Here is a 144,179-nt window from a genome sequence, read left to right as displayed (position 1 = left end):
TTTGGTTGAAGAGCAGTCCTAACTCAAACACAGACAGACACTAAATTTAGTTAAACGTGTGTGTGTGTGTGTGTGTGTGCAATAGCGTCTGTGTGTGTGTGTCTCCGAGTGACAGCCTGTATGTGTTTGTGTGCGTGTGTAAGTGTGTGTGTGTGTGTGTGTGTGTGTGTGTGTGTGTGTGTGGGTTTACGGTTTACATAAATACACTCTTCAGAAGCATACGTGTAAGAGTTGGGATGTAATTGTGTATTAGTGTTAGAGAGACATAAAGTGTGTGTGTGTGCTTTTGTGTGGCCTTCTGATCTGACAAAGAGCCCTCTCTTCTAAGTGTGTTTGTGTGTGTGTGTGTGTACAGTATGTGCGTGTATTCGGGTGTGATACTGAGGTCATATGTCGGTATATCTGCTCAGTGTGTGGAAAAGGGTGTATCAGGAGTAATATTTTTTGTGTATGTGTTATTGTGCCTGTGTGTATAATAGACTGTGTCTTTGCGTTTGTGTATATCATTGTGTGCATAACTATAATTGTTTGCGTATGTGTTTGTGTGTTTGTGTGGCCAAAATGCCCTGTCTTATCTGAAATTGCTGCAGAAAATTGCTCAAAATGACAAATTCCCATTATGTTCGCCACCACACACACACACACACACACCATGTTTTTATCACTTTCAGGGACATCACATCGGCTTACATTCCGTCCCGGAAACTTGCCCAAACTATAAGCCCTACTTGCTTAAACCTAACTCTACCCTTAATCTAACGTTACCCTATAGGCACTTGTATTTTTTTACCCTTAAGAAATGCAAGTCCCCACAGTGTGACTGTGTAAACAGATTTATGTTCCCGCAACATTAATTGGGGCAACACCCACACACACAAACAAACAAACACACAACTGAACACACTACTGAGGCCCGTGCTATGAAGGGAGTTTAAACTACTCAGATTTAACTTGGGTTATCAAGGAAAGTCAGGGTTGACAAACTCTGACTGTCTACACTGGTGTTAAACGGTAATATAATGGTGAATATGATGCTTTTTGGCATTTCTTAAGTAAAGTAGTAACTATCTTCCCAGTTTTCGTGTTGTAGGCCAATTCTCTCTTTTGTATTTTATAGGGTCATAGGCTCTTCTTTCATGTGTAATATGATACAACTTTATAGTATGTCCATTTTAATAAAAAATGGAGCCAGGGGAGAAGAAAAAATTTCAAGAAAAATGTGGTAGATTTATGAGAAATTCTCTGACATTGTAGTCATACATTTGACATGAGAGAAACTCTGTTGTTTTTTGTTTTTTTCAAGAAACCACATCGCTTCACTTTGCAAGGCTGCAACAACACACACACACAGACACACACACACACACACACACACACACACACACACACACACCACTGCTGTGTATTATACAAGCAGTGGAAAATTATATTATATGCTAATTCGCAGTCAGATTTGGCAGTGAGGATTTTAGCATGCAATCGCCATATTATCAACTGCATTATGAATTTAGAGACTTTGCTGTGAATTGGGCGTATGCAGATGAAACCACCAGAGGGATTTGGATTTTTTGTGACATTAAATTCAGGGAATTTCCATGTTTTTCCACTTCCTTTCTTCCTCTGATTATTAACCCCCACTCTTGCTCCGTGTTTTTTGGACACTTAATACAGTCGATCCAAAAAAGGATAATTCAATTAACCCATACAGATGGGCTACATCTCATAAATTGGCCTGTTAATTTAATTAAGATCTCCTCCCTAAATCGCCGAGGCAGCAGGGCTGATTTTGATTTATTTTTGATTGAAGTGTATGAAATGTGTTAGTATGTACCTCACCAGCTTCCCTTGCTTAGCTCATTAATATTGGCACTGTCAGGTCAGAAAGGGCTTTGACTGGAGCATAAGCACTATGTCACCACCTAAGAAGAATTCTGTTATGGTCCCCCTACCTGACTTGTGAGCCATGTAAACAATTTGCCATTGCTGCACAGTCACACCTGACACTGCATTGCTCTCATACGAACTCTCCAGTCTGTCTCTGTAATACGCCTGAATGGACTGAGGCTGCCTGTATTTCACCTGGGTCTGTGTGACCTGCTAAAGACTGAATTTGGATCAACTGCGCTATTACTGGCTTATGATCCAGCATCTACTTTACTGACAAATTTAAGCATAGCCCCTGTAAATAATGTATCAATAGTTGCTAGATATTATCAGCTGCATCAGGCCCATTCAAACTGGCTCCCCGAGTCTCCTTTAACATTTTTAAAGCTAAAATGCTATTTATACTAGGGCTGGGCGATATGGACAAAAATGTTTTCACAATAAAAAATTTCATATCATTTGATTTCAAAAATGATCAGGATAAATGTCAAATCACCACTTCTATCGAGTTTAATGGTTGATTTTTGATACTTAGTGAAAGTTGAAGAAAGAAGACGGTTAATTGTGGTTTTTAAACTTTTCTTCATGGTCAGAACAAACACTTGATGCCAAACAGTGGATCACTTCACAGAAAATTACTGTGATAAACAAATATACATAAAATTAAGTTAAATCTTTTTGAGTCCCTTTTTTCTCAAAAAAATAAATATCTTAATAGAAAAAGTAAGCGCTAATTCATTCATGAATGAATGAGATCAAACATTTATTGAATATTTATTGAACATTTGTTATGTTGTTATTTAGGAAAATTATACTGCAATAATTATTATTGTCCAGCTCTAATTTATACTATGACTTGACTGAATAAATGATGTTTATTATTTACGGAGAGATGTACATCCATATTGCTCAGTCTGTGCTGCTAATCAACATTTCAATAGCCAATGTGAATCCACTGCTTTCCATCTTGCGTTAGTCCAGAGTTGTAACTAAACCGTCACTGAGAGACAGCTGACCACTGTCTTTTTTTTAAATGATGTGTGTCTATGAGGAGTGCCATCACATCTGTGTGCTGTCTGGACTGGTCCCACTAATGTTGCTGCTGGAATGCAATAAAGTCCGGCTGCAGACTGTAGCACTGCTCTCAGCCGGATGCGCGAGTTTCATTATGTGCACGCGCGAAGTAGTTATCATATACGTACTGTAGTTTATAAAAGTTGCCCGTCGGTGTTTATCAAGCTTGATAAATAGTTTTATTTCCCTCTAATATTGTTCAGTCACAGTCTGGCAAGCTACCAAGACACAGACAGACCTTGTTGCACTGCTCAGCTGGGTTAGCAGGACAGACAGAGAGAGATTCACTGCAGCTGCACATGAACCTGCTCACATCAGACTTTCAGAAAAGAGGACACAAGTTTACCTGACTGCTGTACCTGAAAGTCACACTCATTGAGTTATTTTCTCTTCTTGTGCACAGAAGGATAGTACCTGTTTGTCTCGTCGTTATAAACACCCGTTTTCAACATTGACTTCATTTTTGTAACATTTCATATCGTTAGCTAGCTTACGTACGCTTACTTTTCATTAACCAGTAGTTAGTTAATTTTGAAAGTGTAACTGGACGTTGCATATATATGTTATTGCTAACTTGACCAGACATTGCAGATGCAGCCAATCGTTGCTAACTTGACGGCGGAGCCCTACACGTCCAAAAATGACACCAAGGGGTCTAGCGATGCCTATGATTTCAACTGCAGTCAGGATGAAATCTAAAAATATTTTATCAAGTGGTATGTACTAATTGAACTCATTAGCATTGAGTCCAAATGTGTTGTGTAGTCCAAGTATATAGGGTAACCTCGAGTTAACGATAAAGATGACCTGCTCAGAGCCAGTACAGGCTCTGGACATCTGCTCTGTCAAGGCACTGCAACAAAGTAATTTAAATAATAGTTGTAGAATCCTTGCAATACAATTACTCTCAGTCCAGTTACTTCATTTTGGCCTTTTCCACCAGGTACTAGACAAATTATTGTCTAACATGTCAATATCAACAACAGTGTACCATAATCCAGTACCTACAAAGTGTAAACTACTGTTTCTGAAGAGAAAAAGAAGAAAAAGTCAGTATTTTTCTTTTTTTCAGGTAATATATATATATGATTCTTTCTTTCTTTACATAAAAGATCAAAACAAAAAGCAAATTGCCAGTATGGGGACCTCCATATAGCTGCAGAAGGACTATTTACACCTATTCCTGTACTTATTCAGGTTCCTGTGCTTATTTTACCAGTCTTTCTTCATTCCTAACAAAAATGCACAATTACCCTACTCTGCTTTGTTAACCCCCACCCTCCCCCATTTGCAGTGGCTTAAACTCAACAATGTACTTTTTTACTCCCCTTAGTGTGGAAGCGGATGATTTGTTCGCCCTGTTCTCTGCTCCCTGCATAGAAAACTGCCTGTCAAATTAGATCATGGCCACACACTGCGGAACCCACCTCTCTGATCTCACACAGATATGGCCATAGCCAGGTACTCTGACCTTACTTTATGTGGTCGGGGTGTTTTACTAGCACAGTTTTGTCTGTTTTGCGCGGGAAGTGTAGCAGAATCAGGGCTCAGCTTCGGCTTCTGTCACCAGCGTGAGGACAGAATCATATTTCATGGCTCACTGGGTTAGATCCATAACTTAAGGATGCTTTGAAGCATGTGCAGAGGTTTGGTTGCTGGACTGCAAAGAATAAAGCAAAACTGTTCTGTTAAAGTGTTTCACCTTTGAGCTAATTTGGAAGCACAGTGCAGCTGCAGGTTTCAACTTTGAAACTTTTGCTTGGTCAAGTTTTCCAGTTTCCGAATGAGGTACAACTCTGGGAACACCTGTACACCTATAACTTGACATTTAATTGAATTTGGCAGTGAGTATATTTTCTATAAACCTGGCAGAACTTTGACATGGCCATGTTTTTTTACTTTTTTTCAACCTCCTTACGTAACTTGTTCATGTTTTCCAACTTTGAAACCTCGCAGGATTCCATTTCAAACTTTGAAACTCCCTCTTGAACACCAGGAAATCGGAGGAGACTGTCTATTTCGCTGTTATTTTGCTGTCAGAGTTTCTTGGAAGACTCTACTCCAAATGTGTAGGTCAGAAGGTCAGAAGGTTGAAAGCATATAATTGGCTGGGGCTTTTTAAACTCTTGATAAATCACCTGGTAGGCTCTCCAACCTCTCACTGAAATGAGCTTATTATTATAGAGTGCTGGAATATCTTGAAGTAGAATGTTTGTGTGAAATACCTGAAACTTAAGTGTCTTGTACTTTTCTTTTTCTTATATCTTGACTCTCTACCCCCCTTTCTCAACGTGACAGCTGCTTTATTCTGTTCAGCCAGGTATATGCATAATGCTCTCCTCTGTCTGTTCCTAACATTGTAATTATCTCCAAGACTTGATAAAACCCTCAGGCTCTCTCCCTCTCCCTCTCTCAATCTCGCTTTATTGTTATCGTTATATTGCTCTTAATCATCTCTTGGTGCTTTACTCGAGTTGGTTTCTGATCTATCCATCCACTCGTCACACTTTGTCCGTCTCCATACATACTTGTGTTTCTTCTCTCTGTATCTTTCTGTCTGCCCTCTTCCTCCTCCTCTGTCACTGTGTCTCTTGTTGCCTTTCTTCAGGCAAAGTATGTTTTCCCTGTAATGAATTTGTCAGAAATAGGTCAAATAGCATAATACTCACTCTCTGCTTTCCTTTTTTGTCTCCATTATTCCCCACCTAGTTTTCTTAAAGCTTCTTTACTCCCTCCACCTCCAATCCCTGCTCCTTCACAAGGCTCTGCTTTCATCTCCGATGGTTGCAGGTTTAATCTCACGCCCCTCATGTTTTTGCACTCCCTCTTACTGACAGGATACACTTTGATGCTTGCACTACATGTGCTAAAAGGTATATCCAGTTTCAGGGATGCAGGAGGTCTTCCGTACTTCTTCACTTGTACTTTGACGTCTCCCTCTATCTGTGTCAAAACCTGTTTTTTAATGCCAGTTTAGTACTGACTAACCATGTCATGGAAAGTGATACATGTACACCCAGTAATATTCAAGTTCAGCTTCAAACTCATCAAAGGTTATGTTGTATTGCAGTGTGTTTAAAGACATAGAAGCATATAGTTTCTTTTTGCAAGCACAGTAAGCTAATGTTAAGAGGTCTGCCACTGACACATTACTTTGAATGTCTTGCTTTATTAGATACACAAATCAAATTCCAACTCAGTAATTCATTTTAGGCTCAGCACAGCAGGAGCGTTACTGTGCGAGGATGTGCATGCTTCTGCTTAGGCTTTTGAACAGAAACAAACATTCAGAAATGAGTACAATAAATCATCACAACTTGAAAGTTCAGCTGAAATTGCCCCTCTGTGATGATCTCATGGTTTTGTTTTTGTTTTCTTGCATTGGTCTTGGATTTCATTATCTTCGATACCCCTTATAGATTGAATACTTCTGGAAGTATTTGTGTTGTAAACTTCTTGGTGTGTTTTGTTTGTATTTTCCAGGATGATTGAATACTCCCTGGACCTGCAGAACGTCAACTTCACTGCCATCAGAACAGTGAGGGTACTGCGTCCTCTCAAAGCAATTAACAGGGTGCCAAGTAAGTCACAACACTGTATTTTGCTGTTACTTATATTATTTAAATGTATTATAATACAATTAAATAATAGGAGAGAGTGAACGTTGGCTGCCTACACATGATGGGCACCCTTAGCTGTATGTTCATCACTGAGTCAGGCACTGAGTTGGTGCCAATACTTATACGTCATCAAATAATTTTTTGTGCTGTTTTTAAAAGAACTGTTTAATTCATCCAACAAAAAAAAAAAAAACAACAACAACAATTGTATATCTGAAAACTGAGAGATGAAAGTGTTTTCATTCATAGAATGCTGACTGTGGCTCTCGTTCAGCACCATGGACAACTGCCTGCAGGAGCAGCCAGAGCCTGGTAGCTTGGTCGCTGTCCGAGCTGCTAAATATGAGTCATTGAGCCAGGAATACCTCAACACGTTCAGATTAGATGGCAACGAGCTATACTTATTACTTGCTGGAAGGAGTGGGATTTGGCCACTGATTAGAGCCATGATGATTTTCAACCACTGTTGTGTGCAAGTTAACGAAGTTTATTTGATGCACATGCTGATTTTACAATAGAATGAATCACTCCATGCTATACCATTCAATAGCGTATCGTAATTACCACTGCGTCTACGGCCCTCAATGTTGCCCGTTTATTTGTGCTTCTTCAAAAGAGCTTGGACAGCACATCTGGTAACCCCTGTCTGCCTTGAAATTTCTGCCTGGGAGAGACCTTGCTCATGCACTATAACTACTTGTGTATTGGTGCTGTGGTCAGTCTGGTGTATGACTTTGTGCAAGTGTACCTAGAAGAATTGGTGCTATTTTAAAGGCAAAGGGTGGTCATACCAGATATTGATTTGATATAGATTGTTCTTCTGTTCACTAACTTTTTATTTTGTTAAATGCTAAATATAATTTATTAAAATTCTATTTTTTTAAGCATTCTTACCTTACAGAATTTTCCACACCAACGTTTGGACAGTACTGCATGTCAATAATGTTTTGCTGGAATGATGATCCAACCACAATATGTTTTTGTAACCTAAAGTAGTTGAATTTAAACTTCACACATCATATTGATCTGCCAGACCATCACTCGTCAGCAACCCCAAAATACTTACAAATTACTTCCAGTATTTACAGTACAAGTTAGAAAAGTCAGGGTTAAACAGTCACTTCAGGTCATGCCTGTGATGAGGGAAATTGAGGGAGAGAAAAAAAAAACATGCTGCTGTATATCAAGTGTTTTTAACAAGGACCTTTCAGAGGACCACACTGATGACTGCATACCCACACACCAGTCCAACCTGCACAGCCTTACTTTCACTCACTGCATAAAGGACACGTTTTCAATTGGAGTCTTAAGCACTGGTTGTAAAATGTGAGGTGCTGGATAATCAATAGCATACATAATCATTCGTGATCATTACTATAATGGACTTTTGACTTTAGATGTTAGTGGTGTGGATGGAAATCAGTGGAATGCTGGATTAAATCCCTTTAAACTGCTGAATAGGTTACTCATTTGTTTTTTCATGGTAGGGTACTTCCTCTTTTAATCATTCCATCTACAATTTCAAATGTGCATTGACTGGATCCAAAACAGGTCATGTGCTACCCTATGACTGGAGTGTGGTGGTTATGGCTCCACCTTGATCTTAGATGCCTCCTGGTATTGTTGGTGAAACAACAAATGCTGCAGTACTGATACAGAGGCATGTCATTATTCATTCTAGAGCAAAAGTGCCACCTGAAGCCAGCACCATTATAACTGCAGCCCCATACATGCCACCACAAACCTGACTGCCAGATGCAGCCCAAATGACTCGTTGTCTTGGCAGTAATTATGTGATTTTGATTGTGTACCCACTGTTTTGTTGAGCTGACTTGGAACAGGTGCAGTTCTGCCTGTGAGCGAATTGATTTTGTCTTGTGCACTTCAAACACTGAGAGACAAAAAGAAAAATGGAAAGAATAAAATTAAAAAGAAAGTCCAAACAGGGAGGTCACATTTGATCTCTGTCCAGCAAGTGTATTGTTATTATAGCTGGCATCATCCTGTGTGAAGAAACAAATTCTGGAGGACACGGGTGCACAGATCTATAATTTCCTTAAAAGTAATTTCATCCACCCTGAGCTATTTTAATTTTGACAATCTCTCCTCAGCACCCCAACGCCGTCACTGACTCTGCAAGTGCTGCTTAGTGTCTGCCCTTTTTAATGAGAATAATCAGAGCTTATTTCTAGTTGCTTTTGTGCTTTACGTGTCTAAATTGTGCCTGGCAGGCAATCATTTTAAGAAGCTATGAGCACTCTCTAAGTCAGATATGCCGGTGCTTAAAGTTAATGTTGTTTCGCCTCCCTTATAAGTATAATTGCCAAACCTTCAACTGCTCATAAATCTCCAACATCAACTATCCGAGCAAATTATTCTTTTTCTTCTCTGAAAGCAGGTACACCTAATTAGACTGGTCACAGGAAAATGTGTGTTGATCTATTTTTGGCACATCATTTTTACAGAACACATGCGACCATGCACACATGGGAAGCACTTAAACATGCATGTTTGCATTGGGAGGCCGTTGATGTACGTAGAGTCAAAGACTTCTGTTTTGTTGTGATCATATCAAACACAAAAAGGGACAAAAATTGAATGAATAAGATCTTTTTTCTTTAACCGGAAACAGAAGTCTTGCTCAAGGTGGTGAGAGGTGATGTTTGTTTTATGATGGTGGAAATGAGTCCGTAGCCATGTTCCCATCTAGTTATCATGCAAATTTTAAGCATACATTTGAAATGTTGCAAAAAGGAAAAAAAATAAGAATATGGAAACCTGTTTCAGCCTGGAGAAGCCAGGGATTAAACCGCCAACAGGCAACAGATTAACAGGCAACCCACTCTACCTCCTGAGCCACAGCCACTCCTTTTGAGTATTGTTTTTGTTCAACAGACTTCCTAAACATGATTAACTTTGCACGTGTAATAAAGCAAATGTTAAACAATTTCAAACTGGTTCCACTCTTTAAGTTTGTCATCGAAGTTTGCATTCCAAACTTTCATTAGATCCGTAATGGCTGGCAATGTTTTTACGCAAGGTGGATTTAATTTACCATTGAATGGGTTGCATTGTACAGCTTTCTGTTGGGAGGACACAAACAATGATGTTTACAATGTTTACAGCTGTAATCTGGCAATTCGATGAGCGAAAGGTGACTTTTCTATTGTTTGAGCTTCCTTTTTCACATTTAAAAGGCAAATGTTTTATTGGTCTATCTGTATCAGAGCTTAGAAACGAGCAAGAAAAGAGACAGAAAGTCGCCAAACAATTAGATCCCTTCGTACTAGACTGATGCTTTCTTTGTGGTTTATTCAGCAACATTTAAATAAGTACACGGCATTTGGGTTAAGGAAGGATAAAAGAGAATAAGAAGCAGGTGAGCAGGGAGAGAAAGTGACAGAAAGAGAGACAAACGAGGGAGGGAAGAGGGGATTATCCAGCTCCATGAAGGATATGCGAAGATGGGCGAGAGGAAGAGAGGGATGATGAGAGGAGAGATGCGGGGGGACTCAGATGAGCAGGCCATTACGATGATGGATAGAGCTGAGGAGACAAGTGCAAAGGATGGAGGGAGTCGACGGATGAATAGAGATAAAATGAGCAAGGGACAGAGAGTGGAAGATCAAATGAGACGATACAACCATTGCACTCTTTTTTGAATTATGTCTTTTCTTTTTTTAATAATATGCAGGTGGATTGACAAGCAGCACTATCCCAGCGCTATATACACATAAATTCTCACACACGCACAATTGTAATACTTTTTTTTTTTCAGCTTTAATGAGCTGTGGTTGCTTGAGGCATAAATCCCAATGTTGAAATTTCCCTCAAATATCAGAGTCTGGGGGGGATAGCAAGAAAAACAATTACAAACCAGTGGTCATCATAGTCATAGATATTTTCAGTGTGCCAACCATTAATGCAAACAAATCTGAGGCACATGTTTGAGACGCTGGAATAAAATGGCTGCCTCTTTACTAAAACCTTCATCTTGGGTTTTACCTCTGAGTGGTGATCTAGTTCTTGTTTGCCATTGTGATTATTTCATAACTAAGGTAACTAGCCAGAAGCTCTGTCAGCTAGAGGAAACAAACCTCGTGTTTGTAAGAGAATATTGGAGGATTCTTCAGTGCACAATTCAATCCCAATGCCAATGTTCAGCACAAGTGCAGCAAGCAGTGATCCCTTTATTTAGCGAGGCAAATGGTAAGGGTGTGGAGGTTGTGGTACCATATTGAACATTCTTACTATCCATTCAATGCTTGTTTCCTGCCACGGTCCAACAGTTAATTTGGGCTTTTTTTTAGCTTGATGTCAATGTGAATCAGTTGGTTGGTCTTAATAAGTATATTAGATGGATTGCCATGGCATTTTGTGCAGATATTCATGTTCCCCAAAGGATGAGTTTTACTTTCTCCAATGCTTTGGTTTGTGATGAAATACCAGGAAAACTGATGAAATTTCCATCAGCCTTGGCTTTATGTTTTCTGCTAATTAACAAATGTTAGCAGGCAATCATGAACCATGGTAAACATTCCTTTAAAACATCAGCACATTAATAACTGTAACCTAAATCTTTCTACAAACCAAACAACTTTTTACCATGTGTTTAGACCTAGACAGCAGACATTTTAACTGCTTTGTCATAGTAAACACAAGTGTTGCTAATAACGTTGCATGATGGCTCTATTATATCAGTGTCCCAGTAAGGCACAAAAATGTGACAGTGAGCTATCAGGCATCAGTAATTTTATCATTTTATCACCTTATCATAAACACCCAAACTTAAACTTTAAACATGCTGTAGTTGCCAGGCACAGATAATGTAGAAATAAATAATAATTGGTAGTGATCGTTAAAAATTGTCACCAAATGTGGAATTATTCAATCATCCAAAATCGCCAAACGTCAGTGTTTGTCTGTTGATAGGGTCAGTCCTGGAAAGCATAAAGGCTTTATTGAACTTGTAGTGAGTAGCTCGCTTATACTTTAGTACTGACTTATCAACATAAATATGAAAGTGTCAATTTATTTGGGAAACCATCAGTCGTCGTGGCCACAAAATGAAAAGGTCAATTTATAGCAAATACTCTTCTGTGCCACTCCAGCACGAGCTGCCAAAAGACAGTTACTTCACTCGTTTTTATTTGTTGAATGAATAAAGAAGCAATCTTCTCCTTTATTAAAGACAATTTACCACAGAGCTCATCTCAGGGGTAATTCAATCTCCATGCTGTGGGAGAGATACAGAGTCACAGACTGCTTCACTCATGCAGACACACAAGCACACCAGCAGATGCACACACACTGCACAAGCAATATACACAGGGACACAAAACCACAACCAATTCAAAGCCACAAACACTTGCATACACACTTGACTGAATGTGCACACTCACTCAGTGGAGGGTGTGTGGATTGAACAGAAGAGTCAGTTAATAGGACGCTAATGGAAATTTTCCAGGTCTGATTCCCACTGGCCACAGCTTAAAGGACTGGGCCTGTTTACTACATTATCCGCAAACTCCCCTGGGAGGAGGCTGTATTAGAAGTAACGGTCATCAGCACTTTCTCTCTCTTCCAGCCCTCTCTTTTGATTTATATTGCATTTATTCTCACTTCTTATCTAGTTTGCACTTTGCTCATTTCCTTTTTCTTTGCCCTTAACATCTCCCTCCCTCCCTCCATCTGCAGCTGCTCCCACAGTCTGATGTAAATGATTAAAATGATTACAGTTGCCTTTTATATAAAACAAACATTTGTTGTTCTATTTAATCAATGCTTGGTAATATCCCATGATATAATAGCCAGGCTAATGCCATACAGTCTCTTTGTATGTGGTGTTTTATCCCTGCTTTTATTTGTATCCCTTTTTTTAAATTTTATATACATAGCATCATCTAATTTTCTTCTTCTTTTTTTCTGTGAATACAGTGTTTGCGTTTGGATAAATATTAAGTGTATTATTATTATTGTTGATTAATGGGTAATATCTCTACATTAGGGTGTCTTGAGTGTTATTGCAGTCCTATAAGCTGCTACTGACTTCAAACAGACTTAATCATTGTGAGGAAAAGAGACTTCTGTTACTACTTTTTCAAAAGAAATCAGGTTCTGTGATGTGTAACATCTGGCTCCAACACTGCATGGTTAAGTGTAGTTCAAGTCAGTGTTAATTTGATTCGGATCAACTAACTTGATTTCAATGGTATTTTGCATGTGTAGATAAAGCCAATGATCATACTAATTAAAAAATTGCTACAACAAGGCTATTAATAGAACAGGATCAAAATAGAAATGTTTTTCTGGACTCTTTTTTTGCCCTAACTGGGAGTGAGAGCTAAATGTTTGAATTTTGAGGCATTTGACATTTCCTTTTATATTTATCTGTCATGTCTGTCTGTGTTTATTCTAAAACGAAAGGGGAGAAAGGACATGAACAAAATTCAAATCTTGCTCTTTGAAGGGGATTTTATTCCCATGAGAAATGTGCATTTTGGTTACCTCCTGCAGTGCTAAATAACATTTACCACAAGGAGAAATAGAACAAGTAGAACGTTTCACCCATTGCTAATAGAAGGATTATTTATTGTTCATATAGATACATACATAACATTTAAAATACTGCTGTTCTTTTTCATAGATATGTCACATATTTGATGTTTGTTTTTTTTCAAAATATATGCAAGGTATTAAGTATCCAGATAGGGGTAAAGGCTGCTCAACTTTCTTGTTTCCTGCTATTTCAGACTGAAACATCTTAAATCATTAAGTCAATTGGCAGGACTCCTGGGAGAAGTTCTGAGGACCGCACGCCCACTTACCTTTCGCTAAATACTGTATCAATCCCCCATCAGTTTTACAGATATATTTTTACCCCTGGTTTAGTTTTCTTATACATAATGGGCCATGGGATAACAATTAGAGTGGAGATTAGTGATTGATTAGCTAATTATCATAATATGACAGCTTATATGGAAATGCCAGCAGAATGTGTTAATTTCTGCACAAGCAAAAGAGTTGTGGGTGCGAGAGAATGTGTTTGTGTCAAAGCAAGGGCGTAAAATTTAGTAGGGCCGGGACATGTTCCTACCAATACCCAGCGACTACGGAATTGTCCCTACCAAAGCGTGGCTTTTACGGTATACATTTTATGATAGAAAAGTGTTGTTTGTTAAAGTAAAATATCACAACCCCTACTCAGTTATCACCAAACTTGCTGAAGTGGACCACTCGTTTTTATTAATCAGTTGACTGTTGTTTGAGGATACACTTGAAAACTTTTGGGCCCAAACCCATGACCCACCGCTGACCCAACAAGAAAAGTCTCACAACTGCAAAGTCTAGTGACCTCTTGCAAGAGCTTAGAATTTAGTAGGGACGTGTCCCTACCAACATCCAATAACTACTGAAATGTCCCTAGTAATGATTTTGATCCAAAATTGAAAATATAACCACTGTTGTCCGTGAGGTTCTAGTCAATGTATTTGGTACACAAACAGTTAACATCTCTCGTTCTCTACTGTGAGTCCACCTCGTGAATAAGTTTTGAAAGATTATGTGATCCCTAAATATATGTCTCACAGTGGTTTGGTCAGCTGACCCTCATCAACTTTATTTCTAAAAAGCGACTAGCGAGTTGTTCAGACGATTATGCTTATGTGGCGTGTGTCATGATATAAATGTTTTTGTGTTTGTCTCCTCAGGCATGCGAATCCTTGTGAACCTGCTGCTGGACACTCTGCCCATGTTGGGTAATGTCCTCCTCCTCTGCTTCTTCGTCTTCTTCATCTTCGGCATCATCGGAGTGCAGCTGTGGGCGGGGCTGCTGAGGAACCGCTGCTACCCAAAGGAGAACTTCACACTGTGAGTCAGCCTGACAGACTGCTCTGTTTGTGAACAAGTAGCCGTGAGGGAGAAACCAAGTGTGAGACAATGTGATGCTGGAGGATATTTGACATATTGACACATGTTGATCTGTCAGCTGGAAATTGTGTCTGCCTGTCTGCTATGACTGCTCTGTGTTGCCATCATACTGTATGTCACTGTGTCTCTTCCTTTTGCTCTCTATCTCTCAAGTGCTAACATAATGAGTCTGATTGCAAACCAAAATGTGTACAAAGCAAACATCATTATCTTAAGAGTCAATTCTGCCACTTGATTAAAAACCAACACTTCTTTCTTTAGAAAATGGAACAGGCTAAATACAAGAATGCTTTCCCAGTGTAGAGGTCAGATATGTAAGATGTCTAATGACCATGAAGGGATTTTCAAACCTTGGAGCAAAGGTATCACACATTGGTACACTGTTTGGACGCACCTCCTAAAATCTTATAAAAATGATTAATGCTGGCATTTCTCTTGTGAGGGCTTAAATGTGGTATAATTGATTACCAGAATAACACAATATACTATACTATACAACTATAGATGCATGTCTAAGACTGGATTAGTTAAAAGGGGAAGGGGGCCCTCACTGCATTTGCATTTGATTTTCAGTCAATGCCGATGTATAACAACACATTCAACTCACCTCATACAGTGGGGAGAACAAATATTTGATACACTGCTGATTTTGCAGGTTTTCCAACTTAAAAAGCATGTAGAGGGTCTGTAATTTTTATCATAGGTACACTTCAACTGAGACCGAATCCAGAAAAACAGAAATCCAGAAAATCACATTGTATGATTTTTAAATAATTAATTTGCATTTTATTGCATGACATAAGTATTTGATCACCTGCCAACCAGTAAGAATTTGGCTCTCACAGACCTGTTAGTTCTCCTTTAAGAAGCCCTCCTGTTCTCCACTCATTACCTGTATTAACTGCACCTGTATAAAAGACACCTGTCCACACACTCAGTCAAACAGACTCTAACTGCTCCGCAATGGCAAAAACCAGAGAGCTTTGTAAGGACCTCAGGGATAAAATTGTAGACCAAGGCTGGGATGGGCTACAGGACAATAGGCAAGCAGCTTGGTGAGAAGGCAACAACTGCTGGCGCAATTATTAGAAAATGGAAGAAGTTCAAGATGACGGTCAATCTCCCTCGGTCTGGGGCTCCATGCAAGATCTCACCTCGTGGGGCATCAATGATCATGAGGAAGGTGAGGGATCAGCCCAGAACTACACGGCAGGACCTGGTCAATGACCTGAAGAGAGCTGGAACCACAGTCTCAAAGAAAACCATTAGTAACACACTACGCCGTCATGGATTATAATCCTGCGGCGCACGAAAGGTCCTCCTGCTTAAGCCAGCGCATGTCCATATGATCTCTGTAATTGCAAACAAAGGTTTCTGTACCAAATATTTATAATAAGTTCTGCTTTTCTGATGTATCAAATACTTCTGTCATGCAATAAAATGCAAATTAATTATTCAAAAATCATACAATGTGATTACCTGGATTTTTGTTTTAGATTCCGTCTCTCACAGTTGAAGTGTACCTATGATAAAAATTTCAGACCTCTACATGCTTTGAAAGTAGTAAAACCTGCAAAATCAGCAGTGTATCAAATACTTGTTCTCCCAACTGTATGTGTATCAATTTCATCATTCAGCTTCTGGTATACAGAAATATATACCAGACAACCGGTTCTTGACTCAATCATGTCATTAACATCTCATTAACATCTCATTAGCATCCCATCATTTTCACATTATGTACATGCATCATTTTGTGTGAATAACTCATTCATGTTACACGATATTCCATTATTTCTTTATATCAGTTTTTATTTCAAATTACTCCCATGCCTCTCTATGGGGCCCAGAGCCCAAGCTGTGCTGTGGGAAGAAAAAAATCTCACTAAATTTCACTGATGCACCCCTGTTGTCTCATTTGAGAAGACAATTTGGAACTGCTGACCTGTTTCCTTGGATCTTCCAAGGAAACAACTTATTTTTCCTTGCTGTTTTTTTGGCTTTACCTTTTCTTTGTATCATATCTTTATCATCATACGCATTAGCAATTAACTGTGTACAGTATGTGGCAAATCATCCCCTGCTGTGCACACAGAGACAGCCACAGAAATGCCCTTGCAAGCATGCACATGTATGCATGCACACACACAATCAATCAACTCCCCCACTGAAACACAATGCACACTCTATTGAATACCCCCAGCAGGGTGTCTGGGGTTTTGGAAAAAGGTCTAAGCTTTAGGATGCTAATACTGTGGATCAGGTGTACTGCACCTTTATCTCTCTGCTACCTCTAACCTTTACAGTTTGACGACTGGATGCACTTTGCTTTTTTGATTTTTCTAGATCTTTTCACCTTTTTACTTCTTGAGTTATTGTTGTGCTAATATTGCATGGTAGGACTAATGTTCTGTATCTCAGTGGCTTTGGGCTGTTTATTTTGGTGGAAGTGTCACAAATTCAATTACTCTTCTGTCATGTCGCTTCAAAATCAGAGGAGTGCAAATGCTGTTGTTGATTTAGAGTGGCTGCCGATACACTCTCTGCTTGTGTTCTTCAATGGCACAGGAATCCCACTTGTTTGTGTGTCGTGTGTTAGATTGTGTATTACTATCTGTCTGTTCACTGCAGCAGAAGCAACAACAACTGTCAGTCAGATGTCAATATCCTTCAACTTCTACCCAAGCAATTGTGCATCTTTTGGTGATTTCACATAGCTGGTTTTGATTACATTCTCACACTCCATGGACCACGCCACGGTTCCCTTGCAAGATAACTTCATTGATAAGATATGATGTGACGTTAAGGCTGAATGATTTAGCGTTTTTACATCAAACCTTCAATCCTCCAGTCAAATTCAGATTACAAGGGCTACAATTTTATTTGCATCATTAAAAATGGCTTAGAAAGTTCGGTCCAAAGATAAAATATACTTTATTGTCCCCTTGGGGAAACTTTATTGGGCTCAGCATTTGTCAGATTTTCAGGAAGAGAAGAGTTTATTCAAAAGGGAATGAGCTGGGGAAGTCAGGGGTTGGAGGCAGAGGCTCCCTTCCAGATCCCGGGTAGGGGGGAATTCCGAGGGTGCTGCTGGCGGACTGGGAGCGGAGAGGTGTCCAGGCTGCGGGCGGATCCAAGCGTTTTCAGGCTGGGGATTTGCTGAGGCGGTGGAGGTTGTCTGAGACAGAGAGAGAGAGAGATAAGGTTAGACCGATACAAACGATATTTGCAAGGTAAACAGATTCTGAGGTCGGCTGGGGCCGACACGACATACGCATGGAAATTCAACGATCCGGCGGGGACTGGATGTCTGAGCCTCCTATTTAAGCAGTGGCTGATTGAGGAACACAGGTCAGGTGTGCTGATTGAAGATAAGCCTTAGGTGAGTGCAGAGCCCGCAGCAGACACGCCCCCCAGCTCCCAGACTGGAGAGAGAGCCAAGCAGAGACAGACAAACAAAACAAGCTCACAACACACACTCCAGACAAACATCCCCAGACATACTTAGCAGCATCATTACAATCATCCATCGTCAACCGCTTATCCTGCGTACAGGGTCGCGGGGGGGGGGGGGCTGGAGCCAATCCAAGGCGGGGTACAACCTGGACATCGCAGGGCCACACATAGACGAACAACCACTCACGCTCAAACCTAAGGACAATTTAGGGTCACCAATCAACCTAGTCTGCATGTCTTTGGATGGTGGGAGGAAGTCGGAAGCTACACAGAAAGGCCGGGGAAAGGTCGGGGTTTGAACTGACGACCTTCTTGCTGTGAGACGACAGTGCTAACCACTGCACCACCATATGTTAAAATATATTTAATAAGAAAGCTCATTCATTTCCGTACGTTTATAGTGTACATTCATCAATAAAACCAATGGACAAAATGAGTAATAAATAAATAAAAATCAGTTCAGTAAACAAGATCATTGCATTACATGCTAATGTAAACCTTATTATAAAGTGTTCTGTGACCATGTAGATCTTCACAAATACATCATTTAAATTATGCTATTTACGATGGCAACAGAAGGTGGAACAAATTAGTTTTAATAAATTAATTCAACATTTTGTAACTCCTAACAGTCAGCCAGAAGGTAAGCGCTCATATTCACAGTTAAGGATGTATGATAGATCATTCATTATTTTATGCACCTCTCTAAGAACAGGCTCATATATAAAATATTATATATATATATATAAATATAAATCCACATACCGGGAAGTATTACAGCCGAAGCCACGCTTCAGCCTGCCTAGTGGCCTCTCTGCTCCGCTCTGCCTGTGTGTGTGTGTGTGTGTGTGTGTGTGTGTGTGTGTGTGCGTGTGCAGAGCTGCCCCTAGACCTTCGGGGGCCCTAATCAAAATTTAGTTGAAGGCCCCTCTTGACTGTTGGGCGTTGTGACTATATATGACGCAGAAACAACGTCTCTTGTTTTTAAATAAGACCTGATGGCAGTGCAAGACCCAGTAGACACTTGTGACTTAGTTCTGAATAAGAAGACTGATAAAGTGATTATGACCAAAGCTTAAATCTTTATTAACAGCCAGACAAGATATTAAAAGACAAAAACTACAAAACAGTTGATAGCATCACTTTTCTCAACTAGCTTTTTGTGATCTAAACATGTAATGATAGAAACTACTTTTACTGTCTGAGTGTCTTTTTGGAAAAGTCATAATGTCTGACTGGAGAGCCAGGTGTGGTAGTATGGTACTGTTCTCCACTTCAGTTGGCACAGCTAGACCTATGAGAAAGATTAACAGAGAAAATAAGTAATTTTAGTAAGTTGACATGTTAATACACTGGGTGTTCCTAGAGGTGAATAATTGTTTAGTTATTGTTGATGTAGGCCTAAACTTACCAGCACTGTAAGCTTCTTGGATGAATCCAATGATGGAGGTAGAGGTGGAGGCTGATGGACCTGTTATGAAATAATAAAACAATATAAATAAATTGACTGAACTGAAATGACTGACTTGTGTTATTAGATGTCTCCTTTTAAAAAGTGACTTTAGATAAGATGTCTTTTCAACACTGGCAGCTTTGGAGGAGGCTCCATGATGTTTCTCAATCAGTCCTTCAAAACAGCTACAAGACACTCCCTACCTGACAGATTTGATATATAATGAAAGAACAGGGCATCTCTATAGGTTCAACTAAAACACATAACCTACCAGCACAGTCTGCTTCTTGGGTGATATGACCCGCCCGCTGCCCCCCTTCACCCACACCCTCCCTACAGAAGGTTAGATACCAGTGCACAGTTAAAACATTATGTATGAAAGATACTTTTGTTACAAATTAAGAACTTAGTACTTGCTACCTTGCTTGTCAGTACCCGCCCTACTCTGCTTTTAATTAGCTATTAGTCCTTACCTATGTACTGCAAATGTGCAACTCCCAACAACAACAAGGCTGAACAGAAGTGAGATGCCTCACTCCATAGCTAAAATAAAGCGTTCAACACACAGATGAAAAAGAGGTGTGCAGTATGACAAAAATTCTAGTACAACGCCTAAATAAAATTATGCACCTGAAAATGAGTGATTAATCAAGAGTGCATTTGTTGTGCAGGGCATTTGCTCAGCAGTATGTGGGACACTAGCGTGACTTCTGTGAATTGTTTTTTAAAGAATTGCATGAATTATGATGACTCTCTTCATGTCCCCTGGTAACAGCAAAATAAAAAAGTCAGTCCAAATTAGAAGCTGGATGCTTAACAGGTGTTTTGTTCCCAAATATCTCTATGATTAAGAGTACAGCTAATACCACTGTGAAAACACAGACCTCAGACTATAACTTGGATTTGGTTGGTCGTGAGCGGCAGCCCAGGGAGACCAAATTCGTGGCCAAGCGTCACCAATGAGTGGGCTGGACAGCAGTTTGCACAGCCAAGCCCAGAGAGAAAATAATAATCTGTTGAGAGGCTTTGGGATAGGCCATCACCATGGTAACAAATTCAGAGATGAGACAGAGATGGGATGTAATCACAGAATGTCCTGACTTAATTTTTTTGAATGCCATCCGATGTTGGTAAAACATGCACACAAGCAGATTTTTTTAAATCGTTTGCCACAGAGCTGATGCAAACCACGGGTGACAGTTGTCAATTAGACCGCAGAGTGTGTCCAGGAACAAGTGCGGGAGGTATAAAACACACACCTTTGGCTGGTGTCTCCGCTGTCAGGAGTCCAACGTCTCCTCAGGTGTGAAATGACTGCAGTCTGTCTGACACTGTCTGGTGGCGAACGTAATCACCTCAGTATACAGAGAAACACAGCCGGTGTCCAATCTGATAATCTGCTAGGCTGTGATGTCTGCTGTCGCTGGGTGTTGACTTGGTCATGTACAGAGGTGGGTATTAGAGGATGAGGTGTGTGATGGGAAGAAGAGTGGAATAAGCGGGTGGATGGTCACATTTTTCTGACAGTTACTTGCTGTTCCCAGGCCTCCTGTTTGCACAAACGGGAGACAAAAATACAAACATATCAGGAGACACAGGTTCATTATTGCAGACACACACTGTAATGTAGGTTGTTTATTCATGACACACAGACAGTGCCACGTGGAAAGTGAATAAATGAACAGCCATAGAAACCAGAAGCAGATGGGCTCAACAGGTGAACACAGCTAGGAACAGAGAGAACAACATTTATTGCAGTTGGTTTGTACATTTTATTCTGTGTGGGGGCCATCCAGTGAAGAAGATTCACTGGGGTTAGTTTGTTTATTCATTATCATTTTTAACCAGAAAGTAGCAATTAGATATCATCCGCTGTTTTTACTTTTTAGTTTGATAAACTAGCCACTTGAGATCCATGTGGCACACCAGAAAATCCCATAGCAGGGGCTGTAAAACAGCACTCACATAATTTGTGTTATTTAAGTACCATACTGCACCAAAAACTGTTTTTAATTGGTTTAAAAATACTAAGTGATACAAACATGCAGCACATATTTGTTATTAAGTTTTTGAGTAAAGCCAGAAACATTTTCTTCTAGCGGCTTTGGCCTTGTGTTTGGTTTAGGTAGCCAGCTTTGCTTGGCCAGGGTGTTTGTCACCTAATTTCACCCTCGCGAATAAAGAACTGAAAAACAAATAGAGCGTGATCAGACTTGTTGAAAATAGTGTACTCAATTAATGAGACACTAGACCAGACTACAGCACTTTTCATAAATCTTGCACAGTTAATGGTCCACTAGAACAAGACTTCAAAACTGCTGTTAAACTGTTGAAAAAGACTCTGTAAAGAAGCTTCCAGGTCAAGCATCATCTTGCTTTAGATCTGTTGAATGTGGTTTTAATAGTGTACAAAGGTATGGCATGATGGTTGTTATAGTTCTTAATTGCTTTTTTGGCAACTTGGGCACAAAAAAACTCCACGATCAGCTGACAAACCAACAATCCTGCTTTTTAAAGTCATTCTAAGTTGTTATGGCTAAGGTGTTTGGTCAACGTTTGCCCTTTTACACATCCAGACCCACATTAACTTCCATTATGAGTTATGTTTCTGACCACCTTACACATATAAGTCAAATATTTACTCTCCCTTTAGTTCTGGTTTGGTCATTATTTTTGAAAAAAATAACATCTGTCTCTTAAGCTGATAGATGTTCCAACTTCTTCACCAGCTTGCTAGTTGTAAATTATTCCTGTGGAAAAGAAATTGGAACTTTACTATAAAAGCTTAATTGGACAAACAAAAACATTATCAGAGACAATGACTCTCTAACCTTGTGTTATTACATTCATATCAAAATGAATTTCTTTGACACCAAGCCATGCTTGTGGCATATTCGGGTTTAGACTTAATTTGTCCTATGAGGCAATATATTTGCAACTTAGATGAGATGATGCAATGGAGGAGATTTTGGCCAGAATCAATTCATGTGATGGAAGTGCGGAATGATGTGAGGAAAAAAGATATATCAGAAACATCCACAGCTACACTGTAAATAATGTAAAAAGGCTGCAGATCTTCTCAGGTAATAACTCCTGTTCAGTACTGCACAATGCAGAGAGACAGAGTTAGTGAAAGAGATAGAAAGAGTGTGACAAAGACGAGTGAGAGACAGGGTAGTACTCACAATGCTGCTTCTATTGAGCCTTCTCAAATACCAGGTCAGATGTAATTGCTAACCGCCGTCTGCATTCATCTGTATCTCTTTCTCTGGTCTGCCCTTTAAATTGCAACCAGCTCTCAGATTAAAGTGAGATCACACAGCTTTGCCGTTCTCTGGCTTTAACGTCTACCTTGCTCTTTTTGTAATGGCGAGGCAAACACTTTTACTTACACATATAATCCTTTTTTGTTTTTCTTCTCCCCATATTGCCTTCCCTTTTTCAGTTATTGATTCAGTTTTAGATTTTTTCTACCGCTCTGTCCCTCTCTTCCTCTCCTTCTCTTTCATTTACAAAATTTTTAAACAGAAAAGAACTCACAACTCTCACTGGAACTCATTTAATGTTGTTAAGTCTTATGCTGCTTTTGGCCTTCCTCTGTCTGTCTCTCACTGACACACCATGTCGACTGCAAAGAAGTAACATTGACCACTGGTCTGCAAGTATATTTTGCACCAGTGTGAGAGGGAATACATGTATCTGTACTTTCTTCTTCGCAGAGAGACAAACTAAGGTACCGTTTTTCCGACGCTGTGAATTTGACAGTTTATGCTTGGACAACACTGTAAATTTTGGTTTTGCACTCAGCCCACAGTATGTTTGACAGTCTGAATTTCTTAGTCTGTTTATGGAAGAAGAAAAAGGGTAAAAGCAAAAAATCTGGTAGATGCCACATCAAGTGGGTGAAATCACTGATTCGATAGGCTGAGCAGTCAATAAGAGAGCTCTCACAGCCTGCCTTCCTTTCCAGTTTAACATCATCAATGTGACGGCAAGAAATACGTGTGGAATGCAGCCAACAATAGTGGACACGCACCGGAACTATAGGGAAGGGTTAGCCACAGCCACACAACTGCAGACAAACTCCGTCAGTCAGCTGTGTGTCAGGGTTAATGTGTCCCATCACTACCTCTCTCTGTCCACGTGCCTCTGGTGTCGTTTTCTTTCAATTTTACCATCACAAATATAATCATCTGTCTGTGTGTCTGCTTCCCACTCTCTCTCCTTCTCTCCATCCTTTCATCCACTCAGCTTTGTGTCTGTGGTTGTTATATGTTCTTATTCGGTGTGTGTTGGAAATAGCCATGAAGGACAAGTGTTTTTGCTCTGTCTATGAAAGCACGCCACAAAGTCTCACACACACACACATCTCTTTAAAGCATGTCTTACTTCATACCTTTATGTTATGTGAAAGTAGATGAGTTTTAATACAATTTAGTGCAATATTAAGTTACATTATAAATCTTTATTCTGATGGACTTCCCTTAATGTAAAGTTATATAATTGTTTTATCCTTTCTTTTTTTCTTGTTTTAAAGGGAATATACAAATCTTTAATTTTGTACTCACCACTGTACTTCTCCCTTCACACTTCCAGCGCTACGGGTATCAGTCTGCCTAGGCCCTATTACATGGCTGACGAGGATGACGAGCGACCCTTCATCTGCTCCCTGCCAGTCGACAACGGTATCATGTCATGTTCTGACGTCCCAGCTCGCCGCCAGGGAGGCAGGGCGTGCTGCCTGGATAAAGACGACGCCCTGTACCGCCAGTCACTGGGCCTGAGCCCTGAGCCTGTGGCCAATGGCAGTGTCAGTGTAGCAGGGCTCTGTGTCAACTGGAACCAGTACTACACCAGGTGTCATACAGGGCACACCAACCCCCACAAAGGAGCCATAAACTTTGACAACATTGCCTATGCCTGGATTGTCATCTTCCAGGTGGGGATTTTGGTAAACTTGGTATTGTAAAAGCAGACCACCAATCAGACTGCTTTGTTTTTGGTCCATAACCACCTTTTAAATAATATTGTGTTGTTTTATTTGTCGATGTTCTTTTTTACATTCCGACAACAATCAATAAATCAAATGCTCTGACACAAAAATGAAAAGAAATTCTTATCTGAGGCTGTTGCGGAACTTTAATAAGGACAGCTAATCATTTTAGTCAGACCCAGTGAATTTATTGACCACCCGTATTGGCTGGCCTGCCTGCGCTCTAGCTTCTGCCTGTGCACATGTAAATGTGTGTTTGGGGGAGTGGCTTTGGGTGGAAGCCTGAAGGATTTTTTGTTTTTTTTGGATACTTTCAAAATCGAGCTAGTTCTTGATTACTCATTCTCTCATTTGTTTAATCCACTCCTGTAAAAACAACAAGTTGCCATTTTATGGGGGAATGTGTCAGACGATTTCTTGGCCGTGAGCAGTTGCCAGCCGACCATGAAGACTCCAGTAAGTCACTGTTCCCAGCCAAGAAATATTTCAGTAAACAATTCCCCATAAAATGGCAAATAATCATTTTGTAAGCAAATTCAATGTGGCATAGTTATGCAACAGCTTTAGAGGTGGATTTTGTTACGTTCAGACAGACTTTATGCTTAGTCAAGATTCCTGGCTGCTGGCTTAAGTTTATTGAACAGACATGAGAGTGGTATCAAAGTTCTTGTATAACTTTCTTGCCAGAACACAAATATGCATTTCCGAAAATGTCAAATTGTTCCTTTTAACAGAAGTATTTCAACCCTAAGAGCAAACGTCCTGTGGATACAGTTATTGTGTATTTACTTACACCTTTCCTCTTGTCTGTAGGTGATCACTCTGGAGGGCTGGGTGGAGATCATGTACTATGTGATGGATGCTCATTCCTTCTACAACTTCATCTACTTCATTCTACTGATCATTGTAAGTCACACTCATACATATACAGTATAGGTAGTGTGCATAGGGCTGCGTTATATGTTTAAAGTAACGATTATCATCCTTGTAGCAAGGATTTTTTCAGATATCTATATTCATCAAAATATTGTTTATTATAGTGGATAGCACTGTGGCCTCACAGTATGAAGGTCTCGGGTTCGGTGCACCGGTTTCCCCCACCATCAAATAAAGAGTCTCCAGTCAGTGCGTTAAACGGCAGCACTGGCTTAGATCTCCAGTTGATCCACAGGCACTGTACAGTGGCTGCCCACTGCTCCCAGTACTTGGGATGAGTTAAATGCAGAGAATGAATGTGACAAAAGTACCTTACTTTACCTTATGCAGGTTCTATATTATACTGATGCAGTCTATGCTTTGATTGCTATACAATACGAGTACACTAGAAGAATTACTTACAATACTGTACAATTCTTTATTTTTGGGGATCTTAAAGTGCTTGTGAGGCTGTGGCAAGCAGATCCAGAAGGCAGAACTGGCAGTTTCTCTTCTGGGATTAACATTAGGAAGTTTGCTATTTTCTTGGCTATTTCCCCGTAGTCTCTCTCTCTCCCTCACCTGCATACCCATGCGCACACACACACACACACACACACACACACACACACACACACACACAAGGCTGTCAGTGTTATCGTGAAAGCTGAGCTGAAATCCTTGAAGAACCCCCCTTTTATTCTGATAAAACACTTTTTAATTCCAATCCTTTAGCTCAGCTGTGTCTGTATGTGTGCTGCAATGGGCGTGTGAAGTGTTATCATAATGCAGTGTGACTGCCAGTCCCGGTTACTTCCCTAACCCAGGGGCTGTCTTGTCTTTTTTTATTACACTTTTAATTGCATGCCTTCAGATTCAGACACAAGCTCTGTCTTCCTCCTTCTCTCCTCTTGTAACACTCCCTTCTTTTCTTACCCTTCATTTCCTTAGTTTCTTTCTTCCACTACTCTCTCTACATCTGTCTATCTCCTTAAATTGGTCATTCTCTGCTCCTTGCCATTCAATTACCTTTTCCTGCCATATATCAATCCTTGACACTTCCTTCCATCCCTCCCACCTTCATTCCTATCTGTCCCACCCTCTGTGTCTCCCTCTTTTCCTCAACCCCTTTCTTCTCTTCTTTTCTTGTATCTCTACCACTTCCTGGCTCTCTTCAACCATTTCCCTCCTGCCTTCATTTCCTCTCCCCTCTCTCGCTGAGCTGTATACTGAGCATCAGTATACAGCTCAGGCTAACTCCATTCATGTATCTGTCACTCTACTCATTATTCTCAATCACAAAGAAACACTCGCATACACTTGCAAACACATATTCATTTATCAGTACCTACTGCAATGTGCCAAACGAGCATAGAAGCCCAGTATCCGTGACGTTCTTACCCATCACTAGGCCCTCCAGTAGGTATCAGACTGTGAAATCACAAATTAAACTGGGTTCCACGACAGTCAACGTCATTCACTAACTTACCTTTAAGCTGCCTTTAACTCCTAGTCTTACCAAAGCAAAGAGCAGTTACTCTGCACCTTGACCCGGCCTTATATCTACATTGTATCTGCTTATGTTAATCTCCTGTGGCTGGCGCCACTTGCTTGGCAGACATTATCTTCTTAAAGGGTAACTTTGGTATTTTGCAACCTTTTAAAAATCGGTCATGTATTGAGTGAGAGCGCAGTGCTGCAGTTGGCAGCAGTGAAACAGGTCTGCAACATAATCCTTGCGGGCAATTGCGTCCGGTCAAAGTTCATCCACTAAGATGCTTGTTTTTGCCACTGACAGGCGCAAATTGTTATTGTAAGTCTGACAACATAGTAGGCAGAATCGCTATAGAGATAAGGTAATTTTTGTTTAACCAGAAACATTTGTGAATTTGGTGTTTTAAAGAGTTAAAAACACCAAAGTCAGACAAATAAACAAAAACATCAAAATAACACAAACAGACTAACTAACAGGCAATTGTTGACCAGCAACTCCTGTGTTTTGCGAAGTACAATAACAGTGTTTATCAATGGAGTCTGGTCGTTTTGACATAGCGATATAGTGAATGTTCGTGGTTAATCAGAGGAAAGGAAAAGGAAAAAAAAAAGTCTATCTGCACAGAGCCTTTCCACGATGTTGTCAGACACTAACAACCTGAGCCTGTCAGTGGCAAAACAAAAGCACTATAGTGAATAGTCGGCTACACTTTCATGGGACATAAATGCCCGTAAGGATTGCGTTGCAACCCTGTTTCACTGCTGCCAGCTGCAGGGTGCTCGCTCAATACTGGAGCGTTTTTAAAACATGTTGCCCCAATTAGTCACATAGACACAAAAACGTGGGAGAATAAGGTCCAGGTTGAAAAATACCCAAGGTACCCTTCAATGCCATGGCACGCCCAGTAGTCCAGTCAACATCCTAAACTACTTTATTGATACACACAAATGAAAAAGGACGCATTCCTGCACTCTTCTCCAGATTTGCCATGAGACATGAGAGAGGAAGCGACCACATGTTGGTCTCCCTCTTTGATCTTAAATGAGATGTTATTAATTAGAGTGAATCCCTCTCCATGTCTTCTTGGCTCACATGGATGGACCAGACATGCTGATCACAGCATCAGGTTTAACAGTATGTCATACAATCTGACCCCCAAACTTTAGAATGAAAATGCTTTAGTATTAAGGCAAGGCAAGGCATGTTTATATATACACTATACAGCACATTTTAGAAATAAAGGCAGTTCTTTACTTGGTGCAAAACAATATTAAGTAGAAAACACAGCATAAAATTAAAACAAAGAGGAACATGAAAGTATTTTATCTGGACTTAATGATAATCAAAGTGAACTGGGAATAATTAGCAGACTGCTTCCAGATCACATAACAGGTCATCTTAAGTAGCTATAAATAAAGAACAAGAATGTACACACTTCACTTTATTCTTATTAAACAACTAATTGCTAGAAATATTGGCCAGCTGTCACTGTCTTGGTAAATGTACATAAACTATAAAAAATCACAGCAAGTAACATTAGCACTAACATATTATAACAATATAATAATTTTATATCTTGAACAATTAAAATGAGAACATCCAGTGCAACATTCAGTGTCCCATGAAACACATATTTACATATCTTCAAAGCCCAATCTTTTGAAATGAATAGTTAAGTCACTGAGAAACCTGCATTTACTTTTGAGTGGGGCTTTTTAATGGCTAAAAAAATGTCGTTAGTTTTAGTCATGGAGCTTACATTTCTTGAAGGTTAACAAAATCATATGTCATATTATATTACTCCAGCCTCTGAACCCTATTGTCTGATGAGGACTTAAAACTTAAAGCTAATCTCTAGCATAAAAAGAAAAATCATTGTCAGACGAAAGCTCATGGGTTCCGAAATTGCATTTTGCCCAATTTTAGATTCATAAGGAGATATCAGTTTATAGAGATTACTCTAACTCTTAATACTCTGTCTATTTCCACATGATGTTGGCCCAGCATGTTGCACAACACAAGTCTAGATGGTGGCAGATCGTCGTCGAAGCCTTATGTCCCACCAGGGACAAAGGGGATTAAGTTAAGTAACTGACAATAAGCCACAATAGCAGCTCAGTGAGGCTGTAATGTAAAATTGTTAAATCGATGTAAAACAAGGAGGCAACATTTTTCTTTTATTCTTTGATGTTTACCAGTAGTATTGGGCCAAGAAAACATAAGGTTTGGCCCAAGGGTAGTGCTAGTGAAGAGACCAGATTTGTATGGTGGCCATTATAGGACATCTTAGGCAATGTAAAGTTGAGCTGGTAGCTCGTCAGGCCGGGCTGTACATTGTACAAGACTTGGCTCAGCTTTCATCAGTCTAAACTGTACATTGTCAACAATATTGTACTTTGACCTAAATACTTAAACATTTTAACATTTATGTCAATTGGATGTTATTAGGCTGACATTTAGAGTGTGAAATTGACCTGTTAGCAAGTGAAAACTGTAACCTGGTGGATCATGGTGCTAGATGAAATGTCAGGGCATCACCGCAGAGTTACAGCAGAAACAACTTGCTCCCGTGATAGAGTTTGCTAGCCTGTCCCTACCACTGGTTTTTTAGACGTGCAGTTTCAAGTTTCTAGTCTCAGAGACATTAACCACATGTGCATTTGTGTAGTATAGGTAACTTTTAGCCTCAGAGATAATTAACCACATGTGCGAATGTATAGTATGTGTGGCCTATTTAAAATATTTCACCAAATAAACAATCAAGTTGAATCCTCCAGATGAGGATCAGAATGATTTTAATTGCTAGAAATTAAATAAAAATGTTCCCTCATGTCTCTTCTCTGAGTATCTAGTAAAGCAGAAATGCCTGAAACATTATCTAAATGAGGAAAGCAAATCTCCACTGTTTAATGTATCTCAAGATGAATCTGTTCTAATTTATCTTACGTAAGTGTTGTAAACTAAGCATAGTGGGATTTTGCTCTCTGTAGTTGTTGCAAATATGTCCTTTTTCCCCCCACAGAGACAGCATTTGACAGTCAGGCTCTTGTCGGCTTTGTTGCAGCATGTTTCAAGGCTTGTCTCACAAACAGACTTAGTGGAGGAAAGTGATTTAAGCGTTACTATTCACATGTTAAAGCTTCTGTTCATATCCCAGCTTGTTCTCATCTCACTAGCAGACAGATGAGGAGACTTTTAATTATGTTTCCTTTAAGACTTCACGACACTGAGCATGGGGAGATGGAGGAGAGCGTGAGAGTGAAACTGCAACCGAGACTGACAGAAAGAGAGGAAGGATGGGGGGTGGGGGGGGTGGGGGAGAGAGAGAGAGAGAGAGAGAGCGAGGTTCAGGTTGTATTTAGATGCTTTGACAATTTCCCTCACGTAACATTCATGCAGATTAAGTGTGTTAAATCAAATTGAATTGAGGGAGAGGTAGAGTGCGGTGTTGAGATGAGAGTGACAGATGGAGAGACAGATGAAAGAAGTGAGATACAGATGGAGAGAGTTTGAGATATGCTGTAAACTGATTACCATCGTGTAGAGCAGTTTAGACCAGACAACTAGGAGGAATTAAAGGCTTCCCCACGAAAATAGCTTGGCCCTGTGGAATTAAGGTTTAACATCCGGAAATGCCAACCTCAAACTGTTTTGTTACAGAGGTGCACAGTGTGATTAGCCTTTTCATTTGATCCCTCTTTCCCTTACTTATACCTGGTATTAGCATTCAGCCCATACATGGATACGAATACCGACACCTAATTAATGTCTTGTCTTGTAATGCCCCCACCTGTTGCTGTGTTTTTGGTGTATTGGATGGAAATAAGCCAAGAGGGTCTAAGGCAGGGGTGGCCAAACTACGGCCCCCAGTCCGTCCTGAGTGACACCCTGTTAGCTTGCCAGCAGCGAAGTGGCCAGATTACAGAGGGTGACTCCGGTGTTGTCAGAGAATCCCTAAGCTTACCTATTAGGGGCATGAGGTATCACGTTATATTTTTGTTGAAACTCAAAATTAGTATTTCTATTAAGTTTGGTGGAGTGATTGTTATGTACTAAAAGACAGAGGTTTGTTGTGCTTGCAAACATGCATGTAAATATTTTTGTAAGTATATTCAACATTGAATTACAACACTATTTACATCAAATGATGCCTAAGTGAGCTGAATGTTATTCCTTCATTTAGCTCATACATTTCATTGTATCAAGTGGCAGAAACAATTTCTTGCCTGCTCCAGTGGGCAGGTAGTGAAAAAAGTACATTTCAGAGCCTGCCTACAATGATGGATAACATTTAACTCAGTTGATTAAACATGGCAGAACCAAAAAGATGGGCAAGTGAATGCAGAAAACTGCCACCCCTGGTCTAGGGTTTTGCTTATTTATAACCTTTAGTACCTTCACTACACATGCAGAAGGTGATTTGTGAGACAATAATACTGGGTAGTGTACTGTAGGCCTATCAGTAGCCTAGTTTGTTTGTTAAAACAGCTGCCAGCTGTTGCTGGAAACCGGGTTGATTAGAGCACCTAACCAAACTATAAATGTGCTGTAAAAACCAAAACAATGAGCTAAAAGAGGCTTAAGAGCTGGTCCAACTCCCTCTGGGTTAAAACTGCGCACACACATACACACACGCACACACACACCCACGCATTCATCTAATTGTATTTCAGTGGCTCCAGCAGAGTGTGAGTATAAATATTTGATGGGATCAGCGAGGGTGCTGAATGTGTGCTGGGACCCACTGCCTCCCCTTCAGTCCATGAGTCCAGAGAGCAGGATTGAAAACCAGCCAGTCTGACCACAAATTTCTGCTTTGGATCAATGAAGAACATTTTTACACACACTGACACACAACAACAACACACACACACACACACACACACACACACACAAGTCTGCTTGCCTTTTTTCCCAGCACTTCCATAGTCTTTCCACAGTGATTCAGATGGAGGGCAGAAGGGGGTTATCAGGCTTCACAATCACTATTGATCACAACCTAGAGAGCATTACACTCCATCCCTCTCTCTGCCTTCTTGCTTTCTCTCAACCTTTTTTTCCACATCAGCTCTGCTTCTCCTGGTGACCTTGCCCTTTTTCTACTCTCTTTTTCTCTCGCCTTCTAGCTCAGTGAACAGAAAGTGATCCTAAAACATCACACATCCAACACAGCATACCTTAGAGCTTTCTCATACACTTCTAAAAATGTTTTTTTATAGAAATTATTAATATATAGCATATATCAATATTAAGCAAAGGCTGCTAACAATCTAACATTCCATGGACTCTCTCCATGGAATGTTAGATATCCTTGCTCCCTTTAAAATTAACGCTTCAGGTTCTACAAAGAAATTGCAGAAAGTACGTTTTGAAACAAGTGTCAATACTGTTAGCATTTCTTTATTGTAAACTTAAAATTATAGCTGGGAAAATGTACAATCAACTATCACAGGGTTTTAATGTAGTAAACTTTAAAAATGGTTATAGTTTACTACATTAAAACCCTGTGATAGCCTTGTTCCCAGCTATGATATTAGGTTTGTGCTCCAGAAAGATGAGTATGTGTGGGAGGCATAGACAACAAACTAGTATGAAAACATTTAAAATTTTATAAGAATTTTATATACTGCACCAATTTCCCCACAGGGCTGGATGACCATTCTAATCTTCGAAAGGATAGCTCAGTGTTTTTTCCCTTTTCTGGGGCAGAAATATTGAGGCCATAGAATTGCGAGTATTATTCCCCATTTTCCTCCACACTCTGGAGAAAATTTATTTCCATTTCATTTTTTTTTCTTTTAATGATATTCTCAGTGAAACTAATTAAAAACATATCTGAGTCTGATATGTAACAAGGCTATAATTGTTTGTTATGATCAGTTTGAATTATTTCAACTTCTATTCTTGGAACCCATGCCTTTTCTGTTAGTTTGGTATGGTGAATGGCTTGAAATAGGCTACAACAATACTCATTTGTCACAGTTTTGGGTTTTTCATTTGTTTTATCCTTTTTTACTTTTGTAAACCCTTTCTCTTGTGTTGTAAACTTTGTGTCCTGTCTGTGTGCTCCCTGCTTGTCTGATTAAGTTCAGCTGTGTTTCGTTAGCTCCTCCTCACTAGGGTATTTAGTTGGTTTGTCCCCCTCACTCTGTGCCAGTTCATCACTGTTCCAGCCTTTTTTCCTTGTGTATCTTTCCCTGTTTTTTTCTGGATTATCTGTTTTGTTTGTTTTTTTAACCTTGAACCTCCCTGCTTTATCACCATCCTGTAAGTTTGCCCCTGTTGTGGTTTAGAATAAATAATTGAAATGCACCTGCTCTGCCTCCGGCATCTGCTGTGTTCAAAGTTTTGGCTAACATGACAGAACCTTAAGGGACGGATACCCAATGTACCTAAACAAGGCATAAAGTCCAACACAAGCAAACAAATCCAAAGTCCAACATTCAAAATTCAAAGAACAGGCAAAGTTCAAGGGAAACAGATTATAGGAAAAAAAAGCTGGACATGGCCATTGGACAAAAGACATCAATGGCGCAGTATGAGGGGAACAGACCAACTAAATACCCTAGTGAGGAGATAATGAGACACAGGTGAACTTAGTCAGGAAGCAAAGTAACAACAACACAAGAGGAACAGTTTACCAAAATAAACTTACGAACACAAAACCCATAACTGTAAGTTTGCAATAAAACACAGGGCCATAGTTTCCAAATGCATCCAAAATTGACCCAGAATCCAAAAGGAAATGTATTTTAGCTGCAGAATGTAAAGTCAGTTTTGTCAAGAGCATAGTTTTTAGCTTTTGTGATTTTGGGGTTAGCTCTGTGATTGGATATTTCTTTCTGAAATGCATTCTGGCAGTCATAGTTTTCTTGTAATGTTATGCTTTTATGTGCATAGGGTTATACTTTTTTATTAAAGAACATTATTACATTTTTAACACAGTTCATCTTTTGTTCTGATGATTCAACCAGGAGAGTTTCTTGTCCATCCATTCTGTGGATGTACTCTAACTGTGAGTCATCTAGCATCCACACTCTGGAGAAAATGAATGGGTCTTTTAACTCTGAACCAGGGCTGCCCAAAATCACTTCTCCTATATTGCTACTATAAAGTACCGGTGCTAGCCAAGGTAATAGTATGTTATGTTTCAGTGATAAAATAGAAATATCCTTGGGTCCTGGGGAGTATATCCCTACATCGCATGATGTTCCAGGGTAATACTTGTCAGTCTAAGCTTTATGATCAAAAAAGAAAGCTATGTTAGCATATTGAATTATAACATCAAAGTCCTGAGGTCCCCTCCCCTACTAGGCATTGGCAGCCTTAGCTGAGCTGTTTCACCAGTTGCCCTTTGGAGGTCACTACATCCAAATGGCCCTAAATGACATACAATAATTGAATAATTCACCCACTTTTAAAATAAACTACTCATTTCACAAGTGCATAGACATGGACATGGGAAGTAGATTTGTTTGGGGGGCTGCAGCACCAACTAAATTCAGGCATTATAAAAAAAATAACATCAATTCATAAAAACTGTAGACTTGAAGGTGAGAGAGAGCGAGCTCATGTAGAAGAGCGAGAGAGTCGGAACAAGTAATGACAGAAATGTTTCTTTGATCATGAAGCCTTATGTTCGCCTACAATTATGTGGTTTATGAGTGAAGTGTATGAATTACACTGCATAAGTTACTAGAGTCTCTGACAAACAGACAGATCCACGTTATATATGCTCATCTCCCACGTCTGTCCCACTTCATCTCCTTGGAGATCTCATGGATTAGTTTTGTGTTGTTGACTGTGAACTTGCTGTGGCTGCTTTGATATACAGAATGTTGATGTTCAAGTTTGCTGTTTGCTATAGTTTGCTATAGTAACATTCTGAGATTGTTGTAATTTGTAGTTAATAACTACTTAATACAAAATACATGAATATCATGCACCATTTAGTATGCTGTCATTATATATACTGAACTTGTGTCTGCGTCCCTGTGTTGGAAAGACTGGGATTGGCTGGGGCATTTTTTACTCTCTCTATTTCTATGGCATTGTTTATGTCAGAATTTTATAACCACCAGAAAATGAAAGGTTAAGGTCTCTTAAATAAATATATTTTTATCTGTGCAACTGTTTTCTAAAATTGATGATTTGTGATTAAAATGATGTTGTGCATTTGTGCCAACCAGCCCCATCACGGTGTTGGGTAAAGCCCCACATTTGCTCTTGAATAAGGTCCTCAGATGCTTAAGGCTGCCACTGCGAATAGGTACATTTTAGCTATGCCTAACCATTGCTGGTTAGCAAAATACCATCATACACTCAAGAGAAAAGACAGAGTTTACAGCTCACTATCTTGAGTGTTTTCACTGAAACCACAGCAGATTTGTTTGTAACCATATTGTCTAATGTGTAATGTTTAGACTTGTCCAGCCAAGTGGGCTAACAGGCTAGAGGTAGCAACAGCTGGCCTAGAGCCATCTTGCTGAGAGTTTTTTACTCTGTGTGATTAGCTGGCAGAAACTGACTGCTAATAGCTGAGATTATGGGTCTGGTACTATTTCATGCCAATGTTTACAAATGTAGCTCATAAAAATATTTTACAGTTTGGGATAAACAATCATTTTTTATATGGTTGCGTTTATGGTGGTATAACAAACATATTGAGTATTGCTCTCATCCTCCCAGGTTGGTTCCTTCTTTATGATCAACCTATGCCTCGTGGTCATCGCCACCCAGTTCTCAGAGACTAAGCAGAGGGAGCACCAGCTGATGCAGGAGCAGCGAGCACGGTGTTCGTCCTCCTCCACCCTGGCCAGTGAACCTGGGGACTGCTACGAGGAACTCTTCCAGCTGGTTTGCCACATCCTCCGCAAGGCCAGGAGACAAACTGTTGCCCTTTTCAACACATTGCGGGGGAAACCCCGCGGCTTTCGGGGCGCCGGAAGAGGTAGAGGAGCAGGAGAAGGAAGGCACAGGAATGCCAATGGAAGGGGAGGACATGAGAGGAGAGCAGTGAGGAGGCACGGTATGTAAAAATATTCAAAGACATAGTATTTAGGTGCATGCTTTATACACTGACCCTTTAATGACCTCCATTTGCTCCACTTTAGGTGCAACCTGTCCCCACCATAATAAAACTGATCATGGCTCACCCGCTGAACCTACGGCACTCAACGCCACTGAAGGCTGCCCACAGTGTGCCGCAGCCCTGTTGCTCACTGATGGGGTGGGACCAGTTCGCAGTGCAGTAAATGATGAAGCAGAGGAGGGAGCGGTGGAGGAAACGGACAGGGAGGGGGTACATTCTGGTAGTAACGAGAAGGGCAAAAAAGGCCAGGAGGGTGCAGGGAGCCATGGCGGCTGTAGTCCTAAGAAGCGATGTAATGAGCTGTGGCGCGAGACGAGGAGGAAGCTGTGGGGAATCGTGGAGAGCAAATACTTCAACCGAGGCATCATGATCGCCATCTTGATCAACACCATCAGCATGGGCATTGAGCACCACGAGCAGGTACAGAGAGCAGCAGCTCTCTTTAGTGTTGCGTAACTGTCCTTTAGAAATGCTTTTCTTGGTCTTTATGACCCACTTGTTTCATTTACTATCTTTTATTTCTGCATTATCTATCTCATTCTCACCTCTCTGTCAGACTCTACGTTATACCCGGCTGTTTGTCTGTTCTTCAATGTATTCAAATGTCCAGTATCACAGATGTGTTCTCTCATAAAGCACAACTTGTTGTCAATGAAGAAATCATGACGTACACACAGTATTCTGCAAGCTTGGCTCAACACATTCAGTAAAAGTACAAAGCAAAAGTAGCTGTTTTAAATGTTCAGATCAATATCAGTATCAATCATCTTTATTTATCTAGCCCACTTACAACATCCAAGGTTGACCAAGGTGCTTTACAGGGTAAAAGTTCAACAGAAATAGTAATTACAATGTAAAACTACAGCAATAAAACATTAAAGTACACCGCATATCATAGAATAAATGATATACAATGATAATAAAATCACCCTGGATAAGAAATTTCTTAATTTGAAGGAAAAGCCAAAGCAAAGAGATATGTTTTTAACAGTGATTTAAAGCGATCGAGAGTGATCTGATATGGAATGGCAGGTTGTTCCTCCGGTTGGGAGCAGCTACACCAAAGGCTTGATTGCTTCTGGTTTTGAGAAAACTTTTAGGCGCCTCACGGAAGAGGAGATTGGTCAATCTCAGCACTCTGGCTGGGGTGTGAACGTGAAGAAGCTCCACTAGGTGAGGCGGCAGCAATCCATTAAGACATTTAAAAGTGGGGTTTAGAAGCTAGCTCTGCTAACACAGAGTAGCATATAGCATTAGCTCCTTAGCATGAGCTTGGTCATGTCGAGCAAGGGGGAAGTGGTTTCAGCAACACGACACCTCAGCTCCACCCACGACCCGCCTCTTTGCCCATTTATGGTTATCCGGAAGTGACGCGCAGTGACGCGGTGCCAAGATGGCGACGACCAGCTCCACCCAATTCAGGCTTCAAAACTGCTCTTCAAAAACCAACGAGCAGTCTTGTGCTGACTCTGAGGAGGAACAGGTTGTCTGACAAACGATTTGAGAGACTTCTGCCCAGGGTGCGAACTATGGGGGAGCAGGGGGAGCTTAGCACCCCTTTATAAGACTCCCCTAAAAGCATTATTTTGGATATTTTGGAGAGTCTCTAAAATATTGACAGCATGATTTATTGCCATTAATTTCTATATTTCTCTATCATCATGGATCTGGACTTCATCCAGCCAGAGGGAACGATTACTGACTGTCCACAGAGGGCCGGTCGGTCCGCGATCTCTCTAGCCTTGTTCTTCTCTTGACAATTGTTGGGCTGATGTTCACAACTTTGTTGTCAGCTTTGTAGTATTAAAGAGCATAAAAGAGAGATCCTGTGTATGTACTCGTAATAATAAGGATTTGTGTTGATCTGAGCATATATGAGGTGTTTATATTGTTATTGTGCATCACAGGTGATGTTATGCAGTAATCCAAAAGTAATGTAACTAGTAGTGTAACTAGTTACGTTCAGCAGTGAATAATCTAGTAAAGTAAGGCATTACTTTTAAAAAAAGTAATGTGTAATGTGTAATACATTACCTAGTAACTACCCCAACGCAGTCAGTTGGAGGACACGTTCGACATATGCGGAGCAGATCAGTTGTTGCACTGGTAGCACTAGTCGGCGCACGGACCTGGCCGCAAATTCACAAAAAATGGGAGGCATGCAGACGTCCTCTGATGATTTGTTTGTCATGCGGACCCTAGCGACCCCTCGCGTACTCGTGGACACAGAAAGTATAATCCTTGCCTAAAACTCTTCACAAATGAGCGATTATTAGAAGCTATAGGGCAGAGGCTACCGACATCAAGCAATTCAGGGTGTCCAAACACTATGACCTCGGTCTTGTCTCAGTTTAAGTTAAGGAAGTTTAGACTTACCCATGTTTTGATGTCATTTAGACAGTCAAGCAGGGGTAGTAAGCATTATGTTTTTAAATTCAAGGGCAAATAAATTTTTATGTCGTCTGCAAAACAGTGGAAAGAGACCTCATACTTCTCAAAAATGGATGCCAGGGGCAGTATATATATGAAGAAAATATGATAGGGCCAAAGACAGAACCTTGAGGGACACCACACCACCGAGATGGACAGAGAAACTCCTATCTATTAGCTGGACTCACACGTATAACTTTTGATGTTTGTGCAAAATGTGTGTAAAGTTCAGTGGAAACAGTTAGATAGTGTTTATTGAACATCAAATAAGGCTTATAAGTAAGAAGACCTTTCTGAATAAGCAAGGTCTTTTACAGTAGTCTAAAATAAGAATTTATTAATTAGTAGGAAAATAAAAGCAACTCCAATTACACATCCTATACAGTAGATTACACGAGGAAGTTTATTCTTTTTTAAGACTTGGATTTGATCCACAAAATCCGATGACTGTAGGATTGACTCTAAATTGACAGTGCCTGTGTTCATAGTAAAAAAAAAAACCATGTCACGCAATACAACAGTGTGGCTTATTGATTTTTTAAAATAGATTTTTGACAACAATGGAGCTCTGTGGCACAGAGGTATAAGTTACATCAGGGGGTAGATAACAGGCAACACAGTGCATGTAACACTGTAAATCATTGTTGGATTTGGTCTTCATTGCATTTTTTTGTCAATCCTAAAAAAATTGGAATATTAACATACTGTTTGTAAACATTTAACAACTTTGCCAGCTGAGATGTGATTGTTTGTCTTATAACTATGAAACATTTAGTTAATAGTCATCAGTCATGTGATCTTATTCTATCAACAACTCCAAATAATGAGAACCCAATTAGAAATATTCTTAGCTTCCCAAGCTTCTACATTTAGTTGAAAGACAACAGGAACAACAATGCTTGGAGGGAGGTTGCAGCCATTAGCGATAATGTTGGAATGAATGTTGTAGCTGGTGTCTTGCTGTTTATTTAACTGTGTGTGTGTGTGTGTATGTCTGTGTGTGTGTGTTATCTTTAGATATTGCTACCCTATTAGTATGTACTAGTGAGCTAACAATGTCAATTTATAAATGGGAAAACACAGCAGTACCACAGCAGTTAAAAATAAATGATTTGCCTGATTAATACTTTGTATGAACTGCAGCCTCTTTCTCTGCCTACAGTTGAGTTAATCGACAACCATATTGCTTGCAGTAAGAATCTAGTCTCTTTAGTGTCTCTCCCTGTCACTCCATATGTCCATATTCCTTCGCAATGTAACCCTCTCTATATTTTTTCTCCAACACATCGTTCCTCCTTGCTTACCTGTCTTTTTCTCCTTCTGCCTTTATCATGCCTGTATAATGTGATTCCCCAGCTAACAGCATACAGTAGGCTGTAGATATGTCTTCACTTAGGTTAGCAGGCTATAGGAAGGGCAGAACATTGTCACACCTTCAGTGTAGATTACACTTTCCAAGATTTCCAAGCAATAAAAAATTATGCTGCGTGGTAACTGCTTTTAACTTCAGCATATTTTCTCCATTTTTTCTTCCTGTTTCCTGGTCTCTTCCTGTTGCTCTGTTTTTTACACTCTTTCTTTCTATCAATATTTTTTATAAATGGGAGGCATGCAGACGTCCTCTGATGATTTGTTTGTCATGCGGACCCTAGCGACCCCTCGCGTACTCGTGGACACAGAAAGTATAATCCTTGCCTAAAACTCTTCACAAATGAGCGATTATTAGAAGCTATAGGGCAGAGGCTACCGACATCAAGCAATTCAGGGTGTCCAAACACTATGACCTCGGTCTTGTCTCAGTTTAAGTTAAGGAAGTTTAGACTTACCCATGTTTTGATGTCATTTAGACAGTCAAGCAGGGGTAGTAAGCATTATGTTTTTAAATTCAAGGGCAAATAAATTTTTATGTCGTCTGCAAAACAGTGGAAAGAGACCTCATACTTCTCAAAAATGGATGCCAGGGGCAGTATATATATGAAGAAAATATGATAGGGCCAAAGACAGAACCTTGAGGGACACCACACCACCGAGATGGACAGAGAAACTCCTATCTATTAGCTGGACTCACACGTATAACTTTTGATGTTTGTGCAAAATGTGTGTAAAGTTCAGTGGAAACAGTTAGATAGTGTTTATTGAACATCAAATAAGGCTTATAAGTAAGAAGACCTTTCTGAATAAGCAAGGTCTTTTACAGTAGTCTAAAATAAGAATTTATTAATTAGTAGGAAAAATAAAAGCAACTCCAATTACACATCCTATACAGTAGATTACACGAGGAAGTTTATTCTTTTTTAAGACTTGGATTTGATCCACAAAATCCGATGACTGTAGGATTGACTCTAAATTGACAGTGCCTGTGTTCATAGTAAAAAAAAAAACCATGTCACGCAATACAACAGTGTGGCTTATTGATTTTTTAAAATAGATTTTTGACAACAATGGAGCTCTGTGGCACAGAGGTATAAGTTACATCAGGGGGTAGATAACAGGCAACACAGTGCATGTAACACTGTAAATCATTGTTGGATTTGGTCTTCATTGCATTTTTTTGTCAATCCTAAAAAAAATTGGAATATTAACATACTGTTTGTAAACATTTAACAACTTTGCCAGCTGAGATGTGATTGTTTGTCTTATAACTATGAAACATTTAGTTAATAGTCATCAGTCATGTGATCTTATTCTATCAACAACTCCAAATAATGAGAACCCAATTAGAAATATTCTTAGCTTCCCAAGCTTCTACATTTAGTTGAAAGACAACAGGAACAACAATGCTTGGAGGGAGGTTGCAGCCATTAGCGATAATGTTGGAATGAATGTTGTAGCTGGTGTCTTGCTGTTTATTTAACTGTGTGTGTGTGTGTGTGTATGTCTGTGTGTGTGTGTTTATCTTTAGATATTGCTACCCTATTAGTATGTACTAGTGAGCTAACAATGTCAATTTATAAATGGGAAAACACAGCAGTACCACAGCAGTTAAAAATAAATGATTTGCCTGATTAATACTTTGTATGAACTGCAGCCTCTTTCTCTGCCTACAGTTGAGTTAATCGACAACCATATTGCTTGCAGTAAGAATCTAGTCTCTTTAGTGTCTCTCCCTGTCACTCCATATGTCCATATTCCTTCGCAATGTAACCCTCTCTATATTTTTTCTCCAACACATCGTTCCTCCTTGCTTACCTGTCTTTTTCTCCTTCTGCCTTTATCATGCCTGTATAATGTGATTCCCCAGCTAACAGCATACAGTAGGCTGTAGATATGTCTTCACTTAGGTTAGCAGGCTATAGGAAGGGCAGAACATTGTCACACCTTCAGTGTAGATTACACTTTCCAAGATTTCCAAGCAATAAAAAATTATGCTGCGTGGTAACTGCTTTTAACTTCAGCATATTTTCTCCATTTTTTCTTCCTGTTTCCTGTCTCTTCCTGTTGCTCTGTTTTTTACACTCTTTCTTTCTATCAATATTTTTTACTCTTGCTATACCATCGCCCACTCACGCCTGCCACCGCCGCAGTGGTGGGTCGTCTCTCATCTCAGAGGCGGCTAAAAATAGAGGGAGACAGAATGAGAGAAGCAGACAGAGACTTTGCTCCTTTAATGGGGAGGAAATAGCTAACTGGAATGTCTGTGGTTCCACCGCCTGTTTAGCAAACTGGAGTCATGCCTCCCTCTGTTTGAACAGTGGTATCAGAGGCTTAATCTGTCTCATCACTCTGATCCTCATCCTGTAGAGAGGTGCTTCCAACTGTCCAACTACACCTGTGATCTATGGTTCTGTTGGTATGGGAACAACAGATAAACAGTGTGGGGATCCTGCGTTGTAGCAGGTAAGATTTAGGCCACCAGCCACTTTAGCAGACAACCAGACATTTTGGAGAGTGTATTTTATTCCAAAACAAACCAGTTTGTTGCCAGAGTGTTGTTTTCAGATGTCCCCCACACAAGAGTAAAACACATTTTGTACTAATTAAACAAAATTATGAGATATTTAATTAGAACTATAACAAAGCACTTCAACAACATTTTACATAGCGCCAAAAACTCGCCATCTCAGTCATGAAGAGCATGTCTAGACCATCGTCTTTATTAGAGCCAGACCGATTTATCATTTTGCAGATATTATTGGCCGATATCAGCTACTTACAGATATATCTGCATCGGCGACAGCTGATATGACTATTAAAAAAGAGAAACTTATTTGACACTGCAGCATCATAGAAAAAAAGATCAGAATCACAATCAGTTTTATTGCCAGGTATGTGTACACATACGAGGAATTTGACTCAGGATTGTACATTGCTCACGATGTGCTTACTTATATAATAATAATAATAATATAATAATGATAAAATAAAATCAGATGGCAGAAAACAGCGTTAATTAACAAAAACACAAAAAGCACTACGGAGCGTAATCCCGAGGCGGCCGTCTGTGGCGCCATCTTGGAAGATGGGATCAGCTCACACTCGATGTTCCCGGTGAGTTGATCTTTTATTACGTCAATTACATGACTTAAATAATAATAACAATAGCCCTCATCACTTTTCCTCTTCGGAGACCAGACTTGCTAACCCTCCCATTTTTCACTGCCCTCTCCAGGCTCAGCAGTGTGTTTAATGTAACGGTAACCTAGAGTTGGAGGTAGATTTATTTCTGAAACATTTTGGCAGTTCTAGTGACCGGCCAGCTCATTTCTCTTTAATTTATTACTTCTAAATATTTTCTAACATTGCCAAAAGCAGATAACGCTGCCTGTTGCTGAATTAGCCACAAAGCTAATGCCATGTTTATCATAGAAGGGTACAGTACTACTCTGAGGTAACAAATCAATGACCCTCTGTCCTGCTGCTACAGTGCTATTTTAAACTGTAATGGTCAAATGCACATATGTTATACACCACAGAGGCAAAGCGGAGACATCAGCAGAGACTGGAGAGAGACCTCAACACCAAAGATATGTGGCAGGCCATCAAAAACATCACAGGCTACAAAGGCAGGAGCTCCCCCATCATGTGTGAGGCCACATTAACAGATGAACTTAACAGCATTTATGCTCGCTTTGATTTCCTCAACAACGAGTCAGCTGTAAAGTCTACTCCACCTCCAGAGGACCGGCCACTGTCAGCATCCACAGCAGATGTGAGGAGAGTCCTGCTGAGAGTGAATATGAGTAAATCACCTGGGCCTGTTAACATTCCTAGCCGTGTAATAAAAACCTGTGCCAATAAGCTAGTTGATGTTATTAATGAAGTTTTCAACATCTCACTATCTCAGGAGAGGGTTCCCACCTGCTTCAAGACAGCCACCATCGTTTCTGTACCTAAAAAGTCTGCAGTGTCTAGTCTGAAGGACCACCGCCCTGTGGCACTCACCCCCATTCTGATGAAGTGCTTTGAGAAACCTGTTCTTCAGCCTTGACCCTCACCAGTTTGCTTTCAGAACCAACAGATCCACAGAGGATGCCATCTCCACTGCCCTCCACTCAGCCATCACACACCTTGGGAAAAACAACACCTACATCAGAATGCTGTTTGTGGATTTCAGTTCAGCATTCAACACAATCTCCCCCATGAAACTGATCAGCAAACTCAGCTCTTCCTCACAAACAGACGCCGGTCAGTTCGGATTGGCGAACTCACCGCCTCCACTCTAGTGCTCAACACAGGAGCCCCCCCAGGGCTGTGTGCTCAGCCCCCTCTTGTTCACTCTGTACAGCCACAACTGCATCCCTCGACATGAAGACAACTCTCAACTCTGTAAAGTTTGGATTTCAAACAACAATGAGACTTAAATTCACCAATCGTGCAGAGTGTTGGTCAGAGAACAACCTACTGCTCTACCAAGGAGCTGATCATTAATTTTAGGAAGAAGGAGATAAAGACACACACTCCTGTCTACATCAGTGGTGCTGAGGTGTAGCAGGTGAACAGTTTTAAGTTCCTGGGAATCAACATCACAGAGAACCTGACATGGTCATCTCACATCTCCACTTAACAAGGGAAACAAAAAAATATCCAAAGATAGCTGGAATCAATGTTTCTAACAGGAGTCCCGCACAGTACCAACTAAGCTAAACGTGCTAAAAGGATTTGAAATAATATGACTTTGTTCTGGCCTGCCATGTAACGGCTTAAAAAAAAGTTGGCCCAATGCCAGACTTATTTGCCGACCCCTGCTGTAGATGCTACAATGGCATCATGTTCATTACTGAAAACACAAGGCGATATCCCCCATTGAACAGGATGGATTGCTCGAGTGAGAAGACATGAGAATTTAATAGCTGTTTGGGAATTAATAATGCAGCAGCATGATGGACACTTGGAGATTTGACAGGGATGGCTAGAGATCAAACAGCACTGCAAAATGATTTTTCTCTGCCAAAATGTCAAGATTAACACTGAAGGAAATTACCAGATTGATGTTGCGGGGGCAACCATGGTCACAGTGAAAATATTCAACAACACCCAAATCCTTAGTTTCAGATTTTTGGGGGATGGCTGTCACATGCAAATTGAAATCACAGCAGAAACATACTTGGTAATCATAGTCATAAACAAAAGTAGGTCAGACAATTCAAAAACAAAATCATAATTGGGTTTTGAAGGACAATGAATCAATCCACAGAAAACAGTTGGAACTCTTAGAATAGAAAATATGAGCATTACAAAAGAATTTGAATTTACCGAATTACCGAAATCCTGCATCTAAAATGTTTGTTGTTGAATAAATGCAACCTTCCAACCCTACTGAAGAATCAATACCTAGCGGGAATAAAATGGCTAAATGCATTAACAACTAATCTTCTTATTAAAGAAATGTTGTCTGCACAGGAAATAAATACTTACACACACGGAGAAACATTTAAAGCTTTTTTATTAATTCCATTATCACATTACTGATATTTATGCATCATATCACAGTGGCTTAGGGTTGTTAACTATCACAGGAATGCTATATGACACGAGTGAAAAGGTGTTGCACTAACAGGGGTCAGACTTGCTGTGCATTGGATGCTAAAAGCATTGGAATAGGAAAGGTTAGAATGGCTGAGCTTGTTGCCTGTTATGAACTTGTCCACATATGGGTCACAGTAATGTCCTATACCTAAACAAAAAATTGTTTTGTCACTTAGTTTTGTGACCCATATAAACATTCCAAAAATGGTTCGAGTGAGTATTTCCTGATCTGCCATGTTTATGGTGAAGTTTAAAGTGTAGGTAACTAAAACTGCTAATTAAGGTTATGGTTTGAGAAAGATCATAGTCAGGCTTAAAAATATCCAGCTGTAGGGAATTATGGTTTATATAGCATCAGTATTTATGTTAAATAATGGTTCACCTTGGGGCACCATTCTTAAAGGAGAGTAAATTGGTAGTCAATTGACTTTTCATTTCCCCATCATTCCCAGGCAGAGGAAATTTCTTTACTTCTCATTAAGGGGAATCCATTTTATGTTACATATTTCCTGATGGCTATTTCAGAACCTTTGAAATAGCCATCGGGAAATGTGTGATTGGATTCCCCTGAATCTCTTCATAACAACTTTTCCGAAGAGGATACTAAAAAACACACAAAAGAAGAAAAAAATGTCATCAAGAGCAGAATTCTAGGATTGCAAGTCCTGTGCTCTACCAACTGAACTAACCAGTGACACTGAAAATATTTCTGAAATTATCCTAAAGAAACACACCTGTCGACCCCTGTATTCAGCTATGGTTTGTTATCTCGAGATCACAAGAAAATTTACTGGTTATCACGGGAAAACAGCATTCGTTATCTTGAGATCACGAGAAAATTATCCCCTTATCACAGGATAATGGAGTAAAAGAAAAATTTGAATGGATGGCCGCTTAGGGCTTCCGTATTTAATAGCTAGTAGGTTGCAGGATTTGGAGAGTCAACACAAGTGTTGCAGACAAAGAACAGAGCTTTTTCTCCGCACTAAACAGTCCTGTGCTTAGCCGAGTTAAGCTATGTGAAGCAATATAATGTTCATGTACATTACCAATCCATTAAGGAAGAAGTTGCTGTGGTGTGCTCCTTGTTAGCTGGCGATTCAAATGCAGATGGAAGAACCGGTAGTTCCATCTGTTCTCCTCAAAGTTAGCCACTCGGTGTAAAGCTGCCTCATTGCTCTTGTTTGTTAGCCTGCAGACTTGGTAACTAAACTTGCTGCGGGGATCTTGCAAGCTTTTTTATGGTGCTGCTGTAAGATTAGAGTCCTGTTCTGCTGTGTGTCTGCTACAAGCAGGACAAACTGGAAGACTGCTAACCCTTTTATTGACCTGAGTACATCATGGGTCATAGCTTACACTGAACACTGGTAGCTGAATGCTGGGTCCACGGGCGGAATTCATACCTATGTGTGAATACCTGGAGTATTGTAGGAGTTCAATGGCTGAGTTTCTTCACAACAGTTCAGTTTAGGTCACAAATTAACAATTTTATCTGTGGAGTTCCAGTGGTCACAACAATATACCAACTGTTGGTAGGACACAGATGCAAACAGTGGGCTCTATTTTCAAAGTCAGACACCCACCTTACCACCCACCACAACAATGCAACACATACAGTGGACTCGTCATACAGACCAAGCCAAACAGTACAAATTTGTGCTTATTTTCTGGCAAGTGTCAGGTTTATAGAAAACAATGTTCTGATGTGTCATATGTTGCCAGTTTGTGTTGCCCTTAAGACAATTATATAGATCCAAAACAATTAGTTGATTTAGAGATATTTTGGAAATTAGAGAGAGAGAGAGAGAGAGAGAGAGCCCACAACCAGAAATCCCTTGTCATGAAAAAAACATCCAACTAATGCTGTTGTTTTTCTCGTGATGTCCTGTCTAATTTTACAGTACAACCTACTTGGTAGGCAGAATTACATATCTCTCTGCACCTGCATAAAAACTACACCAATGCATGTCACCAAATTACTCTTGATAGACATTTGAGGGTTATTGATGGATGGGAAAGAGTTTGTCACCCATGGTTATAGGGACAGGTTTTCAGGGAACCATATACACAACATATTTTGTTTTTAGTTCAATTTATAGGTACATACTGCTCACTTTCCTAAATGGACTGTGAGTTCTTGGTGTGAAATCAAATTCCTGCTCTTCTTATTTTATTCCATATATCAGCCAACCGGAAAACGCAAGTCTTTAGATCTGTCTCCAGGTCTGCAGTAATGAGACTGCAGTAATGGATCTCCAGGGGCCGACTCTGTTTGGCTGGTCTGCAAACAGCGGTCAGCCGTCACATCATGGCCAACTCTGGTGGGCACGCATCATTAGCCCGTGTTTTCACACTGCTAAACACTCATTATTACTGACAAACACATACACGTATAGGCATAAAAGAGTACAAACAGAGGCACACATGCATACAGAAAGACGTGTAAATGCAAATACATCTTGATTCTGGGGTGGTGGAATGTCTGAAGCGTCATTGCTGAAGTTACAAAGGAGCTCTGTGGAATAGTATTCTGCTGGAAACCATGACTGTGCCACTTTTAGCTCTTTTTGTGTATGTGCGTTTGTGTTCTTGCTTTCATTGAGCCAATCCAGACAAAAACAGAAAGAGAGAGGAACTCGAACAGTGTCATACACAGCTGAAAAGTAAAAGAAACTGAAATATATTGTAAAGGCAGTGAAAGGCAAAAATAAATACTGGCAATGTTCAAGTGTTAACAAGACTGAGTGGTCTTATTTAAAGAGTGGCAATGTGTTCATTAGCTAATTTTATGACTCTCACAGTAAATCAGCAATTTATTTTTAAACTTCAAGGACTGAATGGATATACAGTAGAATATAGCACCCAGATCGTTCTTGGGAGCAAAAATTGATTCTTTCAGTTTGTCTCCAAGGTGGAGGGAGTAAAATGTTGGACCTTCTTAATGGCAGCATGTGCAGCATTCATAATTGATGACAAAACGTGTTATGTTTTGTCTACCTTCTACCTGTGTTGGAAAGGGACGGGCATGGGGACATGCAGAGCAGACAGTATTTGAAAACCACACCACCGGTGATTGTCAGTTTATTTGTCAGTAATTCTCAAAATTTGCAGCTAACCAATACATTTTCCTAGGAGCCTTTACTGATATCAGTGCATGTGTGTGAATGCAGTTGTATGAAAAAGCTTTTGTCCTTTTCCTTGCCCTCTCTACCATTCAGTTCATGGTGAGTAAAATGACTGATAACTACACAAAGCAATGAGGAAGCAAAAGAAAGAACAGACCACTAGATAGATGGAGAGAAAGCAAGAACTCAGCCATGTGGAGTCTCATTGAGCATTTTCAATTCATGTCAGAAATATAGTTAAACACGCTAGTCTTGTTGCGTGTGTGTATACAAGTATATGTGTACTCTAAGTGTGTGTGAGTGACAGATGATTGCCTTTTTTCCTCAAAGTATTGAGTTGGACTGCTTGTTATTTGTGGATGTATGACCAAAGGGACCATGATGTTCCCAAAGATAATGTCCGCACTTACAATCTATTTCCCCCTTTTTTGTTGTAGCTACTGCTTCTCATTTCCTTTCTCATTACCTGTCACTCCTCATTGCTCTTTCTCTCAGCTTTTCTGACTTTTCCATTCCATTTTTTCTGTCAGCTTTCTGCCCTCACTTGCTTGTCTAATGTTTCTGATCTAACTAAATTCTTAATCTTTATTTATTATAATTGCCTTAAATGGCCACTATACAAATATTGAATTTTCATCTCTCCAACAATTTTGTTTTTGTGGTGTGTAATGAGCTTACAACTAAATGGCTGAAGGGGCATTTTTTTCTGTCTTATCCTTCCTTTTCTTATCTCCTATGTATTCCTATCATCTACCCCTTCCTTATATTGTCCAATCTCTCCTTTTTGTATTTGTCACTATGCTGTGCCAGCCAGAGGAGCTCACTAATGTTCTGGAGATCTGCAACATTGTCTTCACCAGCATGTTTTCCTTGGAGATGATCCTCAAAATCACTGCATTTGGCTCCTTCAGCTACCTGAGAAACCCCTACAATGTCTTTGATGGAGTCATTGTCATCATAAGGTATTTACACTATATATATATATATATATATATATATATATATATATATATATATATATATATATATATATCTCCAGTATTTCAGCAGGAAGAAGAAACAAAAAAGTGGCTTTGGAGGACAAAATCTTTATGTTTTTGAAATAGTGACTGATGTAATTCAGGTAACATACGTTACTTGGTTTGCCAGTCTGTTCTCGAAAGAGATTCTGCAGTTAAATTATCCACAGTATGCTTTGTCAAATTGTCACCTGCGTTCTACATTGGTTGAAATGTACCACCTGTATGTATTTGGATGCCAACGCGTCAGACAGCAGAAAACAGGTTTTGTCTTTTGTTTTATGTGCCTGGAGCTTCAGGTGAGTGGCTGTGCCTTTGATCTGCTAGCGTTTTTTCCAATTCATCTGGCTGAGCGCCTTTGTCTGTGATCCCCATTATAACCCTGAGATCAAATACACATCAAAGCAACTAAAACTGAACAAGATCAAATGGGCAGCCCGTCACAGAAGATACATGTTGATTGAACATATCTACATCTGTCTTCTTATCTCTCTCCACAACCAATTTTCCTCTCTTCATCTATCTGAATGTCCTCTGCTTTTCATACAGAGATGCTCAGTAAAAGTGCTTCTATGCAATCTTTGCCAATGCAGAGCTGATACTATTTGATGTGCTGAGTAGAGCCCTTGAGAGGCACCTCCATTAGAGGACAAATAGCTTTAAAGCCAGATTTTCCACTAGGGAATGGTTCTCTTCTCATGATAAATACCTACCAGATCTCAAAGGTAAAGGAAAACTTATTTGGTTGTTCCGCAGCAGAAAATTGCAATTAAGTAGTGCATTAAGTATTTAAGTAAGAGTTTGATTTATAATGTCCAAAACTTAAGTAATCTCTTAAGTGGACACACATTAATTACAACAACATAAGATAAACCAAGCATTCCTTATGTTCCCCAAGAATTAGCGAGGTATTCAGTTCATATTATCTTTAAGCAATTAATCAATGATGATTCCATATTCCAAGGCATAAAAGGGGCCTATCATGAACATCATTACTAATGACTTCCAATATCTATATGAATATATGCAATGATAATCTATTACCCTGCGAACAAAGACCTCAAAAAAATACAACAAAATCAGCAACAGTGAGAGTTTGATGATCACCATACTTATCGTAGGTTACTTAGGGAATAATTGCAGAGAAACCAAGAATTTGACTTTAATTTAGCATGATTATATACTCTAAAACCACATATTACATGTTAATGAACCAAAATGACCACTACTGGAACATATTTTTCCTTGTATTATCCATCTGCTGCTAAAGCACACAAACACTTTATTACAAACAGCATGTGCAAATGTGCTATAGTATAACATACATATAATGTCTCTACTTTTTACTGTCAAACTGTTTTGTGCAATGTATTTTTCATATTGTGTAATATATTTTTATACTGTGTAATATATGTTTATACTATAATATACACTGAACAAAATGATAAATGCAACACCTTTGTTTTTACCCCCATGCATCATGAGCTGAACTCAAAGATCTAAGACTTTCTCCATGTGCACAAAAGGCCTATTTTTCTCAAATATTGTTCACAAATCTGTCAGAATCTTTGTTAGTGAGCACTGCTCCTTTGCCAAGATAATCCATCCACCTCACAGGTGTGACATAAAAACATTGGCATTTGATGTAAAACAATATTGTCAGTGTACATAATCCAGGATTTTGCAGAATTGCCACTATCAATGCCAAGAGGATATCTGGCATTTAGAAGCAAATTTAAAAACTCTTTCTAAATTGGATTTCTGTTGAATCTCTATGGTGCTATATCACTTGGTGGTGGAAAACCAGCATTGTATGTATTTTTATGTAAGATTAATTCTTAATTCTTTTATTTTGCTTGGTTGTCTGTGTGGTCTGTGTCTCCTCTCAGTGTATGTGAGATCGTCGGCCAGTCCGACGGAGGTTTATCTGTACTTAGGACCTTCAGACTGTTGAGGGTGCTGAAGCTTGTAAGGTTCATGCCAGCTTTGCGAAGACAGCTGGTGGTCCTCATGAAGACCATGGACAATGTGGCCACCTTCTGCATGCTGCTCATGCTCTTCATCTTCATCTTCAGGTAAGGTCATACATGTGCATGCTGCATATGGATACCTTTGTATGCTGGTGTCTCATTCTGATGCAGATCTTAGAAGACAATCTGTCTGTGCGTCCCCTCCTCTTCATTGACTGACAGCTGTACCAAGGCTTTTTTTTTTTCAGGGAGAAGGCATCATTGTTTCATCTTCTGCTTTTATATTTGTTTGTACATGTGTTCTGGCTTCTGTCTTTTTTCAAGTCCTTTGCACTTGCTTACCAGCTGCCATTGAAGTGCAGAAGGTCGTTGCAAAATAGTGAGCAGACACTTGAAAATCTGGTTAGAATTTAACAAGCAGACACTTAAATATCTGGAACAACATAACAAGCAGACATTTGTAAATGCTCAAGCACTGAAACAGCAGCACTCAGAAGGTCTAAAAGGTCTTTCAGTGGACGATCAATGTCCGCACTGTCTTTGTTTCCTTCCCTCTCAGCTTTATTTTCTTCTGGAGCCATTTCTTGTAATTTTGCTCTGTGTAAAGTGATGTGAAAAGATGGCCCTGAGTTAATAACAGTACCCTCTCAAATACTATATTTGTGTGTGTTCAGACAAATATACACACACTAAGGGTGAAGTTGCAAGTACAAACATTTATTTGATATTATTTTAATTTTTTACTTACATATTGGTTGGTATTGATAGGGTTGAATTATGTGTGTTGGTGTTAAAGTACTGTATGCAAAAGTAAGTTGTGCTCCTAAAATGTCACATCCCAGCTGCATTGCACAATTAACACTTGTTCTTGTCATGTTTGGTTTGTCAGTTTAACTCCATGTTAATTGTCAGGTTGATATTACAACATTATCCACGACAGTGCTGTCCTCAGGTGCTGGTTTCAGCAGACATGTTTTACAACCACTACTACTAATGGTATTGACCATATGCTACCCTGCAAGGAATTATTATCCATACTGTATCTATAACAATTGTGTGCCACATTAATACTCCTTCCATTACTACTGTGGTACTTTACAATTACAACAAGGCCAATGATCCAGGCTTCGGGTTCAGTCACCTTAAAACATTTACACTTATCTTCATTATCCCAGCAAGAAGATATTTTGGTGCAGTCAGGGTACAAAAACAAATGATAACAAACAGGGCTGCATATAAATGGCAGCATTACTAAAATCACAAGCAGTTGGTTGTTTTTTTTAAAGATATTTTTCAAGCCTTAATCATCTAAAGCCTCTCTGTGGAAAACTCTAAAAAGTAGGATTTAAATTCATCATGTCTTAGAAAATCTGCAAAGATCCAAATTTAATTATCAGTCAGGTTAAGCAGATCATACATTTCCAGTGTGTTAACATCACCAGAGGCTCTACTGTTGTGTTGCAGTATCCTGGGGATGCACATCTTTGGCTGTAAGTTCAGTCTCAGGACAGAGACCGGCGACACAGTACCAGACAGGAAGAACTTTGACTCCCTTCTCTGGGCCATTGTCACTGTTTTCCAGGTAATCAGCATTTCACTGTTTGGATAAGCATGCACACAAACACATTAGCACCCATCTCTACATATCTACTCCACCTAAAACCTAAATTTCTCTATATATGCAGATGACTTTCACATATTTATTAAGATTCGACACATTTCTGCACTTTAACCTGTAAAGCAGACCATGTAAAACTCTAATAATATAAACTTTAGGATATAAGTCTACACTTTATATTTTCAGACATATTTGATAAATCTGTAATAATTAGGGTTGGGCACGTTAATGCCTTATTATAGCCTATTTAACTTAAGTTAAAATTATAGACTAACGTTACATAACTTGATCATGATGTAACATCATACATACCTACATCTAGTTTTGTGGGGATTTTCTGCCCTAATAGCTAGGTTTTACCTTCTTTCCCACACCGTACCTATGATGTTGCTTGTTGCTAAGTGTAGCATGTTGATTGGTCAGGAATGTGACATAATCACGGCGGAAGAACATAACGGGATCCCACGAGAGTTTTAATGTTGTTGTAAAATGGGACTTGTGGCTCATCGCACGGACATTGCTAGCCTGATTGTTGTTGCTAGCCTGTTCTGTGCCCGAGTTTAGCCAAGTCCACAACCCAGCATAACTGCCTTCTCTAGAGTAAACAGCTGTATCTCTGTACTCACCTGCTGAAGTTCATAAACGGAGATTCCTTGTCGTGTGAAGTGATTTCCACCCACGCACACCCAGAAGAAGTAATCTGAGTTAGCCTAGCTCACTTCGAGGTCAGAACACGACACTATTGTGTAAAGGAAATACTGCTATTAAAAAACACCTTGCTTATTTAAAGTGTTTGCAAACCAAATGCTATTGCACTTTTGTTTATATATTAGCAAATTTAAATGAAATACACTACTTTAGAATTCATTATTCAATTTTACGGATAACAATGCGATTAATCGCAATTAAAAATTTTAATCGTTGCCCAGCGCTAGTAATAATTGTTGTGCTAAACATATTTGAACCATACTTGAACTTTGTGGTACACTTTATTGTATGCATGAAGCATTTTTATCGATATTTAATTAATACATTTTTAAGTGGTCTACTACTATTAACACTCTGTATGTGTGTTTATCAATTTAATTCTCTCAGATTCTGACTCAAGAGGACTGGAATGCAGTTTTGTATAATGGTATGGCAGCCACTTCACCACTTGCTGCTCTTTACTTTGTGGCCCTCATGACCTTTGGAAACTATGTCCTCTTCAACCTGCTGGTGGCCATCTTGGTTGAAGGCTTTCAGGCAGAGGTAAGGGAACTCATTGCTATTGCCACATGGCCTCGAACTGCACAATGTAAGGTTGTTTCCATAATAAATTGATTGTTGATGACGATTCGGGTGCCCAGGCCAGGTGTGTTCATTGCTATTCATTACATCCTTTTAAGAATGTTAATTAGGTTCAACTTCTATCAGGAGAGGTGAAATATTTTGAAATTATCGCTGACATGTATTGCCCTCTAACAGATGCCAATGAAGTGCAGCAAATCAACAAGCTCTTACCTTATTTCAAAACAGGTCGCACTCCCTAAAGGGCTAGCTAGAGTTCTATTCATAGACTTTAGTGCAGCATTTAATTCTATGAAGCTACATATTATCCTGCAAAGACTAGCCAATATTAAGATAGATAAGGCCTTGGTTATCTGGATCAGAGACTTTCTTTCCTGTCGCCCTCAGAGAGTATGTGTAAATGGCTTTTTGTCAGGAGTGCATACTATCAGTACAGGCTGCCCACAAGGCAACGTTCTTTCCTCTGTGCTTTTTTCTCTATTCACAAATTAATTTTCCATAAATAATAGTACCTTTAAGCTGATAAAATATGAAGATGATATGGCCTTAGTAGGACTCTTACAAAAAACTGACCCCTCTGGTGAGGCCTCTTATTTAGCACATGTAAAGGCCATTGAAACATGATGCAAAGATAGCGAGCTAGAAATCAATGTGGCAAAGACAAACGAGCTAATCTTTTGCAATAAAGAAGACATAACAACAGAGCCAGTTGTACTTAACAGTTTAACAGGACAGTGTTAATGGCTAGTAAAATAGTAGGACATCCTCAAAAACAACTGACTCAAATATATTCTGACAGAATGAGAAAGAAGGCTAGAAAAGTCACTACAGACAGCACTCACCCTCTTTCTAGACAGTTTGAGCTTCTGAAGTCTGGTTATTTAAGGAAACATGGCCTGTAAATTGATGTTGAACTTTTACAGTAGTATGTGATTTACATAAACTTCTATATTTAGCTTGTCTCCATCTCTCCATCCTTGCATTCTCTCCTATGGACAGCTGACATCCATCAGTCAGTGTTTCTCAAAGACTAAAGACTCCAACCTTTGGCAGTGACGTTCACAGCTAAAATAAACACAGGCTCTTGTGTCCTGCTGATTTTCATAGGAGACTGAAATGCATAGAGTTACTCACAGTGTAACTAACACTCTCACATCATATACACCAAATACTTATAGACTAAACAACAAGACCACACATGAGTGCCAGTTATTATACTTCTTTGCTGAGTGGGGAATGGGAAGGTCATTGATGGGGGGGTTTGTGAGGGACACAATACAGGGCAGGAAGTGAAAGAAAAGTAAAAATTGCACATATGAAGTTGATCAGCCACCCTATTGACTGACTCCAACACAACTAGGGCTGTCCCCGACCATGGATTTACATAGTCGAATCAGAATCGTCAAGTCCCGCCTATAGTCGACTGATAGTTGAATCATGTGTGTTTTTGTGCACGCCCATTGCAAGCCGGAGGGAGGGGGTTACACACGGTAGCTCCACTTTAATATTGAGGAGCTGCAGTCTCTTTTCATTCAACTTACACTGTAAATTTCCAGCTAAACTGAGGCTTTTTGAAGACCCCTTTCTCTCTCTCTCTCTTGCCTGTCATTCACTGGTCTTGTGCAGAGTCTTGCATGTATGCCGTGCTGCTGACAACTGCATGCATGTCGCGGTTCTTCGGGCATCTATTTCAAGTAGCCGGCTATTTTAAAACGGTGATAAATTATCTGAAAGTCCCACGAGGTGCGGGCAACTCAGCACAACACCAGTGAAGCTGGGGCTCCGTCTCTTCTGCAAGTGTCTTCTGCCATTACACATACTGACGACCTAGGGTTGAAATGTGTATTGTAATAGGCTGTATATTAACTTACTGGGAGAAAACTGGTAATTATATGTAAAATCAGACGTTGTGCACCCCCATATCGCTAAAATGGCCTCATCCTTGTTTCACTGCGAAGCTTTGACTGTGAAATTGACAGTTGAATCAGGCGCCGCTCATCAAAGCATCGAATCTTCCACTATTTGGGGTCAGCCCTAATCGCAACATTACACTTCTAGTTTATATTACCTCAAGCATGATGAGAACACTGGTGAAAACACAAATCATATTTATCTCTAATGGAAATACAAAAACAAGAATGACTAAATCCATTACAACATGATTTTTATATTTCTAGAAGACTGAAAGTCGCCTCTATCCATTAATTTTGTTGTATGTTTCTGTATGTGGTTATGCAGGCAAAATTCTGCATATATTTTTTAATTGTTACTGTCTAAATAATAATTACACTAATAATTATACTTCACATACAATTTACAATCATGGTATTTATCAGAGGCTGTATCAGCAATCAAATTTTTTTTAGTTTTTTTGTTTAACTCAACACATTGAAATTCCTGAAGCCTTCCATCTCAATGGAAAACACTGTCTATCTGACATCAGCTGTCAAACTCACAGATGATATCATTGGAAAATTGTAGCACAGTTGAGTAATCCAGTTGACTTTTCATACACAGATCAAATCTTTACCATATTCATGACATGTGGTGATGATGTGTGAAAGCAATCCGTCTTTCACTCTGTCTCTCTGTCTTTCATTCTCACGGCTCTCTGACTTTTTCCGCTCATTCACACAGTGTCTACTACTGCTACACACTAGGGATTATTGAACCAATTTACTCCAGATGTCCCTATTGTAAAGACAAAAAGGAAAATCCCATTGGTCTTAACCAAACCTGTGCAGTTACTGGAGTACTGTGTTAGTAGCTTGGGGGTTTTACTGATTTAATCTTTAGACACATCACAGATCTTTGCTGCCCTGATAACCTCAAATATGTTTGATAGTTGGTGGGAGAGAGCAGAGTTTGTTGCTTTGACTGATATTACACAAAGGATAAGCGGTCTTGAGCCCTTAGTACACTTTGAGAGTCCCAGTAGCATGAGTCCTATGTACTTCCCTTTTTTTTTCTCTTTCTATCCTCTGTTTCCCTCACCTCCTTTTATCTGCAGGGTGATGCCACTCGTTCTTACTCAGATGATGATCGCTCCTCTTCTAACTTTGACGAGAGCGAGAAACACGACTCCATAAAGTTGTCTGGTGAGTTGATGGAATGTTTCCCTCTCACCCTTATAATTACATGTTTTATTTGAGTCAGTGGCTTGTGGTAAATTAAAATACAAGGCCCATCTACTGTAAATTGTGATTTAATATAACTAACACAACTAAAATATAAATAAAATAAAAATATATGAATATGTCACTATTGTGTTATTAGTAGGTTAGTACAGTTAAAATAACTGTGCAAAAGTTAAATTTTTTTTTTGGTAGATTTTAAAATAAAATTTGTGTCTCAAATATGATTCACCACCAATACCACAATACAAATCACAGATTTCCCCATTCATGTCAAAACTGAACAACGTGCCCAACAATCTGCTTGCATCTCACTTATAAGCCAGTAGTCTTTGTTTTCCAGTGACGCTTACTCAAGAAGCTAGATGTGCTCAACCCAAAAAACAAAAGTAAGACAGAACTATGTGCCAAAGGCTTACACACTTGCACAATCTTTATCTAGAGCTCACAATGAACCTGTTCCAGCTATCCAGCCGAACCAGTAAACAACGCGGTTCAGAAAGGATTAAAAATGAGTTCAGAGACAGGGGAAATCACTTCTATACAGTATGAGTGGGCTGCTGCTGCAGAGGAGATGTGATCTCTGCTGTGCACTGTAAGCAAAAGATGAAACTCTGCAGTCCGTTCCTACATAAATGGAAATAAAACAAGGTGTTTTACTGTCTGTCCACTTACAGAGCATAGCTGTTCCTCCGGTTGTTTGGCTTTTCCTTTTGATGTGTGGGTAGTGTAGTGTCTGCTTTTTATCGCTTTATTGCTTAAGAAGTCAACCAAGACTAATACTTTTTTCCTGTGTATTTCCACTTGAGGCTCTCTGAATCTATATGTATAACCAACAGCAGATTAAAGCTCATTGCTTGAGGTTTGTCAAGGGTACAAGGTACAAGAAGAGGTTGTAAAGTGAAATTGAGTTTGTAACTCCCTTCTGCTACGTAGCTGACAATATACAGTGGTGTAGTAGTAGTAGTAGCATGAAAGCAATTATATAAATGGTAAAAATAAATAAACTATATTCAGTGGAGCAGTGCTGAGTATGAATTTAAGTTTAAAAGTCTGATAGCTTGGAAGAAAAAGCTGCTCTGCTGTCTGGTGGTGTGGCAGCAGAAACTTCTACATCTCTTCCCAGAAGGCAAATATCATTCTAGAAAATGTAAGAAATCACTAGGCAACATAGGCATAGACAGCTTCAACAGTGTAAAGGTATGAGACAATACGTTTTTCCTTCGAAAGACACCAAATGGGTCGAACATTGAGTTGGCAACAAACAAAGATGGATGGCCCAAGAAACAACAAAAACGCTCTTAACTGTTCTCTCTGTTTAACTACCTCTAGACCCAAGGATCTGCACGCTAACACCCAATGGCCACCTGGAGCTGGGTGCTGTCTCAGGGCCCAGGGGATCCTACTCCTCAGAGAGACGGAGCTTCACCATCGAGTCCAGGAAGAGCAGTGTGATGAGCCTGGGCAAGAGCAGCCTGGAGAGACGCTCCCTCTCTCTAGTACGCAGTCATGCTCTTATCCACTGACATGCATTTGTAGACTGATGAAAGCCTATTCACTCTAAATTATATGTATACTTTGCATCACTGCCAACATTTCTCCAACAATTTCAATCAACAATTTATAAATAATTTTCAGTTTTAAAGAGAGATAAGTCGTGACTCAGTCAGTGTACTAAGAATATCTTACAGGAGGGTCACTTCTGAGGCCAGAGGGTAACATAGAAGGAAGTTTCGAAAAAGAGCAACACTAATTAGATAATAAGAGTACAAGCAAGGAACACTTTTATTTTATTAGTCTTGTATGTTCCAATTAATCCTTATTCACATCCGAAAGTTTTGGCACCATGTAGTCAACATATACTGTAGATTCTAAAATATCCAAACTAAGTAGAAGTGCCCTAGTGTTGTACCTATTGAACCAGAACCTCAGGAGAGTGAAACTGAAACACCTCTGCAATATTTGGCTCTGCATCCAGTTGCCATGGCAACTTGTATTAATTGACTGTTCCCCTTTTCTATTGAATCAGAGAAACTGAGAGAAGTAGAGAGGAAACTAACGACAGAGAGAAGGGGAAACAGAACAAAGAGGTGGTGAGGAAGGGTTATGCAGTGACAGGAAGATAGAGGGGAGTGAAAACTAGAGAGATGATAAGCTAGAGTTTAGCAGGGCTCTTACTGTAGAGGTTATGATGTTAAACAAAGTGGATGTGGAAGATCCACTTCACTGTGAAGTCTCCTCCTCTTCTCTCTGAGCACTCCAAGTTATTTGATATCAGAAGGCATCAGTTACATCAGATTGGGGCAAAAGAACAAAAATAATAAGAATTTAAGAAAGTTGGTTATGAAGAAATTTATGATTTTTATTTAAGTTTTGTTACAGATTTATCAGCAGCCTGATAGTGTTTGGTTCTCTTTGCCAGAATCACACTTGGACCTATGAAACAGTTCCATCTGTTTGTTTCGCTGTTTTATACAGTCTATCAAACAGTGTCGACTGGACTCAGATGAAACTCAGAGGGAATGATGCATCTCTCTGTTGTGTAGCAGCACAATCAAAATTTCACTCATCAGTCTAATGGATGTGCTGCTTTGTTGGGGGTATCTGTCAATGTGTCTGATGAAATCAAGCTGTTGATGCATAAAGAATTGGAAGAAGTACACAGCTGAGTTAAAGATCAAAATAATATATAATAAACATCCATAGTTGCATTATTCACTGAAAGGGAATTACAGTACATGGTTTTGACTGTTTTTGTATTAATATACGGAATATTGTGTGAACTTGTGTAATGTTTATTAAATATTTTTGAATGTCAATAGAAGTGAAATTGAAAAGGTTTCAGTCCAAGGAATAATATTAAAAATACAGAACGGGTACAGGATGGCAACATGTTCCCTTCAATTACTTATCACTAAGGCTATCTCTAATTACCACACAACCTGGATCAGTGTAATTTGCTTTCAATATAGTACTTATCCTCTGTTCAGTGTCAGCCAAATTAGACAGAAATCAATAGCTATTCACTGACTGTAACACACTGCATTGGTGCAGAGGTACACATTTATTTATTATTTATTTATTTATTTATTTATTTCCACAATATCACACATTGCAATTAATGCTACATCAGAAGCAGTTGTTGGGGGCAGCATATTACAGAAGTGACAAGTTACAAAATATATTACTTTTTCCAGCAGCCAAGAACTATAACACATTTCCCACACTAAATATAGTAATACGAGTTACAAGCAAATAAGATGCAGCATGTCAACTGGTGCTGGATACATTCGTGGGAACTTGTAGCCAGTGTCAACACAAGTCACTAGAGAATGGGGAGAAAGAAATCTTTGGCTACACACCAGCTCGATGGCATCACAACCATTTCAGCCCATATCTTGCCAAGGGTGAGAATCAATTAAAAGTAATTACTCAGTTACTCATCCACATTTTAGAAGCAGTATAAATTATGTAGTACAAAACACATCACTATTCAAGGCTGCAGCTACTACTATAGTACACCACAATTCAAAATAGCCTGCCCAACCACTGATCAGGAATAACAGTGTATTCTATTGTGAAAAATGGACTCCCAAGAAGCAACAGCTTATGAATAGGGGTCCATCCCATTAATTAGACATTGCCACTGACATTCAGTTACATTTAATATAAGAGAATGTTTCTGTTGTTATAGTGCAGTATGTGTGGTAGCAAAGAAAGAGCCTGACCACATAATACACAGTATGTTTGTACCAGCTATTGTCTGAGGTTTATGCCATATAGAGTGGAACAAATTGTCTTGACGGTAATATTTGGTGTCTAAAACACACATTCACATGCAATGTTCCACTTGAGTGATCCGCAGTGCAGTTCTGTGTGGACCAAGGTGTTATTTAACAGCTTGCGTGCACGCTTCACCACAGTTTCTATAGAAACGGATGCATAGATTCTCTGGTATACAGCATCAGCTCAGACTTTGACTGGTGACGTACGTTTCCATGGGTAAAACATAATTAGGTCCATCATGGTAAGAGGATTGGACATGCGGAAACAAACAGAACTGGTTATGTTCCTTTAAGTGGAACAGGCACTCAGGGGTTTGCATATTGAATCTGATGACAGCCTGTTGAGTGCACTGCAATCTCATTTAAAAAGCCCAGTTTGCTTAATTTGTTTAGTCATTTATTTATTGATACATGATTGACCTACAGTAGCAGGTGTGCTCTTTTCCACTTACCCCTATACAGTAGCTACATATTAACATATTGGTTCTGCCCAGTACATACTGGCAGCCACTAAGCATCTCAGTTGCAGGTGGAAGTGGGTAATGCTTGCTTAAGAGCATTTCTGGCTAACAAGTTAAGAATTCACTTTTGATGTAGGGACTAACAGTAATTTCTAAGTGTGGGTGTTACGAACCTCAGAAGCCCAGGGGGAGGAGGTTAGTACAATTAATAATTGTTCCAGGGCAGAAGAAGACGAGGAAACAGGAGTAAGTTTGCAAAGAAAAGGGTAATTTATTTACAATAATTAAACAAAGTGTCTTAACGCTCAATAAACAGAAAACAACTCCCAAAAGGGAAGCGAGCAACAAGGGTCCTTTTTAAAGGGAACTAAGGTAATTGATAAACACAAACGTAGTGATAGCAAACTAGCACACAGTGCAAAACAAAAACAGTAAATCACTTCACTTAACCGCAGGACTCCCACTGTTGCCACTGCTGGTTGTCACACGCTTGCCGCAGACTCCAAGCACTCTGTGACACTATCTCTTTCGCTGTAGCCCACGAACCTCTCACCCAGAGCAGCTTCCTTCACCAGCCCTGTGTTTTTTGCATTATTGTAGTAGCTATGGTGGGACAAAGTACATCCAAGTCGGTCTGTAAACTGTATTGAATATTGCATTTGCTTTTTCATTTAAATGTGGCCAATGTGGGACTAATGTTTGCGACCTGTCTGATGTTCTGAACCCTTGTGTGGCTTCGGACTTCTAGCATGGACTTTGACACACGTGTTCACAGCACGCATTCACTGGGAAATGTGAGGTTTCTTTGCAACAGTCAGGGAGATGGATGTAAAGATGTCAGTCCACAGGGATGGGATGCCTTACCATGGACTATGTCACATTGTAGTTTTAATAGGGAATAACATAGAATTAATGCATTTTTTTCTAGCAGTGACATGTTCATGCTTTCCTGTAGACATTGTTCTCTGTCCAGTCTCTGTCTCTGTGTTTCTTGGATTTTTGGTGTTTGGATGGATTTGGTTGCAATGGGTGTAAACTATTGGTAATTACTAATTACTATGAATTGCTGTGTGTCTATTCTAGCGCCATGGTCGCAGTTCAAACTACCACAACTGGGGTCGCCCTCCCCATCCACAGTCTGCATGGAGCCGCAGGTAGACCATTTGATTTACTTTCAGCAACTGATTTCAGCTATTGCCTTAATGAATTCTTAATACTTTCATTAAACCTTAATTACCTACATGGAAGCATCAAACCTTTGCTGTTGTTTTATTACCCAATTAGCTTTACTAAACTCTTAATATGTAGAAAAGTATTGATTAACTCTTTATTGATACATACATACATTTTCATGCATATTAAATAGCTCTTAATTGTACTGTTGTGCTCTAAAGGTCCAGCTCAAACAGCCTGGGCCGGAGAAGCTACAGGTTTGGTGGGACACCTCTGGTGGGAGGCAGCCTCCGTGTGCACGGCACCCGCTCACCCCACTCCTACACCTATGCCGCAGAGCAGGAATCCCTTCTTTCCCACCCACACCACTCTCATCATCTACCCCCACACCATCCACCTCCACCCCCACTGTTCCTCTCCAGACACTTTGCTGCAAGGAGGGATCGACGAGCTCTTTCCCTGGAGCTCCCAGAGCTGCTTCGGGCAGGCGGACAGCCCCCAGGCCTTCCCCCTTTCCACCCGGACCCTGGGAGGAGGAGTGGGTCTGGTGCAGGGGGATCCATCACTGGGGGGTCTGGGGCTGGTAGTGGTTTTGGAGTGGACCACCGGGACTGTAATGGCAAGGCACCAGGTCCCCACACTCAGCTCATGGCTGAGGTTTTCCCTCAAGTCAACGCACGCAAAGACAGAGCAGACCTTGATGAAGAGACAGATTATGTAAGTCACCGGATAAACTCAATAAAGAAGAAATGCCATAAAAGCAACAAATAAATGAATGACCACCACCTCTTAAGATTATGCAGTGCTACTTTATTCCATTAATGATATGGGGATGAGGCGCTTAACTAGATACTTTAGCTTTATGAGAGATGCTGAAAAAGCAGTCATGTATTTTTTTATTGTTGTTGGTTATGTGTCAAAATGAGAAAAGAGCTTTAGGGCTCCACTCAGGGATCCAGCCAGTTGCGGATAAATGGGGAATCATTTATTGGTTCCCTGATATGCCGAGATAATACTGAAAACTAAACAAAACATAAATCATAATCATTGTGGGAGTTGGGGTAGAAATGAGGCAGCAGTATTAGCTTATCTAACCTCTGCAGTGACATTGCAGTCATGTTATAAAATTTCCAAGCATGACAGAAATCTTCTAATTGAATCTGGGTGAACACATTCATTTTTAAAGTATTTACATTATGGATAGATTGGGGGTAAAATTAAAGAATTAAATAAAAGCATAATCTGAAAAAAGATAAATATTGCACATACTGTTGCTATGGGTGTAGGTGGCACCTTTGACAATTCTAAGCACTAATAATGCTCTAATGAGCTGAAATACAGTGATCTAAACACAAAACTGATGATATGTATCACTGATGAAGCATTACTTATTGATTTGCTTGGTAATTTGACCTTTTAACATATTCCCACCATTCTTCTCATCTCTGTTTCCCTCCTCTTACATGCAGAGTTTGTGTTTCCGTATCCAGAAAATGATGGAGGTGTACAAGCCAGACTGGTGTGAAAGCAGAGAGGAGTGGTCTGTCTATCTCTTTTCGCCTCAAAACAAGTGAGTGGAAACTTCAGATTCTTAATAGGAGTGATGGGATCCTACTTGATTTTTCTGCCAAAGTTTTGTTTATTTCACATTAAAGATTTCTGTGTTTCTTTTTTGTGCTCTGGCTGGTTTGAGGTAGGTGGACCTCAGTTGTGAAAAAAAGTGATGTTAAGTACTTCCGTATACTAATCTGGATTTACCAACATTTAAGTCGAATCTAAATCTAATCACTTGAGCTGTGGGGAGGAGCTCACTTTAGGTTTAAAATGGACTAAAGGAGTGATGAGATTCTGTTTTCATGCAATCACTTGCGGCCTTTTCTGTCAGTAGCATTACCGGCTGAAATGAGATGGGAAGGTATGTCCTGCTTGCTGTATAAAGCTTTTCCAGCATTTTGTCTGGTGCTTTATCTTAAATGAATCATGGTGAATTGGCATGCAGACTTAATGGAACTAAGAAAGTTTTTATTAGTTATTAGTTTTTATTATTATTTTTTTAGTTATAGTGAGTTAAGTTTATGATATTGCTCTGGCACATTAGGATGGTGATGACAAGAGTATCATGCATGCTGGTATCTTTATTAAAGTGAACTGGTGATGAATCACCCTCATGTGTCAATCATACATCAATAATAGGCTAATTTTATGCATGATGATTAAGATAAAGAAAAATAGATATGCGCGTCAATAGCATATTGTCAATATTTTTTAGACCCCTCAGAATTTCACATATCATGTTGAGGAATAGCTTGTGATTTATTAAGAGGAGCCAAGCTCGCCCTGGCTCCCCTGTAGTTCCCACCCTAGATAATGGTGCTTATTTAGTCAGGAGTCTTTCAGTTTATAGAGAAGTACCTGAAGCCAAGTTTTTGGGGGCTTTAATAGATATAGAGATGCTGATGGCCTCAGTCCTCATAAGAAGATAAGTAGGTCTACATGGACTGTTGTGATTCTCCACTCCATAATATAGACATGAAACGTCTTTCCAATAAACAAGTGACATCCATAAAACTCATTGACCTTGAAAACCTTGGTGTACTTGACAATGGTTAGTGAGAATAGATCTGAATCAAAAGTGAGCAAAAAAGGTTAACCTTTCAGTGAGAAAAGAAACCACCTCTCTGGAGGCGTCAGTACTTGTGAAAGTTTGCTTTGGCAACATGTTTCTGCCAAGCCTTTTTGTTCAGCACAGAAACCGAGTGTGGAAAGATGAGTCGACAAGCAAAACCAATGGCCCTGAAAACAAATGTTAGCAAACGTTACCAGCTCTGTCCTGATAATGTGGAAGAACAGGGTGTCATAGTCAAACCATTTGTCTGATCACACAGGAAAACTGCTGTCTTCTGGTTTCACAAATGGCTTGTTAAAGTGATGCCTCTGTGTATTTCCTCCACAGCATTTTTTTCTCTAGACAATGTTACTGACTCTGGGCTGTGAGTGTGTGTGTCTGTGTCTATTCATCTGTGTTTGTCTGTGTTATTATGTTTTCTCCCAGCCTTCAATGCATTGGTGGTAGAAACGCCCCTGAAAGCAACATGAAAGAAAGATCACTCAGTCATCCGATCGCTCACTCACCCGATTCCCAGCGTGCTGATAGGCACTTAAGGGAAGCCAGGCCCCAGGGCTGTGTTTTGGCATCCTGGCAGGTGCCATCTGTCAAGCAAGGGCCGTGTGTGTTGGCGGTGTGTGTGTACAAGCATTAGGCCATTTCGCTAGTAGTGTTGTTTTCCGCGTTTTTGCATGTGTTTCTGGGTGACTTTACATATGTGCATGTGGGAGAGTGTGAGCATATGTGCGTCTATGCCTGAGTGTACTGTATATGCCTGAATGTGTGTGTAAGCATATGTGTGTTTGCTCTAACAAGTGTGCCTAAGTAGGATTCAAGTGAGAGAAGCAGACAAACAAACAAAATGAGAAACTAGACAACAACAGAAGTTGTGTCTCAGGCGGGATAAGTGCCTACGCCAGCAATGCCGCTGGTCACGATCGATATCATGGGACAGGGTTGCCAGATTTAAATCAATAGATAAAAGGGACAGAGTTGCCAGGTCTGGAGGAAAAGCAGTCAGATTAGCAGATTGATTTCCTCATCCAGGGAGCAGGTGCAGCTGTAGGTATATTCTGCTCCCTTTTAAGCTGGCAGGTGAGATGGGATGTTTGAGGGCTTCACTCTTACTGCTGCTTGCTGCCTTTACTGGCTCTGGAGCTGACGATTTGACAACAACACTGCAGGTGTCTAAGGATGGTAAAGTCTATTCAGAGATAGTCCCTACACCAGTGGTTCTTGTCACAGGACCCAAACTGCATATGTGTGTTCCACCTTAGAGTAATTTCCCCCTCAAAACTTTCAGATCGTTTCATCTATTTAACTGTTAAGGGCTAGAAGACGCAAACATATTTAACATTTAACCAAAAATGTAAAGCGAAAAGTCCACATACTTATATAAATGTATGTAACAGAGCAATGTTTTCTTGTTTTTTCCTTAAAATTATTCACTGCCTAACAACAAGTGAACCACAGCTTGTAACAGCCTTGGAGGACCATTGAAAAATCTTAAGCTGTTTTGATGCAGTTACAACTGAATGCATACCCTTGTGGACAATTCTTGAACAAATCGTACAGCCTCCTCATATATTTCCCTTTCTCTCTTAAACCTAACGCCTTTGTTTCTCTCTTGGGTTCTCTCCAGGTTCAGACTGCTCTGCCAGTCCATTATTGCCCATAAGCTCTTTGACTATGTGGTCCTGGCCTTCATCTTTCTCAACTGCATCACGGTGGCTCTGGAGAGGCCAAAGATAATGCAAGGCAGTCTGGTAAGAACTATGTTCCTCCAGATCCCTCATCATTCTGGAGCTACTAAGCATTTAAAGGATATATTAGTCGTGGTAAATAGCTACATGTGTTGTGAGTCCATTTGTCTATTAAAATATTGATCTTACAAAATCTGACTAATACAAAACTTTATGTAAAACAGTTATATGAAAATAAAATGTTTTTTTTAAAGGTTCCATGTGTTCCTTGTTAATGAAACCAGTGGCCATTAAGTGAACTGCAGTCAGCATGCTTGTGCCCCCACTGGCATGTAAGCATGAGCAATCATCAGAACAAAACAGAAAATATGATAGACTGAACACTGAAATGAACACTGGATTCTTGAAAATAAATTTGAATCATATTTTGAGTAGCATTACTGTATGGTGCTATATTTTATTTTGACCATTGGCAAATCACCCCATCAGCCAATGCCTCGAAGCAACCAATGCCAGACCCACTACGCAGAGCCAAGCCTCAGCTAGCCGGCCAAACCCAGACTAGCTTAGGTTACAGTAAGCTAGTTGGCCACCCCTGCATTGCATCACTCTAGGCTAGTGGAGAGCAATCATTAATTATACACACGGGTTAAATTGGGCCCATTAGTGTTGAATGAAAAGGAAGCTCAGGGTTGGGTTACAGCGACATCGAGACGATCACTGCCCACAGCATCTTCCTATCACACAGCCAGACCAGCCGGACCAAACTCAACCATCGCAACGCTAGCTGGCAAAGCAACCTGCAAACGGCAAGCCAGCCAATCAGTGAGATCGGCCCCTGGGAATATGGATGAATTAGATAATGTTATCCACTCGACAAAGTATTTTAACATTAGGCAGCTAAAAAAACAAAGTTAGTCTTGACTTTGGACTTTGTGCTGGTCATTTGTTTTCATTAGTGGATTCCACTTCTATGCTAACGTTAGCTAGAGTTGCACACTGTTGGCACTGATTTCCCAGAAAAAAACATCACGAGCCCTTTAAATAGAAATAGAAATCAGTTATAGGTAACCTAGAATGTCGGCAGTCTGTTCACACATTGGCGATAATATATATATATTTAAATTGCCTAACATTAATACACAAAATTGACAAATCTGTGGTGCTTATTTTCCGCCACATTATTTCAGTGTCGAAATCTTTCAAGTACAAATTTGATATGAGAAAAAGCTGAGTAGATAATTGTGGTTGTAATTTTAATGTATTCTTCTTCTTGTGAACAAGCTGTTGTTTGCATTAATAAGCTGTTTTTCAAAATGCATCCTTGCTTCTATTGCTCCAAGCTTTAACTGGATTCTGGCATCAAGCCACTTTTCTGCATCAAGCAGCACCAAAACATTGAATGGAATGCACATCATTGAAGCGTTCAAATTTGGCATTTTATTTGGCAACAAGATCAAATTTTAATTTAAAAGCAAAAAAGCTGACAAATGAAGTCAGTGAACTTTTTTCAGTCAACAGCAAGTGACCAGAAAAGATTCTCATATCCTGCTTTGAAAAGTGAAGCCAAGTGCAGTCAATCTTTCTTATTTAACATTTTGTTCTTCCCAAGATGCGACTTCGTTTTGTCTTTTTAAATTCTTTTTCCTTCTTCCTTTAAACTATTTCCTTTTAATTTCTCTCAGTTTTTGTCCTCTCTCCTTTTGTTACAGGAAAGGGTGTTTCTCACAATTTCCAACTACATCTTTACTGCCATCTTTGTTACGGAGATGACTGTTAAGGTAAAATGTCCCTCCCTTCCTCTCCTTTCTCTGCCTCCTCACTCCCCCTTCCTTTCCTATGTTACTCTCTTCTGCTTTTTTTGCTTTTTTTAGTCTCCTTTCTTCACCTTTCATCACATCACTGTCTTTCTGCTCTCTTAAGCAATACCTCTCCATTGTTCTTTTTCTCTTTCCCCTCCTGTGTTAACCTTGTATCTCATCTCATCTCCCATTCCTCTGCAATACCGGCTCCCTCCCTCCCTCCCTTCCTCTTACTGCCTAACTCTTCTTTTCAAAACTCTTGTCTTTCTCCTGTGCATTGTTTTTATCTTTATCTTGTTTGTCTTCACCTTCTCTTTTTGCCTCTATCCACTATTGACTCTCCTAATCTTCTATCTGGTTTACTCTTCTCTCTTCCTTTTATCTCTCTATCCATTTTTTTATTTTTATTCTCCTTTTCTTCTTTTGTTTTTTATCTATCTTATCCTTCCATCTCAAGCCATTATTCTCTCCTCCCATCATTTTTCACCCTCCCCTCCTCCTCATTCCTCCTCTTTTCTCGACAACTCTGCAACTTACTGTTTAATCAGTTGCACATGACCCATTTGCGTTGGGCAGCTAGATAATGCAGTTAATTAGAAGGCTATCTCTCTTCAGCTGGCCTTTAGCATCCTGGACTTTCCATCGATAAACACATGCACACACAAACGCACACACATCCACATCCTCTTTTTAATCCACTAATCTGTGGTCCAGAAGACAGGGCATTATCCATTATTAAGGGCCTTGTGTCCCCAGGCGTTTCCTACATTGGTAGAAATCCTATAGTGATTTATTTATGACCAGGGATAATGAAGACATGTGTAGCACAATGATATGTAAATCATCTCAGCGCTGTGGTGGTGCAGAGTTCATGTGCACATACAGTTTATGCATCTGGCCCCTGGCTGAACTTAGATCAGTTTGTTATTTGTTCTCTTCTTGTTTTGATCTCCCTCTTTGCGTCTTTATTTACTTCCATTCCTTCAATCCGTCTTCAAATCAGTCACATCTTTATTTGCTTTATCTTCTCTGTGCCGCTCATTTGATTGATTTCATATGCAGTTCTGGATCTGTCGCTTATCATTCTCTCTGCTCTTTTGTCCCTCCATTTGTAAATTAATCGGTGGAGCACCACTGTTATCTGTGTCCTGCTTCATTTTCACACTCAAATGTAGTCCCAGCACTCTCTTGCTGCTCATTTTCTTATCTTAAATTATATATAAATTGCTGTACTGTAGCACCAACTTCCATTCATTGTCGAATCAAAGGTGTAACTGTTGCAGTTACTCAATAATGAAGAATTTGTCCTGTCATTGAGCTGTCACAAAATCAGGGGACTAATCTTCCACTTGTATTTATGCGTTGTCAAAAACCCACCTTCACACATACATGTACACACCAAATTAAGCCAATGTGCAAGAACTGCAGTTCATTGAATGGCCACTTGAGGCTTGCTCTGAAAGGGAGTCTATCCCCATTGACCCCTATGTTAACAAGCTTCACAGCAGAAATGAACATGTTTACAGCCTGGTATATAAAATGTTTTTTGTCTCTGTTGCTAATCTCCCCGGTCATGGCAACTGTGCAGGGGATGAATTTTTATGTAACTTTCCCATTTAAATTATATTAAGGCTTTGAGTGACAGGTGGGTGACAGGTTGATAGCTGGTTCAGCAACCATGCTTCATTCAGCCCGCCTAAGCTCTCTGTCCATTTTTGGATTAGCCAGAATAATATACCTGTTGCAGCATTTATTTTCCAACACATGGATTTAAACTTCACTAGGCAATAATGTCCTTAGTGACAAGCAAAGTGCAAGAAAAAAAATCCTAAGAAATATCTAAATATACCTGGGAGCTCAGCTATTTAACCTCAGTGGTGTCGTTAAGTAGCTTAGTTTCCCTACCAGTCAGTCAGAACTGAAGAAGTCCCTTGGATGAGGGATGAAATGTCTTCTAGTATCTTCAACCAAGTCAAGTTGCCCTTGACTTTAACCTTCTTTGGATAACTATGATCTGGATGACTGAGAATCCTCACAGACACCGCATTAACTACTACAACCACACACCAAATAGGCCTCTGAGGTTTTCTGAAAAGGGCTTGTTAGTTGTTCCTCACTCAAGGCTTCAAAATGAAGCAGTCTGTGCCTTTGAGGTTGTGGCTTTTAAACTTTGGGTCTCATTCCCTTTGCACAGTACACAGTTTTTTGTGCATGGGCATTGTCTTGGTCTTTGACATAGGTACGGGGGTCCTGAAGTGCAAACCACAACAGCAAATCGCACAACACGAGCAATTTGTACAACATGACAGTAAATCGCACAACATGACAGCGATTTGTCATGTGGCAAACTGCTGTCATGTTGTGGCGAATTGCTGTTGTGTTGTGGAAAATTGATGTTGTGTTGTGGAAAATTGCTGTTGTTTTGTGGTGAATTGCTGTCGTGTTGTGTTGATTTGCTTTTGTGTTTGTGAATTGCTGTCGTATTGTGGTGATTTGCTGTTGGGTTGTGCGAAGTTCGAACCGCTGTCGTGTGTAGCTATTTGCCGTCGTGTTGTGGCGAATTGCTGTCATGTTGTAGCAATGTGCTGTTGTGTTGTGGCAAATTGCTGTTGTGCTCTGGCAAACTGCTGTCCTGTTGTAGAAATTTGCTGTAGTGTTGTGTTGATTTGCTTTTGTGTGTGTGAATTGCTGTCGTGTTGTAGTGATTTGCTGTTGTGCTGTGGCAAACTGCTGTCCTGTTGTAGAAATTTGCTGTAGTGTTGTGTTGATTTGCTTTTGTGTGTGTGAATTACTGTCGTGTTGTAGTGATTTGCTTTTGCTTGTGTGAATTGCTGTTGTGTTGTAGCAAACTGCTGTCCTGTTGTAGCAATTTGCTGTAGTGTTGTGTTGATTTTCTTTTGTGTGTGTGAATTGCTGTTGTGTTGTAGCGATTTCCTGTTGTGTTGATTTGCTTTTGTGTTTGTGAATTGCTGTTGTGTTGTAGCGATTTCCTGTTGTGTTGATTTGCTTTTGTGTTTGTGAATTGCTGTCGTGTTGTGGCAATTTTTCTGTTGGGTTGTGCAAAGTTCTAGCTGCTGTTATGTTGTGGCAATTAGCTGTCGTGTTGTAGCTATTTGCCGTCGTGTTGTGTTGATCTGCTGTTGTGTTGTGCGATATGCTGTTGTGGTTTGCACTTCAGGGGATATCAGACAAATATGCTATCATTTATTGAGTTTCTTACTACATAAATGGCTGATTATTTTCCTGTTTTACTAGCAGCTATACACATTGACATATGAGCTGTGTGTGTAGGAACATTTCTAAGAGGGAAAAAAAGTAATTGTGCTCTATATAAATGCATCTTCTGGTGTGCTTAAACTCTGTCAGAAATGTTCTTTGAATTAAGTGGTTATGGAGTTATTCATGGTCAGTTGGGGCAATGATATGATGCACTACTTGCTATTGTCTCACAATTTTGTCAATACAGCACCAACAACATTATTAACATTATTTTTGTATCTCACCCTCTTTCCATCTTTGCTCCCATCCTCCTTCTTTCCCTCCCTGTTTGTTGCTCTTAATGTGTTGTTCCAGGCTGGTCATTCTGATCTCTCGCTGAGGAGCACTGATTAAACATAGTTTCCTCTCCGAGACACATTCCATCACAGAGACAGTCTGTTCTCATTTCCTGTTATCACTAATACACACCAACACAAATACACACATACATGAGTAGTAGCGATCAGTGTAAGCAGTCTTACCTGCACATAGTGAGTCTGACCTTGAACATCAATCTCTAATTAGGAACACAGAGGGGAGTGTAGACCTCGGTCTCTCTCTCACACACACACATCCAGACATAAACGTAACCTTGCACATATCCAGAGTCCACTGTCACGTTGTGTCCTTTGCCTGCTAAAACTGATCAGATAGTTAAGATCAAACAGGCCTGACAGACTGACTTTCAAACAAGCATTTTAGCTGCTACTTAAAGATACAATATGCAACTTTTTTGCCATACCGTAGTAAAGACCCTTTCAGCTCTATGTCTTCCCTTCGCAGTTGGTTGATTTCTAAACACAGCACTCATTCAGCTGTCAGGAAACAGAAACTAGCTTGAGGCTGATGCAAACTTGCAAATCTTGTTAACAGCTTCAAATATGTAGAGCTGGGTCGTCAGCAAAAAGCTGTTTCCATCAAAGTATAATGCTTCTTTTTCTTTAAAATGGCTTTATAACACTCACTGGGGTGCTTGGTGACAGAAGCTGAAAGAAGTGCAGTCAAAATGTTCAAGATCTTGCTTTTTAGCTTTAAGTGGCATTATTGGGCAACCTTTTGAGACATGTCCAGACTTGACATGAGCACAATGAATGTGCATTCTAAAAGCTTCACAGCTAGTGTTGGCTGGTAAGAACTCCATTAAGACTATTTATTTCTTTGGTATTACCAGACATCTGCCCCAGTTTACTGACTGGGAAAGTCAAACCAGGGAAAATGAATGGCTGATGTTGTTCACTTGTTCTTCTTAATCAGTATTGGACAAGTTACTCATAAATTGTAATATATTACTAGTTACTTATTACTCCTTCAAAAAGTAATATTACTCTACTTATTACTGGGTGATAAAAATAAATGTTTACCTTACTAGTTACGTTGTAAGGTTGGACAGGCTTGTGCAGCGGTGTTCACAAGAGAGAGAGAAAGAGGGAGAGAGAAAGAGGGAGCGAGGCAGGAGGTGCTGCAGGAATATATGCTGCTCAATACAGCTCCTTATTCAAATATGATTTTAAATACGCCTAGTAACAGCATATAGCCTAGGCATAACGTTTCTTAACACTGTGCAGCTGATGTGTGCTACAGGATGAAGGATGAAGCTGGAAAACATGTGCACTTGCAAATTTCCCCCGATTAAAGTTTATAGAAAAATAATAGTTAGTATTTTGCCAAACCTTTACTTATCTCATTTACTGGGAAATTAGTGTACACCACCTAAGAAATACAAAAATATTTAGCTTTTTAATGAGCAAGTTGATGAATTAATAATAATTATTGTAATGATTAAATTAATTTTAAATGCTAATTACTACTGACTCAGGAAGTTTGTAGTTAAAGAGTTATGGCATAAACACACTTAATACTTACCAGACTGACAAAAAATAATATATTTTATATTGGCATATTGAGGACGGCAAAACATTAACTATAGTGGGGTTTTTTTATTTAAAAGAAAGAAACTAAAGTGAGATTTATATTTTTTATGTTTATATTTAGGCACTGACAGCTCTTTGTTAAACACACTGTGTGTGTGTGTGTCTGTGTGTGTGTTTCACATTTAGCTCAGTGGACACCCTTCAGAGATTCATTGTGGTGATTTTCAGGTCAAAGTGCAGCAATGTGAGCTCGGAAAATCCCATCTTAAATATCAGATTGCAAAAATAACACTGAAGCAGCAAGTACAATAAATTGCCATATTTTCTGCTAAGTTGTATTGCAAATGGAGTTTGGAATGTAATTTAAATTGGAATTTAATATGACATACTCGTGCTGTCAGCCAAAGGACAGCTGGTAATGTGAAAGGAGAAGAGCAGACTTTAATCATAGCGCTGGCATCAGCCTGCTATCGATTCCCCATGCATCATGTTTTATCATGGCAAAATTTGATCTGCTTAATGGAGGCCTCAAAGCATTCCAGTAGTCCAGAAGGTGCTTTAGTATAGCTGGGGGACTATTAATAACAGAGCAGAAGTATTATAACTCACTATCTGGCCCGTCAAAACATGACAAAAGACTTAACGTATAGGATATGACAGAGACTCGCTGCTGTGAAGATCTCACCAGCATGGACAGATGAAACATTTTCTTACAGTGAGAGTTTTTGACTATGTTCTGTCAAAACAAGTTTTTTTAGAACAGAAAGAAAGATTTTCTGTTCCTAAACAAAGCTGTATGGAATTCTGGAAACTGACTACTTCAGTTGCTTTCCTGATTCAAAGGTCTCTGTTTCTTTCCTCATCCTTCACTCATTTAGCTGACTGTCTTCCACTTTGTCTTCACTTTATCCAGTATTTTTCTTTTTCTTCTTTTTCTATCTTATGACTGATGCCCAGCTTCTGCCTTATCTCTATAGAGTTAGGATTCCCTGACAACAGTTGGCATGGCAGTATCTGTTATCATGTTTATCTGCTGCTTCTGCGGCTGCCACTGCCGTCACTCACTTTGAGTCAGTGGTGACAGTCATGGTGTTTTAGAGGAGGGATATGTTGTTGGGGGTTCCCATCACATGATACAGTTTTATACAAGCATTTCTAGAAGGCTAACACAAAGTACATTTGACTGAAGTCCAGGGACGTGCACAGGAATTTTGAAGGGCAGTTGCTCTGACCTGAAAAAAGGCACTAAACACAGTATCCAAAATGTATTAACAATATAAATGTCACCAAAATACATATGAGAAAAAGAGTTCCTTATATTATTGTTTATTGTTTTTTTTTATCATTATTATTTTTTTTTTTTTTTCCTTTTTTTTTTTATTTGAAAATAAATAATCTAGATTGAATTGACAGATGGGGAAAACTCGCTTCTAATAAAATATTAAATAAAAAAACGCTTAGATTTCGGAAAAAAATACAATCCTTTTTTAACCTTTTGGCTTCCCGTACATTCAGTTGCGCTTCTAGCTCGTATTCACTTCTGTTGGTACGTATCACGTATGGTAACTGGGCAAAACTACGCATGATTTGTTGTAGTATGATTGCATAAAGGAAGGAAACAGGAATTCCGGTAGGGAACAGAATCGACTGACGTGCAGGCAGCGCTGCAGCAGTGCAGCCACTTAAACAGAGTTTGCCCTTCCCCTACTGACTTTCACTTTCGAAGCCCGAATGGAAGTGAATGAGGCTTTGCGATCGCGATTATTTTTTTATTTTATTTTTTTTTCTCGGAAGGGCGAGTCGGAAGGGCAACTTGAGTCAGGAAAGGCAAACGGGCAGTTGCCCGGGCAACCAGAGCAACCCCCCTGTGCACGTCCCTGCTGAAGTCTAATAAGAATGCCTACATGAGAGTTAGCTCTACTCTATATTACTATAAGTGCTACATTCACACAATGTCAGCAGAACAAGAAAAAAGGATCATGTCTGTAAGTTTGTAGTTTGCTTCTTAGAACACCATCTGGATTCCAGTGGTCACACACTGCATGTCAGTTGTAACTGCACTCCATTAGTTACTAGTAATTATTTTGTAGTTACTAGTAAATTGCAAATTTTTGCCATTGAAATATATGGGGCTCTGCAGTTTAGATATCACATATTCATTACTAGTAACTATTTACATTTTACTAGTATATATTATTTAGATACTAGTACTTATTCGCTAAGTTACTAGTAACTATTCCAAAAGACACAAGTAACATTTGAATTCTAACTAGTAAATTTTCTTTTTCTCTAGTGATTCATTATTGTTGTTGTTTCCTGTTTTATTTTGAAAGTCTGTCTCTTGTGTCTTGTTTAACTATACTTCCTGTTGGTGGATTCTTTGTTTCCCTGTCTAAATTTGTTTCACCTGTGTTTAATTATCCTACCACCTGGTGTATTTAAGTCTTTGTCTCTCAGTTGTTTAGTGTCCTTTCATCTGTCATTCTGTGTCAAGCATCCCTGCCTGTTCTTTGTGCCTGTTGAGAATTTATGTTGGATTTTGTCTGATTTCCCTAGCCTGGATTGTGTATTTGTTTGATTGTTGACTTTGTGTTCTGCCTTCTCCCCTTTTGGATTTATGCTGTTTTTGGACTGCTTTCCAGTTTTGACCTGTATGCCTTTACCCTGCAACGTAAGCCAATGTACCGTTTTGATTTAATTATTAAAACTATTTAAACAGATCGGCTCAGCCTGGTGTCTGCATTTTGGGTCCTATCCCCGGTTTACTGTGTCTATGCTTGGCTGATCCTGACAGTTACCAATGACAACTTTGGGTCACCATTGGAATCTATATTTAACTGGTATGAATCCAAGTTGACGACAAAGTTTTCAGAGGCTCCTTTCAAGCCTATAGGTGGCGGCTACTTGATACTTTTCAGTGAAAAATTTTCAGTAGCTTGTTTTGAAGCAGTGTGCCATCATTATGCTTGTGCCGCTTTCCCAAACAGATGCACAAACACCATCACCACTTATCCCACCTTTTCCAGAATTTTCATTCCACATATCTCTCTGGTGGCATTTTCTGCCAAACAAGGCAGACGATCCCGCTGCATCTTTGCACGCTTTGTTTTGACATGACAGCCACACCAAGTTGTTATTGCCATGAAAGTCCCTGGCAGGTGTCAAATGATGTCGAAACATCTGCCATGTAACTTTTCCTCCAACCTCACCAACTCTTTTTGATTTCAAAACTTTCTATTTTTTTCCTTTGAGCCTCCTATGCCTTTCTCCTCCACCCCTCTCTTCCGCCTCTCATTCCTCCCGCTGATAGCTGTCTCACTGTTGCCACAAAATTGCTGATCTCCCCCACCTCGCCTATACCCTCCTTTTGTTTCCAGAATATTCTCCTCCTCCTCCTCCTCTGCCTTTTCTGGCTCAATCCCCATTAGGGTTTGCCTAGTGAGCTAGAAGGTGACGGACTATAAATCTCAGACAAAAATGAAATATGTGTAGGTGTAAATTTTGCGGATCCAGTCACAACAATACACACTGTCTCAATATTTTGTCATGTGTGGCCAGACAGCTTGTGAGTTCAGCATGTAGAAGTGTCTGATTTAAGAGGATTTCGGGCAGACTGCTGACGTGGCACAGTGCAACATCAGCAGTCCAAAATACTGTATGCCTTAACTAAAATTTAAACAAGCTTTTCCTTGAATTGCAGTTTGAAGTTTTAATAGACATTTCCCTCTGTTATAACACAGTCAGCAAAATCCAATGTCAACATAAAAGCACAAACAACTTTGATTTTGCTGTGGATTCATCATTCAAACATGAAAGATACGTTGAATGTGGATGCGTTAGTAGACAGTCCTCAGCTTGAGACCGCCACTGCTGCCTGAAATTATAGTAGACTTGCTTCATTTTAATCACCTTTCCTTTCCCCTCCCCTCTTTATTTCCTTTATTCCTCTCCTTGTCTGTAATTCCTCTTATGTTTGAATATTCCCTCTCCTCTCCTCTCCTCACCTATCCTGTCCTTCAGAAAGCAGCTGATATGAAATGAAATACCTTTCTGAGAAGCTAAATAAGAAATCTGAATATCAAAGAGTGTGTCTGTGTGGACATCTGGCCACTGTTGCCTTACCGTGTGGGATTCTGAACCTCTCTCCATTCATCTCTCCAGGTGGTGTCCATGGGTCTGTACCTGGGGGAGAAAGCCTATCTAAGGAGCAGCTGGAACATTCTAGATGGTTTCCTCGTGTTTGTGTCTCTGATTGACATTGTGGTGTCAATGGCAGGTGGGGCTAAGATTCTGGGCGTTCTCCGTGTTCTCAGGCTGCTCAGGACGCTACGCCCCCTCAGGTTAGGAGGACAAACTGTTATGTTACAGCATGATTAGTTGGGATTGTTTTGTTTTTTTGTTTTGACATTTTGGGACTTTAGATTAAATTGAGGAGATCTGTACCACTCATGTTAGCTTAGCTTAGCAGAAAGACTGGAAATTGGAGTAAACAGCTAGTCTGACTCTGTTCAAAGGCAGTAAACTCCACCTAACAGCATTTCACCTGCTCTCTGAGCAGTTGCCAGGCAACCAGTTAAGACTCCACTTACTGGTCCCAGCCAAAAAATAGTCTAGCACATAACCTTCTATAAAACAGCAAATTGTCATTTTTACATATTAGATATGGATTAAACAAAACTTTAATTGGTGAGATTTAAAGGTGCTGGTAGGTGAATTTTATCACCATTAGACCCAAGCTAGCTGTTCTCAGTTCCCAGAGTTTGTGTTGATATCTGCTACTTGCAATAGCTTCATATTTACAATTTTTACCGTACATACATCTAACTCTTCATCGCAAAACACACAAAACATCAAACTATTCCTTTAAGAGTGTCAGTCTGCCACATTCTGTAGTATCCTGGAAAGCAGTGCATACAGGCATACAACAGGCACCTATGTACTCTGTAGTGAGCAAATGTAATGTTCAAAATCAATCTTTCTGCTGTTTTAAATTTAATGATATTGTTCTATAAATATTACTATATTTATCAAGTATTTAAAGGTTCTAGTGGTGAGGGTTGTGAATTGCAACCAGTGGCTCACGTGAAATGATTAAATGGGACAGGAAAGCCGTTTTGCTTCACAAAATTAGGTTCATTTTCCATAAATTTCTTTTATCTTTGCTCTTCATCTTGAATTAATTTGTTGTTACAAGGTATTCAAATAAAACTGAGATAAGAGTGGAAAATCACTCTTTAGTTGAGCAATTCAACTAAACAACTCAGAAACATATGGAACTTGTGTCTAGTTGGTTTGAGCCAAAAAAGTAGGGGAACACTGCATTCATGCAGTGTCGGAATAAGCAGAATCTTTTTTTCCTCTTTAAATCTTTATTAACTTAAGAGCACATGAACACACACTGGGAAATGGGACCATCTGAGGAGCATGTGAACGCACCGTGAGCTGCTGGCTGCAGTTTGTAACCCTCACCACTAGATGTCACTAAAACTTTAAGACTGTGGGCCTTTCCTTTTGTGCCTCCTCGAGCCTGTGACCCAGAAAAGCGATCTCAACGTGCCATCGTGAAGGACATCTCAATTCCAAAAATGCACCTCAAGGAGCGCTAAATGCTGTGTCATTTCGTCAGGGGACTGATGATGAAACGCTCACCTCATCAGGCTGAAATGATCTCCTGTTTACAGACAAGGCTCACTGCCAAGAAAAAGTTAGGCCTACTGTATTTCTGTGTAGTGAATGAGAACTGTGATCCGACTGTTTTCAACAGATGCTATGTTTATCGGAACCTGGAGATGTTTCTACAAGTTATAATGTTGACAGACATGTTTCTGGATTGTGAAGACATCATCCGTCACAGCTCAAACAGTGGACAGATGATGAAGCTGTTCAGCATGTCATATTTGAAGGCTCGTTAAATGCCTGTTTCCCCGACTCTTCCCTCCTCGCGCCTCCTCCTCGATTCCTCAAGCTCACATCTCGGACTAAGTCGCGCCGCGAGGAGTAGAGGATGGAGGAGGCACACATTTGGGAAATGAGAAAGGCCCAGTGTTCCCCAACCTTTTTGGCTCAAACCAACTGTCAACTTGCCACCACTAGACACAGGTTACATACCTATGTTTCTGAGTTGTGAGCAATTCAACTAAACAGCTCAGTCTTATTTGAATAACTTGTAACAACTTAAATATGTAAAATTGTCCGTTAATTCAAAAGACAAAAAGCAAAGAGAAAAGCAATTTATGGAAAAACAAACCAAATTTTGAAACAAAAAACTGCTTTGCTCTCGCCTTTAATCATTTCATGACACTTAAGATTTGTCTTGCGATCCCACTGCTTTAAGATGTGTTTTTAACCATTTAGTGCCAGACATCTGACAAATCAGTTGAGAAAATAGCTGAGATAGAAGCAGTTGATGAACTAGAGTGCAATTTCCCTTTCTTTTTATCTTTCATTCTCTCTCTCTCTCTCTCTCTCTCTCTCTGCATTGCTCTCTCTTCTCCAGGGTGATCAGCAGGGCTCCAGGGCTGAAACTGGTAGTGGAGACCCTCATCACATCCCTTAAGCCAATCGGCAACATCGTCCTCATCTGCTGTGCCTTCTTCATCATCTTTGGCATTCTTGGTGTTCAGGTAGACAACATCAAATATAGATTTATATGTTCTCCACCTTTGTCCTTCTTTTTTTTTTATTAATCATGGGATCTCACAAGTATGAGGACTCTTATACATTTTAATTGTACCTGAGATTGTAAAACTATTTCAAATATAATATGACCTAACAAATCTACTGCTATACTATCAATCGCCCTATTAAGTATTAATACACATGAGAATTAAAGCAGGTACAAATATGCTTTCTGGGCCACAAATTAAGCTCTTAACTTCCATCTAGAACTAAAACTAAAACTAAGAAATGGACGTGAACGAACAAGAGATGAGGCTGGGTGGTTGTGTTTGCACCCTTAATGAAATAACATTCTCATGGCTAAGACGGCTAATTAGAGCAAAGTCCAACAGGAAGAGGTTTAATGGTAACATATCACCATTCCCGCCAAACCAAAGTACAAGCTGAGTTAGAGGTGGAGTTTTCTCCACCTTATTAGTCCTTTACAGGCAAATGTACTGTACATTTTGTAATTAACTGAAAACACAGACAGAGGTAGGTAAATCTCAAATGTTTTCATTACCATTCAAATGACAGAGTTTCTCAATACATAATATATAAACAGTATATACTCTATCAATTTATATATCATATTGTATCTACGCAATACAAACAAAAAAACAATACATCCCTCAATAAGTCTCCTTCGCTAAATTATCAGAAATGGCTCATAAAACTATAGTATGTGTCAGTATTAACAATATCTGCACAATAGGCTATATGTCATAAGTCTTGCAAAGGTGTAGCTGATGTGGTTTTCCCATTTTTATTTCATTAGTGCAGCGCTGTGCATTATTCTTTTGCATCTAGATGTCAATCTCACCTTGTTCTTTCCCAAATCATTTCATGTTTTTATTCTCTCTGCATCCGCCATTATTTTGAGTATTATTTCACTCACTCCCTCTTTGATGTGTTCAGAATTAAAAACATCTTCTCAGGAGGAAAACCACACTGTAAATATCAAGTGTTTTTGCAGTCCTCAGTTAGGCTTCACCCACACACTAGTTACAGACGCTAATTATGAAATTACTTCAAAAGCTGCATGAAAGATGTGGCTACACAAAAGTGTTGTAATGACTTCATCAAAATGTATCTTTGTGCTCGTCTCTCTCTTATTTCCCTTTCCATGTGTGTGTTTTTTCCCCAGCTCTTCAAAGGAAAGTTCTACTACTGTGTGGGTTTCGATGTGAAGAACATCACTAACAAATCAGACTGTCTGGCTGCCAACTATCGATGGGTTCACCACAAATATAATTTTGACAACCTTGGACAGGTACAAGAGATAAAAAATATTTCCTGTCCAGATTATTTTGAACATACATTCTGGATGTAAACATAATGTTGCACGTATTCATAAAAATATTAATGATTAACACACTCTATAGGACTGAATTTCTCCTGTACTGTGTAGTGCAAGAGGGATAACTAAAAAAAATATGATTGAAAGTAAACCACACATAGGCTATTACACAAGAAATGCTTTGAAATCTAGGAAGATAAAAAAAATTGTTATAAATGAGTTTAAAACTAAATAACAATTTGTGTATGTTTTGTGTGTGTGTGTCTTCTCTAGGCTCTAATGTCCCTGTTTGTACTCGCCTCAAAAGACGGCTGGGTCAACATCATGTACCATGGACTGGATGCAGTGGGAATAGACCAGCAGGTACATATTGCAGGCGTACGGTTAACAAAACGGGTACTATCTTGTGTAAGTACACATATGTATAATACACAGTCACATGCTGACAGTCCTGTATCCATCTAGTTCTCACCACTTATTTGGTTATATTAGTAGAGCAAAGTAAACCACATGCCTAGGTCTCCAGTCACATCCTGCAGCTCTTTCTAGGGAATCCCATGTGTTCAAGACCAGATGGAGTATGAAATCCATCCTTCTGGTCACTCCAGGATCTCCACACAGTTGGATCACCAAACCACTGGAACTAGCTCCAATAGAAGAATATCCACTCTTTGCCTTATTCTTAAAGTTGAGAGAAAACAGAATGGCCTAGTGGTATAAGATTCCAGCTGGGGGGGCCTTTGCTGCATGTCATCCTCTTTAGCTGCCGTATTCTCTTGTCAAAACTGCTTGCCAGCTAGGTTGAGGTGAGAAAGGAGACAGGCGCTGTTAACACAGATTCACGCAAATGCTAAAATAATGTGCTATCGTATCAACGTAAACTGCTTCATTTGGGGGTATCAACTCACTCACAATTTGGAGAGAAGACTGATATTAAAAGGCTAAAATAGGGCAGAGCTACCCTATACAGATTAGGAAAACTGTGGTCACCTCCATGGGCAAGACTTGACAGGAGAACTTGCAAGTTTAGAATTCCGGTAAACTTCCCTTTAACCTCACAGATCATGCATACATTTACACACATGACATCTAAGTCCAAAAACACAAAGAACAGTACTCTTCTAAAGTGGCTAGAAAGTGAACTAATTCCCTATAGAATTTATTTTATTTCAAAATCTATCAGGGAATCTATTAAAAAGAAGGCATCATTGTGGAAGATTCAGTTTCCCCACATCAGGGAGAAACCTCACTGCAGTTCAACATGGCTCTGAATGACTAATCTCATTTGCACTCCACCCTGTGCTTTCAACACTCAACTCTCCTCCAAATTGAAAATCTGACTCTCATCTCCGGTTTTATTGCACCCGAACTTGATTTTTGTTTTGTAATGACTCTCTGCAATAACTACCTTCACACCCAATCATCCAGATATTTTCTTCATATTGTCTCTGTCTTTTCTTCTGTTCCACTGTCATCCTCTCTTACAAGTGGCAGCTCAAGGATTTTTGGACTGTACTGGAGGCTTATATTAATATTTCAAACAACAACAATAGATTAGTTCCCCTCAATCACTACTTATTACATTTATAACAATGATAAACTAATCCAGACATTGCAGAGAATAAACTAATATTCAAACAGCACTTTCCAGATATTATTGCATTTTCTTATCAGCCTAAGTCACAGTAGCTGTCTAGATTTATCTATCTTTATTAATACTATTTACCATTTCTGAACAAGATGTAAGTCTACATATTTAAAGATTGGCCTTAAATGTATATCCTGCGCTTAACCATACCAGTAGCTCCGTCCTTAATTTGTGCAGGGTCGCAGGGGCCGGACAGGTAATTAACCATTACCAGATCATTTAATCTGTATATTTTCCAAAGCAGGAGAACATACAAACTCCTGGAAACTCTGCTTTCACATTTCACAACAGGTGAAATTTTGTTACATCTCTGCGATGTTCATCTCTCTAGGTTCCTCGTTGTTTTCATCCCACGTGAAACCCACTGGTTGTGTTCTTTTTAATATTAACAACCACAACGTCCCCATTTCAAGTTCGGCTGGGAACCTTTGCTGCCTGTCATTCCGCATTGTTATTCCCCTCCTTTCCTGTTATAGTTTTACTACAATCTATCTAATAAACATGGAAATTCAAAAAAGAATTGTATATCAGTGTACACCCATACACATCATGTTCTTTACATTGTCTACTACTATTTTACTTGCTATCCACTGTCCTATTAATAAATGCTAAAAAAAGGCCCAAAAGATATCTTAAAAAATGACTAGCTCAAATAACTGTCAACCTCCACTGAATGCCATCGATTAAGACAAGCATGCTGTTGTTGGCTTGGAGGTTTCAGTTGGTGGTTGCTACCTTGAGCTCCCTCAAGGCTCCTTCAGTGTTTCTTACCCACTCGGCCTTCAGCATCTTGTAAATCCACTCATTACAACACTTAGATTTTTCTCTCTACCTTTGCTTATCTCTTCTCCATTGTCCATTCGTCTCTCACCTGATATCATGTTCTCTTCACATTTCTTGGTGATATTCCCTGCCAGTTCTCACTTTTGGCTTCCTCACTTCCCTTCACCTACACTACACTTCCCTTCACCTACACTACAATTGTCCCAGTAATTGTCTCTTTTTCTCTGTTCACTTTGTTCTCCTTGCCTCCTCCAGCCGGTTACCAACAACAACCCATGGATGCTGCTCTACTTCATCTCCTTCCTCCTGATTGTCAGCTTCTTCGTCCTCAACATGTTCGTGGGTGTAGTGGTGGAAAACTTCCACAAGTGTCGCCAGCACCAGGAGGTGGAGGAGGCCAGGCGACGAGAGGAGAAACGCCAGCGTCGCATGGAGAAGAAGAGGAGAAGTAAGAAGGGTGAAAAGCAGGAAGGAGGGAAGAAGAATCAGCAATTCAAGTGAAAGAAGACAAGGATTAGGAAAGAAAAATTGGAGTGAAACTCAAAAATGAATGCAGAGTTGGGAGAGGAGGAAGGAAAGAGGAGGAGATGGATGGAAAGAGTAAAAAGAAATAAGCATATATTGTAGGGAGAAGGTCAGATGGAGAGATTAACCTCCTGGGAGGGGAAGAGGAGAGCAAAGACTGAGTGGAGGGAGGAAAAGATGATGAAGGGATGGGAGTTCTTTTGGAAAGAGGAATAGAGGGACTTGATTAATCTAGAGAGGAAATGTGGAGAAAATAGATTAAATTAGATTAAATTTATGGTATAGAAATATCCATCCATCCATCCATCCATCGTCAACCGCTTATCCTACGTACAGGGTCGCGGGGGTGCTGGAACCAATCCCAGCTCACATTGGGCGAAAGGCGGGGTACACCCTGGACTGATCGCCAGTCCATCGCAGGGAGTATAGAAATATATCGATACAAATTACTAATTTCTTTTCTAATAAATGTTTGTTTAGCGCTTCAGAATAAAATGTCATCCAGCAAGTTAATTAATATGTAAAATAATAATAAGTAACACTTGACTCGAAGCTTTGGGGAGACTGTAGTCTTTGCTGAGTACAATCCAAATGGCATGTGTCCAAGACTTGATATTTTATATTACAAATCCTCAGTGATATCACTCTGAATCATTATTTCAACTCATTTAAAGCTACTTAACCTCCTTCTCGTGTTTATCAAACTTTTAAATACATATTATATCACAGTTTTATCTCCCTCTCTGCCTTATGTTCATTTACTCTGCCCTCGTGTTTTACTCCTTTTTTAACACCTTGTATTGCATTCTCCACGCTCTTCTCATTTCTTAAACCAAATATCTTTCTCCCTCTTTTTCATATCTCATTTACCTTTGATCTTTTCCCTCTTGTCCTCCTTTTTCCTTGATTATGTGCTTTCATTTCCCCATTCATCTCCACCTACTCCCTTTTTCTCCCATCCTCCTTTTTCCATCTGGCTATTCCTTTACGTCAATGTTTTTCCTGCTTTCTCACAAACCCAAATCCCTCCTTGCCTTGTTTTTCCTCTTCCTTCTTTACCTGTTCTCTCTCCAGAGGCCCAGAAGCTGCCCTACTACGCATCCTATGGTCCGGCCCGGTTGGCTATCCACACTCTTTGTACCAGCCACTACCTGGACCTGGTCATCACCTTTATCATCTGTATCAATGTCATCACCATGTCTCTGGAGCACTACAGCCAGCCACAGGTGACCACACTTCTTGATGAATATGCAGGGATGGTCCTTGTGTGGGTGTTGGAGTGAGACAGACACAGCAGACTTGTTTAAGTGCTTCTGAGTGGGTGGTGATACACCATCTGGGCAGAGTTTTTTAAAAGTGGGCACTCCCAGAGGCAGGCTGCCAACCTATAAGCTCTGAATCAGCTGCAAAAACAGCCAACAACCAAAACATTTACCCATGTGCTGGATTATAAACAATCTGGCAGATTGGGGTATTTTTAGAGACAGAGATGCTCTTGAGGCTGAAAACAAATTCAGTATGAGTTAAACGACCATACTACTATATCCTGATACAAATACTTTATTGTCCTCTTGGGAAAATGTGCCTTAGGCTTTGCGTGAGCCAACGTCCTAACAAAGCTGTGCCACCAGATATGATATTTTGAATCAAAAAGTACGATAAATTGGAAACTGTTATCTTTACATCCCAGATGGATGATATCCAAATCAATGACAGTAAGTTATTAGAGCTATTGAAGGTGAGGAAAATGTTTCATGCTGAATGATGCATCTCCTGCTACCTCCATAATTTTGACATAGATTAATCTATAAGGTATTTCTCTCTTAATTATTATCGTTGCAGGAGGAAATGAGATTTCTTCAATAAGATAGAAAAGAAACATAGTAAATGATACAAAAAAGAGATTGTTTTTTTTTTTTTTTAAGTTAATAATACCTAATAATATCATTATTTTTCCTCATTTTTTCTCCAAGTTATTTGCTCAAAGGAGCTAATTGTGACTTGTTTGGCCTAAAGGCTTCAGGGTCTCAGTGTTGAAATGAGACTTCACTGATCTTAAATAACGTTATGCTTGTGCTGAGTACAGTATATCTTATGTGGCTAGCTGCAGCTTTACTTTCTCAGTCAGTTTATGCCAGCTTACCAATATTGACACTCCTGGTCAACAACTAATGGACCTGACAGTGTCTATTACATAACAATTCAAATATGTATAGCTAACACTAGATAACTAGCTCAAATACTGTTATGGAGGTTAGCACTACTGCAAGTTGACCGGGGCTGTTCAAATGTCTTAGTAAACCTAGGCTCTAAAAAACTATGACATCACACATTAAATTTATCCATCTCGTGATTTACATTTTTACCTACATGAGTATTTCAAATCTAACCACACCATCCTTTACAAATTAAGGACAAATATTTATAAATGCTGAAGTGGCAATCAACCTTGTTTGGCTAACATATCATTATCTAAGTTAAGGGAATAGTTCACAATTGTGGGAATTTATGCTTATTTGCATTCTTGTAAAGAGTTGGAGATGAGAAGATCAATGCCACCCTCACTTCTGTATACTAACTATGCCAGTTACATTAGCCTAGCATAAAGACTGTCCAAAGGTAAAAAAACAAACTGTAGCCCATCAGTCCCTTTAAAGCTCACACACATCTCATTTGTTTAATAAGTACAAAAACTGAATTGTAAAAGGACAAGTTGTGCTTTCTACGAGCCAAGCTAAATTAGGCTAATCAGATGTTCACCGTACAGACATGACTGTGGGATCATTACTCTCACATAACCGCAACAAAAAAACACACAACAATGATTGTGATAATAAGTTTTAATTATATGTATTAAATATTGCAAGCTTTTGATTCATAAAGTAATTGTCTGTTGGATTCATTAATACCAGTGTGTTAGAAAAAATGTTCTCTGTTCCTCCCAAGAGTCTGACATAATTTAGTTGTCTGTCTCAATTAAGCTCCCTTCTATTAAAAGAGATTCATTGGCAAGATACTTTTCTCACATTGAAAGAACAGATTCACTGAATAACTCTTGTCCCTACTTGCTTTATTTTTTCTCTTCTTCTCTCAACACACAAGCCTACAAAGATTGTTTTATTGCCATGACAAAAGCAAAGTGTTTATTATATGAACTGTGGTAGAACAAAGGTTTAAGCATTTGTTTATTATATTTAAGATCAAAGATGGGGACAGAGGAAATTAATTTTCTATTACCCTGGTTTTCTTGGGAGTGGGGGGTGGGAGGGTGTATACTCTGTCCCTGTTCAACCCCGGTTTCTCTCTATCTCAGTCACTGGAGACTACACTCAAGTACTGCAACTACTTCTTCACCTCCACCTTTGTGATCGAGGCCTCTCTAAAGCTGGTGGCCTTTGGCTTTCGACGTTTCTTCAAGGACAGGTACAAAGAAGACACTTCCAGCTCTTTTTAGATTGTATAGATTTGTGTTAATGAGGTGTATGAATGTATGTAATATCTATGTTAGTAGTTGCTGTCTACAAACTCTCAAAAGTGAAACCACATCGGCAGATGCAAGACACAAACCTGCTATAGACTTTGTGGCTGCGAGGGCGGATTCAGATATTCCATTAAAAATAAATAAAACAGATACGCCCGGTCAGGCTTTGTAAACAAGAAGGAAAATTTTATTTAACCACCACATGATTAAACACTGTTTCTGAGAACAAAATGTGCTTAAATTGTAAAAAACAGAAAACATGGAATTTGGGAATAAATTTAACGGGATCTGGCAACAGATTAAAATGGATTTCACAGGGCTCTATTCATGGCCTTGTCGCCCAAGATCTGAATGTAGCATAACTGTAGCAAGCTTAAGCAGGAGGTTAGCGGTAAAAATTCCTAAGAGGAGAGTTTGTGACTGGCCTAAACCGGCAAAAATTAGTGCACCGCGTCTACGACGATTCTATGTATCCGTAACACGCCCACTCCACGCCACTAGTAGTGTCCCTGAAAAAAATTCTAGGGGAAACACTGTATTTGACAGGTATATTCCACATTCTTAAATATCTTATAGTAGGAGTGTATACAGTTCCCTAATAGGGATGTAAGTGCTTGCATTATCAATTGAACTAGGAGGTAGCTATAAACTTAGGCTGAAACACAAAACGATATGAGTAATATTTGGGATAGATTTGGGATTGGTGCTAAAAGATTACTATGAAGACAAAGCCCTTGCTTTTATTATTTATTTATGTTAAAACTTACACCTACTGTATGGTCATAAACTCATAAACAAGATCACAGATTAAAGTGAAAAACCTCGAATAATTCCATGCCCCTAAAGGTGAATAAATAACATCCAGCCACTGCGGCACCTTCAACCCTGCCACCTAGAAATGATGCTGTTGTAATAATCATATAAACGATTACCATCTTTTGAGAAACATAATTGCTGTCTGGATTATGTTCACAGACAAAGGGCCCTATTTTAATGATCTAAGTGCATGTGACATATCCCATTCCCTTTAAAGGAAAATTCGCTTGTACCTTGGTGCATTGCTATTATGACGGATGAATGGCGCATTAGAAAAAACAACATTTGATTGATTGAATTGCAGACTCCCAGCTAAGGGGGGGATATGTGGAAGTGATATACTCTGCAGCTCTGTGGTTCATCAGTGAAGTGTCTGAACTACACTGCAGACGGGAGTCTGTTAAAAGGCATACAGACGCTGTCTCCTCTACGAAACATCTGGATCCTCTCTTAAGAGCATCTTACTATTCACCCCTGAATATTATTTGAGATATTATGTAGATTTTATTATTGCAGCTTCTGCTGCATTTTTGGAATTGTGGGTGTGCTGTTGGTTATTTCTGCCCCACCTTTGCAGAATTTCCTCCAAACTATTTTAATGCTCTTTGCTTGTCGCACCATTTCTTCTTCTCCTCTTGGTCTCCCAACATTTTAGTCATATTATTCAATCTGACGTCGCTGTAATTTCTGTCTTTCACTCAGCTAAATCACTAAAATTAGCAGTAATTAGTAAGTGTCATTTGATGCTTGAAATATATCACATGGTCTCCCTTTTCATTGTTTTTGAATATTTGAAATAGCCAATAAATGTACATGATATATCTAGGAAGCCGAAAGGGAGTATAAACAAAACATGAAAAAAATTTAAAAACTGTACATTGGTGAGATAACAGCAATGAGCTGAAAAATCACATAATATTTTAAAAAGTAGTAACACTTACAAAGTAAATTGACTTGACTATTGGCAAACATTCACAATTATTAATGCTTCTGATTTAAAATTAACCTAACTGCCCACTGACATCTGCTAAACTGAAAATGTTGTAGCCCTGGTGGTATCTCTTGGCATGCCATAAATCAACCTCTTGATCACACACACACACACACACACACACATTCTAGTTAAACTTGAATATCAAGTAGCAACAGCAGAGAAGAGACCATGTTTGACATGGATGGGCTTTGGATCAGGTAACATCATTCATCATGTCATGTACTGTCAGCATTAGTGGCAGCAGCCAAGATCACATTCAAACACTTCAACAAACAGCTTGTTGTTTAGCCTTGAAATGATAAGATACAAGATTACAAACCCAGGAAGTAATGTTTCTGAAGCTGCAAGGTCTGCATAGCATTGAAGTTGTTCTTCTAGTATTAATATAAATATTCATGACAACAGCAGGCCTTCAGGTAATGGTGGGCTTCTACCAAGTCAGTTGTGGGATCATGCAAATGATGCATTAAGTTGATGTGGAACATTGATATTCATAGAAAAATTAACATAACATAGACCCTGATGTATGCAGCCATCAATTTCTGAGCCACATACTGAGCTAAAAATTGAAATCCATGCTTATTCTCCTGATCATGGTTTACTTTCACTTCAATCTGCCAAATTCTACAAATTATGGCAGATTGAAAAATCATCGTGTGTGTGTGTGTGTGTGTGTGTGTGTGTGTGTGTGTGTGTGTGTGTGTGTAGGTGGAACCAGTTGGACCTGGCCATTGTGCTGCTGTCAGTGATGGGCATCACCCTGGAAGAGATTGAGATCAATGCCTCCCTCCCCATCAACCCCACCATCATCAGAATCATGAGGGTACTCAGGATAGCAAGAGGTACACACACACGCACACGCACACACACGCACACACACGCGCACACACACAAAAAAATTTCTACCTCGGTTTCAAAAGCTAACTCGACAAGTGAGCGAGTGTTGAGCATTTATGAGCGCGTAGGAAGGGTCAAGCTCACTCTCGTCACAGCCCTGTGCTTGCGGGATCGCATTTGTGCATGTGGAGCACAAAGGCCCCCTCGCAAGGATTATTTTCCACTTGCGGATACTGTCCTGTGCGCTCGTATCACGTGCACACCCATGGTTTTCATGTGCGTGGCATTTGAGACTAATTACATGCCATACTTGTTTTAAATTTTCAGACTGAGCTCATGTCAATAAATTTTACGGTGGAAACAAGGCTCATTTCTAGTCTTATTGTTGTCTGAATTCTTCCTGAATTAAGGTAAAGCTGATATTCAATTTCAGTCTCTGTTGGCGTCTTCATTTTTAATAACACTCTCATTTGGCACCTCTCTTTTTAATATTCAGACAAAATTAGAGGGCTAGCTCTCTGGGCTGCGCCAATTCCTCTTAACTTTACACTGAGGAGGATAAAGGCTAATTACATCAATCTCACTTAAGTTTCGCCTCTTACCATCACCCTCTGCCCTCCATAATACTGCCCAGGGACGGCTGAGAGGACCCATGGGTAACATGCTAATTAAACAGCAGCTGGTGGTAATTAACAAGCAAGTGGGGTATTTGATGATGAGTGTGAGGGCTACTGGTGACTTATAGTCTTTCCTCTCCTCTCATAACATTCTAACCACTCTGCCTGAATGTTAACTAACTTATAAGGCTGTGGGAAAGAATATTCAAATGTTTCATAATCATCTACTTCTTTCACGTAGCTGAATTGTAAAATTCCACCGAACAAAAGGAGAGATTCAGATGCTCTGGTTAAATATGTTTAATTTATACTCATCTTGCTACTTTTTGTTGTTTTACATAAGCAACACAATACTTATTTCACCTACAGTGTGTTATAATGAATATATTACATTTAATACTTTCATGCTAGTTATTTCCAAAAGCAAGGGCCATGACATTAGCTACTATGATGTGAGTTTACAGGTTAGTGCATAAATGTTTGCATTTCCACTACATCTCAACAACCTTGCAGATTTGTTAAATTAGGCTGTTGTTAGGCATAATGTTTAGGCACAGTAAGAATCATTGCAGAAGTCCATCTCCCAGGAGGCTTTTTTGCCTGAGTGGCTGTTGCCATTCCCCATCAGAACACTGTCTTGTTTTTTTCTCTCTGCTACCAGCTGCATCATCAGCCATGTTCCTCCAGAAATTGGACTGCTGGGAATTCTGTAGGGTCTCTAATGGAGAGCTGGAAACCTATTCCATTGATCGTTTGTTATCTCTCTCATCCTCTTTCTTTGCCCAGCTCTTATCTATCTTGATCATTCCTTCTCTGTGGTGTTTTTTGTCTCCCTGCCCTTTGTTTTACTTTGTCTCACTCTGTAGGTGTCTGTTATTTATCACCCAAACACTTGTGTCCAGAGTAGCACACAGACACGCATACCTACACTGTTTGTGTGGAAGTTATAGTTGTCTCACCCTGTGATCTCTCTCCAGTGTTGAAGTTGTTGAAAATGGCAACCGGGATGAGAGCTCTGCTAGACACAGTGGTCCAGGCTCTGCCTCAGGTATGTGTCATCACACACACCCACTCTGTCTCTCTCTCTCACACACACACACTCACACAGATAGAGAGACATCCTCCCTCAGCTTATCACAAGGACACACAGGAGTTAAATAACATTTGTGGAATGATAAACGATCAGCATTGATAGAAGCTCCCTGAGAATTATGACTTTCAGGAAGTCGGGTTATGACAAAACGTTTGCCCTCAATGTTCTGACACCTTGCTAACTTTCCACTACTGTTCCTCTCATTAATTTAGGGAATAGAAAGACCTCTGTGGCATTAATTTAAAATTTTTCATACACACTGCTATTAATGAGATATGAGCAGCTAAAACGTTGTGCTCCCTTGGTACACAGAAAGACTTTTTGTTCTTTAGCCTTTGCTCAGATTCATATATCAGCGTTTTTGATTGTCCAGGGATTTCTGGAATATTTTTTACTTTTTTACTCTTTTCCTGTTTTTAAGTTTCCTTCTCTGTGTTCTGACTGCCTCTGTTGCTGGTCCTCTTTCCATCACTGTCACTTTGTCTTTGTCTGCCTCCGTCCGTTTGGTTATTAATTAGTTGAGTTTCCTTTGATTGATGTCTATATTTCAGACTGTTTCATTCAATCATTTATGTCAAATCGTTTCTGAATGTTTCTGAAAATGACCAAAAATTTACATTGAAGTGCCATATTTTTGGAAAATTCTTGGGTTTTCTTTTTCATATAATCATACATTGAAAATTTTAACTGTCTTTTGTAGTAGTACCAAATAAACAGAGTGGGGGGGGTTTAAAAATGTTGCTTGCAGAGATAAAATATCTATATATAATATATATATGATAAATAAGATTCCATTGTTAGATGAACAAAATGTGCAAAAAGCTACTTCTTGCCAATTTAAAATAGCATGGCATTCATACTCTGCATCTTCTCTGGAGTGCAATATATCTTTTACTGCATGAAAAAAGGCAAATGAGGTCATGCCTCGGTTTACCTTTTTCTAAAGTTATGAAGCTCTAAATCTGTATATCATTTTTTTAATGTGAGACACCCAGAGAAAAATTTGAAGCAGCTTCTCTCTTTAAAACAGCTTTATTAAAGACATTTGCAAGAGAGTGAGTCAGTGTATAGCCAGATTTTTTTCAGTTCTACTGCCTTATCAATGCTTTGACTGGAGCCCACTGGGATAATTTTTGTCTCCCCGATCTCTGGGTAGAAAAACATGTACACACACGAGACACATACACATTACTGCAGAAAACCACAGGCTTACACGCTGAGGAAAAAAATCACAGAAATCTCCCTCGCTTCAGTTGTGCCTCATATCAATGGTCCCTTTATTCATCCACTGTAATTTGTTTGGACAGATTTCATGGGTTTTGTTGGTGTTTTTGAGGTGGAAGCTTAGACCACAATAAGCTAATAGGGAGTCACTAGGGATGGCATACGCAAACACAAGGCGTCACAGGTCAATAGTAAATAAACATAGTTTTTCTCAATCAAATTAGAAATAAATGTGCACAAGATATAAACACTGTTTGTGAAAAAAATAGAATAAAATTAATGTGATATCAAAGAAGGTCTCCGTGATGCCTTACAGACACCAAAAACCATTTATTTTCATTCATTGTTTTTCGTAGTATTAATTCAAACCAGTTCAACTGTTCTACAGTATCACTGTCCCTTTTTCGCAGAAATGTGCTGAAGTTTTACAAGTTTCTGATGCCATGGTGAGGTCACTAACCTGTTTCTATGTTACAGTAGTTGGTAAAACAATGGTTTTCTGCAAATAAGGTGGGGCAGATTTTAATTTGTGAAATGTATGGATTGCTATTTAACCTGGACATTATACAAATACTGTTTCCCATAATTTAAGGTCATGTAAAACATCACTGATAACTTGAAGACTTCATATTCTGCTGTTTACAGCTTTACCTGCAACTGGATGTGAATAAATAAACAATTTAATTAAAATAATCAGTCAAGGTAATTATTTGCCCTTAATTCTTAAATAATTTAATTTTGCAGTGGTATCTGTCACCATTAAAAATTCATATGCGAAAAAGCCACATGATATCAGAAACAACATATACTGCAGCTTATTGTAACAACTTCAATATCAAGAGATAAACATTTTCACCTGAGATATGAGACAGTATACATACGTCATACATCTTGAGAAATAGATCACGTCTCTTCTGATATAAGCCACAGATAAAACACTTAAAAGTCAAGAAACATTATAATAATCTGTTGAAAACAGTGAAGTTACCCTTGAAAATGTACAATCTTACATTTTGCATTTTGTTATCTAAATTACACATGGTCACCAGATCCTTTGCTATTTATTGTATTTATAATGTATTTGCTAAATTTGATTTTAGTGTTGGTTTCTTGTTTGAGCGGGTACAGTATGAGGATCCTCTTTCTCCACAGGTGAATAAATACACCATGTTGTCTCTGTTCCTATTGTTCTCTTTCTGGAAAAACATCACAAACCCACTTTCCCTGGGAACATTTGAACCCCTCTTTCTAAAGGGTCTGTTCTTTCACAGAGGTTTGAGCTGAGAGTAATGACCTTTTGTATGTCAGCATGACATGTGTGTCACACCATGGTGCGGATGACTGAGTCAAGCTTTCATTAGTCCAAATGCAGAAGAGAACACATTCAGTAAACAGTCTTGAAAGTTTGCAGATCAGTGCAGGTTTGTTCACTATGGAAACCAAAGGTATAAATAAATATCAAAGTCCGCTCTAACTGTGTTTCTCACAAGCTTCTGTTGCCTGGTTGCCAACTCTAATGCATCCGTAACATCCAACAATCTGTTTCTTATACCACATGCATTCTCATCCCCGTGGTGTGCTTTCAATATCTGCTCGAGGGCTTTAAAGACATCAGGTGAGCTTAAGTTACAAGCTGCAAACTGCCTCAGGCCAAGTCGTGGCTTTTAATATCCACCAGGAAACATCAACATGCACAACTGGGGAGAGAAAGAAAGCTATCCTCAGGCTCTGCCTAACTTCTCCAGACCCCCCACCCCCCACCCCCCTCTCCCTCCCTTATTATTATGTCCTCTTTTTTCCTATGCCATTCTCTCCTCCAAAACCATATGTCTTCTTTCCCAATCCACTCACTCAGTTTATTTGCCTATCTAATGGAATTCACATACAAAAGCACCACATTTCCTCCCCTGTGAGGTGACTTAGCTAATGGCATTCTGCTCAGTGCCTGCTATTGTCCCCCATGGGGTCCTTTTGCCCATTTGCATTGCATATCACTATCTGTGAACGCTTTTAGTCTCTACTCGGGTGGATTCATGCCTGTTAGAAGTCAGCAAGTAAAATGTTTCCCAAACCGTGTAATAGAGCGATTATCCCTGATTTGAAGCAGGGAGGGGTTTTTGGCGCGGTTGCATTATTGTGTTAGATTAGATTAGATTAGATTGTTTTATTAGCCACACGTTGGACCTTGTTTTTGGTACAGTATGTTTAAGCTCTATGTCACGTGCATACATTACAAACAACAAATAGACAATACACTTCACAACATGTAACAATACAAAATACAGTGGGTAAATGACCATACGTAGTGTATGAGAAGGCAACTAAACTGAAGGGAGTAGTTCAGAGAGAGTCCTGATGGCTAAGGGAAAAAGCTGTTTGTTTCCCTGAGGGAATGAGCTGGGAAGAGGTGGCGAGCAGGATGTGAGGGGTCGAAGATGATTTCCTTGCTCGTTTTACAGTGTGTGTAGAGGGAATAAACTGAGGGCAGTAGTTTTCCTATGATCTTGGATGCTTTGTGGACAGTCCGCTGTATTTTTTTCTTTGTTTGGCTGTCCATGCTACTGTATTATACTGTGACCGATGATGTAATGATGGACTCGATGATAGTGGAGTAGAACAGAACAAGGACAGATTGATCCTGTATTTTTAAAGCTGCCTGAGGAAGTAAAGTCTTTGCTGACCTCTTGCAATGATTTGTTCAGTGTTAGTTGTCCACTTGAAGTTATTGCTAATGTGTGTTCCTAGGAATTTAAAGCAGTCAGTGATTGTGATTGGGTTGCCGTTTATTTGTATGAGTGTTTTGGGAAATGGCCTAGGTCTAAAGTCAGTAATGAGTTCCTGGGTTTTGGCTGTGTTAACCTCCAGTTTGGCTGTTTGCAACTATTTCTGGTTAGATGAAATGTTTGGAGGATCCTGGATGTGCCTGTTTAATTTCATGACCAACAAAACATTCAAATACTAATACAGCGTTTCAAAAATGAATGAGCATGTGTCGCAAAAATAAGCCTGTTTTCATATTTCATGAGAAGCTAAGACTTTCTGTCCAGAATCTTTTCCAACCCCGCTGGGTGGGTAACACAGTGAGACAGTAAATTCTTTTAACACATAAAAAATAAAAAATAAATAAAATAAACCAATGGGGAAATATCGAAATCTGTTTATTTGGGGTTCAAAGGACAATAACAAATGATGATTCTAGGGACGGTCCGGAAGTAGCTTTTTGTATCAGAATAAAATACCACAAGATGTTGGCAAATATACTGCACAATATCGCACAAACGTTTACTCTGTTCCAGTTAACTGACACTTAAAAGTTACAGTGGGTACAGCTGTAGGAATGGTTTAACCACTAAATCATTATCTACAAAATCTGACCCAATGTACGAACTTTAAAAATAGGCCTTCCTTATTACAGTAAAAGCAACTATATTAGTTACGCTTTTAATATAACGTATGAATCTTCCTTTGTGTGTGACAGGTGGGAAATCTTGGTCTGCTCTTCATGTTACTGTTTTTCATCTACGCAGCTCTGGGAGTGGAGCTGTTTGGAGAGCTGGGTAAGTCTGATCTTCTACCAAATTGTTGCTAATCAAGTGATAAAAACATTTTATTAAAAAGATGTGTCTAAATTGAAAGCCAGCTTCCCAGTTCCGCTTCGAGGGTTCTCGAACTGCGTCGGTGACGACACTATGGGAACGCCTCTGGCCGTGGCAGGGCTGAACTATGAATGATCCTGTCCGATCCGATCCTGGGGATCGCAACGCAAGATCGCCGAGGGTACCAGAACGGCTGAGGCCTTTTTCCGGTCCTCGTCCGTGGAATCCTCCTCCCCTCGTCCCCGATCGGGAGCCCGTTTCTCGGTTTCTCCCACTCGAGGGGTGAGTCCAGAGAAGCTGACATGATCTGGCTCTGAGGAGCTAGATGTGCTTAGCATGGAGAATGACTTCGGAGGAAACAGAACGTCATCAGCCCTCGCCAGGATACGAGGAGTTGTTTGAAGTGGTGATGCGGGCTGTGGCCAAGCTGCACATTGATTGGCCACAGGCGGTGCAGCAGCCATCGGTGGGCAGCAAACTAGACGAGCAGTTTCTGCAACACCCCCGCGTCGGCCCCTACCAGGAACAAACCCTTTTCTGCACGGCTGTCTGCGTCCCCCCAGCTGGACTACGGCAACGTGACGGAGATCAGACAGCACGGCTACGGAGCGATGCCACGAGTGGAGGAGGCACTGGCTAGCTACCTCTCTCCCAACCTCGCCTCATCCCTCCAGATGCCGGCGCTCCCCACCATCCCGTGTCGGATGACATCCGATTTGGTGGGCAAGGCCTACATGGCAGTGGGTCGAGCTTGTGCCAGGCTGTCTTGCAGGCATACTAGGCCAATCTACTTCAGGACTGTGACGTAGGGGGAGGTCCATCTGAGGAGGACCTGACGGAGCTCCGTAGAGTGACGGACTTGGCTCTCCGTGTGACCAAGGAAACGGCCCGTTCCATCGGCTGATCCATGGCGGCTATGGTGGCTACAGAGTGCCATCTGTGGCATCCAGGGGAAGGAAAGAGCTTTTCTCCTGGATGCGCCCCTCTCGCCTTCTGGCCTGTTTGGCAAAGCAGTGGATGCTGTCGTCAACAGGTTACAGCACGCCAAAACTCAGGGAGAGGCGTTTGAGTGATATCTCCCCCGCCGGTCAGACTCCAGGACCGCGACGGCTCAGGAAAGGAGGACGCAGCATGTCGTCCTCGCCCACCTTCAGCGTTTGGGGCTGTGGCTCAACGTGAAGAAGAGCGTGCTGACATCCGCCCAACGGACTACGTTCCTAGGGGTGGTGTGGGACTCAACGACGATGCGGGCCCACCTGTCTCCCGCATGCATCGAGTCCATTTTCTCCACAGTGACCGGAGTGCAGTTAGGCCGCACCATCACTGTAAAACACTTTCAGAGGGTGTTGGGTCTCCTGGCAGCAGCGTCCAGTATAATACCTTCCGGACTACTGCACATGAGAGCCCTGCACGGTGGCTAAAATCCAAGGGATTCTCCCCGTGGGGAAATCCGCTCCGTCTGATAGTGGGTGCCTTTGTTCCTTTCTTCTTGGTTCCTGTCCCAAGGTCCCGTGTTGGAAGCGATCTGTCGCCGAACAATTATTTCAACAGACGCCTTACTCACAGGATGGGGCGCGGTCATGGACGGCCGCTTCGCGAGAGGCTCCTGGGAGTAGCATTATTTCTCTTGGCACATACAGTAAATTGCCTGGAAATGTTGGCGGTTTTCAGAGCTCTGAGGAGTTTTCTGCCTGCCCTCCGCGGTCGCCACATTCTTGTCAGAACCGACAATACGGCAGTGGTGGCCTATTTGAATCACCAAGGGGGTCTGTGCTCGCACCCATTATGCAAACTGGCACATCAGATCCTCCTGTGGTCCCAGCAGAGACTGCTGTCCCTCAGAGCGATGTACATCCCTGGGACCCAGAATCAAGGTACAGACCTGCTGTCGAGACAGGGGCTGAGGCCCGGGGAATGGAGACTCCACCCCGAGGTGGTAGAGTTATTATGCGAAGAGTTCGGCCCCATAGATGTGGATTTGTTTGCGTCCCGAGAGACGTCGCACTGTCCCCTGTGGTTCTCCCTCTCGCCCCCAGCCCCGCTAGGGCTGGATGCCATGGTGCAGACGTTTCACCCGCACCTTGCCCTGTGGCAGCTATGGGTCTGGCCCCGGAGGGGGCGCAGCTCCTAGAGGCGGGCCTGACAACAGGAGCAGTCGAGACGCTGCTCAGCTCCAGAGCCCCATCCACGAGAAGGATGTACGGCCTAAAGTGGAATGTGTTCACCACCTGGTGCAGAGAACGGGCGGTGGACCCAGTTACCTGCTCGGTAATTGTGATACTGGAGTTCCTCCAGCACCGTTTCTCCGCTGGCCTCTCCCCGTCCACGCTCAAAGTGTATGTGGCTGCCATTGCAGCATTCCACGCCCCTCTGAGTGATCCACTGGTCGTGCGCTTCCTCCGTGGAGCCCGGAGGATGACACCCGTGACTCGTTCCAGGGTTCCCACCTGGGACCTGGCAGTGGTTCTCGAAGCGCTGGCTGAGGCCCCCTTCGAAACCCTGGAGTCGGCTGAGGCCAAGCACCTGACCCTTAATATGACCTTTCTCCTCGCTATCACCTCTCTGAGGAGGGTGGGGGATCTCCAGGCACTTTTGGTTTCTCCCCGATGGAGTTTGCCACGGGGAGGGTCAGGGCCATCCTGCACCCTTGTCCAGGTTTTGTCGCTAAGGTTCCGGCCAGACTGGCAGCATCCACGGTGCTGCAGGCATTTCATCCCCCACCTCATGTGACAGTGGAGGACGGGAGACTTCATCTGCTCTTCCCTGTCAGAGCACTGAGTATTTACACTCTAAGGTCTTCCCGGTGGAGGAAAGCAGACCAGTTGCTGGTGTGTTTCGGGTCCCCCAAGGCTGGGCTCCCCGCTTCTAAACACACCATCAGCAACTGGATCGTTCAGACTATTTCCCTGGCCTATCAGGTGCGCGGCTTGCCTTCACCCTTCTAGGGCCCTCCTCGCAGGGGCGTCACTCCAGGATTTGACGCGGCTGGCTGGGCCACCCCCCACACTTTTATCCGGTTTTACAGTCTGGACCTTCATTCTGCGCTCTCCTCCTAGTCGTGCCATCAGTTCTGCACACTGGGGGCAGGCGGGGGCAGGCGGGGTTTCGGCGCGGCCTAAGTGGGTATCTCGTTCCCATAGTGTCGTCACTGACACAGTTTGAGTTCCCTCGAAGGGGAACGTCTCAGGTTACGTATGTAACCCTTGTTCCCTGAGAAGGGGAACGAGACACTGCGTTGGTCCGCCTCCGGTTACGCCGTCACACACTACCGTTCTAGTAACACCAATAGAATTGGAGTAGTTTCATTCATAGTTCAGCCCTGCCCAGAGGCGTTCCCATAGTGTCGTCACCGACGCAGTGTCTCGTTCCCCTTCTCGGGGAACAAGGGTTACATACGTAACCCGAGACGTTTTTTTATGAATTGTCAAATACAGGAAAGCTCTCTACGGTATCATTTTGTAAGAATCTATGTCCACCACCTCAACGTTTCTTTAGCCAATCAGTATTAGATGTGTATCGTTAATCCCTTTCTTCATGAGTAACCTTTTCTCAAGATTTTTTACTTGTTGCACTCTTGTAGTGATACATCCTGGACAAAACCTGCTAAACAAACAGAAGGAATGGAGCTTTAAAATAGTTTTGTGCAACTCTATTCCTGAATGTTAAAATGAAGGAACTGACAAACGTCAAAACAGACAATGTGAAATTACAACCCATCAGCCAAATAGTTAATGGTAATAAACACCAGAATGAAAATGAATGACAAATAATCTTGTAGACAAGTCCTATATGCTTAGTAAAGGTTACAGGGGCTTGATTTCAGTGTTAATTTTGTCAGCCATTTAAAAATTTAGTCTTAGTCTAGTCCTGTGTCAAATGTCCTTTTTAGTTTTTGTCATATTGAGTCCACTGTTTACTATTACTATTACTACTTTTATCAAGAGTTTTAGTCATTAAACCATCATTTTAGTCTTTTCTAACTCATTAGTATAATTTCGATTAGCATTTTGGTCTATCTGCTCTAACCAAAATAGAGATACATATCATTTTAGTCTTTATTTCCCTCATCTCACATATGTTTTGTAAAATTTGAAAGTTAGCTTTGTTCTCATTTTTATTGCAAAGGAGACATTAATTTACCTCAGTTCCGGCGGTTAGCCTTGATATGCCGCTTCAAGTTCATAGTGTTTTTTCCAAAAATCGTATAAACACATTGCCTGCTGTCCAATATAATTAGGCACTCTGTTATTTTGTCCGCCTCACTGGATTTGAAATCCTGTTTGTCTACTCATTATACTGACAAAAAGAAAGAGATATTTTATTAACGTTTTTATTATATGAATTACATTTTAGTATTGTCATTTTTCGTCAACAATATTGCATGTTAATGTAGTCACAGTCAGTGTCTAAGGACATTGTCGCCGTCTAGCCATCATTTCGGTTGTTGACAAATATTTTAGTTTCTTCTGAAAAAAGTCACACTACTTGATTTAGGATCCTTTACATTCCTCTTATACACCAGTATCTTTAAACTGACTGGATGACAGGTTACAAGAACTGTGGTGAGTCTTTTTGACTTTTGTCATATGTGGCACTAGGACACTGGCTGTGGCAACTCTCATTCTTGGATTCATTATCCAATGTTTGAATTCCAGTTCAACCTACCATCCAGTGACAAATACACCTGTCTTGGTTGACTGTATATGTTTTTTGCCATATGTCTTTGTCTAATTTTAACTCAAAATAAGACATAATGGCAAAACAGTCTGCTCCAGTCCTTTTTTCCTTTAAGTGAATTTTGTTTGCGAGATCCAAACTCATTTCTAATTCAGCAGTGAACAGTCACAAGCACAAAGATAAAACAAAGCAAACTTTTTCGCAACAATTCTCACAAAAGAAACCAATTCCAAGTTGTTATCTCTCAGATAAGCTCCATAAAAGTTACCAAGGCTTCACTCTATAAACCCTTTTTTCCCCTTTTTCTGTCATCACATCTTCTCCCAGTGTGTAACGCTGACTACCCTTGTGAAGGAATGAGCCGACACGCCACCTTTGAAAACTTTGGAATGGCCTTCCTCACACTCTTCCAGGTTTCCACTGGTGACAACTGGAATGGCATCATGAAGGTACTTCAGTTTATAGCTGCATTAGAATGATTTCATATCACACTTATCTCTTGACATTTGTCATTATGGACTGGGCTATGTAATCGACTAAGCTGATCGGTTTTCATTTTCCTCAGTGTCACCTTATCTCCTATAGTAGTGACAGTACACATTTTTCTGAGATGAGGGTCAAGCAGAAAGCAGCTCTATATATTTTTCTATTTTTTGAGTTGCCCAAACCTATGTTACTCCAATCTCAGCACAGACTCCGAGCAGCAGAATTATAATTGAGCATCTTCAGTTCAGATTCCAGCATGATATTTAGGTGGGGGAAATGAGTAACGAGCATGTCCTTAAGCAACGATGGTGTTGGAATAGTCAATGTGCACTCAACAAAATCTTCCATGGGTGAATAAGGAGTCAAATTCATAGTACACTCGCAAAATCGGAGTATTTGACTCCCTTCTTCATTGTGTCATATGTCAGTTCAGTCAAGGATCCCTCTCCAATCATACCCAAGTACCTTGAGCTCTTAAAAATTTATCACAGCTCATTTCTGAGAGAAATTTAATCAGTGCCGATTAGGCTCTTAAGTGACGATAGGAAGACAGACAGAAAAATGTATCAGACCTCGAGATTTCAGCAATCCGGCTTGTGAAGTTTTGACTTTGTCACAGACATCACAAATTCTGATGTTCAATAAAATGTCTTTTGGAACATAAAGGCAGTATTGATTAGATTGTTCCCTTAAAATATTATTCTGATTCTTATGAAGAACACACTGAAATCTTTCTCAACTCTGGTACTCTGAATGGACAACATTGTAATCATTGATTTGTTTTACTTTACTACCCCAGGGCCCCTTTAATCTCTGATGAAAATTTGTTTCATCAACAGAGTCTCTTCTCTTACTATAAACTCTTCTTCAACTAACTGATCTTCTCCATGTCCTTCCCTTCACCTTCTCCTGTTTCCACTTTCTGTTTTTCTCTCTAAAATCTTGCTCTTCTCCTATTTTGTCCACCCACCTGTTCTTCTTCTATACCCCACCACCCACCAGGACACACTGAGGGAGTGCCCGCCAGACGGTCCGGGCAGCGACTACGGCTGCCATGCTGGACTACAGGTCATCTCCCCGATGTATTTCGTGTCCTTCGTGCTCACAGCTCAGTTCGTTCTGATAAACGTGGTGGTGGCCGTGCTCATGAAGCATCTGGACGATTCCAACAAGGAGGCGCAGGAGGACGCCGAGATGGACGCCGAGATTGAGCTGGAGCTAGCTCAGGGAGGCCTATGCTGCATGATGGGGGGCATCAGTGCCATCGCTGGTGCCACGGGTGGTGCTGCAACCGGGGCCAGCGTGGGCGGAGGAGTGTCTGGTGCAATTACAGCGGGGACAGTTGGGGGTCCAAGTGGCGTGGTGATGGCGCCGCTACGAGATGGAGGAGGAGGCGGTGCAGCTCATGAGGGACACACACACCATCGATGTCGGCTCTTCTCTCCTACTCAGGTAAGTGGACACAATAATACAGTACAAAGAATAATTACTGTTGATGCAGCCCCACTTCTTCTTTTAGTGCTCTCAGGTTTGTTTCTGCATGTCAGCAACATACAAATTGCAGTAATTACATAGAAAAACTAAACATTTTATTTGAACCCTTTAACCTTCCCTACTCATGCAGATCGTTTTGGGGGAAAAAATAAATAAAATTACTTTTATTGGTATTTGATTGTTACTATACCTTCACCTTATTTTCTTTTTCAGTGGAGCCACATACAAGAGCAGACATTTAACCTCCATACATGCCTATCTAATTTGATGTATTTGTGACATAATTATACTTTTTTTATGTTTTCTTTTTTTATCATGCATTACAGTACGTATCTGTACTTAGCAGAATATGAGTACCAGTATGCTTGTACTGCAAACATTTCACATGTTTAGTTATACATTATCAGTATGATGATCCTCTAAATGGAGATTAAAAAAGATGTTAAACTGGGGAAATTTTGACTGAAAGGTGAAAGTTTATTTAGGTGTCAATGTTATATATATAACCATTAGAATGATTGTTAGGATTTCACATTGAAATAAAAGCTGTTGAAGCAACTGTGACATATAACTTTGATGTCACAGAAAACCTTTTCAACTTAAATTTAGCCTGGCATTAACCAGGATGTTGATTTTTTTTGCCTGCAAATCACCAAATCAGTTCTTACTGGGTCATCAACAGATGCCTGCATTCATTTGAATATAGACATCTGTTAGAAAGCAAAAATATTCAGGCTTTAAAATTATGCACAGCATTGACAAAACAGAACATTTGAATCCAACAGTATATCCCATTTTCGTATACAATACTGAAACATGTGGTTACATCCCACTTCATGGCCAGTTCTCCCCATAAGCTAATCATGTGGGATCATGAGTGAAGAGCTCATAGGCTCTGAGTCTTCTTAACTACATACTCACTGCAGCATTACATTCTTTCTGGATTCAAATGGCAATGCCAGGCAGATGAGTCATCAGTCATTCAGGATCACATTCAACCATATAATCACAAAGGCACTTATCTAATCACTGACTGCACTGATGCATTTCACGAGTTACAGTGCAGTACCACTTCAGTGACAGTCACAGTCTGAGAGGTGTTATTTTTAGGTAACAACAGATAGTGCTGTCTCACGAAGAGTGTGGAACCTTCCAGCCACTGAGTGCTGAAATGATTAATCTAACTACTAAGTCAATCAACTAAAAATTAATCAACAACGAGATTGATTAAATAATGGCAACTATTGAATGGTTTATGCTTCTCAAATGTGTGGATTTGCAGTTTTGCTGTTTGTTTATTTAACTGCTAGTTAGACAAACAAGCAATTTGCAGAGGTCAGTTTGTGTTCCCAGAACTTGTGATTGGTATTTTCTGATATCTTGTAGACCAAACTGTTCACTGATTATTCAAAAAGAAAAAATAATCATTAGTTGCAGACCGGTAACAAAACATTGGGTCTCATGCGAGAACCACCCGGAAAAAAAACAGATTTTTGATCAGTGATTTAAGATAATTCATGCCATTCGCCAATTTTCTTTTGTTCAGAATTCACGAGTGATCCAGACCGGTCGAGTCATAAACAGAATGCCTGTGTAACAGAAATCAGTGGAAAATGCATAACTAAAATTACCAAAAAAATTACAAAAATAATATTTTGGTCATTATTTTGGCTTATTTTTTCTTCTTTTACTACAGGTCAGTAGTTAAAAACAAATCTGCCTCAGTGTCTTTACTGTCAGGCATAGGCGGAAATCGCGAAAAAAACAAACAAACCATTAAATAATATAATGATACATACTTAGAATAATTGTGTAAGTAATAAAACAATACAAATGCAAACAGGGCAATAAAAGTGTTTAGAAACATTTCTTCCTTCCCTCACAGTTGTTTGCTCCACTGCCTTTCCCTCTTTATCTCAGAGGAGTCTGGTGGGAGAAAACAAGTTCGAATCCTTCAGTAGTTGTGGAACTGCAGTAATGTTAAGTAGGCTGGCAGGGCTCTTTTATTCACTTTAAACATCAGATGAACTGATTATTTCGTCTTTAATACAGATGATGCTGAGTCATTAATACATTAATCATGACAAAATATTATGATAACCGATGTTTTTCCTATGAGCCCACTGTGTTATTATAACATTACCTAGCTTGTTTGATAGTAAGTCACCTTCTACAGCTAGAGATGCACTGATTGATTGGCTTGGGACTGAAATAGGCTGGTTTTCAGCTTACTCAGCAATGACCAGTGACCAGGGCCGAGCAGTGTCAAATATGCAATTTTCTGCCGGTCACATTGAACATTACAAACATGCTGCGCCGTGTTTCACATGTGTGCACAGCAGCACAGACAGTAACCTCATGTCACAGCCACACACAAATTTATTCACTAGAGTGAAGAAGACACAACGTTCACTATTTATATCTGCAGAGAAACACACAGAAAGAGACGTGTTCTTGTATCACCTTAGAAGACAACGATGGATATTTTAAAGCAGGGACCAGGTAAAGCAACAGTGAACACAGCTGTTGGTGACGATGTCATTTATACCACGGTGGCTGTATCGGTAATTAACAACAAGCCTCCTCCACACGCGGAAAAATACAAAACGCCAGTTGTCTTCAAAAACTGCTGACAAATAAACTCAGAGCAGACAGATACAGGCAGAGGGAGAGAGAGAGGTTTGTGATTAAACACAAAAGTAAGGTGGAGAATTAAGTAGAATTAAAATGGTGAGATTAGAAATAGGATATTGTATTCTTTCAAATATTTTCAATTAAAATATAGTAAAAAATGTGAACTGCAATTTATTATTTGTACAAAACAGCTCCGTATAGTGAAAATGTGAATGTTATTTAATTATTAATGTTTCATGATGACCTTACAATCGAATGGACCACAGTGAGAATAGCCAACATACTGGTGCTGATGTAGATCCTAATAAAAAAATATTTTTCCAATAAAGAAAAGTTACAAAGATGTTTGTGTATGCTGTCAGTTATAGTTCTTAGAAAGAAAGAAAATCTTAATTGGCCAAAATCAGAATCCGCAGGTCAGACCTTTAAAAATCAGTAATTGGAAAAATGTAATCTCTCTATATCTTACTACGATTAACACGGCAATAAGCCAGTGCATGAACTGATATTAGGCTAATACCGTGATCTACTGTTGTGTTGGGTTTTGCTCAGTATGATTTTTAAGTGGCAGATTAGTTGGCTTTCTGCAGTAAAATACATAAAATATATATATATAAAATAAAATATTAAAAAACCTATGAACCTAGGTCATATTTAACTATTGCTTTGTGGTGTTGGCCAGAAAAATAGTAGTAAGACTTCCCTATGTGGACATGTATCCTATAAGTACAAATTTGGCTGTATTATTTGTGTCCCCTTCAAAAATTGCTCTTGAGAAATTTTATGTTTAATGTCCCCCCCAACTGTTAGATGAAATTTACGCCCATGCTGTCAGGATGAACATCGTCCACTGTACTAGACAGTGCATTATCACCAGCTAATGTATATAGGCATATAAAGATAAAATTCACTGTCATGCCCCCTCAAACTCCTGCCATCAAGTCATGGACCACTTTGCTTTATATGTGTTTATATGTATATGTTGGTCTCTGTAATAATATTTTCTAATTGTTTCGGGTCCCTCCCATACCACCACTGACACTGATAAATCTGTTATGTTTCCTTCTGCTTATTTCCAAAAGCAGAACTTAAGGCTTTGAGGTGTGAAATTCTTCTTTTAAATCTTTGTTAAAAAAACAATTGTGAATAAGCGGAACATGCTGCCTTATATAGCAATTTAGGAGCAGTGATTATGCAAAAGATCAAATCTCATGACACAGAATTCTTTATGAAGAGGTGACATTCATCTGGGTATAACAAACAAATTATGTTTTGTGTGTGCGGTTCAGAGTTTGGTGAGTCTGACTTGGAACACTGCATTACCATATTGTACCAAGCCTCACAGAAAAAAGGTTTAGGATAAGAATACAAAAATGTTTATGCATGAGGCCCAATGTATAAAAAGGCTGTGAGCCTATAATGACACTAAACTAAACAATGAATGATTGACATGTTCATCTTGGTTATTTCAAGACTTCACTGACTCCATCTGCAGCATCACTTGGTACTGCACAACATCTGGAGTTGCTTTCATTCATGAAATACCACTGCACCTACAAGGTGTTGATGGAACACATGCATACCAGTATGCTAAAACACACACATACACAACACAAAAACTTCTGCAGGGGACCAATGTGCACACACACACATGCAAAGATATTAAATCGCCGCTGTCTCCACCATTCTAAAAATACCCTGAGCGGGGGCAGTGGCGGTGGTGGCTCTCATTCTTCAGCTCACTGATTGCTGCATCTGAAACAGCAAGTCAGTACAAGCTATATTTATAATCACACTCGCATAAAATTATAGCACCTGCAAATGAGAACAGGTATTTTTAGAAGTACGCTTGCTGAGGCAGAAAGAAAGAACATAAGAAAACAAACAAACAAACACCGGCATAAACAAAGGGAAGGTGGGGGAAACAAGTGAAATCAAGAAATTGAGAGAGGGAAAACTAGAAAAACAATGGAGAGCAACATAAGGAGAGAGAGAAAATGAGAGGAGAACGAGTGACTAAGTGATTGCTGCTGCAAGTAAATGAGCAAGTGGCTGAATGAATGAGTGACAGTGTTTGAGTCATTGAGTGACCGACTGCCTTGATGCATGATTGCATGGGGGGACTGGATGATTGTGGGGAGTGACTAAAGGTGTGTTTGCACCAAATGAGTCAACGGTGGAGTGTTTACTACTTAAATTAAATGTGTTTGGGCAGGTGACTGCGGTGCCATGTAAACTGCAGGATGGCTCATTAGAAATGACCCCGTAAACACAAACACTGATTAGTAGAAGTAGAAGGAGCTGAGGATTGGCATTGGAATTGGAACAATTTTTTTTCGCCTTTAAGTTGATGTCACAAATTTCTTTATTTATTGACACACCAGAAGCAGACAAAGAGTAACATTAGCATTCATCAATTCAGTCTGTGCTTTTAGCTCTGTTTTTTTTCACCAATTCCTGCGGGAAATATCTGGCTCTTTAGCTGCTAAATGCTCCGCTATGTTCACCATCTAGTTGCTAACTCTTCTGCTGAGAATGAGTTCAAGAGAGTGATGACACTGAACAAGTTGTGGGTTGAGAAAAACAAAACAATGAGCTGCTGAAATTCCCTTTAGGATAAATCTCCCATAAACAACCACTTTCGTTATTCTTTTATGTTCTATATTTTGTCAATATATTCATATTTATATACACTCACCTAAAGGATTATTAGGGACACCTGTTCAATTTCTCATTAATGCAATTATCTAATCAACCAATCACATGGCAGTTGCTTCAATGCATTTAGGGGTGTGGTCCTGGTCAAGATAATCTCCTGAACTGAACTGAAACTGAATGTCAGAATGGGAAAGAAAGGTGATTTAAGCAATTTTGAGCGTGGTTTTTGGTGCCAGACAGGCCGATCTGGGTATTTCACAATCTGCTCAGTTACTGGGATTTTCACGCACAACCATTTCTAGGATTTACAAAGAATGGTGTGAAAAGGGAAAAACATCCAGTATGCGGCAGTCCTGTGGGCGAAAATGCCTTGTTGATGCTAGAGGTCAGAGGAGAATGGGCCGACTGATTCAAGCTGATAGAAGAGCAACTTTGACTGAAATAACCACTCGTTACAACCGAGGTATGCGGCAAAGCATTTGTGAAGCCACAACACGCACGACCTTGAGGCGGATGGGCTACAACAGCAGAAGACCCCACCGGGTACCACTCATCTCCACTACAAATAGGAAAAAGAGGCTACAATTTGCAAGAGCTCACCAAAATTGGACAGTTGAAGACTGGAAAAATGTTGCCTGGTCTGATGAGTCTCGATTTCTGTTGAGACATTCAGATGGTAGAGTCAGAATTTGGCGTAAACAGAATGAGAACATGGATCCATCATGCCTTGTTACCACTGTGCAGGCTGGTGGTGGTGGTGGGATGTTTTCTTGGCACACTTTAGGCCCCTTAGTGCCAATTGGGCATCGTTTAAATGCCACGGCCTACCTGAGCATTGTTTCTGACCATGTCCATCACTTTATGGCCACCATGTACCCACCTCTGATGGCTACTTCCAGCAGGATAATGCACCATGTCACAAAGCTCGAATCATTTCAAATTGGTTTCTTGAACATGACAATGAGTTCACTATACTAAAATGGCCCCCACAGTCACCAGATCTCAACCCAATAGAGCATCTTTGGGGTGTAGTGGAACGGGAGCTTCGTGCCCTGGATGTGCATCCCACAAATCTCCATCAACCGCAAGATGCTATCCTATCAATATGGGCCAACATTTCTAAAGAATGCTTTCAGCACCTTGTTGAATCAATGCCATGTGTAGAATTAAGGCAGTTCTGAAGGCGAAAGGGGGTCAAACACAGTATTAGTATGGTGTTCCTAATAATCCTTTAGGTGAGTGTATTTCTACATGTATTTATGTAAACTGTATGTTTGTCTATGTGTAGCACCTTATCGCTAAAGCAAATTCCTCGTAACACCATCTGGCCCAGACTGAAACAGACAAACTTTGTCCAATAAACTTGTCATAAATATAATCAGCCAAACAATTGTAATGTGTGTAAACTCTTTTTACTAAAGTTTTCTGGAGTCGAGTCTGAAATATTTTTTGTGACTTTTTTTATCCACTAAGCACTGTGAACCTAATGAACCTAAGTAATCTTTTGTACTTGGTTCAGACCAAAGGAAATTAATAATGTCATCTATCTTAAAGAATGACACTGAATCAATGGGTGAGAGAGGAGGAGGAGAGAACAGAGAGAGAGGATGACAGTGGAAGTGTTGGAAGACACAGTGAGATTGTGAGTGGGTGGCAGGCTCCGCCACAGTCTCATTGTGCTTATAGCTCATTGTCTGTCAGTCCACTGGTATTTTTAACCAGAAGAGGAGTAAAAAGAGAGATTAGAAAAAAGGTGGTACTCCTTTCACATGTTTTCCTACGTACACTGCATTTTAAATCTCTTTTCTGATTACTCAGTAAATGGCTTTGGATATAAGCAGTGTCTGACCATTTTGTTTTTACGTGCATTCATGTTGAGATTTAGAAACCAGTATCATCACAAACAGTATGCCTGAAGGACAATAAGTATACAAAATAATAGATCAAATTTTAAATATTACAGCTTCTCATTGATAATGTCATAGAATCCTTGAATGATCCTGCCACAAATTTTTTGATTAAATGTTTAAACTTAAAAATATATTCCAGCCATAACACCAGCCATGTCAGGTTTGACGTGTTTTGAAGCACGATCAATTAAGAGGCAGTAGAGCACTTCAGCCTTACTACTAGCTGTTACTTCTTGTCTCTGGGAAAAATAACAAAGAGAAGTTGAGAGTATAAACAAGTTTCTATAATGTCTATTTTTGACTGTTTTTGTCTCTGCTGTATTATGCTAATGAAGAAGATAAGAGCGCAGGTGTAGAATCCCTGTCTCTACCTTTAACTCCATACCTGCAGAATAAAAAAACGTCTATCCATTTTGTTGTGTAAAAGAAGGTGCAAAATCTGGACTAAGTAGATTCCCAACAAAACATGTACCAAATCCAAACCAGTATTATTCAGATAACTGTTGAATGGTTCATGCTCTTTGGGACACTTCACTTGGTAAAGCATTAGATGATCATGATCATTTATGAAGAGATGTGGAAAAAGGCAATCAAATGTTCTTCATTGGTCATAATTAGTTAGTGTGAAGCTTGTAGGGCATAAGAGAGTGAAAGTTCAAGCCTCCAGGAGAGAAAAACATATTTTATAGTGGTAAATAATAATTTTCACTATGAACTGTAATTGGCGTGATGGGTGCAAAGGAGCCAGCTTTTTAAACAAAGGTCAGATTCAGGTGACCCATCCTCACAGAACTGACTGGCATACTGCCATTATAGGTGTATGTACAGTACAAACTTGTACATTGGGCTCTAAGCGTTGACAAAATGCTCCTGAATGCTGCATTATTTTGGCTGAACAGCTTTAGTGTAAACACTGACAGAGGACTGCAGCTGCTGCTGTTGTGCTGCTGGCATATTGCTGTCCCTGTGCGTCCCGTATAGACAAAGTGTTAACAGCAATCAGTGGCACATACATGAAGCAAAGCCCGCAGGCTAGTTCAGGCAGAAAACTTAAGATAACGACTGCTACTATCACTACAACATATCCAAAGCATTCTTTTCATTAAGACCTCATTAAACTGTCAGTACTTTTCATACTCTTATGCTGCCATGATTTTTGCCATAATCAATCTGCGTGAAAAATGAAGATAGCAGGACAGGCTTGATAATGCTAATAAGCAGAGTGTGGAGCTAAAAACTCTCTAAGATAATCTCCTAATACAACAACAATACATTGTAATATTGGTACACAAGCATATAGAACTTTATGGCGTAGCATTTATAATATAAAATCCATCTGCTGAGGAAGATTGTTTGATGACTACTAATGCACCTTTCAATCTTTGTTTGATTTATTTATGGACAGCATTTATAATACTTCATATGCTGAATTTAAGGGGGAAAACATATAAATAATCAAATGTCTGTAAAATAAAGAGGATCCACAGTGTGGGGTTCAGAGTGGATGAGAGTATTTCTAGATGGGAGAAACCAGATGGCAGTGTATTGAATCAAACAGGGTCATGGACACCATTTACCACAACCAAGGCCCCCAGCTTAGCCAATCAATCAGGCTACCTCACCCCTCGCTGTGCATCCCCGCACACTTGAAACGATGTGTATGTGCATGCGTATAGTACATCAGTGGGTACTACCAAGGTCTGGCTATCGACTTCTATTGCCCTCTTCACCTCAGACCCTTTAGCCGTAACTTTCCTATGGAGAGAAAGAGCAGGGACTGGAGGGAACACGCAGTTTACACTTTAGACATGGCAGCGGGAAAAGGTGAGCTGAAATGCAACTTGTTGGTGATGATAGAGAGAAAGAAAATAGTTATTTTGGGGGAGTGGCTTTTGAGGGAGCCCTGAAGAGAGGTGGTGGGATTTTTTCAGTTGGAGAAAGAATTACCTTCAAATACTTTAATAGTTGAATGCCTGAAAGGATAATTCTGGTTTTATATATATATATATATGCTTTGTCAGGCTTTCTCAAAGCGTTGGTATTAGACATATGCATTAGTTATTACAGATAAAATTCAGCACCTCTTGCCTTCAATGGATGCCAAACTGCCCTTAGTCTTCTCAGAAGCACCTTCTAAGCTCACTTGATATTTGGACTGTTTTGCTACCATCAACCTTCACCAAATTACTTCAGTTGTGTCCTTGTCCAAACCAACAACCTGCCTCACAGACCCATCCCAACCAAACTGCTCAAAGCCCTCACTTGGCAGTAGTTTGTTAAATATTATCAACCTTTCCTTGATAACATGCTATGTACCTCAGTTTTTTAAATAAGCGGTTATTAAACCGCTTCTTAAAAAGCCTGCTCTTGATCCAACAACAGTTAAACAGTCACAGACCAATATCTAACCTTCCCTTCATATCCCAGATCCTTGAAAAAACTGTGGCAAATCAACTCTCTGAATTTTTGCATCGCATCAACTTATTAGAAAAATTTCAGCCAGGTTTCAGAATGCATTATAGTACAAAGAAAATTCTGGTAAAAATCTCTAATGATCTTTTGACTGCATCAAATAAGGGACTAGTCTCTGTATTGGTCTTGCTAGATCTAAGTGCAGCATTTGATACAATTGATCACCATATTTTACTACAGAGACTTACTTATGCCCTTAATTGCCATAAAAGGAACTGCTTCAAGCTGGTTTAAATCTTACTTATCAGATCGCACCCAGTCTACTCTGTACATGTAAATGATGAGTCCTCTCTGCAGAGCAAAGTCACCCATGGAGTTCCACAAGGTTCAGTCCTTGGACCTATTTTATTCACCTTATATATGCTTCTGCTTGTTAACATCATTAGGAACCATAGTATAAATTTCCATTGTTATGCTGATGACACTCAGTTATACCTTTCTATCAGACCTGACAAAACCAACCAGTTAGCTAGGCTTCAAGTGTGTATTACGGATGAGAAGACCAGGATGTCTTTTAATTTCTTGATGTTGAACATAGAAAAAACTAAGGTTGTAGAACTTGGACGCAAACACCTCCGAGACACATTGTCATAGTTGAGACATAGTTGCTTTGGATGGCATTGCTGTGGCCTCCAGCACCACCGTGAGGAATCTGGGAGTTATTATTGATACACAAGCAAACTACAAGGACCGACTACTGCCCCACTAGAACACTGCACTCCCAAAATGCAGGGCTACTTGTAGTGCCTAGGTTCTCTACACGAATGGGAGCCAGAGCCTTCAGCCATCAGACACCTGTGGAATCAGACCCCTGTTTGGGTTCGGGAAGCAACCAACTTTTCCATATTTAAGAGTAGGCTAAAAAAAATTATTTTTAGTAAATATTTTAGTTAGGGATGTTTTTTATTTATTTTGTGAGAAGGCTTCTAGTTAGGGCTAGGGTATTTTATGAATTTTATAAAATTTTTAATTTTTAAGTTTATTTCTTGTTGTTTTATAATTGTGTATTTTATTGTTGTTTTTTTAATGTGTGTATCTTGTTATGTGTTCTCAGTCATTTTATCCAGTTCTGCAATCTTTGTGTTTTCTGTAAAGTGTACTGGGACCACACAGCTGGTGATTTTATACTTTGAATACATTTTTGACTTGACATACAGCAGTGTTAATGCTAATATATGTATATCATTCTTAAAAACTCCTCCTGCTTTTTGCCTTAATGTAAATATTCAAGCTAACAGTGTACAAGCAGTCTGCATTTAACTAGTTAGTGTAGCCTGATGATGACCAAATTATGCATAAACAAAAAGACAAACTACTTTTATTTTATGTGGATGTGACTGATGTAATGTTTTAACCACAGATGATTCCTCAGGTAAACGTGAAGAAGTGAACACACCTGTATTTAATAAGCAATAAATTATGAAACATCAAAGAATTATCTCCTAACTTGATTTGTTTGCTAAATCATAACTTAATATCTGCTTGCGGGCAATGAGAAAAAGTCTTTCAACAGTTAAACTGTTCTTCATTTATTGCCTAAATTCCACACTTAATTAAGACTTCTTAATCTGGTCTCCTCAATGCAGTTTGCCTTAAGTAGAGCAGTGTAGATTTATTTTAAGGATCATGCAATTAATCTGAAGACATTGACATTCCTCTGCCCCTAAGCTTAAAGCAGGCAAAAGTCATCGATATCTGTCTTGTACCTGCCTACAGCAGACGAAATAAACATCAGCTCTAACAGATTGCAGTTAATTAAACAACACAAAGTTTAGTTTTCCAGATGTTGTACAAAGACGTTGGGAAGAGAGAGTAATATGAAGGGAGAAACAGGAGTATGGGAGATTTCAAGCACAAGAAAAAGCTAGATATTGAAGTCAAAGGAAAGAATTAATCTGCATAGAGTGTGACAGATTGACAATGTGAGAAACAGTCTTTGAGTTCGAAGAAGTGATAAAGCCTCAGCAGAAAACCTGACAATAGAAGACACACTGACCCACTGACAGACAGATTGACAGACAGATAGACTGATGTCGGCATCCCATTGCAGCAGCCATCTAAGACACAAATTAACATGTTATCATAATTTAAATTTGTTGATTTCAAAATAAATTTTTTAAAGTTCCATTTAGTATGTAGAGTGACAACAGTGTTGATAATTTAAGGGAATAGTTCAACATATTTGGAAATTCACTTATTTGCACAAACAGACCAAAGTCTCAATACACTATGTGTGTGTGTGTGTGTGTGTGTGTGTGTGTGTGTTGCAGGAGAGCCAGTGGCTGGACAGTGTGTCTCTGCTGATTAAGGACTCCTTGGAAGGGGACATGATTGACAACCTCTCCGGGTCGGTTTTTCACCACTATTGCTCTCCTCCTGTGTGCAAGGATTGTAAGGGCCACCCACAAGAGGTTAGTGGGGTCGTACCCGCATACACACACTTGCACATCATAAATTCTCTCTTTTTCATTCTACCTAGAAAGTTATTCTTTTTACTCATGTAGTGGTGTTAATAAAGGTTTTGTTCTACCAATGAGCACTGTATTTCCTTATGCATCAGGAGCTGAAAAACTGAAACAAATACCATATTTTTGTAAACTTGGGTACATAATTGTACTTTTGAGGTACAGGTAAAATGACTAAGATAAAGGGTACACTAATGTACTTGTATAGTATAGGATACTGCCCCAGTGACAAGCTTATGTACTCCGAAAGAAGCAGGTTTTACACTCCAAAATAAACACCAGTGCTCTAGAGTCTCTACACAAACTATGTCTGTTGAAATAAACCAAGCCAGTGTGTTTCTTTGTGAAATACAGAGAGGTAGAAAGAAATGTTTGTATGTATCCCATAATATATGTGGCTATACCATATCACATCAGCCACGTGATGTGGTATAGCCTTGTGTCTGAGTGCGTAGATTCTCACATGATTAAATCTCATGAATGTGTGGAGCTGCACCAAACCTTAAAGCAACAGTGTGTGAAATCTATTTATATATTTGCGTATCTATCCCCAGACATAAAGCCATTATATTCAAAAGACACAACCCTTCTTTTCTGTGAAATTTGTGTGTTACCATGATACACAAACCTTTCAGTCATGACAGTATTGAGTTAAGGATTCCGAGGACTGGCTGATGAAATAAAAATTGTATCCCTCAATGTTACTGAAAGAGGAAGGCTTCATGATTTTTATATGATCATCCTGTTTTGCACAATTTCATTTAATTCCAAATAAAATCAGATAAAGGTAATATCCAGCTTTTTATTTGGGATAAATATAGAAATAGCTAGATTCAATATTGAACAGCTTAGCTGTAAAAACTTCGCTCCATATTAATTTCTGTAGCTGGTTAGAATGTTCTGACATTTTCTCTGCCTAACACAACCATGCAATTTCTCTCTCAAAGGTTCAACTATACATTTCAGCACCAAATGATTTACACTCTAAACCTGGTTGCTCACCAGGTGCATTCACTCATGACGCACACAGACACGTGAAAACATTAGTCACACATTTTAACTAAAACCAATTTCAGCGCAGAGCAGAGGTGATTTCATTATTTCAAAGTGATAAATGTGCAGATTGCATACTTCAATATGTAGCTGTGTGGTTGTAGTGTGTGTGTCATATGAGTCACTGTCGATGTGTTTTAGCTATCATGATGCATCTGAAGAAGTGTGGCCTATGTGGGTAGTGCTTGTGCTTCTGGCATCATATTACTATCTACATACAATCACTGCTTCACCCAAGACCCCTATAGCAGGATATTTACTGTTCTCAAATAAAAGGTATTGACATGCATGGTTGTTGGCTGGAATGCAAATATGCTATAATGTAAAGTGGCCGGCATTTCTTACAGTATATTTTTAAGTTTATTCTCCACTCATCTCTTCTCCTTTCTTCTCTTTTCTTCTCTTTTCTTTCTCCTTTTCCCTAAACCCTCAATATTTATTTGATCTTCTGGTGACAATGTGGGCAATTTTAGAATATTTCTTCAAACCACTCTGTTTAATCTATATTAATTTATACGTATTTGTTTCCTATGTTCCGTAATTAGCGTTGGTTGATTTCAATGGGAGTAACATTCATGATTTAACAGATTTGTGAAGAAAAAAAAAGCATGTGAAAAAAAACATCTTTTTCACACATGACATTTTCATACCAGCAATTTTTGGTAAATTTGTGTTTTCCTACAGATTTTTTGTCTGATTTATCATGTCTGTTCATGTTGCCGTATGTAAAACTCATTTTGATATCAATCACTTTGTGAAATTAATAATTTGAAATGTTTTCCCCCAATAGCTAAACTAACTTAATCTAATCACGTGCATCTTTTTTTTGTTTGGACATCATCGCCAATTTCATTATGATTCAGTAGCAAGGTGTGATGACATCACTATCTGTTGATAAATTATACTGTAGATGCAACTTGACTTGTTACTGTGTGTGTCTGACAGATCCGATTGGCAGAGGTGGAGCAGGCATCTCTGATGTCAGAGCAGCTGTCAGACAAGTCATCGTCTCTGGCACTGCCTGATGACCTCAGCCTGGATGAACACAGCAGCTACCAGCTGCTGGCAAGAGACAGTGAGGTACTCATACACACACAAAAACTTAAATTCTGTGTCATTTCACACTTGCGGATCTTACTCTTACTTACACATGCCTTGTGACAACATGTATGCTTGCATGACCACACAAACACACATCAACATAATTGGGGCTTTGTGAAAAATGATAATTTATTGACTTAAAGGGGCTATATATAGTTTTCAGTGGCCACTTGTGGTGCAGTTTTTAGATTTCAACCAGGTGTGTGCTTATGCGTGTGCTTGAATTTTATCAGCTTGAAGTTGAAGTAATCCATGCTCGTTACATGATAACGTTACGTTGACTGCATTTAGTCAGCGTGAGCTCACCTGCCTGCTTTTCAGTAGCTAACGTTACTATTTGTGTATCTTTCATCAGAGGCTCAGCAATGTCAGCACAGCTAAATGTATAGGATGATAATGAAACGGTTAGTGAGCTGGACTGAATATTATCCAGCCTTTTGAACTACTGTTTTTCTGCACATGTAGCCTGTTTATAAGAGCAGTTACAAAACGTTATCAGTGCTAGGACCACTATTATTTATCATCTACCCCCTCCCTTTTGGCAACATCTCTCCGGTGCTACAACATCTATTTTCACTGTTACACTGACGATACACAGCTTTATCTGTCCACAAATCCCGGCTACACACTCCCCTCCAGTACACCCATTGCCTGTCTACACAACATACAGACATGGATGACAAGTAATTACCTACAACTCAACAATAGAAAGACTGAGCTACTGCTCCTTGGTTCAAAATCTACTTTGTCAAAAACCAACATCAGCACACTACGCCATACCTGTCCCCACGCAGGTTAAGAGCCTTTGTGTTATATTGGACAGTACCCTCTCTTACTCCAGCCATATCAATAACGTATCCACGCCTTTTTCCACATACAAAACATCTCCAGACTACGCCCTGCTCTAACTCAACACTCAGCGGAAGTCCTAGTAAATGCCTTGGTCACATCACACAATGATTACTGCAATGCAGTTTTAGTAGGCATTCCTAACAAACTTATTCACCGACTGCATTTCATCCAAAATGGTGCAGCGAGGATGATAACATGCTCCAAGTCCACAGAACATGTCACTCCTCTGCTGATTCAACTACGCTATCTCCGTGTATCACAAAGGATTAACTTTAAAATATCATTACTAACATTCAAAGCCCTACACAATCTGTCTCCTACTTATCTGACTGACCTCATTCAGACCTACACTCCATCTCGTTCCTTGAAGTTTTCCACAACAAGTCTTTTGGCACTACCAACAATTAACCTCAGTACAATGGGTGCTAGGGCCTTCTCCTATGCTTCACCCAAACTCTGGAACTCTCTCCCCTCAACATCCATTCACTGGACTCTATTACAAAATTCAAAACTACGGTCAAAACTCATATATAAATTAGCATACTCACTGTAATAAAGTACTACACTGATTCCCATTTGAATGTTGATGTTTAAAATTTTTTTTAACTTTCGTTTTTATGCTGTTTTTATGATGCTATGTACTGCTGCTGCTTGTCGTATTTTAGGATGTACAGTTAGGGGAAAAAATTATTTGACACGCTGCTGATTTTGTACGTTTACCCACTGACAAAGAAATTATCAGTCTGTAATTTTAATGGTAGGTTTATTTGAACAGTGACAGACAGAATAACAAAACAAAAATCTGAAAAATGCATGTTTTAAATGTTATAAATTGATTTGCATTTTAATAAGTGAAATAAGTATTTGACCCCCTCTCAATCAAAAAGATTTCTGCCCCCCCCCAAGTGTCTTTTATACAGGCAACGAGCTGAGATCACGTTTGTTACCTCTATAAAAGACACCCCTCCACAGAAGCAATCAATTAATCAGATTCCAAACTCTTCACCATGGCCAAGACCAAAGAGCTCTCCAAGGATGTCAGGGACAAGATTGTAGACCTACACAAGGCTGAAATGGGCTACAAGACCATCGCCAAGCAGTTTGGTGAGAAGTTGACAACAGTTGGTGCGATTATTTGCAAATGGAAGAAACTCAAAACAACTGTCAATCTCCCTTGGTCTGGGGCTCCATGCAAGATCTCACCTCGTGGAGTTGCAATGATCATGAGAACAGTGAGGAATCAGTCCAGAACTACACAGGGGGATCTTGTCAATGATCTCAAGGCAGCTGGGACCATAGTCACCAAGAAAACAATCATAACACAATATGCCGTGAAGGACTGAAATCCTACAGTGCCCGCCAGGTCCCCCTGCTCAAGAAAGCACATGTACAGGCCCGTCTGAAGTTTGCAAATGAATATCTGAAGATGTGGGTGAAAGTGTTGTGGTCAGATGAGACCAAAATCGAGTTATTTGGCATCAACTCAACTCAACTGTTTGGAGAAGGAGGAATGCTGCCGAATAGTAACCATGCCCCCCCCCCCCCTTCTAATTACTCCAAAAATCAAAGAACCCCTTTCCTTTTTCTTTTTTTTTTTCCTTTCTTTTTTAAACCTGTCCTGCCCAGCAGCCTGGTATAGAATATGATGAGCTGGATACCATATTGTGCCAGACAGATTTAACTTTAACAAGAGAGTATTAATATACTCCTTTGTCTGTTTTATTATTTATTTAATTATGTATTGATTTGTCACCGGGCCGGACAGGGGGGCAGACGTGGGGATGGGGGGGGCACAAACAGACAGAGAAGAGAACGGGGATGGAAGGTAGGGACATTGTATAGGGAATAGGAGAGGGAAACACCAATTGCAGAAAGCAACAAAACCTGCAATAGAGAGAGAGGGGGGCTTGGGGAGGAAAAAACAACAACAACAAACAAACAATAAAAATAATAATAATAGTAAAAGACAACCAGCCGAACAGCAGCAATAAACAGCTGACATAGTAAGACAAGAGAAAAATGAAAACAAGAAACAGTCACGCACACTAAATAAGCAACACAGCACAGCCACGAGAGCTGGAATAATAACAATTAATTTAAATAAGTAACTGAAAGAAAAGCATCAGGAATAATTCTACCAGGGACAACCTAAATTTGTTTGTGTCTATGTGTGAGACTGTGTGTGTCTGTGTGCGTGTGGGTGAATGTGTCTGTATGTGTGTGTGTACATGTGCATGCGCATAAGCCTGTTGTTAGTGAGAGTGGGACGCCACGACTGTGCCAAACTGACCCCAGCAACAGGAAAGCAAGAGCCCCAGTAGCCAATAAAAAGAAAAAAAATTAATAAATAAATAAAAATTAATAAATTAATAAAAATCTGACTCCCAGATGCACCGCGATGCAAATGCGGAAGACACCGACCCAACCAACGCCCAAAAAAGAACGACCATCCAAATGCCAGTTGACAACGCAATGCTGACGGAACGCAAGAGGCGTAACCCGCAGAAGAGCAGCGCGGACCGACCGCGACACACACACACAACATAGACCAGTGCCCCCCCCACCCAGCACTCCACCATCGCGCAGCGAACAACCAAAACACCCAAATGCCACGCAATCATCAACATCAATGCACAAGTAACAAGCCCAACAAGCCCAACTGGCTGATGTCCAATAGTCCTTTAATCTGTTAATTTAATCCTAGCCAAATTTAACTTAGTTATTACCATAACTTGCGTTTATTGGTTCGCCTTCTTAGACTCAAATCTTTTCCACAATAGACCACTAAATCCACATTTAACTCCATAATTTTCATTGATTGCATCCTGTTTGTTTAATCATTATTGTTGTATGTCTTTGATATATTTAAAGCCACTTTATATCCACCTTTAGTTAGTAAGGTTAATAAATTTCACTCTAATCACAGGAACTGTGTGTGTGTATTGTTTGAGTCCAGGTCACTGTAACGGAGGATTTACGCTTTCGATATGAGATTGACTGATTGATTAGACTGATTCAAGATAATTAAACAATTACTACTAAACTGATCACTAGGAAATAATTGTATAATTATTAAGCCATACTTAAGGTTCCTAAAGCCTTGGGCGGACAGCAAATCTTTAGGTGGTATATTTTGATATAATTACAATACATAATTTGTATTAAAAGTAAAGTAGATTTGCTAAAATCCCATTGAAAATTTGTGGAGGAAGCTGAAGGTTCGAGTTGCCAAACATCAGCTTCAAAACCTTAATGATTTGGAGAAGATCTGCAAAGAGGAGTGGGACAAAATCCCTCTTGAGAAGTGTGCAAACCTGGTGGCCAACTACAAAATGTCTGACCTCTGTGATTGCCAACAATGGTTTTGCCACCAAGTACTAAGTCATGTTTTGCAGAGGGGTCAAATACTGATTTCACTCATTAAAAAGCAAATCAATTTATTATATTATATATTTTTTTTTTTGTTGTTATTCTTTCTCTCACTGTTCATATAAACCTACCATTAAAATTATAGACTGATCATTTCTTTATCAGATGGCAAACGTACAAAATCAGCAGGGGATCAAATAGCTGACGTTGAGTTCCATGAAAGGCGCCATCAAATAAAATGTATTATTATTATTTTTATTATTATCATTAAGTCCGCTACATAGCGGAGTCCGACAGCTGAACACGTTAGGACGGTAAAAGACTGCCAAATGAACTGTCTGTCGGAAAGCAAGCCTGATGTAACACAGAAGTAAGCTAGCTTACAATTTTAACTGTGCTGTCTGATATAGTCATGTTGCCAATTTTATAACAACGCCCAATAATGTTAGCTAAGCTAATTATTCATTTATGGAGACCATTGGCAGCAACCTGGATGGAATGTAGTTTAAACTTTATTGTCAACAGGATGAAACGTGTCAGCATCTGTGTTGTTTACACTGGGGATGTTGGGGACATGTCCCCATCTCTGTTTTTGCAAGCATTTGTAAAAAATGCTTTAAAAAAGACCTTGCAACAATAAATAACAAATAAATAACAAATGAAAGTGCTTTGAGAAAGGTTTATTTGTACTTTGCACTCATTTGCACAGGAGAAACCTTTCTGAAAGCAACATAGAACGAGAGCCATACTGCATTATATTCTATAATATTTTTAGATTTTAAATTTTCAACTGCCACCTGAATTTTTTGTTTCCCTTTAGATAAATAAAAACATTTCCACCTTAAATTGATACAGGAAAGGCAGAAATTGGTGCAGAAAATGACCATAATGCAGGGAATTAAGTGTGTAATGCTCCAAAGTTTCCCCCAGACCCCTCAACTTATATTTCAGCACTGACAATTTTTATAAAATAGTGTTAAAATATCATCACATCTTGTTATCGTGACACCAATATGGTGCATCACCGCGTCTTGTGAGCTAACTGGATCTTCACATCCCTATCTGAGCCCTTATGTCCCCACTAATTTTCAACACAAAGTCAGTTATCTATAGAATATGTAAGCTTAAAACAGACCCCTTTTACACTGTCTGTGTGTTTGTCTTTTGCATATCCTCCTCACCTTTTTTACCCCTGACCAGTTTGCATGCCTGATAATAAGAATAAGAATAGGACTAGTAATAACAATTGAAGCAAAGGGTGTCAAGCAAGAACATGGTAGCAGTAGGCGACTCGCAACCACAGATCCAGACTCCACAGCTCCAGAGCCAGAAACACCTGCAGAAAGTTATAGGAGGAGAGAGGAGAGGGATGAGAAAGCAGATGTCGAGTTATTAACATGTTTTAATGGGATGAAGCTGCATACAGATGGAGAGAAGAGGAGGAGAGAGGAGTTCAGTGCATCATGGGAAGTCTAGGCCTATAGCAGCATAACTAAGGGATGGTTCAGGACTCACCTGAGCCAGCCCTAACTATAAGCTTTATCAAACAGAAAAGTCTTAAGCCTACTCTTAAATATGGAGATGGTGTCTGCCTCGAGGAATGTGAGTATTAATGTGACTGGGGGGAGTGGATTCATTTAGCTAACATAGCCTGATCTTTATCACTCAGCCAGGTCTCATTAAGACAAAATAAATCAATATTATAATCTGTTATTAATTAATTTACTAGTACGCCTTTAGATGAGAGAGATCTGATGTTTAAGAGTCCACAATTCTCCTATTTTTTGCACTATTGCACTCTTAGTTTAAATTTTTATTAGGTCTTTATGTACAACTCCTATTCTGTTTACCTTTGATTTAAATAATTTAAATGGTCAGGGGACAGACACCATCAGGTTTTGGCTCGGTAAATGCTGAAATGGAAGCGCAGGGAAGTAAGGGTGTAAGACTGCAACACACACACACACACACACACACACACACACACACACACACACGTACTTCTACGTGTGATCTACTACGTACATCTTTGGGGCTTTGGGGAGTCACAGAACATGTCATTACACCCCTTCAATCATGATAATCATCATTAATTACTATTTATATGCTTTACTTAAGATTTAAAAAACCTGTCTCCCCCTCTGCTCTTGATAATGGGCATTCTAGGATACGTGTGTGTTTGTGTGTGTGTGTCTTTCATATATCCATCTTCCCGTTAACATTTCGCTCCCAACTTACAGCGGTTCCACCTGGCCTGTTTCATCAGTATGTCATTGAAGACCAGTTCATTTGATCCTGTTTACAACCAACAACAAGAGCTGAGCAATTTGAAGCTTTGAAGCCTTCCGTTACTTTCTTTTTACCACATCCAGTTTTAATAAGACTTGTATAGATGGATAATGGAAGGGATATGAAAAGAGAGCTCTTTGAAATTGTTAGCAAATTGTACTTAGATTTCCATTATGACAAGGGGAAATGAAAAGCTTCAGTTTGATATCTTGCTCCAGTGAACTTCAGTGCACCTGGATATTATGCTTATTCTCTGCATTTCTCTTTCTCTTACATTCGCTCCTCTTATCTTCAATTTCTCTCTTCCTTTTCCCATTACACATCACGCTCTCAGAGGGGCAGCAGTGACTCCCATGGGTCGGAAGAGTTGCCCACCCAGGGGGACTACAAAGGACTTTGTCCCTTCAGCTCAGGAAGCAAGGAGCAGGTCCAGGAGTTGTTTGAGGTGGGCGTCCATCCCCAGTTGAAATCTCCCTCACTGGAGCAGCCAATCCCGGCACATTGCACAGGTACCAGAATATGATGGTAGTACAGATACTATACAGTAGCTGTATTTCTGTAGTATCTTTAGTTAGTACTGTCATTCAGAGTGAATGAATCTGAGTGGCAGGTCCTGAAATCACCAAGTTCTTACCCTAAATGACAAAAAAGGTAGATTTCCATGGTATTCCTAAACTATATATGTGAGAATTTTGCTTTGCTTCAGTGCTTTTTTATGCACATTCTTTCACCAAAGTCCTCCAAAACTGTTGTGACAGTATAAGAACATTACTATACACCAAACTGAATATAAACTATAAAAAATAGTAAAAAAAAAAAAAAAGTTTTATTAAATTGCTATTTGACTGATGTGACTGAAAGTGGCAGGGCAACTATTCAGAAGTATCCGCTGTCATACCACCAGACTTCAAGGAAAAATTCTGTATTTTTAAATCCGGGCCATATTTTCCCATGTTTCTGTGTCTCTGTGACAAATAGGGACAACATTTTTTTGAAACTGTTCCAGTATTGAGCGAGCACACTGCAGTCAACAGCCGCGAAACAGCGCTGCAATGCAATCCTTGCTTGCAATTGCGCCCGTCAAAGACCCTTTTTTAAAGAGTAAGATCCTTTTTGTCTGGTGGATTTGAAGAGAGTGATATAGCAACTGTTTATGGTTAAACAAAAATGATCTGTAGGAATTATTTCCATAATTTTGTCAGACATTTATTATAACAATCTGAGCCTGTCAGTTGCAACAAAAACAAGCACTGTAGTGAATGCAAGGATTACGTTATAGCCCTGTTTTGCAGCGAGAGATGGGGACTGGAGTTTTAAGTCACACACACAGTGACTTCAGACTCGATTTGGACTCGCGGTGCGGGACTCGTGAACAATGTTTATTTTTTAGGAAACGTCTGATGACCTTGCTGTTATTCCAGAGGGAGCTCTGTTACCTATAACCTGCCTACGTAACATGTAGTATCAGCTGCGCGCGGCCACACGTGAGAGAGGACAACAAACACCGGCAGCTTCTGTGCCTTTTATCATAAACTTTGGCTTTAAAACTTCATACAACAAGACCCAAACAAAGACGCGCTGAACGCAAATACGTTAGTAACATGTGGTGAGTAAACATGAACTGTCCTTCATTAAGAAATGAATTAAGAAATCATTAAGAAATGATGAATGAGCGTTTGTTTACTTGCCAAACTTGTGGTAATCAATTAACATAATCCTTTACGTCCCGCTGGCTGCCATCAATTATTACCGTTGGCTGGAAAGAGGTTACAGGTTTATTGTTGACCATGTGACTTTACAGATTTATTTAGTTAACTTTACACTGGGTTTGAAAATCAACAGGGTTTGTTGACTTACAGTAGTTGTCATTGTCATTAATTGTAGACGCATTGTACATTAGGCTATATGGTTGTGTTCTGTAAGTTAAAAACAGGTTACAGGTTTATTGTTGATTATGCAACGTCACAGTTTTATTTAGTTAATGTTACACTGGGGAGTGAGTCTGGGGAGTCTGTTGACTTACAGTATTTAATAAGACGTCAATAATTGCATTGCACATTACATGGTTGTGCTCTGTAAATGAAAAACTACATTTACAGTTACAGTAACAGAATTCCTTATAGCTATGCAGTTTCATAAAAAACCTGGATTGAACGCAGCAGGGGATACAACATTGAGACTTGAGACTTGACTTGGACTCTAGCTCAAAGACTTGAGACTTGACTTGGACTCTAGCTCAAAGAGCTCAAATTATAAATTTATTATTTATTATTTATTTATAATTTTATTTATTTATAAATCAAATTATTAATAGAACTACCTCATAACTTAAAAATACTTTCAGAAAATCGACTTTTTTTTTTATGAGGAAGGAAACATTCAACACCTCAAGGAGACTCAGTGCGACCTGATAAGGACTTACAAATGTGTTTCTTTACAAGAAATCAAGAAAAGGTTTAATATAACACAACTCTTTAAGGTTAAACAAAATTTTAATACAATAATGTGTGCAGTAAAGTCAATGTAAATCAATTGTTAGGTTATTGTTGAGTGACAACAGTAAAGTTTCTCAGTATGTAATTTAAATATTAAAACTGTAAATATGTATATGTAGTATTTTGCCTTTAAGTAAAACTTGCCATTTTTCATCCAAGAGCAGCAAAATTGTTCAGTTGAATCTTTCACACTACCCAATCATATTAAAATAATCCCTCTCAGGGATACCTTTCATCAGCGTTCCTTATTGTCCCTATCAGTGTTCTTTGTGACTCTCACTGTTCTTTAACCACTACGATTTCATTAAGCCATGACTTTGATGTGACATTGATAGTATCGTTCAAATAAGAGGACATGTCTCATATTCCACACAGTTGATTGATTTCCACTGCAATTAAAGCAGTGATAAACGAGACCTGTGTGCTCAGAGACAGAGATGTTGATAAATGACATGTTATGTTATGCTGATGGCTCACCACCCGCCCGTAACATGACCGTCCTTACTGGAATGCATGGAAATTCACTTCAATTCAACAGCACACAACATCACAGACTGTTGTAGACACAATGTCATTGTAGACATGCAGGAAATGTTTACATAGTATGATTACAGTATGATTACTGTCAACAACAAAAAAATATATATATTACTTTACTCTTATCTCAGAGACCCATATAAAAGATCAACTTTCGTTTGATTATTACATTTACTAAATGCTATCAGTTTGGGGAATTAAATACTTTCTCTAAAGCTTACCATTTTATGTTTCTAAAATACGCTAAATTCAGGTTATGCTAGCTCTTTTAATTTGTCACCTACGAGTGATAGATATTTTTCTTTTGATATTCAAATCATTAATTTTGTATTATATTCTCAAATGCTGGCAGTCTTATTCAAAGCAAAATGTTTAACCCTAACCGAATGGATGAGAGGTAAAACGTAAAAAGTATCTTGAACCACGTTCAAGTGCCCTTGATTTTAACCTTCCTTGGATAACTATGACCTGGTTGATTGAGGATCTTCACAGACAAACTGGACGCTTGTTTTATGTGCTGTATGTATGCAATGTATCCTCGTTAAACATTGCACACACACTTTCCTTTATTTGACTTTTTCGTGTTGTTCAGCCAAATCAACAACAACCAAAACAGCTCTTCTTCTTGCTGTCAGGAGGTCACCATCTTGTTTTCTAATGTGCATGTGTGATACATGCCTGTGTACTCAGACCCCCCAAGTATAAGTAGATCATACTTCATACATCTGCTGTCAGAGAGGTCAGTATGCAAGTCATGCAGACAGATTACTAAAAAATGATAAAAGCTTTAATGCAAAAGAGTCAGCAGAACACTCTGATCTGTCATAAACATAAACTGTGAGGAGGTAAATAATGTAGTCTGGAGCGAGGCAGTGAAGTGATTTGAAAACAATGAGAAGCATATCAGTTCTGTAGCTTACAAGCTGCCAGTGGAGAGATTTTAGGATGGGGTGATATGTGCACTTAGTATATCTTTGGTGAGGATCCTGGCTGCATTGAAGTTGTAGGTTCCTCAGAAGGCCTGTTAACAGGGCATTACAGTAAGGCAACGATTATACTTTCTGCGTCCGCGAGGGTCCGCTAGGGTCCATGTGACGAAAAAAATCGTCATCAGAGGGGGTACGTGTAGGGTCCGTGCAGACGTCCCCGTGCCTCTGCAGGGAGTACGATACAAAACCACCAACTGCGCTGGCAAAAAAGAAAAATGGACGCTGAATTTGAAGAGAGGCTGTGTGATGAGGTTCGTCGCTACCCGCACCTCTACAATTTGTTAACAAGTCTTTAAAATAGTATAGACAGTCAAATGCTCTACAACTTGTGGAAGGAAATCGGCCAAAGGCATGTGTGGAACGCGTCTGCCAAGCGGATCCCAGAATGTAGTATAAACAGAAGCAGTCCGCGTCCACGGGCTTCGCAGTTGTCCGCTTCCGCTACCAAGTATAATCAAGGCTTAAGTGTGATGACTGTAAATAGAAACATTAATGGGGGGTTTTCCCAGTTGCCCTGCAAGAAAAAATTGTGTTACCTTGGCTTATATGTTTTTAAGTGGTAAAAGGCAACTTTTGTGATGTTCCGAATGTGTGCTTCAAATTTATCATTCTTCTCAAAGATTACCCACACTGCAAATTTCCTCAACATCTGTGGCTAAGAATTTAAGTCTTCCTTTTGCTTGCACACTGGTTACCAAATTTTCTATTTTGTCCTTATTTAACTGAAGAACATTTTAAGCCATCCACTAACTATTTTCTGCTGACAAGGCATCATCAGGTGAAGCAGAGATATATAGTTGTGTGTCATCTGCATAGCGATGAAAACCAATTTCATGTTTGCAGATTAACCTAATCATCTACAGCAGGGGTATTCAATTAGATTTCAAAGAGGTCTAGTTAGAGAAAATTTCCTGAAGCAAAGGTCTCTTTCATTTCCTCTTACAGAGCTACCACTTTCCTACTTTCTGTTGTTCAGTGAGAAACGTGAGCTCCAGCTAGCATATTGGAGATCTATGAGATATTCTGGTTTTGAACTGCCCGTGGGAGGAATGTACATGTAAAAATCTGTACATTCTTGATTAAAAGTCATGTGAAATCTCTTTTATCTTTCGTCTCCTCAATTCGGGTGTGTTTCCAAAACGTCTCTGGTGAATCTCGCGGACTCAACTCGCAAGCATCGGTATGCACAGATTTGATTGGCTGAGCAGCGTCACATGAGACAATTGGAGCACATGCGATTGGTCTGTGAGTTTCCTGGTCCTCTAAACCAGTACAGTAAATGCTAGAAAAGCTGCGCGGGTTCAAATAGAAACGCTCCGTCACGAGGTAGTAAGTCTCAATAATAAATGGGCTGTAGGTTGGCGGTCCGGAGAGGACGGCGGCTGGGTCCGGATCCGGTCCGCGGTCCGCCTATTAGTGACCTCTGATCTACAGTGTATCAGATAGAAAATAATGAGGTTCGGCACTCAACATTGAGGTACACTACAAGAAATATTTATTGGAAGCAAGTAGTCTCAACATGTTAGATCCAGTCCAGTACCCAAGAGAGCCCAACCCATGTTTCTAGCCTTTCTATAAAGACATCATGATACTGTTGAGTAAGTGTGTTAGATCACCTTGCACTGAGGTGTGTGTGTGTGTGTGTGTCATGGGTTTTAGATGATAGTGTCAGAAGTCTAATGGTTGTCTGAATGCTAAACATTGTCTGGGGCCTCTCCACCCTGATAAGAGAAGGAAAATGTAAACAATGAAATACACTAAAATAAACAAAAATATGAACAGCACTGACAAAGCTGTATAAAACCTTCTTTTTTCAGATGGAGATGGAAAAAGTTGCAGTGGAGTTGGTGGTGGATCTTCACCTATCTTCCACCTACCAGCAGACTTCTTCCATCCTGCTGTTGCTGCTCATCCAGGCAGTCCTGGGAACGGTGTTAGCCCAGGAGACAGAGGGCCATCCAGGTTGGCCTCCCCAGCCTCCTGGGCCTCCCTCCGCTCACCCGGAGCCAACAGCAGGCCCCTGAGCTCTCAGGTATTATGAACAGATGAATGGATTCAAGTGTGTCTGGATGGATGGATAGACAAATAAGAACCTGACATCAGTATCTCTGTGCAACACATCACACATGATGTAAACACTTAATTCCTAGGAGAACGTTCAGTGAACCGAAGTTGTCATGCATCAAAAACACTTCAAGCAGTCAGATGGGATTTGCCAAATGAGCTATAGTGTAAAATGAGTTTGTGAGCACAGATATGGTGATCTGGGAACCTGATACTGTAACGTGCCATAATGTGAAAATGTTTTGATTACAGTATGTCTGCAGTAACTGAGCTGCAACATCATTTTGGCAAAACGTGGCAACAGTTAATTTGATTAGAAATAAACACTGCAGAGTGTTGAGATGTGAAAGCAACTTGTTGTGTGGTCTGTCATTTGAATGGCTTCAGTAGATAATCAGAACTGACAGTATACAAATAGTTGCATTACCAAATTGTGAACATGCACATGACTACTATAGTGTGAAACTACAGAGAAAGTATTAGTTATAATTAAAACTAGAATCTCATTTGCATTGAATCTAACACCATCCCTCTGTTGGCTCCTGCATAAAACAAACGAGAATGAAAAGCCCTTATTTTAGATCTTGTTCCTGTGTAACCATGGAGACAGATTTTTCTTTCTTTCTCCTCTACCTGTTTGGTTTGTTTAGCTCGTGTCTGAGTGCCTCTGTGATCCTCAGCTGCTACAGTAATGCTCTGCGGCACTCAGCTAATTAGCCTGGCCAGCCCTGAGCCTGATACCAACTCTGTGCACTCAGTTCTTGGCTCACGCTCTTCACATGCTCCCCTGTCCCTTTTCTTGTATTTCCTTCATCTCTTTACATCTTTCTCTGGTGTTCTTTCTCTCTACGCCTCTTCTTTCTGTCCTCTATCTTTGGTTCTTTTTCTGCCAAATCCTCCATTTCTCCTTTTTTTGTAATCTCTTTCTCTCCCATGTGGTCTTGTATACTGACAGCATGGGAGTCACAGTGCCAGGATTTGGAATAAACGCCCTCCTGCCCATGTAATATTTTAAGTTAAACAAATGCTATATGGGCAAGACAGACTATGTACGATTGGCATACCCGTCACTCTCCTGTTGAGGTGGGACCTTACGTGTTTATCATTCTCATTCTTCATGCAGGCCCTCATAACAGCCACTGTCTGAAACAAGCTGTAGATGCTCCTGTATTGTAGCCCCCCCCCCGAATTTATGTCATAGGTACGCCGTAGCCACATACCCTACAATGCAGGCTGATGCGCTCCTTCCCAAAAATTGAACTACATATCTCTATTTTACTAGTGCCAAACTAGACATTTCCCAATAGACTTACATTGTGAAAGAAGGTGCTTTAAAACATAAATTAGATTTGATCCATATGGACCAATAACATTTGGAAAGTCTAGAAGAGCACCATAATTATCATTTTATCCCCATTCAAGTTAGCAGAGAGCTAAATTGGAAGTTAGCCAGCTTGGCCGGCGGAAGTCAGAACATAGAAACTCCACCACTAATTATCGTTTTGGCCGTGTAATTGCAGAGCTTTCCCAGACACCAATGTAGACTCGACACTGAAGTATGAATTACCCTTTATTGTTATTTTTATTTTTGTAAACCACATATCTCTCCCCATATCAACCTGAACAGAGGTTTAATCAGCCAGATTAAGTGAAAACACCTGTGAGGGTGTACAGGTCCTTAAACGACAGTTAAAATCACTTCTCATGCTGTATTCTATGGGTATTTAGGCTAATACACAACTTCTGGTTTTAAATGATTCTAGCTTGGATCAATCATTTCAAACAACAAATTAACTAAAATCAATCCTTAAAATGTCCTGTTGGTCCAAACCACCTATAATCTTCTGCCCATTAAAGAATGATTGCTTCCCTTTATTTTCTTTCACCACCTCCCTCCTCTGTGTGCAGCACCTGTCCCACAGTGACTCCTCCCTGGCCACAGGCAGTTCAGATGGCAGCCTGCAGACCACTCTAGAGGAAGGGCTCAGCTTCAGCGTCTCCCCACCTCGAGATCTGGATCTCCCAATGCCTCTCCTCTGTCCCCTTTCCAGCCACCCCATACACCCCCAGGGACCGGCCACAGGAGACCAGGGCCACCCTTTACTAAAGAGACGCAGTACTACCTTTACTCTCCAAGCCACCAGGGGGCACCAGAGGAGCCAGAGCAGCGGTGGTTGTGGCAGCACCAGCCCCAGCTGCCCCCGGCAGGACTCTATGGACCCTTCAGATGAGGACATGGGCACGGGGGCGGGTGGGGATGGCTGCCGCCAGACCCTCAACAGTGAACACTTGTCAGAAACACTGAACAGCCTCTCACTGACGTCGCTGCTGACCCCTGGGTCTCTGGCAGCCCCGCTGGTTAAGAAATGTAACAGCACAGGGTCACTAGACCAAACCAATCTATCTGTCCGGAGTAAAGACGGACGCCACTTCTATGGCATAGATGCCCATGGTTACTTGTCCAACCCTTGGACAAAGGGAAGGGCAAGAGGTGAGGAAGACAATGATATCACAGGCTTCAGCATGAAAAGCAGCAGCCAGCCCACAGACTCAAGTTCCAGGAGAAATAGATGAAACACTTGTTGCCTCTCTGTAGTGGAACTCTTTAACCATTTGCATTTCTGGACCTTGAACAGAACAGGAAGAGACTTTTAAAACAGTACATGTCCCGTGAACCCGATCTCTTTCTTTCCTTATTGGATCTGCTTGGAATCAGTCATTTCTCAAAAGATTACAGTTGCTCCTGAATTTGGACGTCTTTTCTTTTCCACAGTATATGTGGTTGCTTTTTGAAATGATAACCTTTTAACCTTTTAGAATAACCAGGATTCGGCCTTGGCATATGTTGCAGTGCTGGGCTTTAAATTTGAGTCATCCTGACATACAGAATATCTGGCCGGCCATTAGAGAGAGGCCCGGAAATTACAGTGATTGATGAGCATTATTAAGGTGATGCTATTTAAATAAAACTGCAGAAAGACAAAAGCAGTGTCATTAGCATTGGACAGAACTCTGAAGCTTCTTTTGAGGAAGAACTGCACTTTGTACAGGTTTATTTTGTAATGACCATCGCTAACAGTAGCATCAACCAACCTTTTTTCCTCTTAAGAAGATTTGGTGGGTAACAGAAAATGATTGCATATTTTGTGTTCTTTTTTAACTTCAATGTCTTGAAGTTGTGTGAATGTCGACACATCTGTCTCAATTTGTAAGGGATAGGGAGACCAAGACAAGCAAGGAGCCTGGCTAGTCTGAAAATTGACAAAGGGCCTCTTTGAATAGAAGAATGGATATGTGACTGCTCCTGAGAATATGTGGGTTGTTAGTGGAAGCATTGGCCACTCTCAGGTGGACTCTTGTGCTTTCAACATAACCATGAAAGGGCTAAAATGTAATGAGTGCAGACTCGGGCCCAAACATACTTTTAAAAACTTGAAGGTACATCAACTACTTTCAATTCCTTTTCTGATGTCACTAATATATACACATGTAAGACTAAATGTGTCACTAAAATGACCATTGACTTTTGAAGTTGTAGGTTGGATTTCTACGAAAATATTTGAACTTTAAAGCTGTATTTAACAGATTTTAACACAAAAGAAATCGAAACAAGTTTATCATACCATGCACATCAAAAGACTTTCTCAGCACCAGCAGCCTCTACCTACATGTTGAATGGGCAAGAGTGATTCCTACAAGTAAAAAAAAAAATACTTTGCAAGGCACGGGGTAAGTAAAATATAATTTTAACATTGAACATTTCATTATAGCCTGTACATTAATACAGTAAGAAGTCAGACAGTTTGATGTCATCCAGTTTTCTCAAAGTTCTCCCTCTGTATAACACACAGTGCCTCTGCTTCAGACAGTTGTTGGTATCTGATAGTTTAACGTACGTATCTTAGTCTGCAAACTTAGAGCTAATTGACTCACAGACAATGAAGAAAAGAAGGATTTTCTTCATGTGCCTCATGTCAACATGCTAACTACTTAGTGATTATCCCTGCTACAGGACATTTTGAGAATAATTATATCAGTCATTGATGATATGATGTTATGTTAATCATTTTTAGCCATGACAGCAACAGGATGGCTAAAAATGATCTGGTCTGTTGACTGATCCACCACTTTGGTCCAGATTGAAATATCTCAATTATTGGATGGTTTGTCATGCAGTTTTGTACAAATATTCATGGTGCCCAGACGATGAACCCTAATAACTTTGGTGATCCCGTGAATTTTCATACAGCACCACCAGCATGTCAAAGTTTTCACTTATCTATTGAATTATCTTAACAACTACTACTATTAGTACACAAATAGCACAGATATTCATGTTCCCCTCAGCATGAATTACAATAACTTAACAGGCCTGTGAAGTTTTCTTCCAGTGCCATCATCACGTCAACATTTCAGTTTGTCCAATACTTGGTTCATGACAAAATACCTACAATGAATGACATTTCCATCAGCCTCAACTGTACTCTGGGTTTAGTGCTAATTAGTAAACGCTAGCATGCTAACATGCTAAACTAGGATGGTGAACATGGTAATCATTACTTGTACCTGCTAAACATCACCATTTTGAGCATGTTGCTATGCTAGCATTAGCATTTCGCACAAAGTACTGCTGTGCCCAAGCATAGCCTCATAGAGCTGCTAGCGTGACAGTATAGGCAGTTGCCTCGCTGCCTCGATACCATAATAGACAGCTGCCTCAGAAGGCATCACTTTCAAGTGAAAGCAGCTCTGTTTACATTAGTTTCAAACAGCCTTCTAGGGCAGCACTTAATGCAACGTGTGGCGTCAGCACGCCGTCTTCTGACAGCCAGAAGAGACGCTAGCCTAGCATCAGCTAACTAGCTATTGAAAGCCAAATGGCTAACAGACACCTCAGAAATCATACTGAACAAACTTGGTTGGTTACAGTCACGGGCTAATATTATAGTTCAGTGTTTAGTTCTCACTAGATTTTCAAAAATCGAAGAGAGAAAATTACTAAAAACTTTTAAAAACATATATTTGTGTACAAATTGGGCTTGTTTGTACGCCATCTTGACCAGTTTTAGAAAGTTCTGGCGGCTGCAGCCACGCTGCTTTATGGGTAATAGTCAGCATCAAGTCATCATCGATGCTGCCTTCGAATGTATGAAGCCCATGTAAATTCCATTGTGAAACCTATGAGATTATATGTGAAACTAATGGAGAACTTGTTACGTTCCTACATTTCATCACATGTGATCACATGTGCCCACATATGGAAAACATGGGGAATTTGTGTATTTTCTGTATCAAACTCCAGCAGAGCCAATAATACAATAATGAATACAACAATACAATAATGAAGATAAATCCAGTGACTAACATTAGCTTGACTTTAATAGGCTATCATTTGGCACCAGCAGTCTTGGTCTACTGATAGTACAGCCACATCATGTGATTGTCACTGGTTCAGTCTAGTGTGTCCACCCAGTGCAACTCTGTTTATTTTAGTTGTATCAAGAAGCACTTTTGCCAATTTAACATAAGAACAGACACTGATGTATATAGCCTCCACGCACTGCTCTGTGGGACCAGTCTGGATATTTAGGGCGAACTGAATGACATCAAACTTCTTTTAACCCTCTGCTGCCGTTACATGGCTGAGAATACACTTTAGCAGCTGATAATACACTTGAGGTTGCCCAGCATATCATTGTCAAACGCTGGGTAGGTTCAGTGTAGGCTACTGTAGGTCAGATTTCCAGGCATTCAGAAGATGGGATTCACAGTATTTGTTTGCTGCATTAAACCCAAATGATTATTTGACTCAGGTTTGCTTGAGTGTAGCAAGATGTTAGAAAATACCCTATACGATGGCAGGCAATGTGGTCCAAATTGGTGTAACTTGTAACCTTGCTCACTTGTTTGTCAGATATTTTGGCAAATTGTTTTAACCCATCATATAGTATAGTTGTGTCACAATATTTGAAATCCAGAGCAGGTAGACCTCAGGTGGACCTATATGCACTCACACAAAGGGTTACATACACCACACATTAAAGCACATACATGCTAAATACATAAAACATTTAAACAGTCACAGGTATCATACAAAGATGTCAATGTCAAAACACTGTAGGATGTTTCTGTAGTTGTTTGAGATTAGACAGAATAACCCTGTCTTTATCTCTTTCTCTACTTTGTCTTTATTCCCTCCTTATTCTCATTCAATTGTATTATCTTCCTTCCACAGGGAAGTCGGAGTATGAAATAATAATAATAATAATAATAATAATAATAATAATCTTTATTTGTAGAGCACTTTTCAAAAACAAGTTACAAAGTGCTTTAACAAGTGTAAAGACAATAAGTGAAATGACTAGTGACAACCCCCCCTGTATCCAAGATATGCAATATGCTGCATTAGATGTACAGTTAGATGTATGAAACTCGTATAGATAGACTATATGGTGAGAGAAGATTATATTTATGAATTCATGTATTAGAACAAAATGTCACTGAGATTCAAAGGTCACTGAAAGAATGATGTATTCATGGATTCCAGAGTGTTAGAGAGTATGTTTACTTTTTTCCCTTCCATCTTCCCAACCCAGTTTTCTTTCTCCAAAATGCATGTGTGTTTTTTTTGTTTTCTTAAATGTCATTCTAGTGTCATATAAAAGTGAAATAGCTTTTCAACCTGTGACTCCTGAAGTTTTTCTTTCGAAATGAGGGTTGCTAATTTTTTTGCTATTATTCAAGGTTGTGTCAAAGATTAATGTTGGTCTCAGTTCCTTCTTTATTCACAGCACACAAGCTTACTTTATCTTATTAAGAAGTGTCCCTAGTGGAATGGCTGGTCGATGCAAAATATCTAAAATAATTGCTAGCGACATGTTGCTAAATTAAATTGAGCTAAGTTAATAAATTAGACTGAGGCTGAGACATATTGTTCATGAATCAATCTTAGATAAAATCCCTTCTTGAATGTTATACATTAAATATATTTTAACATTGCATGTTTTCATCTTGAAGCAGGTAAGTGTTTGTATTTTCTGTTTTGTTTTTGTTTTGTATTGTATTTTCACAGTTATGACTGCCAAACACTGTGGTCACCAAACACACTGTGGCAACCAAAAACCTGCTCAATGCTGGCAACACCTGTGTGACACACATTTAATGGTATGTTTGGGATTACAGAGACATTGTTTTCTATCTATTGTTCTGTTCATGTAAAATGTTGCTATTGGCAGATTTAGACACAAATGACGTGGTACAGTATTACAATTATTGTCCTATTTTGTCCTAATTTTCAGGTTGCATCCCAAAGATTTGTCTGGTTCCTTTGTACCGAATATTTGACGAAGCATCTGAGCTGATCTTGACAGTAATGGCAAATGGTAAATGAAAAGGTTTGCACAACCGCAGCTAATGTGAATGTTCCTGTCTATCCAACTAGATGCTAGAGCCATGTATGTGTGTATATAGCAGTAAACATTGCTAATGAGAGTTCTCCTTGTATTGCACAGCCCCATGGTTCAGTTTGTGTGGATCTTGTCTATCTCTTTATCCTAAAGGCCCTCAGCCTTCTGTGGATGATAGTCTTACTGTTGCTAAAAAGCAAAATCTTTGTACCTAAATGGTTGCAACTTTTGCCATGTTTGTGAGTCTCACAAATGTTGTTCAAAATTAGTTTGGTGTGTCCAATAGCACACGTCTTGTGTTATTAAATGTCTAAAATTGTGCCTAGATTCAATGTAACTGCCTAGAAAAGTCATAATCGACATTCCTTCATGGTATACACTTTATATATACTATTCTTTTATTTAGTATTGGTATATATCATGGGGCTCTTCACATTTCTCTGTTTTGTGCCTCTTGCAATTGGGGCTGTAGGATACAAATGAGATCAATTTTGCTTTTGCTGTTGCCCTTTTTGCTACTGTGGACAGGCTAACCAACCCTCCTGTGTCTGTAGCCTCTGAACTTCTATCCACCAGGGCCTGCAATGAATTTGCTTCCTTCTTCACAGACAAAATTCAAACAATTAGACAAGCAATCATTGCCTCCATGTCAGTAACAGGATATGTCTTGTCCCTGTGTCCACTTAAAAACAATTCATATAGCATGAGACAATTTGATTCTATTAACCATAAAAACCTGGAGGACATAATACAACATCTGAAATCCTCCTCATGCTGCCTTGATATTCTGCCAACAGGTTTTTTCAAAAATGTGTCTAAATGCATGGCCTCAGATTTACTATAAATTGTCAACATGTCTCTCAGGTTTTTTCCCACAGGCCCTGAAAACTGCAGTCATTAAGCCACTCTTAAAAAAGAGCAATCTGGACAGTTCACTAATGAGCAATTATAGGCCCATATCAAATCTCCCATTTTTTTTGTAAAATCATTGAAAAGGCTGTTTTTCAACAGCTTAGTGCTTTCTTGGCACTAAATAACTGTTTTGATGTCTTCCAGTCAGGTTTTCGACCACACCACAGCACCGAGACAGCTCTTGTTAAGGTCTTCAATGACATCCATTTAAACACTGACAGTGACAGAATTTCAGTCTTAGTATTATTGGATCTCAGTGCTGCATTCGACACGGTCGACTACAACATATTACTAGACAGACTTGAAAACTGGGTTGGACTTTCTGGCACAGTACTAAAACGGTTTGAATCCTACTTAAATGACAGGGACTACTTTGTGTCTATAGGTAATCACACATCTGAGCTGACAAAAATGACATGTGGAGTTCCCCAAGGCTCCATTCTGGGGCCTCTTTTGTTTAACATACATGCTTCCACTGGCTCAGATTATGAAAAACAACAAAATATGTTACCATAATTATGCAGATGACACACAGCTTTACATAACCATTTCACCAGGGTACTATGATCCCATACAGGCGCTGAGTAACTGAATTGAGCAAGTCAAAGATTGGATGTGCCAGAATTTTCTTCAGTTAAACAAGGATAAAACTGAACTTATTGTTTTTGGAGCCAGGGAGGAACGATTGAAAGTCAGTGCTTGACTTCAATCTGTAATGTTAAGAACCACAAATCAAGTCAGAAATCTTGGTGTAGTCATGGACTCAGACCTGAATTTGAGGAGCCATATTAAGACAATTACAAAGTCAGCCTACTATCACCTGAAGAATATATCAAGGATTAAAGGACTTATGTCTCAGCAGGACCTGGAAAAGCTTATCCATGCATTTATCTTCAGTCGACTCTACTACTGTAACAGTGTCCTTACAGGGCTCCCTAAGAAATCCATCAGACAGCTGCAGCTGATTCACAACACTGCTGCTCGAGTCCTCACTAAGACCAAAAAGGTGGATCACATCACTCCAGTTCTGAGGTCTTTACATTGGCTTCCTGTATGTCAAAGAATTGATTTCAAAATCCTGCTGTTAGTTTATGGTTTAGGGCCAAAATACATTTCCGATCTTCTGCTTCGTTACGAACCATCCAGACCTCTCAGGTCGTCTGGGGCAGGTCTGCTTTCTGTCCCCAGAGTCAAAACTAAACAAGGAGAAGAAGCGTTCAGTTATTATGCTCCGTATATTTGAAACAAACTCCCAGATAACTGCAGATCTGCTGAAACTGTCAGTTCTTAAATTAAGACTGAAGACTTTTCTTTTTACCATTTCTTTTAATTAAATATTTCCATTTAACTCTTTTAACCCTGATTGTAACACTGTAACTTTTATTATATTTTATGTTGCTTTTAAACTTTTACAGATTTCCCTGTTGCTTTTATGTTTTATGTAAAGCACTTTGAATTACCTTGTTGTTAATAATTGAGTTACAATTATTCTGAATCCCCCAACTCAATTACCTACTCCTAGTAGTATAATACTAATTATTATTATTGTATAGCACTTTTCAAAACAGTTACAAAGGGCTTTACACAACCAAATAAAATAGTGCACACAGACAACACAGTAGGAAACATAAAACCTGAAAACAATAGTGTGCAATAAAACATGCCAAATGCAAGTTATTAATGAGGTATAGAAAACAGAAAGCAGATTTATTATAAAAAGACTTCCTGTAAAAGTAAGTTTAGAGGAGTGATTTAAAAGAAGGTTCTGAATTAGCTAACCTAAGTTCCTCAGGTAGAGAGTTCCAAATTTACAGAGGTATAACACAAAACTCCTGGTTTCCTTTTTAGGATGAGGCAGGCTGTGGGAATAGGGTTCTACCTGAGGAGCGCAGGCAGAGGCTAGGCTCTTAAGGCACGACTCTGTAATGTAGGTAGAAGCAAGGCCACGTAGCGCTTTAAAAGCAATTTTATAAATCATAAAAATCTAATTTTCGTTTATGAAATTCTCTACTTTATTGTGCATTTTTCACTCATACTTCCTTTATAAGCACATTACATGCATGATTATGTTAGCTTAAGGTCTTTGAATCTATATTTATATATTTCTACATTTATTTATGTTGACTGTATGTTTGTCTACGTGTAGCACCTTATCACTACAGCAAATTCCTCGTATGTTTAAAACACTACTTGGCAATAAAGCTCCTTCTGATTCTGATTGATACCAAACACATGGTGTTCCATCTCCATTACATATGGTTTAAAAGCCCAAATGTATAAATAGAGAAAACAGACCAAAAAGGGCTTAGTCCCCAGAGGGTTCATAAAAGTTTAAAAGCAATTCTATTCTTAACAGGTAGCCAGTGTAACATTGCCAGGATGGGTGTGATCATGTCTCTTAGAGAGTTTGTCAAAAGTCTGGCAGCAGAGTTCTGAAGAAGCTGTACACAGAAGATGACTTTTGACTGAGCCCTGAAAACAGGGAATTACAGTTATCCAGTGATGGATGTTCCTAAATTGAAGGAAGCGTGATTGTATTACCTTGGTGATCTGTGTGTCCACGCTCAGAGTCAAAGAGTCATCACACCCACATTGCGAGCAGAATGTCTGATTTTGGAGTGCTCACGTTCCTAGACAGGTTTGCAGAACTGAATAAAAGGAACTCAGTTTTGGACTCATTCAGGTAGTTTGGTGACATGTAGATTTTAATATCAGAGACAAGCTATAACATGAGAAAGCTTTTCCATGTTAGGTCCAGTTAGTGGAACATAAAGTTGTGTAGTGTCTGCAACAGTGGAATATTGTACCTGTAATTATTTGACCCAAAGGAAGCATATGAATAGAAAACCATAAAAGGACCAAGAATTGACCCCTGGGGAACACCACATGAGACATGGGCTGGAGATGAGGAGAATTTTCCTATTACAACCGAGAACAATTCTTCAGAGAGGTAGGAGTAAAACCAGGCAAGAGCTCTGTCTTATACGGAACTCAAATTGAGCAGAATTAAAATAGAACAGGCCCCAGAATCAGCGGCGAACAGTAAATCATTGGTAACCTTATTATACTGAACAAAATTTTAAACACAACACTTTTGTTTTTGCCCCCTTTCATCATGAGCTGAACTCAAAGATCTAAGACTTTCTCTATGTAGACAAAAGGCCTATTTCTCAATTGTTCACAAATCTGACAAAATCTGTTTTAGTAAGCATTTCTCCATGCTGATCAGACAGCACTGGTATTGCACAGGTGTGTCTTAGGCTGTGGACATAATAAAAGGCCACTCAAAAGTCAGGAGGGAATGCCATTCCTGCTCAGATTTTCAAAATTAATTCAATGTTTTACATAGGAGGAAATTGCTTAGTGTTCTTTCTAAAGCATGTTTGTGAAACTAATATTTATTTTGCTTGAACGCACCACCAATCCAGCTACTGTCCGTACAGCCAAAGGGAAGGCCTGACATTACAGGGTCCTTTGAACTAGTCTGCAAAGTCGTGTTTCTGTGTCAGAGTTACCAACAGGCAGTGTTTGGCTAATAATATTACTTTTCCCAGTAACTAGTAGTGTAACTAGGCTAATTACTTTTCTAAAACAGTAATATTATTACATTTACTATGGCAAGTAACTAAAGCTGCATTACTTGTTACTGAACACACCGTCCTTGACGTAAATCCACGACTGTGCGACAGCTCAGCAGGACTGGACTTTGTTGTTCATGTCCGCTGATAACCAAAACCAAAGGAAGAATGGAGAACGAGGGAGAGAGGCATTCTTTCCACAGCTGTAAGAAGCGATTGCCATTATTGTGTCACAGTCTAAGATACAAAGAACATTGTTGTCTAGTGTAAACTCTGTGCGACCAGCTAAAAGCTTTCAACCACGAACATTTCTACATCTGATTTATTGAAGCATCTACTGAAGCAGCACAGCGACGTGAAACTTACAGAAGGAAACTCTGGCAGCTGCTGTCATGTCATGAGTGGCGTTAACGTTTTGTAGCTGCTCTTATAGATAGGCTACATGTGCAACAGTAGTTCAAAAGTCGGGATTTACTTGCTTTAGTTCTTTTGTTTCAGCCGGTGGCGTTAAGAAACTTTAGGCCTAGGCTGTATGCTTTGTAAAAAACACACTCCTTGCTGCTGTTGAATATGATAGCCTATTAGTTAAAAAGTTGGGAAAGACTGCTTTGTCTGGAGGTGAAGGGGCTGGTAGGGAAAGCAGTGTTTCCCATAATTAGCCTATAATTTGGATAATAATCAATGCTGGCCACCACACGTTGATTTTTTTATTTTTTACTAGGCGTATTTAAAATCATATTTGATTGAGGAGCATATATTCATGCAGCATCTCTTCACTGTCATTCTGTGGCAAACACTGGAAAGTAACTAGTAACGTAACTAGTTACTTTTATCACCCAGTAATAAGTAAGGTAATATTATTACTTTTTTGAGGAGTAATAAGTAAATAGTAATATATTGCAATTTCTGAGTAACTTGCCCAACACTGCCTACAGGTATGCAGTGAAGCTGCAGTGATGTTGATAGGTATGCATACTTCATCTCTGGTGCATTACAATCCGAAAGAAAGCAGTAAACCACCACTGACAAGCTCAGTTTTTTCGTGCT

The 144,179-nt window shown here is 39.8% G+C and overlaps 1 protein-coding gene across 1 annotated transcript; it reads left to right on the top strand.

Moving 5' to 3' along the window:
• Positions 1 to 24,041: 24,041 nt before the first annotated feature.
• On the top strand, positions 24,042 to 136,165 carry LOC119898797 (voltage-dependent T-type calcium channel subunit alpha-1I-like). The gene is made up of 32 exons (XM_038713032.1): positions 24,042 to 24,355; positions 25,223 to 25,315; positions 35,508 to 35,847; positions 35,933 to 36,330; positions 49,242 to 49,393; positions 51,340 to 51,525; positions 52,885 to 53,002; positions 54,134 to 54,289; positions 57,339 to 57,426; positions 58,795 to 58,961; positions 62,792 to 62,862; positions 63,103 to 63,598; positions 64,351 to 64,451; positions 67,129 to 67,252; positions 68,902 to 68,970; positions 78,282 to 78,460; positions 80,617 to 80,743; positions 81,925 to 82,050; positions 82,351 to 82,440; positions 84,764 to 84,956; positions 86,108 to 86,259; positions 88,347 to 88,456; positions 91,033 to 91,166; positions 92,756 to 92,826; positions 97,574 to 97,652; positions 102,696 to 102,817; positions 103,857 to 104,306; positions 116,293 to 116,433; positions 118,486 to 118,620; positions 125,486 to 125,660; positions 130,990 to 131,204; positions 133,145 to 136,165. The coding sequence occupies exons 1-32, from the start codon at positions 24,047 to 24,049 to the stop codon at positions 133,808 to 133,810; spliced, it is 6,033 nt and encodes a 2,010-aa protein (XP_038568960.1). The 5' UTR covers positions 24,042 to 24,046; the 3' UTR covers positions 133,811 to 136,165.
• Positions 136,166 to 144,179: the final 8,014 nt, after the last annotated feature.

This window comes from Micropterus salmoides, unplaced genomic scaffold (genome assembly GCF_014851395.1).
Source record: "Micropterus salmoides isolate LMB-PRFRI ecotype aquatic unplaced genomic scaffold, ASM1485139v1 Ms_hic_scaffold_12, whole genome shotgun sequence".
Lineage (NCBI taxonomy): Eukaryota > Metazoa > Chordata > Actinopteri > Centrarchiformes > Centrarchidae > Micropterus > Micropterus salmoides.
Note: the sequence above shows the minus strand (reverse complement) of the source record. Positions and strands in the feature narration are given on the sequence as shown.

Bases quoted from the DNA above. Each gene is read 5' to 3' on its own strand.
- LOC119898797 (XM_038713032.1), top strand. From the start codon at position 24,047: ATGGCTGACGAGGATGACGAGCGACCCTTCATCTGCTCCCTGCCAGTC. The intron at 35,848-35,932 runs GTATGTAAAAAT...GCTCCACTTTAG, and splicing joins GAGAGCAGTGAGGAGGCACG to GTGCAACCTGTCCCCACCAT. The intron at 125,661-130,989 runs GTACCAGAATAT...TTCTTTTTTCAG, and splicing joins AATCCCGGCACATTGCACAG to ATGGAGATGGAAAAAGTTGC.